At 45.0% G+C, this 121,896-nt stretch overlaps 5 protein-coding genes across 5 annotated transcripts in view; 2 read left to right on the top strand and 3 right to left on the bottom strand.

Moving 5' to 3' along the window:
• Positions 1 to 205: 205 nt before the first annotated feature.
• On the bottom strand, positions 206 to 72,341 carry LOC128302342 (cyclic nucleotide-gated cation channel alpha-3). The gene is made up of 12 exons (XM_053039147.1): positions 72,202 to 72,341; positions 60,463 to 60,693; positions 42,706 to 42,894; positions 39,085 to 39,439; positions 36,581 to 37,398; positions 12,933 to 13,084; positions 12,649 to 12,790; positions 11,741 to 11,890; positions 5,201 to 5,368; positions 1,651 to 1,795; positions 1,371 to 1,531; positions 206 to 562 (listed from the first exon to the last, which is right to left on the bottom strand). Exons 2-12 carry the CDS (start codon positions 60,677 to 60,679, stop codon positions 279 to 281), a joined length of 2,781 nt encoding a protein of 926 aa, XP_052895107.1. The 5' UTR covers positions 60,680 to 60,693; positions 72,202 to 72,341; the 3' UTR covers positions 206 to 278.
• Positions 72,342 to 107,493: 35,152 nt separating this feature from the next.
• On the bottom strand, positions 107,494 to 110,608 carry LOC128303266 (N-alpha-acetyltransferase 35, NatC auxiliary subunit). Its single transcript, XM_053040162.1, has 11 exons — positions 110,506 to 110,608; positions 110,310 to 110,434; positions 110,097 to 110,242; positions 109,799 to 110,022; positions 109,499 to 109,733; positions 109,392 to 109,430; positions 109,192 to 109,312; positions 108,944 to 109,125; positions 108,676 to 108,870; positions 107,817 to 108,596; positions 107,494 to 107,739 (listed from the first exon to the last, which is right to left on the bottom strand). Exons 1-11 carry the CDS (start codon positions 110,541 to 110,543, stop codon positions 107,596 to 107,598), a joined length of 2,229 nt encoding a protein of 742 aa, XP_052896122.1. The 5' UTR covers positions 110,544 to 110,608; the 3' UTR covers positions 107,494 to 107,595.
• A 365-nt stretch (positions 110,609 to 110,973) lies between these two features.
• Positions 110,974 to 115,634, top strand: LOC128302029 (uncharacterized). Its single transcript, XM_053038742.1, has 6 exons — positions 110,974 to 113,648; positions 113,711 to 113,752; positions 113,828 to 114,830; positions 114,900 to 115,051; positions 115,115 to 115,285; positions 115,364 to 115,634. The coding sequence occupies exons 1-6, from the start codon at positions 110,974 to 110,976 to the stop codon at positions 115,521 to 115,523; spliced, it is 4,203 nt and encodes a 1,400-aa protein (XP_052894702.1). The 3' UTR covers positions 115,524 to 115,634.
• Positions 115,635 to 115,689: 55 nt separating this feature from the next.
• LOC128300228 (fumarylacetoacetase) lies at positions 115,690 to 117,734 on the top strand. Its single transcript, XM_053036216.1, has 4 exons — positions 115,690 to 116,184; positions 116,253 to 116,336; positions 116,417 to 117,152; positions 117,316 to 117,734. Exons 1-4 carry the CDS (start codon positions 116,104 to 116,106, stop codon positions 117,660 to 117,662), a joined length of 1,248 nt encoding a protein of 415 aa, XP_052892176.1. The 5' UTR covers positions 115,690 to 116,103; the 3' UTR covers positions 117,663 to 117,734.
• Positions 117,735 to 119,793: 2,059 nt separating this feature from the next.
• Positions 119,794 to 121,896, bottom strand: part of LOC128300227 (glutamate decarboxylase) — a 15,698-nt gene continuing 13,595 nt past the window's right edge. The window contains exon 7 of the mRNA XM_053036215.1: positions 119,794 to 121,326. Coding sequence (XP_052892175.1) covers positions 120,808 to 121,326 — 519 coding nt within the window. The 3' untranslated portion in view covers positions 119,794 to 120,807. The remainder of the gene's footprint in view (positions 121,327 to 121,896) is intronic.

The following is a 121,896-nucleotide window of genomic DNA, read 5'->3' as shown; positions in this document are numbered from 1 at the left end:
GTGGTGCCTGTCTTCGCCTTTGCAAATCTGCTGGTAAGCTTTTTTATTTACCGGCTACTTCCAACAACCAAACGAATAGTTTCTTTTCCCACTCCGCAACGTAACGGCAGGTGGACGCAAAACTTCTGGCAAAATGGGAGGATTTAGAGGGGGGGGGGGGGGGGGGGGGGCGAGGGGAGGCGAACAGGTTCCGTCCGCGGTTCTCGTCTCGGCTTTCCGGTTCAAGTCATGCAGCGCACATACACCAGGGCAACTTTTTGAGGCAGCTCGCTTCCGTGTTATATGATGCTTTCGCGGTTCCGCTCCAGGTCTTCGGTTTCGTTCTCCTGGCTGACGCTCGACGCGGACGATGCGCCACAGATCTGCATCTCGATCTCCGCCAACCGATGCTCGACCTCCCACTGCTGCTGGGCGAGCTTCGCATTCAGCGTGAAGTTTTCCGACTCGACCGTATGGAGCCGTTCCCGCAGCCGCTTGATTTCACCCTCGAGTGCCTCGTGCGAACCTAGCAGGGGCGTTGCACCGGAAGATTCGATGTGCGTCAGAGAGCCACAGGGCGGTCCTGTGATGGGAGAAGAATGAGAACTGGCTGCATTAGGTTGCATTTGAGGATGTACCATCGGTTTCTAATAAACTATACAGGGGGTTTCAAGTTCAACTTGAACTAGAATGAGCAAAGGTTAATCTGGAATCCTTCAGCCGAGAAAGTCTAGCTCATTTGCAAAAAGTGTGAATGATTCCAGCTCTACTCTGGCACATTCTACTTCAACTAGAACAAAATTTCAGAATCGGTTATATTGTAAATTAATAAATTAATTTTATGTATTGTCATATTAAAGAAACATAAAACACATCTAGATACATTAATATATATTGGAGGGGAATAATGTTATTCAAGAGTAATCGTTATATTATTTCTATTGTTTAATCATTGCTATGTCTATAAAAAACTTTATATCTTTTACAAAACTACTCAGTTATGAAATGTTGATTGTTTTTGTTTGAGTTATGGATAGTGACTGATATATAAATGATTTTTTTAATTTAATAAAACAATGAGAAAACTATACTACCATGCTGAATGACTGTGTTACTGTGCTGAAATAAATTAACAAATGGTGCCAAAAATGTAGAAAAAATTAATCTAAATGTGTTGGATCGATATAAGAAAATAAGTTCAACAGATGCTTAACAGTGCACAAAAGTTTTGGTTGAATAAATAAGTCTACTAAATGTTCATATAACACCGTGTTAACTGTTTAGTATTTGCCTTTGTACAACTAGTATGTATTTCTATTCATCGTAATTATGCTACAGGTATGTGACGTATCTGCAACATTCGCACGAGCCAGCCCGCCGGAGCCACTTACCTGTGCGACACGGTTGCGATTGCGGCCGGGCCAAATGGGACGCCGTCCGGCTTCGGGGCCGTTCCTCCGAGCTGTGCACGCTGGGACTGATCGAGCCGGGTGACTGTGGCTGTCGGCTGCTGCAGACGTCCCCCCGGTGCGATCGTGGGCTCGTGATGCGACTGAGGGCGCATGCGGTAAAGATAAGGGATGGCGTCAGCGCGCGCGTCAAACAAAGCGTACGTTTGCCCGTCGTGCCCGGTCGAAACGGTGGCGCGGAATGGTTTTTGCGCGAACTTACCTGCCCGCTGGCGGTGGATACGAGGGCGCCATCATCGAGCCCGCCGACGTGATGGCCGTCGTGGGCGATATCCACATGTCCTCGATCGTGGTGCGCCCCTTCGTCTCCACTAGACCTGGTGTCGATTGGCAGCGTCCCATAGCAACTTTAGTAAATTAATCACAAAAATAGGCACACAGTTAACACAGTAACACTCTAAGGAAACAACCGACAAACGAAAAAAAAACACATAGACACACGCACGCACACAATGGGAGGCAGGCGCGTAAGACGAACGCGTTTATATTTCTGTTTTGTTATCTTGTAGGAAAGCTTTTCGCTGCTACAGAGGATGGTTGCAGATCTGAAGGTTGTCTGCAGTAACGAAAACCATAACGAATTGTCAAAAAAAAAAATCGTGAATTCTTAGATTCTTGAAATCTTAAGCACTAATTTTAGTGGACGTGCAACATTCAAGAATTACCAATAGAGTAAGTGTACCTACAGCGGTGCTAGTACCACATAATGGTGGTAGTGTAATAAACTACCTAAGGCAAAATAAACGTAATGAGGTTAGTTCTAGTAACGCGAAATGTTCTCTGAATTTCGAAATACAAATTGTTTCAATCTGTGTATATAATTTATATTAATCGTTTTCAAACAGGCTACAACATTATGCTGTATTTCTTAAGATTCGTTTTTTTTCTTAAGGCTGTAAATGACAGTAAAATCAATAAAACCGTGTAAAGTATTCACGAACATGCTAAAAATTGGTTGATTTTTGCAAATATGCTGTCTTTGAGTGTAATTAATTTAACAGCTTTTGCCTATTTTGCAACTATAGGAACCAATAAGGATGTTCCTATAGCGAAAGTAGTAGCATTTGCATGGGAAAACTGTCTAATATAATAAAGCGAAAAAACAGGCTACTAGGCGATATGAAGCCTAGAAACAAATCAGTGGACGGGAGAAGTTTTACGGATAGAAACAGTCTACTGTTTCTGACTATTAGAGGGACAATTTGACCTCCAATGGATCGGCAAAAATTGCACACAGAACAATTACAAAACAGTGATTTTTTCATGAAATTCGCAATGATGAAAGAAAAACGGATAATTCATTAAACTATCAAAATTTGCTCCTTTGGAACACCTTCAACATAGTTAAAATTGGTTGCATGCTGTTTAATTGCACCACTATTGGTACACTCACCCTATTCTAATCAAATTTAAATAATTTTAAATTATGAAAATGCAATGCGATACACAATTAAAACAACGAGGAACGCTCAATCTCTTTAATGTACGTGTAAAATATTATTTTAATAATGAATATTTCAACTGATGTCAAATTCATTATTCATTTGCCACTTCAAAGCGACCATCAGGTCGTCCTTTTGGAAATAAAAAGACTATCTCACTTCAACCCTAAAGCTACGCACTCATTTATTACAGTACACACTCACATTTATGGAACTATTGATAAGTAGATTGTTTTTCACAATTTCATATCTCATAACTGAGAAACTTTTAATTGGAAATTATACACAATCATGACTACAGTGGAAAGCAAATTTCAAAATAAATCTCCCGTCAAGTTTAATTAAATGGTGTTCTTAACACCTGAAAAAATCTTCATTCCAATCGGTTTCATTTCTCCTTCATCGAGGAATTTTGTTTCGGTTGCAAATATTCAAGCAATTTTGGCTGATACCTCGTAATATGTCAGTATTTCAATTTGCTCCGGATCAAAGGGTCATAATAATTTATCAGATATTTACTCAAGATCGAGATTTTTAAATCTTTCTTAGTACTGTCTGACTGAGAAGCTCTGTTAAAGCACAACAGTAGTGATAAGACGATAAATTTATTACCTATCACTTATAAAATACAGCGCAGGCTAATGGGCATACTCAAGAATAACGTCTTCGTGTCACTTCAAAGAGAGGGCCATGGTCCCAAAACTCACTCCCACAACAAGCAGCTGAAAGTTGCAAATTTAATATTTCCATTCAGGCAGCGTCCTGCTGTGTGTGTGTGTGTGCTTGTGGCGAGCAACCGGTGACACTTTCTTTGTTGACCTATTTGTGACCGAGCGATGGGAAGGACGTACCAGACACAGTCGGACACGTCTCCGGGGGTTGGCTAATGCGTTCAGACACTGCCAGACACCACCATCCACACAACAGCAGGAGCAACAGCATCAGCATAAAGAAACCTGCATCGCGCACTGCTCGGGCAAGGCAGCGCGTGTGACATCAAACGAGTTCCCAGTGCGGGACAAATGAAACAGAAACCGAACGCAAACCATAATATGTCCTGAGCACGTCCCGCAGTTTGTTTCGTTCGCGCGGGCGAAGGAAAGGCGGTAGGCGGCCCGGTACGGGGCCATGAAAACAATCTAAAGTTGTTCTCCGTGCGGCCGGAATGTTCCGGAATCTACGGTTCTTTGACGGGTTCGCATGGTTCTTCGGGCTCGGGGACCGTGATCGATGCATTTCTCGGATAGTTTGTGATGATTGTTTGCAAATTTCGTGATGAGCATTCGGTCCCCGGGCCCGGGCCGCACGTAATTCTATTAGGCGCAGTACGTGTTGGCGGATGTCGGGCAAGCATTCTGAGTGAAGTTATGTTTCTTGCTATAAGTGTGAGATTTAGAAATGGCGCAATATAATAACTGTGCCTGTTAGAAGACACCAGTGGCACGAAGTTTTCTATTTAATTTAATCAAGCCAAAGTGCAAGCATATACTAATGAAAACAAAAGAAAATTCTACACACACACATAAACACACTGTCTAAATAAAAAAAAAGAAACAAAATGCTTGATTCAGCAAGAAGCTGGAATTATTTCCTGTAACGTAATGGTTAGATTCGATTAGCTGTTTACGCCGGACATCACAACTAATCATCGGAATCGGATCAAAAGAAGCTACAATATCAAGATAATCTAATTGAGGCTAATGTCATCCAGGCGCTAGCTACATCCAGCTCAGAAGCAAAGCATCCCTGCGATTGCAAAACGAAAATGCTCGTCTCCGAGTAGAGCAAAGTTCACGGCGCAGTACAGTAGCAGCAGCGAATATAAAGCACACACAAAAATAAGCACGCGGCAGCAGCAGCAGCAGCAACGCAAAACAAAACGAAAGAGCTAACGAAAGCACATAACACAACAGAGAAATCAGCGCAGCTGCAACAAATGTCCCGAAGCCAAACGAAACACAAAAGCTAAATGGCTGCCAAAAGCTTACTAAATCACGGCTAAAAAAGCAACAACACCCGGTACGCTGCTGTGCATGCATGTTGCGTTCGAGGCTCTCACACACACGGGGAGAGAGAGAGAGCAGCACAGCACACAAAAACGGCAACGATGCACACACACACACACAAACAACGTAGTACCGGCACGCGGCGTTCTAATGGAGCGTCAGTGAAATGTCCTGCAGATATTGACATTCTTCGCCCATTGCTTGCAAGCGTGTAACCGAACACCCGTAGAATACTACTGTTTGAGGGCCCTCTCCCCCCCTTTTGGCCTCAAATTTCACCACGGCATGCGAATTTCCACGTTACCTTTTTCCAGCGGCGCCTTCTTGTACTTCTCGAGCCGCTTCACCGCGATCGCCTCCAGCCGCACCCGTGCCGCCGGGTACTCCTTCAGCACGTCCCACATGTCCTTTTTGCTCAGCACGAACAGATCGCTGTAGCCGACCGAACGGACGCTGGCCGTGCGCCGGTTTCCTGCACTCGCCAGGAGAGAGGAAAAACGTTCCGAGTGTATGTGTGTGTGTGGGTGTGTGTATGTGTGTGTTGTGACGATATTCGTACCGCCACCCCATGCGAAGGATTCGAATTTCGCAGAGGACACCGCCCGGTTAGATTGGTTGGTCATTTTATTGCGCCGGACGGAACAGTGCGTGCGTGCGGGAGGCGGAATGGTGGTGGGAAATTAGGAAGGAGGGAGAAATCGGGACGGATGTGGCAAGATTTTCGGTCCACCAATTGGATAAGGTTGTGCCGTCGCGAAGAAAATCGAAGATTGTGCACCGTACCGTACCGGATTTCGATCAAAAAAAGAGCGGAGATTGGCGTTAATTCCGTAACGGTTTTCGGTGTTTTCGAGTGTGTTCCGATCGCCATTTGAGAAGATTAAATATTGTTGTTATTATTGTGTCACGTGTGCGTGTGTAGGTGTGTGTGTGTGGGTGTTTGTGTCGCCCGTATGTGGTGAGGTGGTGCGTGCGTTGAGATTTTGTTACCATTTTCGGTCGCATCACGTACACGGGTTGCGGGACAGAGTACCGGGGCAAGAGAAGAGAAACAGAATAATCCGATTAGTTGACGGACGACACGTACGCAATAAGGGGGGTGGTGGGGGACAGCAGGGGTGGAAACTGGGTGGAGAGAGGGGAATATTCTTATAGTAAATGTATGAAATGTTGGGTTTTGAAATGTGGGAAAATGTGAGAGACAGACTTTAATTGGCATTAAAAAAAATTGTGAGCAGGACCCAAACTAAAGAAAGAAACCAAAAAGAAACCAAAAAAGAGCAAGAACGATTATGAGAAAGACAGAGAGAGAGAGAGATAGAGAGAGAACGAGAGACATTTGTTTGGTTGTTTTTTTCATGTTACGAAAAGAGACAAATTTTGGATGCGACACATAAAGAAGAAATGATTTTAGAAATTTGACCATCGATAGCAAAATTAAGACAAAAAGGGTGGGAGCAGCCCACAGCAGACAAGAGAATAAGAGGAAGAAAATTAAAAGAAAATGCAATGTGGGAAGGCAACAAATTTCACTCAAAGCGTTTGGTTTGAAGCAATAAAAAAATGATAAAGAATACAAAAAGTGTCAAAATAAAACTGAACCAGAAAATAATAAAAAATATTAATGATATTGTAAATTAAAATACAACTCATTTATTGTTGAGAAAATGTCTCGTAAGATTGTACACCGCTTTACTCAACGGTGTTGATAATACGGCGAAAGCCGTCATAATAGAAAAATAAAATAAATAATATTTTTGTAATGCTCTATGCAAAGTAATTATTTAACATAATTTAATATACTATATTTCAAGCCTAAAAATGCATTTCCTTTGTATTACGTAATACTACTATATATTTTCATAGTAGGGAACTGAACATTCTCATATTCTTCTGTTATTTCCCATTTATTGGACTGGTGAGAAACGAAGAGCAGAAGTGCATCACAGCTTGAGATGCAATTATGTTCACATTAGCCAACATCAACTCCACGGAAACGAGAGAAACCCACCGAACTAAGTAATTAGTAGCAGGTGGATTAGCATCGATTGATTAAAAATATGCTAATTTCCAATTGGTACACGAGGAAAAATGGATCGGTACGTAAGAGCAATGGAAAAAAGTACCAATAGGAAGTAAATGTGAATGGAAAAATTAGATAAAACCATTTCTATACCACACGAACAGTGGACATTTAATCGTTTTTTAGATTAATTGAACGGTGATATTTTGCAAGCATTCCTTGGGGAGGACTAACTTGGCGTGGTGCAAGAGAATCTCTTGCAAAATGAAGGAACTTTTATCTAAACACCCAAAAACCCAAATAAGTAATAAATAGGCGGTGCGTTCCAATGGTTTGTGAAGCTTCACTACTCGACTATTCGACGAACTATCGCCCACATCAAACAAATGCACAAGCCGGATTTTTAAATAATTTATTAATCCTAAATCCGCACCGTACAGATATCAATTACGGGCGGAAAACACTTAAAGGACCATTAGGACAAAAAAGGGTTTCACTTTCCCAGCCCAACAAGACGCATGGCCGTCTTGTGGCAAATCTAATAACGAATACTTTAAAAGTTATGCCAGTGTTGTTGCTGCTGGTGTGCGACATTATCTATCCCCGTTCGTTTCGTGGAAAGTGTAACAAATAGGCAGAGAGCGCAAGAGAGATCGAGGAAGCGCGTGAACGAATGCGCGAAAAAAAAAAACACCACTCCCCCGTCCGGGCAAGGACACTTTTCCCACACCACACCTTACCGGCCACGAATCGCGGGGATGTCTTTTCGGTGAGCGGCTGAGCGCTTGAATGGCGGTTTAATTTTAAATGATTACGTTTTCATTCGGGCAAAACCCGCCAACGCTTGCGGCAGTTCAATCAACGGGCGCCCGAAAGGCACGCGCGCACACGCGGAGAAAACCGCCAACGGTTTAATTAAATTCATCTCATTCGCCGTGGATTGGTTTGAGCGAATTGAATTGTTCAATTATGTGAACCCCGTCGTCGTCGTTGTCGTCGTCGTCGTTGAGGTCGTCCATGCGAACTGACGCACGCTACACGGCCGGGGAAACTACATGTTGATGTGGCCGATATTGCGAACAAGTGACATAATTGGGTGGCAAACTCCCATCCCCCTCGTTTGCTAGATCATACATTCGCGCATTGATACACATACACACACACGCACCAGACAAACCACACGTGGCAAGCGTGTGTGGAGAGAGAAGCGAGAGAAAATATGCTGAGGCGCTACAAATTCGATGAAGATAAACCCAATGGGTAATGGAGCACTAACACGGATTGTATGTGTACGTTGCTAACAAAAAGGAATTAAAATTTTGACAGTTTGCCCTTTTGGAGGGGGGGTCAAAGAGGCAACAGTTCACGATGAGCATAAAGTCAGTTGAAGTATGTTATTATTATCGATTTTTTATGGTAATGATGTTTTTTGGAATATGGGTTTGAAGTTCTAAGGTAGCTATTAAGATACGGAAGTGCTTTTTGTAGCACACGAAGCAACAATGGGACAAAACTTTGGCTAAACTTCATCCCCATTCCGGGCGGGGGGGTGGCATGTAATCAGAGCGCAGTGAGATGTGGAAAAGTTCCGCAAAGTACCGTAGAATTTTGCAAGAAAACAAACCTCGAGAGCTGCCTGAAGGACGTCTGACCCGATTGTAGGAAATTACTTAACGTTACCATAATACCCGCCTATAGCACCTGCCCTGGAACCGGAAGTTCCTGCTATCGGGGAGAAAAAAATGCCTTTTCGCCACCATCATGCCATGTGTCCAAGTGTATGGTAAGCTGCTTTCCGGCTGGATCAAAAGAGGATTTAGGCATTAGTTCTGTCCGGAAGCATTCGGTGTATGTGTACGGGAGGGGGGAAAGAATGCATGAAATGGCCCTTTTGCTGACCATCAGCAGGCATCAGGTCGGGATGGACATACGTGCATGCACTCTGCGAGATATGCAATTTTCTTTTCCTGCTCCGAAACCCACTCAGCCGTGGCCTTTATGTAACAAGATTTGGGAAGCTGAAAAAAAGCGCCAGCTTAAAGGGAAGCTTTTTTTTGTTGCTTTGTTTTGGCAGATAACGATAACATTTCACTTTTACGACTTCGACACAGACAAAGAAACGCACACACACCCACATGCTGGAAAATTTCCAGTTCGAAATCCGCTGTGGCCAGTGGCCGATCGCAAAACTTCGGTTTGTTTCGAAAGCAATACAAATGCCATGGATTACAAGCGGCAAACTCCCATCGGATTATAGTTGATTAATCTGCTGATTTGAAATTTAAAATCCTAATGCTGCGCTCCGTTCTCCGGGTTGCGGCTCCGCTTGCTCAACAAGTACCGAAAAATGATTAGCAAATTGGATTTAATTGTGATTTAAATTGCTCTCCGGTCGAATAATCCTTCGCAGTTAGAGACGATGTGGTGCGTTTTCGACGGCACTGCGAACTAAAGCCAACCACAGGCGCAAGACGTTTGCTGTGCTGGTTTCAAACACCGTGTTGCACAACAAGCTGCTGTGTGGTGGTCTATGCGGAAGGATTAATAAACTACTCGCTTCTGTGAGAACCTAGTGGGTTGCCCTGTCCATAAAGTGGGCTCAGTGGTTGAACAAAAGGTCCTTAAAGCCATTTTTATGTGTTTGGCTTAGCCTATTTATTTAAGCGATGCACCGGAACGCAACGGTACATGCATCGGAATGCATTTTCAGGCGGAATGTAGCAGTTCTTATTTATTTTCAATATTTGATAGTTATTTTTAAACTTCTGAGTCGTTTTAACTATATTAAAACAAAAAGAAATAAAAACCGAATTAAGTAATCTGAATTAAACTGAATTAAGTAAACTGAATTAAGTAATCAATTTAAAAAAAGTTGTGTCCTATTGTGCAGTTGATCGTTTGTGTAGTAATTGAGATGTAAAAATAAGGAAGAACACTTTTATCATCTAATAAATAGTAATAGCTTCAAACTACGCATCCAATCGAGTTAAATTGCAATCCACATAAATGCAGCAAGACTCTTAACATGTAGCTTTAAAATTAAGGAATTATTGTATCGTTTTGCTAAAACAAATGCTCACTCTATAAGAACATAAAAAAACATTTGCACTTCCAAGATAGGGGTGGTAATGAAAAATTATGCTTAAAATATAGCAAGCTCGCAATTCATCCACATTAATCATAATAATCACATCGAAATTGATCAAACCAAGATGGAAGAAATGAACGGAAAAGGAACAGAAAACGAAACGTGTAAATGATCGGTGGTGCGTATGGAGATCATAATATAGCAAGGAACAATGAGATATGTTAAAAGTACGTGAATATTTATATATATAGAGAGAGAGCACGAATATAGAAGATATATAATACTGATATGGTTTTTTGGTAAGGTATTATAGCCAAGCAAAGCTTCAACTGAACGATAGTTATTGATTGATATATTCCGTTACTTTCGTTTTGTTGATACGTAATGCTCGATAATGAATTCATTGTTCGCATAGTTCACGGTTAGGCACTACGAGTTACGAGCTTCATCGGGCTATGGGCAAAACATCGAGGTGTACGGTTTCGAACTCTAGTTACAGTTACTGTTTTAATGTATGCAACGCTAGGACTTCAGACTAACTCTGCGATTACGGTTAATGTTTCTCTACCGGCGTAGATCATAATTCGATCAGGCACAACAGCTACGTGTCTATTAGCCAATCTGGACGAAAGGCAACTGGGGATAAGAGAAGCACGATTGATATGGGAACCATTTGGGGACTTCCTAACTACAACAGTAAGAATTATATGGAAGGATAGATAGAGGGAGAGACAGAGAGATAGATAAAGATAGAGAGAGAGATAGAGAGAGAGAGAGAGAGATAGAGAGAGATAGAGAGAGAGAGCAAGGAGTATTGATAGACAGATAGAGAGCAACATGTATTGGAGCTAATAAGGATGAAGAGCTAGTCGTATTACATAGTTAAAGGTCGAGAAGTGGAAGAAGAAAGTACATATCAAGTCTCAAAGCAGGTGAAACAAACAACAGTTTGGGAAAACATTTTTCGATACTTTCTTGTTCGACCAATTTGTTTACGGAACGGGTAATATTAGTTAGCGCACTGTTTTGGAGTTTAAAATGGTGGACATTCTTGGTTTTAGCCACTCGCCACTAAAAGTAGACGAGTGCAAGGGGGCAATGGGGTGGTGATGCTGGTGGTGGTGGTGTTGGAAGGCACAATTACGTCAAACTATAGAGAAGGCGGGGAGGGTGTGGCATATATATATATATATATAGTCGATATTGATTTGAGTTGGATTCTAGCTACTTTGAATATTAGCAAATGGTACGATTAAAGTAAGTAAAGAGTGGCTCCTAGCTTTGACCTCGCCGTTGCGCCGGTTGCGGGTTGGGTGCTTTCGCTCTGTGGGAGTGCGTTTTCGGAAGGAGTGTGTCCCAGTGCTTTCGCTTGTACGCGCGTTTTGTCGCGCGTTTTGGCAACAAGCAACATTGGTTGCGTGTGTTAACCGAGCAAAACCGAGTGCCGAGTGTGTGTGTTTTGGTTCTAGCCTTCGATTTGCATTCGATTTGCCTCTTCGGTCGTCGACGTCGGTGGTCGAGTTGGTCTGACAGGTTTTGCGATTGATTTCGACAAATTAAATATACTAGTAGAGATAATTTCAAAATTTTCCGTTCATTTTGGGTTTGTTTTTTTGTAACTGTTTTTTTCGTTTTTTTTTTTTTGGTTAACTTTCGTATTTTTTTGAGAACGATGAATGAGAAAAAGATACAACGTCAATAACAACAGTATTTTGCTTGGCTATCATATTTACCGAGCGCTTTACCTGCCGTACCCATGTTGAGGATACTGATTTCGCCGAAGTACGAGCCCGCCTTCAGGGACGCCATCACCGTCTTCCCGTTGTCCGCGACCACCTGCAACCGGCCCCGATTCACTATGTACATCTCCTTTCCGACCTCGCCTGCGAAACGGGAATTAGTGTAGCGCATGATGAGAATAATGTGCCATCCCCCATAATACAGGGATGTACGGATCCCCCAAAAACGACAAAAAAAAAAACAATTAATAGCTTCCTTCATCTTCAGCATCTTCAGCATTAGAGTGAAACTTCCCACAAACAGCTTCCCACGGACGATAAACATTCATCTTGACAGCCGGCAGCCGCAAAACGCAACGGAACCAATTTCGGGGTGCATGATTAGTGGAAGCTATGCTGCCGTGGGAGCCCGTATAAAGTGGGACGCTAAACTATAGCACCGGAAGCACATTCCGGGTGCCGTGCATCATCAAAAAACCGAGCACACATTCTACGCCTGTTCCGTAATCGTCATCGTATATCGCCGGGAGCGATGTTTACCCGCGATGCTGCTGGTGCCACCATGCGAGCTCAAAAATCTAATTGTTCTACCATCGAAACCGCCGCGCATAATTTCTGCCGGCATCCGTACCGGCATCTTACAAAAGGCCGCGAAAGTCAAGCGATGCGATGTGGCGCATGCAAATATTTTCCACCGCACAAAGACAATTTCGGCTTCGGCAATGGATTAAGGGGGGCTGCTTTTGATGGGTGACGTCCGCGATGAAGATTGGAGGCGGAAGATAGTTTGGTGGTAGTTTGTTGCCGGAAGCGGCACGGCAGGGCATGCGAGTCACGTTCTTTGGCAAGAGTTGGGTTGCCAACACTAGATTCCCCGAAACCCCCGTTGGATACGGCCTTACCTTTGCGACAGATGAAGTCACCGGGAGAGAACAGGACCGGTCGAAGTTTTAGCACCAGCTCGCACAGGAATCCCGCCTCGGTATTTTGAAATATTTCTACTCGCTTAAGTGTATCTAAATGAACATTTATAGCTATCTCAGCCTGAAACGGGAAAGCGAGAGCAAACGCATTATGTAAGAAGATTTCGAAGAATTCCGGATGTTGGACGTCGATGTTGGATCGACGGCTTAATCCACTCTTCGCCCGAGTTTGCTGTTTGATTTGATTCCACCAGCGGGCTCACCTTTAATTTATCAGGAAGACATGATACAGCTCTCTCCTCGTCCGAGCACTTTTGCGTCAGCCAGAGGTAATCAAACCATTTTATGACTTTCACCTGTAGATGATTGGGCACTCTTCGCATCCGCATGTAGGTCTTGACACCGTCCAGCTTGGCTGTGGAAGAGGCAGACAGTGTGACGATAGTGTTAGAGTGTCTTTGGCTGTTGTTTTTTCCGTACGTACAAGAAAGCATCATACAACAGGGATAAATGGAGCGATCAATGGGTTGATATAAATAGAGCAAACAGCATCGAACCACCGTCCGGAATCTCGGGCACAGCTCCCTTGCACACCGACGAAGCGGAAGGACCAAGCTTAATCAAACGCATTAAGCTTTTGACTCCCCGGGAGGTCAGAGATGGGACCACCGGACACTGGCCATGCACCGCTACGGATGACGCCATCATCCCGCTTTGATTAAAAACGATTACCCGTGGGAGAGAAGTACATTCCCGGACGTACAGCACGACGCCAACCCCAACGACGCGAGCACATGCTGCGTTACGTCACCGTTATTTCGATCGTATCTTGCTGCTTGTGGTCGGGCGCAGCACAGTAGCTTCTTTGTTGCACTTTTAATGCATCACGCTTCGGATGATAATACCGTGCAATTGTTTTCACCCCTGCCCGGGTCCCATTTTCATGCTTTGCAGCACCAGCTTCCGACACCAGACACCGAAAGAAGAGGTTTCTTTTTTATGGCGCTGTATCTTGTACCTTACAATATTGCAAGATTCTAAACCATGGTTGGATGGTGCTGGCACAACATTACACACACCAAGTGCAAACGGAAAACCGTTCTTCTAGCTGGGTCGTCTTCCGGCCAGTCGCGGCCAGGGGCGAGGGGGTTAAGTTGTCCGACATTAAGAAGACTTTATGACACTTATCTTTTATTATGCTTGCCATGCCGTGGTGGAGTTTTCCCAGCGGGGGGGCCACGGTATATCATCAATCGGAAGCGAATCTGGGTTGCATTATGCGAGCGAGCATATAATGGTTCAATCATTCATCGCGGCAAAGCAGCACCAGTTTAAACACTGCACAAAGTGTGTTCGCGAACACGATTGATTAGACGATTGTTGCACCGATGGGTTATGGTGGTGGTTTTGTTGCAACAATGTTCTTCCCTCACGTATCCATCGATTGTGTCGATGTCAGATAAAGTGCTCTACAAATCGTTACCAGCTCAGTGAGTCCGAACAATGTACCGAGGCTGTCATAAGATTATCTAGCGGATAGTGAAGTGTCCGTGTGGATTGATCGCACACAAGTGCCACTACATCGAAGCGATACTTGGTAAACAATCATCGTGGATCGTCGCTTCTGGGAAGGAAGAATTCTTGGGCAGTGAATTACCGCTCGCCACAGTTGCTGGTAAGAAGCGAGGTGTGGTAAAGATGAAAGCTTAATTCCTTCTTGTAAGCACATGTTGTACGAGCTAGCGGTGTAACGTATTAGTGATGGGAAAAATCGCTCCCATATGGGTCCTTCGAATCCAATATAAATTTTGCTAAATTTTTTATGACCACAAAAAAAAACTCTTTTTGCTTTGTAAACAAAAAAAAAATGTATAGTGGATATGCTAATACGACATTTTTTTCTTGATTTAAAAAAGTGGGTTCACAATTGAGCTTATGTAAAAAAAAAAAAATGATTCAATGTATTTATTTTTATTAAGTATTCAAAAATTCATATTTTTTAATTCATTATTTTCAGTATCGATTTCAGTATTACTCAACATTTATGAGAATATAATTTTTAAGTATCAGTAGATTATCAGCATATCGCAACTTTATATAAGAATGGGTATCTAAAATTGTACGTTTTAGTTTTCTCAAATAGGAAACTAAATTAATTACTCAAGTTATCTTAGTAAATAATAATTTATTGTACTAATAATTTATGAATTTTTAACCCAACCAATATTACATCGTAGCTGACTCACACCCATTAAGAAATCAAGATCACCAAATACATTATGTGATTGTTTTTATTATTATGTTTTAAACAAAATGCAAAAATTTCAAAAAATACAAACCAAAGCTATAAATATCCGAACCCAAAAAAAATTATCCAATTATTTCTATGTCTTCCTCGCTTAAATTATGCTTTAGAAATAATATTTCATTGAGTTATTTTTGGGGAGCAGCCTATTTCTTCTGTCCGTGTAAATTTGCCCTGTCTTAGAGAAAATGCGTTTACATGGAACAGAATAAAAAGGCAATAAATCACAAAATATTCGCAACCGAAAACAATACCAACCACAATCCCAGATTCCAATCATGACAGATCCGGATCCGGGATCTGGACTCTTGTTTTGGATTTCGATTCCGGTTTCCCGTCATTACAGATCCGGATCGAAAAGGATTGTTTGGGATTCCAATCCAGAGGATTCTCGATTTAGGATCGAATCCGGATTGATCCAATGAAGGATCCAATCCCAGAATTCGATCCGATCCGATCCGCCCAACACTATAACGTATCACGGATTCTTGCTATTTTTCTCTAATCAAGCTGACGATTGTTAGGTTTCGTGGAAGGAAAACCCTGTGGTCTAAAGTAATCGATACTTTTCACTATTTGCTTTTCGACATAAACGATTACGACAATGTTCCCAGTAGCTAGCAGTAACAGTACCTTCTCTGAAAGCAACCACATCATCAGACGGAAACAAAAGAAAATAATTTTCGTGCGAAATATACTTCTTTTGCTGTGAAGAGCTCTATTTCTACACGGAATCTCTGACGTTCCGTTCGAGCAGTCACCGAGCAGAATTCATTCGAATCTGTAAAAACAAATTGTTACTATGTCACAGTGCCACAAGTGAAAAGCGGGTTGGAAACAAAAAGGAGCAAGCAATGAAACCGAAACAACCGACGAAAAATGATCCCACATGAACGCGGTTAGTTGTCGGTTCTGTACACGGCGGTGTGAATTAATCGACTCTTTCCCTCCACTCCCACGGCACGGGTGGGCTGAATGTTCACCACCCTATAGGTCGCTGCACCTGACAAATAATCCTGGCCTTAGCCCCGGCCCGTTTCATTCGCTTCCCACCCACACCTTGATCGCAGCGCGATCGTATTTCACCGTACGCCAATTAACGTCGCATTGATTCCCGGACATGTTGCCACCGGTTTCGCCGGTTCGCTTTGCGATATGGATAAGTTACGATAAATCAAAGCGCCTTTCGCCAAACACGCCAACGCTGCCAAACACGCCGCTATCGCACTCTAATTATCTACCATTTGATCCGTCCTGGCAAAGCAAAAGAAAAGTGTGGGTTTGGGGAGAAAGGGAAGCGGGGGGACGATGTGAACCGAACAGGATAAATCTAACGAACGCCGTGGGAATGGAGGGTGCGAAAAACCAGCCTTTTGCGGCAGTTAAAAACACGTGCTGCGTTAGTCACTTTTTCATCATCGGTATGTGCGCCATAGCGACATTTCTTTTTTTTTGCTTCTGTTTGTATGTGTGTGTGTATGTATGCCCTTTTGCCGTGCTCGCCCATCCGATTATGTTCATTTTGATGATTTATGAAACAAAATCGGTGGCCCCCATTGATTGGGTTGCCGTGGTGGGGTTAAACAAAATGGCGGAAAACGGAGTCCGCTTTCCTTTTTGCTGCCTGGGGCACAATGCTGGAAGGTGTGACAGTGCCTAGGGGAAGGGATTTTGTTTTTTTGTTTTACTCTCTTACACTTCCCGGAACGGTTGACGCAAAAGGCTAAAACACTCCGGAAAAAGCAAACAATAATTCCGCAGCACCCGACTCCCGTGGCCGCATGTTCACACGCATCCGCGCGTAATTGCTGCTGACGGATAGGCGTGACAAATGTGTCAAACTTTGTTTTAACCTCCCATATCACCCACCGGCTTACAACCCCTACCCCCCGACTCGTATTCATCGCCACCGCACACGGGCGTTTTTATTCGTCCTTGTCACGATCGCTGCAAACGCGTGGTATTGTTTGCTTTCGCTTATTTGACACGAGCCGATAATTCTCTCCCGCAGTCGGTATCGTTCTGCAGCTCGTGCACTCTGGGGCCAGCATCGACACCATCGTGGACAACGCTGTTTATGACCGAGCAGTATAACGGCAACAATGGTCCTTGCCTTGTGACCAGCGTAACGCAAACTGACGTCACTTCGGCTGTGTGGGTCCGGATGGAACCACACACGACTGTAAATAGGAATTTGCAGTCAGTAGTTTAACAAACTGATCACCGATGGGACAAGCATCGCTGCAACTGATAAAGAGAAACAAAATTTGAAAAAGTGCAGCTTAAAGTAGCCTTCACATCTGGGGTCTGGTTGGAAAATCGATCGGGAATTAAGTCGACAGAGAGCGAGCCCTGTATAAAGTTTGTTTTTCGTTGTATTGTTACTTTACACAATACCATTGACGCTGTATTATAGTGCGATTTTCACTTGCATCGAGCAAATTAATTCATTACATCCCAGCTGACTTTCCAGCTGTTGGGTAAATAAGTTCACAGAAAGCTAGAAAAAGCAGGCTATAATCCTTTTGAGGTTGTTGAGCCGATAAAGAAAAAGAAGAATATTTATTAAAATAAAATGTCGAGCTAGTTTTAAATGACACCAGATGATAATTTGAGAGTGCTTTTCAAGGTACCAGTAATGCATTGAAAGTCAATGCTGGAGATTTGTAATGTGAAAAGTTCGGATAAAAACTAGTCGGGATAGCTAGTGTAACATTTATCACAAAATAGGCATTTTAAAGGACTCAATCATTTACTAATTTACTAAAAACCATTAAGAATCAACCGAATTTTTCTTTTATTGCCCTAAATTTGTAGAAAATAACGAAAAAGCTAGTTAAATGTATAGAAAGAAATGCACTTTTTTTCCTTAGATAACCCAATTTCTGAAGCAGACTTCATGAAAATAATATTCCAGCCCCCTATTTGGAGTCATCCCTGGGATGCAAAGGGGTTAATACGTTCAGTACAAAATGGCACAAAATTTTCCATGTGAGTACACTAAAGGTCATTAATTTTAATCGTTTGTTTTCGTTAAATTTAAAACAACTCCCCAACCAAACAGCACATTCATGCATCGTTACCTTTAATGGTTTCCCGAAACCGAATAGTAAACTGGTATGATCTGATCATCGCTTAAAAGAGCAGCGCTGCCACAAAACTCCGGGCGCCCGCGGATGGCTTCCTTGGTGGGAAAGGATAAAATTTAATCTATGCCGAAACTTTGCCCGTCCACGCAGGGAGCGCGACCGTGACTGCATCCCTTCCCCAAATTGCTGATGACGTCAGCAGCATCAAACACCGATAGAACAACAAACACACGGTTGCACGCTGCGCGGTGTATCGAAAAACAACACTGAAGTGTATGAGAAGCTGAAACCCACTGAAACAAAACAAAAAAACCTCACTCACACACACAATCATCAAGCGGGGGATTATCGTGGCAGCGATGGAGGGAACACCGTGTGCGTGCTGTGCATCGCTCGAAAGGATGCTCAATGACGTGAGAACGGGCCTTTGTTTCCCCGGTCTGCTGTTCGTGCTGCGTGCGTTTCACACAAACAAAGGCTGTGACGCGATCTGGGAAGGGGGAGAGGGGGGGGGGGGGGGGGGAGATTTCGCATGACGTTTGATGACGTGGTTTCGTTGGGAGAGTGGCCTGGCCTGAACGGCAGGTGCAAATGCAACAGAGTGCTCATCAACAACAACATCAAAAACAACGTTGGCTGCACGAAGTGGTGCCTCGCTCGTTTGTATGACCAGGGGATATAGTAGCACCTGAGCATGTTTTAATAGTAGTAGTAGTAGTAGTGGTAGTAGTAGTAGTATTACTACTACCAGAAGAGGTAGTAGTACTGTCGGTGGTTAAACATTCCACCTCGGGGCATCAAATTGCAAAAGCAGCTGGGAAAGTATCCTTGTGCTCTTTTCGCCGTTCGCGATGGGGAAAACGGACACGGACACTTGCTACCACTTTCGGACACCGTACCACTTCATCAGACGTAAGCCTTGTCGCCTGCTGCATCTGCACGACCTTGTCCTGTTGGGTTTCTCTCTCACACTTTCAGTTCTCTTTCTGCCGTTTGCTTCCATTTCGCTCTTCTTCGCCTTGTATTTGTTGAGCAAAACGTTGGCGCTACTCCAACAACAAGCCAATCTCCCATTGCCATTGTTTGTGCTGCTGCTGATCCTTCCATCCGTGGCCGTGTCTTTCAATCCAACCTGTGCCCTGCCCGACAAAGAGCCACCACACATTTTGTATATCCCTTTGCTCTCTCTCTCTCTCTCTCTCTCTCTTTCTCTCTCTGTTGCTCTTTGTTTTCCCAGTATGCCAAGACTCCTGCTGATTCTTCTGACTACTGATGCGACGATGTACATAACCTACTTTCGGACACTTTGGATGAGTACATACACAGAGCATACCACGTACGTTTCGCGTCACGCTTTTCCCCACGCACATAAACAAAGCACGCCTATCCCCCCCCCCCGTCCTGGCTCCGTTGGTGCGAACCGTTACCATTTCCGGATCGGTGGGTTCCTGCGACCCCATGCCAGGCCGAGCCACACTTTGTGCACACACATGCGCTGGGATGCCACACACACACACACACACACACACGCACACGAGGCCAGCCTTTGCGGTGCGATGCTAAAAATAGACTCCCGTTGGTGGCTTTACTTTCAGTGCCGCATCGAAACGGTCGATAAACCGTGCCTGCCAGCTGGATTGCTGTCCTGTGGGGCGAGGGAGAGAGAGAAGGGTTGGTCTGGAAGGGACAAGGGGACACACGGATGACGTCGGACTGGAGTTTTCTAACAGTCAGTCTAAAAATAGCCTACACATCCCGAAGTCCCGCTTTTTTTTGCCCACTTTCCCAATTTCCAGGGAATCCCGGGGAAAACAGAACGAACGACGGAAAAGTTTCGGAGAATTGGAACGGGGTTCGTTTCTTTTTTATTTCGCTTCCTCCTCGCTGTTGTTCCCCACGCCGAACAGGGCTTTCCTGTCGTACCCTTCGTAGAAGAAGGAGATTTCGTCTCTTTCTGCTCGCCCACTGTCTCGCTCCTTCACCTTTTGCAGTGCAGCTCGAAAAAAAAGGACTTTTGATTATGCGAGATGAATGCGAAACGAAGCCAACGCGGTGGGCCCGACCGGGCATCATCAGTACGGAGTGAAAAAGCTATCGGCCATCGGTTGACGCCGACTCTAGCCAGCGGAACGATCAAGAAGTTTTCGTCCGTTTTTCTTTGCCTTCTTTTTCGCAGTTGTTGCTCCACATCTCGCTTGTTAGTTCTTGTCATTTTAATGTGGTTTTTTTCCTCCTCCTCTTTCGTTGCCATATTGGGGGGCCGAATTTCTTCACTCTACGCTTTTGTTTATGTTTCAGTTATGCCACTTTCCAAAACCATATCCAGCAGGCCCGTTCCAGAAGGTTCAAGTATTGATGGAAATGGAAATGGAAATGTAGCACAGATTCCCCATGCGGTGGATAGATAAACTCCAGGACAGAAACCTATTTTCGTTCGACGGATGTCTGAATCATTGCTGCAAGATGGGAAAGCAAGCCGGCTCTTTGTTCTAACGCAGCACAACAAGAAGCCTGCCAAAGTTGTTCTGTTTTGGAGACAAGAGCATTGAAATGGGATTTTTTTTTGTTGCAAAGGCCCAAAATGAAATCGTTCCGATGATTGTCAAGCGGAACAGAATAAAAAATTACAATGCATAGCGAAGAAATACGGGGTACGATTTGTCAGTTAAATAAAGAGCGGGAAACGCTTCAGCAGCGAACGTCTTTTCATTTTCATAATTCTATTCAAAGCTTTCCGAGATATCAATAGATTGTCGGTTTCATGAGAAATGGAGATAAATAAAATGTTGATTGATGCGATGCATTATTGAACCTGGCATTATACAATTGATTGGTTCTGTAGATTTAATATTATGATAGCGTTAAAAATGTATTTTTTTTACATGGAAATTAAAGGCCAAACCTTCATTCTGCTGTACCTTAAATTTTATTTTAACATTTGCTATCTCTTCTAATCAATATGTCTTTAAATATTTAAATAATTCATAATTTTCGATGTCAGATTTAATTGTTGAGCAGTATAAAGAGTTTCCAAATATGTTTTCAATACTTGAACAAAACAAGGAAACCAAAACATCGTAGAGCTAGAGCTTTGTAATATGTTGTTATCGCATAAAATAATTGTTGTCCCAGTTAGGTACGCTTACAGTCTGATGCCGTTACGTTTTGCTTAATTTTTCTTTCACATTCCTTTCTGTCGGGTGGCAACGACTGTACGAACTTGCCGGTGAAGCTGTGAGGGTGTTAACATTTTAATAATAATTCAACATCTCGGGTGTTGAATCGGTGTCATTCTGAAAGTTTACTTTTAAAACATAAACAAATGCCTTCATGCTTCATGCGCATGGCTTGGGCACGTCGAGCCCAAATCATGCCCGGCCCAGCCATCATGCTCGTCTGTAACTGGCGCTGCCCTGCCATCATTTGCGTTCCCGGAGCATAGGCAGGCACACAGCATAATTTCTTTGCTTGCTTTCTTTCTCGTTCCCCTTTTCCCATACCAGGGCAGCCTCTTGGGGATGGCATGCAGGATGGCTTTTCTTCTTCGGCCAAGGGCAAAACCAACACCGTTGAAAACAAGGCACTAACTCAAAGAGTGGCAAAGCAGTGGCGGATGTGTTTTTCGCACATTCCGCCTAGCCCCGAGCCGCACCACGCTGCCAAGATGCTGGACCGGGAAGACAAAAAGAAACGCTTCTCCGTCGGTGCTTCAAGGCTTGGTTGGAATGCTACGCCAATCACCACATCCATCCCACGTTCGCAACCCGTGCTGGTTGTGCTTTAATTTTTCCTTCAGGCTGGGTTTATTTATTTCTTTCATTCGGTGCTTCCTTGTGCAACACTTCCTTCTGTTTGTTACTTCGCCGCATCCGCTTCCGCTTCGAGTTTGGCGCAGTTATGCTTTCCCGCGCACCGCTTGCTGGACGCCAGCACAATGTTGCTGCTTCCACCTTCCAAACGCTAACGACCACACACACACACACAAGTTAACTCCCCCTTCACCCGTTTTTCTTCCTCCCCCAGGGGGAAAAATACCTCCCGCTCTGTCCGCTTCCCGGAAGAGGAAGAGAAGATGAAAAGTTGAAAGATTGTCAGAATCCACTTCTTGAGGCACTTTTCGTCACATCATCATCAGCCGTCTAGGATGTGGCGCAGGGAAGGATGGCGTTCGCAGGCATCAGCGTGGCCTTACTTGCATCATTCGCGAACATTTTGCAACGATCACGCCTGTACCGTGCCATTCAGCGAAAGGGCTTGGCACGGGGTAAGCCTCCGGAGCTACTAAATAGCTGCTTTGGCACACGGTTGCATGTGTAACCACTTGTAAATGAAGGGCACACACACACATACACACACAGATACACGCTCACTCGCGATCCAATCAAACCGTGTGGAAGGAAGGACTGCATCGCGCTGGGAATTGGTGCACCACTAGCGTGGAACGGTTCGTGAGTCGGCAGAGTTATTTGGAGTAGCCGGCTCACGTTCTGCCTCGTCACGTCGACGGTGCGGACGGAAACCAAACATCCGACCTCCATCTTGAAGGCAGCTGATGATGATGGAAGCAGAAAGGACGATCAGGAAGCGGAAGCTCGTTAGGTTGTTATTCTGTGTTCCGTTTTATGTACGACCGAAACGAGTGTGGGAAACCGTGAGGGGAAAGCAAGCAACGAAGGAAACGGGGGAGCCACTATTGATGTTGGAATGCATTTAAGGGGGTGCGAAAAACGATAAAAATGAAGGATAATGTTCAACCATGCTAAAGAGTAGCATTAATATTGATGCGGCAAAAGGTGCAGTAACAGGAGGCGTTGTATTTTTGATATGAAAGCTAAATAATATTTTTTAACCAAAACTTAAACGCATTATTGTTTGGGTTATAATGTATTACTCAAAAAAAAAATACGATCTCATTTCCTCCGGATGTAATTTTGGTTCAACCCGACACCAGGCGTCTCCATTCATCAAACATTAGGCGCCTCCATCTACCAAATACTAGGCGCCTCCATCGATAGAGGAAATTGAAAGTGGATGTACACAAAAAAAATTAATGTGCAAATATTAAGAAAATGTTCATTGTTAAATGTAAATCACACATCATTCAAAGTACCATTTTGCATGCGTGTCAATTGATGTTGTCATTGAGTACAAGAAAACACCAAAAAAAGCAGTACAAACGTCAGAGAAGAGCTTACATGCATGATGGTAAACGAGTATAAAAATGTTTTAACGTCCCCCAAGCGTATCACAAGAATATAATAAATGCATGAAATGTCCAACTGAAAGCTACCATCACCAACCACCCACCCACCCACCATCACCACCGCGCTTACTCTCGTGCGCTGGCATAACACCCGCACAAAGCAAAACGCAACAGAGCAGAGGGTCATATAAGCCCTTGTTTTTTTTTTTTTTGCTTTTGCCTCCCAAAGTTCAAGCCCGTTCCGGTCGGTCGGGATGTCACGAATGCCTCAAAGTGACAGTTTTCGATGGCAGGGAAAACGTTTTCTTGTTTCCATTTTTATTTTATTTCCCTCCGTGGACTATGATTCAGCAGTAACCGGCGCAACGGCGACACCGAAAGAAATCAGCCTCCAAAAACTGAAGTGCGCTTGCGAAATGGTTGGGGGCCCCCAGCCGAACTGGATGGCGCTGTGCCCTCCCAGTGCCATCATTAGTCAACTGAGCGAATCTTAAAGATAGATCGGCCGTATTGCAAACTCATGTTGTGTCAGTCATTTTCAACCATCCATCTTAACCCCAAATCGTTTCGACCCGAGCACGGTACCTTTGCATATGTGTGCGATATGTATTGAGTGTTTTTTATTCCTTTCGACAGCACAACCCTGTTTTTGCTTGCCGTGCGTGTTTGTAGGAAGATATTTGGGAAAAAGTCTGGGAAATGTGCTATGCCGCAGGGGGTTCATTTTGAACATTGTAAGCTAGAGCCATGAACATATTTATGCTTTTTTGTGTGAAGGGTTTAGAAGGGACATTTATACGATTACGTTAAACGAGTACTTATGTAAATTATAGTTTAAGAATAAGACTTACATAAGATGTAATTGTAGTGCAAAATTCGAAACTATTTAGTCTTATTTCATAAATTATTGAAATAATATCAGTAAGAAAACCCCCCAGACAGCTAATCCTGTCATTTCCATAGATAAGACAACGCGACGATGGCAAAGCAAATCAATAAACAATCTCACGCGATTACATCATTACACCCATAAGTCAAACAATGATCACAAAGCAGATATTCGGGACGATGTTGTCCTTACTAATCGTTCATTGCAAAACACACACCCTGAAACTTTGCACAAACTCCACCCTTTCACTCGGCCAGCCCTCCACTTTCGTAGTGTCAAAAGTTTCCTCAGCAAAAGTATCGCCTTCCTACGTTTGCTGCTCGGTTAAATTACGCGCTGGACAAATACCAACCCTCCCCATATCGCCCTAACACTCGGCGTAAGCAACGGGAAGCGCTCACGATTTGCTTTCCATAAATCGGTGCGCCGTGTTGTAAAGACTCGTTTTGTAACTTTCGCGCCTCAAGAAATCCACCCCCCCACGTGTTTTTTTTTTCTTTTCCGCACGCCACACGAAATGGTACGGGTGAGCGCAGCGACGCGATGTTTAGGACACTGGAGAAGGCGTGAGACGTGCAAAAGTTTTCCCATCTAATAGCTGTAATCAAAGCAAGATCTAATGTGCAAGTGAAGAACGGAAAGGCCAGTGTCGGAAGAACACAAAGAAATGCGGATAGATCAGTGAGAGAAGGAACTAACACAGTACGCCTCCATCGCTAAAAGGCATTTATGATAAATGATTAGGGACAGCGCTCAGGAAAATGAATGGCTTGTGCGTTCGTTTGAAGTGACATTTGTTTCTTGTTTTAGTTTTTGCCTGCTCAGGATTTTTCCTGTACCTGCACTGAACCGTTTTTAACATTTCTCATCCAGCGTCCGGAATGCTCCGTAGTCTCCGCGTTTTTTTTCCATCCCGTCCCCGTCCGATTGGGCCATCAATAGGCGACTGTTGACGTGATGTGGTGTTGCGTTGCACGCTTGGAGAGAGGCCAGTGCCCGGGATGTGTCACTTCATCCTGGTCTTTTCACCCAAAAACGACCGAGACAATGACAGCCCCGGGATCGTCATCACACATCTCGAGAAGGAGCGCTTCACATTCCTTCCACCGGTACTGTCCCGATTTCCGAAGGACACTCGTGAAGGCGAGTGTGTACTCGAATGGTAAATGTCCTCAAGGGTGCTTCGAAGCGGATATGGGTTCGCAACCGAAAAAAAAAACGCACACACACACAACAACAAAAAGTGATACAGGAAATAAAATACTTCTGTAGGATTCGGGCCCCTCGTGAGCATGTGAGCCTTCACGCTTGTCAATACCAAAACCAAACCCGCCTAACCTCAACACATGGGCTGAAGCTTTTTGTGCTGCTCGTACGTTTTGCACTGGCATTTGCAGCTCCAAAAATGAACACAGCTAACGTGAAGCTTTAGCTTTTCTTCTCCCATTTTTTTTTCCTCCTCGCTAGGAACCATCGACGGTTCGCTGCTGGGGACGGGGCGTGTGTATGTGTTGTACGTACATATATTATGTTGTCAATTTAACAGCTCCAGCACGATCACATCATTATTGTGCCACGTTTCCATCGTTATGTGGCCGTTGCTGTTCCATTTTTCCGCCACCGACCGGGGGCCCCGGAGGCCCCAAAACACCAAACACCCGACTGCGGTTCGGGTGTGGATTTGGTTTTAGAGTGTACCGAGGCTGAGATTTTTCCACATTTGTGCGTTACACCACGGGTTTGTGGTGGAGGGGAGGTGATGGTAAACAACCAATATGGAAGGGGGGATGGGAAGGGTGATTTTGTGCGGAGGGGTAGCGGGAATCATCACGTATTCGTCAAATTATGTTTTGCGGCAATGCTTTTGCAGTGTGGCTGGCGGCTCGTGTTACTGTTCTTCATCGTCCCTTATCCGATCTGATAAAGATATGTTTTTGGAGTTTTGCATTCGTTTTTCTACAACTGATTTTTCATCAACATTTGTAGCGTCGCGTGGTGATATTACATGTTAGGTGTACCTCGTTTGATTTATATTTAGGGTCGGAGATGTCAGATAGCACGAAAAATATCTTCCGATTCAACGCAAGAGCGCAACTTACGAGAAACCCACCCATACGGAGTTATTGATTTTGGACGCAGAGACAATGGTGCTTGAAGCGACCAAGTTATTTATGCAGATGAAAAATCCCCCGAAAGCGCCACATCACGAACGTTCAGTTAAACAGGTTTGCGCTTGATGAATCTTTTGAGAAGAGTCATTTATATGAAACATTATTGAGGAGTCATTCAATTCATGATTCGAGTCTCAAAAGATTCTTTAAGAGAATCCTTGAAGATTGTATAAACTGAGCGCCCTAGTGGTGCACAATGATTCAGAATGAATGAACGATTTAAATCTTTCCAGGGATTAAGTTACTTTAAATCTCCAAGAAAAGTATTTTTAATTCTTTTGTGTTTTATCTCATTTGCGAAGCAGAGATCGCAGAGATTCCATACAAAAAAGATTTAATTCTTGACGGGCGACGTTGAACTCACGTCTTAACGTGCAACGTTGTTAGACTGAAACTGTTCTAAAATCTGTACGATTTAATGAGATCTCCATGAGGTCCGTGAAATCGTTGTTCTAAACACTTAAAAACATTATTTAATAAATAAAATAACGAACTTGCAGCATGAAAATCAAGGAAACGACAAAAAATTACGTTAATGAATCGAAGAATGCTAGCCACAGAAATCAACGGTTCTTTTCAACGCCTAAAACATCAACTTGAACGAAACAGGCTTCTACGAAACTTCGCCGATTGTTACCGGTCGATACCGATAGAACCGATAGAAACCGATAGAAAACTGTACCTTTGGTGGAAAAATTAGAAAATTTGATCCAAGTAGTGGCGTTATGGTTTTCCTTAGCGCTTCCCTGGTAGCACAATTGTACTGATAGCGCACCGGTTAGAGCAATTGCAATTGTACGATTAGGGGTACGAAGAAGAAGATCTATCCGTACAATTCAGATTGACAGCACGGATGCTTCCCCCAAGGTTCATAATTATTATTATTTCTCAAGGTTATTAAATATTAATGAAAATAATTTGTTTTCGTTTGTTTTGTTCATTATTTTATTTCACTACAATGTTTTTATATTACAATACATTACCGCACAATCTTTAAAATAGTTTTAGTCAGGCATTCTGACCGAAACTGGAACACACGATCGGAACATCCTATCATGACGAACGCAGGATGATGATGATGATGCCCACCGGAATGATCATCTACTTCCAGTATTGCATTGTCCTCGTCTTCGATGTTTGTCCGTGTGTAGATATCGTCTTCCTGCGGTTGCTGCTGGTTCCTGCAGCGTAGCTCCCTTCTGTGCCATCTGGAAATATAGTTATGGTACATGTTTAATAGAAACTGTGACTTTTTCAACAGTTCCAGCTAATGTATGTAATAAGTACTTACTTGAAGGTGTATATTCCTTGCACAATCTTTGGTCAGTTGTTCTGTTCTCTTTGATAAACTTTTCACAAACTGCAACTACTTGGCACGAACGTAGAGTGAAACCTGTAGCCAAACAACGCAAGGTACAAAGCCACACAAGCCAATGATACGATGACGAGCTGGGTGATACACACGCTCGCGACCACGCACATATCTACATACGGGAAGCATAGGCTGATCGGTTTGACAGCTAGCCTATTCGTACAATTGTGCCGCCAGGGTTATATATAGTTAAATTTAATGCAGAAAAGAATATCGACTCTGTGACTTGAAAGAATAAACGAAATTGCACTAGGATTTCCGAATGTATAGTACCAGGAGAGCATCCACGGAAGAGGTAACACCTGGTACAGCAATTTTGCTCGAAATCCGCCGAAAGGTATGCAATGTTTAAACACTAACTTTCCCGTTTTTCGTGAAAAAATTGTTCGAAAACTACCAGTTTTCGAATGTATAGTACCAGGAGAGCATGCGCGGAAGAGGTAGCACCTGGTAATTTTGCCCGCCTAAAGGTATGCAAAGTTTGAACAATAACTTTCCATACAAACCAGCTGTTTTAAGATTTCCGATACCAGGAGAGCATGTTTTTCAAGAGGTAACTCCTGGTACCAGCCGAGTACCAGGATGTTGCACAATACATGTTGCACCACACATGTTGCGCAACATATGTTGCAGAACATCTTACATGCAACATATGTCGCGCAACATGTGTTGCGCAACATCTGGCATGCAACATCTTTCATGCAACAACTTGGGATTGCAACATCTACCGGGAAGCGCGTGATTTGCTCGGCTGGTACCAGGTGTTACCTCTTGGAAAACATGCTCTCCTGGTATCGGAAATCTGAAAACAGCTGGTTTGTATGGAAAGTTAGAGTATTAATATTGCATACCTTACGGCGGAAATTTGGTTGCAAAGTTAGTGTATAAACATTGCATACCTTACGGCGGAAATTTGGTTGCAAAGTTAGTGTATAAACATTGCATACCTTACGGCGCAGTACCAGGAGCTACCTCTTCCGTGGATGCTCTCCTGGTACTATAAATTCGAAAACTGGTAGTTTTCGAAGAAATTTTTCACGACCAACGGGAAAGTTAGCGTTTAAACATTGCATACCTTTCGGCGGTTTTCGAATATAATTGCTGCAAAATTTTACTCGACCAACGGGAAGGTTAGTGTTTAAACATTGCATACCTTTCGGCGGTTTTCGAGCAAAATTACTGTACAAGGTGCTACCTCTTCCGTGGATGCTTTCCTGGTACTATACATTCGGAAATCCTGGTGCAATTTCGTTTATACTTTAAAGTCACAAAGTCGATAATCTTCTCTACATTTAACTTATCACATAGAAACAAATGTTTTATATAACCAAGGAAAATGTTTTGGATCAATTTTTTTCCCTTTTAAATTAATTTTTTTGCTGTAAATTAACTCTGCTGTTAAATTAGCAAAAATCGCACAATCGGCACAAATGTTTTGGGGCCCCCAACACGGCGAGGCCCTAGTCGAACGCCTGCTCCGCCTACCGTTTGATCCGCCGCTGATTATGTAGGTAGTCTTTCAACACAAAAACTTTACCTAGCCATTTAGTTTTCAAATGCTAAAAGCTATGCAAATCTAAACGGCGGTGCATAACACAAATTATTATTATTATATAAAATTTGCGTTGTTTGCTTCAGGGGATACACAATGTTAAACAATCCACTAAATGATAAATAAACAAAAGAATCGAAATTTACAACTTAGTAACTCGCTCATTCTGTATTGCAAACCGTTTGGAGGCCTCAATGCCCCACCCAACCCCTCGCCCCCTTCTCCATCGTTTTTAAAACTATAGGCCTCAAAAATAATTCTACCCTGGGTCTCCAAGGGGAATGCTCCTCCACTGTTGTCACCAATAGCACTTGTACCAATTCATCGCCAACTAAAAGCCCCAGCCCTACAACCCACTAGCTAATGAAAGTGGAAAACCTTCGGGAAAAAGGACAGCGATGATAGCAATGGAAGTTCAACATACCGACATACCCACGCATTCACACTGGCCCGATAAGAACAAAACTAGTGTAGGTGTTCACACAGAGCATTGATGCAAGGGAAAAGTAACATCTGTTTGTTGCCAACACCGTCCTGCCGCAGCCAAATAACCGGACGTATCTTCATTGTGGGGCTGGCTTCAATGTATTATCAAGCATTATATTACCACCGCGTCAAGCCCGCGCACCCGCAAGCCAGCTTCAGTCAACCTCCCCCACCCCCAAAGATGAATGGGTGGACGAGGAATTTATGGTGGAGGGGGAAGAGAGACCAAGGGGGAAGCGGAGCAAGTGGGAACCGTGTTGGTGCTGACTGGAAACGTTTGAATAATTCATACCGATCATACCCGCCAGGCGGGTAATGCGGCCTCATGTTCTTATGTGATTTGCAGGGATTGTTGCTGCGGCATGTCGGTGCTTCATGTTTTTGTGTTCCTCTTTTCTTTTCGGGACGGGGCGTGCTCGTTAAAGTGGCGCACCGTACACGCTCGGTACATGAAAGGCGGGCACGAAACACGAGTGCTAGTCGAGCCCGGGCGGGTTTGCCTAATCGAGAGGACACCCCAGCAAAGGTGTGGTGTGCTGTGTTTCATCAGCCGGTTCAGCGCGCGGTTTCCTGGTTGTTTGTTGTTTTTTTTTTGCTCTTTTGCGCACCAGTTGCATATGTCTAGGTCAACGAGATTGTTTGTATCCGGTATGGTTCGTTTGAGCGGTCCGGAGGTTTTAGAAGTACCAATCAAAAACATGGTACGAGCATGAACGCAAAAAAAATCGTAAACAACAGCCGAGGGTGATAAGTGGGGTGCCTTAAAATTTTAAACCCATGCGTAGGGGTTACCTGATGCCTTTGAATAATTTATCACAATCATTATTGCGTTACCGTAACGAACCAATTTCATCAAAAAATCTCAAATTAGATGCCTGTTCTGTGGAACCGTGCGGTGGGGGATCGATACACAACACGAAACAAAGACAGAAAGGAACACTTCTAACCGAGATGGGGAAGGAAAATCTCAGTATTTCACGTTCACACATCATCAGTAAACTTGATAAAGTTCAGCTCGTCCTTCCCTTTCCTGTACACACTGTCTCAACAACAGGGCAAGTGGGAAAACCAATGTTTCCTCGTTGGCACCGATCATATTTTCTATCGGTTGACATTTTGCAACAATCGGACAAATTATGTCCCATCAATGTACAACATCAATGTAGCGACTTGGTGGCCTCAGCGCTTCGCCGGCAGACACAATGCTCGAACACTTGCCCGAATAAAACACATCACAGCGCATGAAAAGCGCACGCGGGGAGTTGGAAAGAATATGGCTACAACAAATCATTCGATTGACACTTTTGCGCGCGGCGCTGGTAAATAAATCATTCAAAAGCGTTACGATTCCGTTTCGGTTCGGCGAAGCAAATTGGAATACTTCACCCACACGGAAAGTAGCGAGTGCGCTGCGTGCGGTGGGAGTAACGAATACATATTGCACCTTCGCACGGGTGAAGATGCAGGTTATTCGCGCCCACGGAGTGTGGCCGAAAGCAGAAGCGTGTACATTTCTCCGTAACTTGACGGATGATGAAAAAGGAAGCAAAATGGAAGTGAAAATCAAACAGAGAAATGTCGTTCCGAAGTGCTGTTCCGCCCGTAGGAGCAACATTATTGCGAAACAGCATCACACAGATACACACACGATATTGAGCGTGTTCCGACAAGTAGCATAAAAATGGCACGGCGTGTGGGAAGTGTACCCCCCCCCCCCCCCCCCCCCCCCCCCAGACAGCACACCGAAAGGTTCCGTGATTTGTTTACCGCAATCAATATCAAAATATCCTATCACAACAAAATTTCACCGCACGGTGTAATTCAATCACACGCAAATGTCATCAAAATCAAAAATTGCATTGTTCGGTGGGTGGCGCAAGGCAATCGGCAATCTCGCAGTTCGCCCCCACAACGCCCCGTACAACGGGCCGAATTTCTCGTAGATGGGCCTGTGTGAAAGAAAAGAAAAAAAGCACATCCCGAAGCACTGAGAAGCACCGAGGCTCGTCAGAGGGTTCCGGGTGTGGCTTGCCTTATCACCTTGATTCGGTTGCCCTGCGATACCTCTCCAAAAAGGGAAAGAAACATATTTGTGCTTAGACGAACGAAACGCTTCTCGAAATCACATTGCCGGTACGGGTTTTTTTTTTGCGTTTTGAGGATCGATAAACAACCACAGCGTCAGAACAGGGCCCAGACGTTCGGTGGATATCGATATCCGATTGAGCGACTAGCGAGCGACAGGAACCGAAGCGAACGAAACAACCAATTCCCTGCGTGTGTGCAACAGAGCTGAGGCTGCAATCTTTCGCCGATAAGCACTTCAACTCACGTCAAACCGGGGTTTTGATTCCTTCGCAGCAACCTTCGCCCTCTGTCACCGTGTCGGCCCAAACCCAAATCAACACTCATCGTGCCAATCATGGAGTAGAGTTTGATGATGCTGACAAGGATCGACAGGACGTCGTTCCCTGGACGGGAAAGGGAAGGGAGGTGAAGAAGGGAGAGGGGATACCGCCTCTCACCTGCCCCACTTCGCCGACAAAAAAGGGGAAAGGGACCTTAGCCGCTTTCACAACTTCGACCAAAGGTGTTTGCGCTGAGAAAGCAAATGAAAAGGAAAAGAAAAATACGCCATCGGTTCGGCAGCACCATTTTGGAATGTTTCGTCGGAACGCGATAAAAAAGCAGAACGAACACACACACACACACCAAAAGCTGGTACCCGTTGGTTGGGGCCCGGAAATTCATTTTTGTCGCCCTCCTGCTGCGATAGCATGCTGGGTGAAGTCTTTCATTTCTAAGAAAGCACGGCCCAAAACAGATGCCTTCAAAATTTCCAAAGCCCCAAAGATATGCTCACACAGCGCACACGGTTGTGTGTTGCCCGTGTGCCGTGCAGGTGTTGCTGCAAATGGGTTACCGAGGCCCGAAGGAAATTGTACGCGGCGTCACATCGCAACGGTACGACGATGCGCCCAGCAAATGCGGGGGGCGGCGAGAAAGCGGCGATAGAGATCAAGAAAGTATACAAATCTAATATGTAAATCCATGAAATATTAAGATTGTACAACAATTTTATTTGTGTCCTACCGTTTGGGTTGGTTGGAGGCGGGATGGCGAGAAGAAACATGAACCAGACTCCATCGCGCCATCGCTCTCCTCGGGGGGTGTGTTCTGGGCTGGAAATTGGAGAACCTTCCACTGCGCGAGCCGTAAGATAGATTCCGCAAGAATGAGGTTAAAGATTCACCCGAGGAGCGAATGGGGTTCGGTGCACGAGAGGGGAAGGAAAGACCACAGGAACCGCCGGCTTAGAATGTCGTCCATGTTATGGGCATGTCTTGGTAATTTGTTCATCTTCATCGCCTTTTGGTCCTGCTGCCAAGCGTCTGCTTGCCTTGCGGGCAATCCCACGCCCAGGCTGCGTTACGTTTACGTGATGAAATTTAATAGACACTCCGTAAAATAGGGGGCCGGATTTTGCAATTTCACCAGCCAAAGCCAGCAACGATGGTTCGGTGGGTTATTGAAGGGTTGGTTTTTATAGAATTTTGCAACTTTGAATGGAAATGTAAGGTTTTGTAAATTTAACTGTAATCTATTTCGCTTTTGCCTATCCACAGTCAACCTTAAGGTAGGAACATGAGAGACCCTGGTAGACATATTCATGTAAGGGACCACTTTTCTCGCATTTAATTACACTGTTCCAAACAAGCTGTGGTTTCGAAAGTTTTTTAATTGCAACCCACTTTTATTTGGTCAGAACTTCCCCCTTTTCTAATGGTAGCAAAAAAAATCCCACTGTCCAGGAAAATATCTGAATATTAAAACCAATGGCGGTGGCCTGCAGCTAGTACGGGGCGTAAAGTTTTGAAAGCGTAGCAAAAAGCCCGAATGGATTGCAACTGGATCGTTTCGCCCGCCACTATTCGCCACTATTCCACCCTTGACGGTGATCGCGCCAAGGGTAGTACATTTTATTAGCTCAAAAAAGTGTTTAGGCGATGGCGATAAACATCGTCCGAGCATCAACAAATTCTCATTTCCGTCAACCGGAACGGTTAGCGAGCACGGTACGGGAGCAAAATTTAAAACACAACCATAAGGCCAGCGTCGACACACCAACGCGTCGACGGGCGCGGCGGTTAACCCGGTAGGCAATAGTTGGGCAGCTGGGCACTCGCAAAGAAGATGCATCGGAAGTTAATTTATTTTTCATCCAAAGCACAGCCATCCAATACAGCCAAGCAATTCTCCCATCAAAGTGAGGTCATTTTAATGAATTATTATTCACAGCGGGAACGAAAGCCCCGAGCTGGTGGGAATGCAGCGGGGATGAAATGCAAGTCGATTGGAAGATAATTTCCGTACCGGACGTCGACGTCCGTGCAGACAGGCGAAGATCGTTCGGTGCAGATGTATATGGTGGAATGAATTTAATTTAATATAAAAAAAAACTCTTTGCAAAGCGAAAACTGGTCCGTTCAGTTCAGCGAAAACGGAAGAGTTGTTTAAATCGGCGAATGGAATTGAAAATTACTTAATTATTAACTTGATTTGTTGACAGTTTTCTTAGGAACCTGGACGTCTTGAACAATTCATTAGAAGGATTCGTTAAAGCTGCAAAAACAGTTTACTAATGGCTAATACAGGGTTTGGTGTTAGATAGTCTATGGCGTGTCTAACTTATTTAATCACGCAAGCGAAAAGGTAAAACTTAAGCTTTTTCTTTGACAGTGAGCGCAAAATAGGACTATCATCGGACTATGATTGGACTATTATCGGACTATGATTGGACTGTTAACGGACTACTATCGAATTATTATCGGATTATTGTCGGACTAGTTTCGGACCCTTATCGGACCATTATCGGACTATCTTCGGAGTATTATCGGAAAGGGTTCGTTGCATTCGCTTTTCAAAATGCTATGTTCGACATTGACAGGGTTCCTCTTCCTACTCGAATATCTGAACCTTTTAAATTGTATTGTATTGTTATGTGGTACAATACTGATGCCCTAGAATTCGAATTAATGAGCGCTGTCAAAAAACGGTGAATTAATTGGGCAAAACATCGTCAATTAGAGGCAACATTAGTGTCAACGACTATAATTTATGAACAGTTTGAAACATGTCAACTTGCACTTGCACAAAAGTTTATCAATAAATATTGAATAGATAAGTATTGTTGTTTATATAACAACAGCTCGGTAATGTACAAACTCTTTCTATTACGACAGAATATTTATGGCATGCCGATACGGACTGGCCGTTGTGACATTTATTCACCACAACTTGTATTTTTTGTTGTTGTTTCTATCAGAGCAATTTAACACACATTTAAATTGCATTCCCCTGCATCTCAGGCATCGAACGTTTCGAGGGGTTGTAAAGGCCCTCTCATCAAGTCCATAAAAAAATCGTTCGCTTCCGGCAAAGATTACACAACACTTCGAGTGTACTCGAAAGTTCGTATGTTCGCATAGGTACTATTTTACATCCGCTCGCTCTATTCGAGGATCACTGGAACATACATTTTGAGGGGCCACTAAGCCACTGCCGGCAACCATTTGACGACCCACTGTAAATAACGACCCATCGGTCCCTGTCCGGGGGGGAGGAAGGTTTTTTTTCTTATTTTGCTGCAAAAGTTTCACTTCGGGGAAAACATCCCACCGGTCAATTTATAGCAAAGTGCGACTAAGATTTTTAGTCACCATGGCTTCCCGGATCCTAATCTCGTACGCCCAGGCTAAATCGAAAAATGTGATAAAATAGGCCCATCCCGTCCCGAATTGCCCAACATGGGGCTCTCCTCGACCGAACGACGTCAGCAGACGCGCGTGAGCGGTAAAAACCACTCCAGCACTGATGATCGGTGGAAATAAATTTTTATTTCATTGTTTATTCAAATTTATCTCCGCACCGTCGGCTGCTGCGATCTGGCCCATCCACTAACCCAAACAAAAGCACTCTGCAGAAATGACCGGAAAGCACCGAAATCGAATAGCAAATAGCTGACAATCCGGATTGGTTCCCCCGTGCCACGAACCGATTGGCCCTGGACAGCGTTCGGTTCGGTTGTAGTAAAGGAGTGTTTAATTTGAACAACCATCATCCATCACGGAAATCGACTTTTCCCCGTATTAGTTGCGACGGCGTTTATGTATTTTGTCTTCGTTTTCGTTGCCTTTTTTGCGCATGCTGCTTTTTGTTTTTGTGCCTTTCACCGTTCAAACTGATGCGCCAAACAAAACCGTTTGATAAAGGCCGTACCCCGACTGGTGATGCTCCTGCTGCGGGAGACACTGTGCAGCAGAACCCTCCCGCCGGGAAAGTTTGATGAGCACATTTATCGATGTCGCACCGTTATCGGGACGGTTATTGGCAGATAAATCTTGCAACAACAGTACAACAACCCAAATAACAAAAAAACAGATTTATCCTACAGCAAACAAATGTTGGTTGCCGACAACATTGGAACAAAACTAATGGTTGCATATTTTTAACATAACACATACACCCAACCACCCTACGTCGCGCACGAATCGGAGGTTCTTTATGAACTCCAACGAACGGTTGTGCAAACTAAGCTTCAGATGATTGTTTACAAATATCGGGATCTAATGGGATGGTACCATATTTTGCCTCACTCGCAACATATGTAACCCAATTAGGGATCCATTTTAAATATGCATGCTCCTGATGTGTAATTGCTCACAAGACAAACATGTTTACGTGGTGGTCGTGCTGGGAAATTTGCCCGCTCGCGACCAGCTGGTGGTGGGTGGTGGGTGGTGGTGGGTGGTAATATGTCAACAAATTGAATTTACTGACTTACCTTGAAATTCCTTCCGGGCCGCACTGACCGAGGTGACGATGTTGGCCACGTGCCCGAGCACGGTCGCAAACAGCATCAGGCCGAACAGCAGCTGCGCGATAACGAACACGTACTCCGCCTTCGAGCGGGGCCTCGGCAGGTCCCCGATCGTGGTGAGGGCGAGCGTGCACCAGTAGTAGCTCTGCAAGTACTGCTTTACCACGTCCGCCGATTCCGAGTCGTGGTAGACCCAGTTCTTGGAGCCGAAACCATTATTCTTATAGATAATGTGATATAAACAACCGTTCCAGTGGAAGATCACCAGCAGATAGTGTATCAGCGAGGTCGAGCGGAACAGATTCGGATAGTTCGTGTGCCGCTCGGTCCGATCCATGAACGCCCAGAATCGATAAATCTTGACTAGCCTAAACGAGCGCAGTATCGAGTTGAAGCCTATCGATAAATATAAAAAATCTAACGGCAACAAACAAAGGCAGTCGATGTAGAACGTCGTCGAGTTCATGTAGTGCTGCCGGAGCTTGGTCGAGTCGGTTTGCAGCACGCCGTCCTCGAGGTAACCCGTGCGGAAGTGGAACAGAATATCTACGAGGTATAAAAAATCCGAAAAGTAGTCTAGACAAAACCACAGCACGATCGATTCGCCGTTTATCTCCTGGAACGCGAACCGGTAGATGATCACCCAGAAGTTGTACAGGAACGCCATCGACACCACCATCGACCAGTAGTAGCAGAGCCGGCCGGCCGGATCAAACACGAACGACCACCGGCGTCCGTTTGACTTTCGGGACGAGGTCGAACATCCGGAACGTCGCCCAAAGCTGGGGGAGAGAAGGAAAGAGAGAGAGAGAGGAAGAGAAAAATAAGCACACACACAAACAAACAAACTAATTACTATTCAATCATGAAAAGCTTTGCACGTGAGAAAACACTCACGGGCGGGAGCAAATAATTTTAAAGTTGTAATAACACTCAATGCAAGTCGCTGGTAGAGCAACAATGGCAGACAATTGATTCCCGCAGCATGGAGCAAAGCACACTACAATTTAAATTATGCTATAGACAATTTAATACATTCCATGCCGAACCGTTCGGCACCGTGTGGCAAAGGGTTGAAAGGGGTGCGAATTGAAAAATGATGGAAATAATAATATGGTACATAACGCGTACAAAGTGGGCGGCAATTGAAGAATCACCGTGCAATAATCGAATCATGATGATTGATTATTGATGATTGATAAATATAAATGCATTCGTTCGAATGTTTCGTCGGCGATTTGCACCACAACTATGAGGACCACACGTTACGGTTGTGTATTGCATTGCAATTAGTTTAAACAATAGCGAAAGCGAATGAATTGAAATAAAAGGGTTTCTTTGTGTAGGAATCAACATTGGCAAACATGTTTAAATATTTGAGAATTTTTGGTAAACTCTCAGATTGCAAACATTTTAAATTACAAATTGCATTACAACGAATATTGCTTTGTAAAGTTCAAAGGCTATTTTCTGATGAAATGTTTTAAAGATAATTGTTTGTCCACCATTCTTTTATAGCAGTGGTTTTCAACCTCTGGTCGGTAGACCATTTGTGGTCCGTGGCATAATTAAAATTGATTCGCGGAAAACCTGGTAATATCCCAAGCGAGATTTTTTGGTGGATTTAATTTACAAAAGCATACATATTTATTCTACTCAACATATAAGAACATCAACATCATACTGTTGTCATTTTTATAGACCGTCCCCACTCATAGCCTGCTCATGTGGGTTGCGATGAACATAATGAACCAAAGTAGTCCGCAGTATTAAAATGGTTGGGGAACTCTGTCTTATGGAAACTGCATGCAAATTCTCGATTTTCCTAAAATTTTGAACACATGTGGCAAAATTGAGGCCATTATTAATTAAATAAAAAAGACCAATATAAGTAGAAGGCAAAGCCTATTTACTTTTCAAGGGCTTGTGCAAAATTGCAGGGTTTGCGAGTAGAAGTGGCAAAGCTGGAGCCGCATCTCGATTCTGTTCAAATTATCTCTTATAGCCCGTAAAGTTCTTTTGAGTTGTCCACATGGACAGAGGAGGAGTAATAGGCCCAAATTGGAATGAAATGATGGCGTTGATGCATCCGTCAGAAAAGCCGGAAATTTGTTGATCCAATAGCAGACGACGGAGCCCGACCGTGAGCGGACTAGAACTTATGAAACTCGAAGAGCGATAGACAGAGTCAGCTTCAACTTGCAGGAGTTCCAGAAAACGGAAAGAATTCCCGATATAACGCGACAAATACAAGACTTCAGCAATGGATTAAGCTTTACCAATTCCAGTAAGACTCATCAGTCTTAGAGAAGACTTTGTAGCAGCATCAGTTTCAATTCGCACCCGAGCCACAATGTGGCAGAGTTTCAACACCTCCCGCTTGGTGATCTCACTCGCAACTTGAAAAGCATCCTGAAACAATCGCAACTCTCGCACTTGTCACTCGAAAACACGCAGTACCAACTTACATGTATCGATCCGCTCCGTTGCAGGTGCTGCCGGTACCGGTTCCGCACGGTGCGGCCAGATGGTTGGTGGAGGCCCGGGTCGCACACGGTCCCATCGCGTTCGCGTTCGATTCGCGCGGCCCGGTGCGGCTCCAGGAACCGAGCAGCGGTGGATCGCCCGCTTTCAGCTTGCTCCGCTCGCGCTTCCTGTCCTTCCGGGACAGATCCATCTCGGAGGTGGTGGCGGATACATGGGAGTGCAGGGGCCGGGACGTACCGGAGGCCGCGAGGCTGTCGCGGGACGAGAAGAATCCTTGCTGCGATATGCTCTGGCCCAGCTGGGGGCCGGACATGCCTAGCTTGGAACTGACGATATCTGCAAACAACAACAACAAACAAAAAGTGATGACATGAGACGAGAACGCACAGGAACGCGAGCATTAATGGGGATCTTCCTTAAAAAGCTAGCCGAAAAGATGGAGCGATCCAACTCCTTAAAAGAAACGGAATCGTAAAAACATACGCTATACGGTGTTCGTACAGAGGGAACTTTCCCAGCAGGGGGGGACGGCAGACGAGCGAAATGAAATCAAGCAAGGGCAAGATAAAACAACGAGTGAAAGTAAAAGTCTGTCCCGGGTAAGTGTGCCATAAAATCAACACGGTCGTAAAAAGTTAGGGTTAACTTTCTGCCCATACGTGACAAAGGCGTCGGGTATGGAGTTTTACCGCTCTGTGGGCCACCCTCGGGGCATTGGACAGGGAGGTCGCGCAGGTGAAGAGTAAATGTAATGCTTGTTTTCTTTGTAATGCAGCAATGCTACCTTCCCTTTGCTTGTACGATAACGTAAGGCGGGATGATTATGGAAAGCGCCACAATAATCATATCGCTTCTTCGTCCAGAATGGAAGTACTACTGCGAGTGAGTTGGTCCGAGGGTGATGGAGTTCGCAAGACAAGCATTTTATCAACCCACCGACGGAACTCCGAGCTTGAACTCCGAGCTACTTGGTCACAACCAAGTATTTCAATATTTAAATTGTGTTTAAGGAAAAATTTAAAATTACTTGCCGAGCCGATGGTTGACCCTCGACGTGCACCGAATGTTTAAAGTCTCCCAAAAAGTCAGTGAGGTGCGCAAGCATGGCTAAAAGCTGCTGGCGGTAAAATTTATTACTATCGGTAACAGATGATGTGTGCTTATCCCTTTTCGCTACATTAAAACAAATGCTCCACTGGTACGCCTGGATGGGCTTCTGCTACTTTTTAACACCAACACCCACACAACACAACCCGTTGTGCGCAGTTTCATCTGCCTGTCCATAGCACATGCACACATAGCTCATCATTACCAGATTAACAGACAACGGAAAGGCGGGTGTAACGGTGGGTGTCATTTTTACGAGCGACCTAAATCTCCACCCTCACAAACCGCTAACATCGTGGCACAAAGGGCCGTGCGGTCCTTCACTTCCCTTTAATTTCAACCACCTTCCCAAGACTCGGGCCCCCCAAGTGCCAAGCGGCAGCCATGAAGCAGATGAAAAAAGGGAGACGACGCACCAGTCCTTGTAGTGTTATGCGAATTTCGTCGCCAACAAAAAAAAAATGAAGGAAGACAGGAAATACATTAGCAGCTTCTGTGAGCTTTTTCGGGGGGAGGCGCCATACTTCGCAAATTCCTCAATGCCTCAATCACCAACGAAACAAAGGAGGATTTTGTATTTCCTGGTACGCGCAGCGTATCTTTATGAGTGACCGCGCGCGTAACCCAAAGAGGGGGATCTCGTTTGCCCGGGGGTTTGATTGCGTCCGTCGGGTTTGATCCGTGGCGTACAACAATGCTGCTGTTTTATTTTTTATAGCCCCCGGGGTCTCGAGCGCAAAACCTTCTCGGATCGGATTTTCTGTGTGTGTATGTGTGTGGGTTTTTTTTTCGCACATCTCTTGGGACGTGTAGTAAATTTAATGCGTTTGTGTGTGAGAATTTTCCACCACTGGCTTATCACAGGTTAAAAATGGCCAGAGTAGCTTACAATGGTGCCAGATCCTAGCTGCTGATAAGTAGAAGAGGGATTTATTTATTCACAAATTTTACTGATAAAGATACTATTTGTTCTTTGTCTAATTTTTTTTATTTTAAAATCTTTTTATTTTAACAAATTTTAAACATTATTCGTTAGAAACACGTCACCAAAAACCGTGAAAATTCACATCCTTTCCTTGGGTGGTGCATGTATACCTCTGCATGCCATACATCAGTCGATTAAAAATTAAGACGCAAATTTATCAGCGACACACACGCCAACATCAACAACATCCGGTCTTTATCGCTAATTGGCACTGTTTTCGGCACCGCATTTCCGGAAGCCAAACTGAGTGGCCGAGTGGCAGGTCCTGCAAGAAAAACCCGCAACGCCCTACACTTACGCCATCGTCGAATGTCTGGCTACACACACACCGTCCTAATGATATGGTACGCCTGCATACGAAAGATAACATTTATCGAACGGAGCATGGTTTTAAGGATGATAATGTATTCCAATTTATCGTTTCTGATAGGTTGCGTTCTCTCTCTCTTTTCGGCCCAGTTTCGGAAATATCGTGGTGTATGCGTCCTGCCAATGACGTCCCGAGATTGCTTCCGTAGGCACAGCAACACAGGAAGATTGTGAAGTGTGCAAACGCCAAACCGTGTCTGGTTGAGCCCGGGGGTTTTGTGTTGCTGATGAGACAAAACCAGAAATAACTCAGCACAGTATGCAGATACACAAAGACCCCACAGAACGGAAAACGATGGGAACGATGATTACGATGGTGGCGATGGTAACGATCATGCTATTCGAGTGACAAGAAGTCACAACCGTACCGGATGGCCTCATGGATATGCCCGCTCCGCATTCGTGCGATGGCCATGGCAGACGCGCGGAAGGATATGATGGTTTCGCCAACCATTAAAGGCACTTTCCGCCCGTAACGGGGCGAAAGATATGAAGCTAAATGAAAGTGTTATGGGGATGCTTCATGAGCGTGAACCACACAGGACACAGGGAATTCAGACGACAATGATGAAAGGGTTTCCAGGAATTTGGATGGAATCATTTTGTATTGGGTGATGAACTCTGTACAAGACTTCAAGGAACTTCAGTTCCCAATCAATACGCACTTTACATTACATTTTCCAATAATTATTGAAGCTTCTGCTCTTTGATCTCTCTAAAAATATGTTGCGCTTCTTGATGCAGCTAGAAGACTTTTTTGTTTCGAAAAGGTCTTGTTAAGTTCTTCTGTTCCATAACGTGCTTGATTAACTTGATGGATGTTATAAAATCATCACGCGATGTTATTCCTGCCAGCACTCCAATTCCAACAGGATTTTCATTCAACTAAAGATGAAATAGGCTAAACGCAAGTGTAACATCCTTTCCCCTAATCGTTCGCAGCTGCGGCATGACCATGGACACATCATAAAAGTACAAATCGACAAGCAACACAAAACAAATTCAGATCAACTTGACTGGAGCAACACGCAACTTCAGGATCAAGTAAACAAAAAACAAACAAACGACTACCAAACCACAACCTACAGCAACATCCCAACACAAACCAACACAAAAAAAACAGCAGTGTGCCGAAGCTTACCCATGAGACTTTGGCGGCTCACAGAGTTTCGGTTATGGTCCGCGGACGATTGAATGGTATTGAAATCGGATCCGACGGCTTCGAGCGGTGGCGGCGCTAGGTGCATTATTGCCGCGTCCGTACCGTTGAGAGAGTGCGAGTGATGTCTCGACAGTTTCGTGCTGTCAAAACTAGCATTCCCGTCATCATCTAGAATGGGAAAAGAAGAAACCGTAAGTGTGACGGAGACTGGTGTGCCGGCGACCGACACCGAGTTGGACGGGCTGCAGCAGCGAACAGCGAAAACACAAACGATGCACGGATGCACCTACACGGATGCACGGTACACGGAGCAGTGCATGAATAGATGATGACGGTTGGGCGGTAAAAAACAAAAATGGACGCTAGTGTGCATTACGATGGACGGATGAATGATGGAAAAAGCCGTTCTACATGAACTGTTTTGGGCTCGGAAAGCTACGGTTTTATTCGTTCCTTCTATCGGAAAGTGAAAATTTGTGAAAAAAGTGGAAAACACAACTCCCTTTCTACAATTAATCTATGCTGTGTTTTATGATGAAACAATGTGACGATAAGAAGCGGATTGTGTTTGATAAATGAAGAAATTTGCATCTACATAAACTATCAACTTAAATTCAAAACAGACTTTTTTCATTACAACTAGCTGAAAAGCGCTAGCGTTGAAAAAGGTTGATGAAAACATTTTGAAAAACAAAAAAATACATATTTAATTTTCACAGCGTAAACACGCCATAGTATCCAGCAGATCCCACACAAAACCAGGAACACATTTGTAAGAGGGTGCAAATGAACTTCCTTTTCTGGTCCCATCCCATCGGACCAGGAGCAGGTTAATAGCTTACAAAACGAAACGAAAATAAAATATGTATAATTAGCCATTAGCAATACAAAAACAAAAAAAAACAAAAACGAAAACACACGGGACAGAAAACATTGCCAACCTACGGCCGAATGTTTTGCCGAATGCTAATTGAGAAATGCTAATTCGGAAACATTTTCTTTCATCCCAGCATCCCACAAAAGCTACCGAAACTTTTGGCCGGAAGAAGGAAAACAACTTGCAAGCATTAAGGAAACGAAACACACACACCCGTGCCAAAGGTTCGGTGGGTTTAGTTTTTACTTCCTTCTTTTTTGGTTTGGGTCCATCGAATTTCGACCACCCAGCATTCCGCGCCGTGCCGTTGTTTTTCTTTGCTTGGCAGAGGGACGCTATTAAGTTCCGCCGATTAATCGATCCCGTTTCAACGCCCGGAAACGATGAGCAAAACTTTTGCCCTTTTTTTTTAAAAAAAAAGAAAGGCAAAGAGAAATAAACGAAGGCGAACAAAACAACTGCCGGCCAGGAAGCTGGCCTTCAGAGAGCCAATTTGCCGTTAAATTGGCATTCAGCAAATGTCTTCTTTCTGTTATCGTACGACTAAACGGCCGTTTGGGCGTCTGTGTAATGGTTGGAATGGAAAAAAGCTGCCCGGAAGATGATGCTCTATTGAAATTTTAAGTTTTATAAAATATGTGCTTTTAGCAACGAAGAGCCACAGACATACAGGCCGTGCATTAGATTTGATTCTTCACTTTGAAAAAGTTAAGCTAAATGTTCATCTACTAACATGCCCCTTATTTTCCCGATATTGACGAAAAGTGTACAAAGCAGCACACTCAGCAGCAGAATAAACACCATCAACCAGGCCAGATTGTTGTTGACACATCGGAATTTATCCATTTCCAATACTCGTACCCCGAAATTGCCGGCATCGGCGAGGGCGTGCTTTCGGGGTTTTTTTTCCACGAAATCCACCGTCCTCCGTCAAAGGTCATCGATGATATTTACAAAACTAAAACCATCCCGTCGATCAAGATCGACGTCGCCTTCAATCTCGCATCGTCGGCGTAGGTAACACGTTTTGTGCCCCTTTTTTGTGGAACCCTTTTTCTTTCCGTGGAGCGAACATCAAAGCACACACACAGCCACACGCACACGGAAGTCGGTATCTGTGTTTCTTTTTTCGACTGGAGCTTAAAAAATGGAAAGATAGTTCAAATATTGGCTAGCTTTGGCATATATTTGACCAAAACCCGGGTAACATCCCGGGGTTGAAAGGAAAACCGCAACCGTTCCGTACCTAAACAACCCTGCTGGTAGAGGATTTGGCACGCGCACGTAACGCCATACAACCGATTGGCCGATCGGTTCCTTCCCGTTTTTCGTTCTCTTTGTTAGCGTCAAACCGTCATCAACAGCAAACGACAGTTAAATCTCAACGGTTGCCCCGCTGCACACTCGCAGCAACCCCCGGCAGCACCGTTCCTTGCGCGGTGTGACGTAGCGTGCTGGTCTTCTTATTCAATTTAAGGTTCAGCAGCTACAATTTTCCACCCTATGGGTCCCGAGCGGCGTGATGTTTCGCCCGCACACGCCACACGTCCATTCGGCCGCGATCCGGCGTCCCCTTGCGTTGACGGTACCAAAGTTCGCGCGATGAGAAACTTTGTGAAGTGTAGCTTCACGTCAATATGATCCCGGAGGGATGATGCCGGTTTGCAAGCGGTGGGTAGGACGTTGAAAGCGGGAGCAATTATTAAAGTCAGCAGCTTTCGGACTTTCGGCTGCCATGCTCGCCCGGAGGTTTGTCGATGCCATGGAAGGAAGCCACCCGTCTGCTCGGGCGGTATATTGTTTCGTACGGACGAACCGGCGGCTGGGCCCTCGAACTCGTACAACTCGTGCTGGAAGTGGCTGGGTATCGTCCTAGTTTTCGCCGTACAGTTTCACCGTACGACCGAACGCAAACTGTACACAGTGGAGCAGCTAATTCAGCAAACGCCCCAGCAGGGAATTATTTAAGGGCTTCCCTTGATCTTGACAAATTTAGAATTTAATTTTGCATTCTCCCACAGTGACGAACGTGGGGATTTTAAACTTTTGCCACATTTTCCTCCTCATTTTGCTCATTGTTACAGGTTTTTGGGCACTGCTTTGCTGGTGTTTCTTTTTAATTTCATTTATCGTTTCACTGGTGGCAGGAAGCCACCAGCTTCCGCAACCGGAATGCAGCCTCAGCGGATTATGCTGCGGAGTTTCTTTTATCTCTTTATCACTCTTATTCACGCTATCGCTTCTAATCAAACCTTAAGACACCCTCTTCGCTCGATGGCACCTGGTGGGGGGGGGGGGGGGGGGGGAAAGATGTTTCCTTTTCCGAGCGTTCTGATTAAGTTCAGTCAACAAATACACCACAAGATGGCTAGATGGCACCTTTCGGTTAGGGGGTTGTGCTGTAAGCGATATCAAAACAGCCCAATACACCGGCCTGGCGTCAGAACAAACAACAAACAAACGCGCTCGCACTCACATGCTCGATGGATGCTTGAGCCGAGCTCAAGGGCATCACCGCATCAAAGAGAAGCAACAACGAAACCAAAAAAAAAACCAAAATAAATCCAATATTCAGTATGTTTTTTGCGTGCGATCAACCCCGAATGGCTAAGGAACTTCCGGCAGAATGGTGTACGTACGATACGAGGTAGGGAATGGAAATCGAAAATATTTCGCCCCAAAACACCCAGGGCAGCAGGGTTAAAAAGGTTCCAAAATTTGGCGCTCAGCAAAACCCAACCGGGGAAGAAGGAAAGGAAAATCTGTTTTCTTTTTGGACGAGGGGGGAAAGCGTTCCCTGTCACCTGTCGTCCTTTGCTCGGCAGAAAAGGTGTGCACAGAATTTATCCACTAAAGTCAACGCGCGTCTTGCGTCAGACCATCACCACCACCACCACCACCACTTCTGAATGGCATCCAATGGGCTCCAGCAACGGTACCGGAATAACGATAGGAAAAAGCCCCCGGTTTCGTTTATCCTTTCGGTGACAACATGCCAACTCCATCCACTGCAATCGACCAAACTCCCAGCGCGCCTGATGGAAGAATCCGGTAACAGCATCCGACAACCGAGGATCACGTTCGAGACGTGAAATGTGAACTAGCGAACCGCAACTGCAGCGAAAAAAGGGGAGAGGAAAAACTCTATCCAAAAAGCCTGCCACCACCATCCACCGAACCACCGCTACCGACTGGCGTCTTCGGCGAAACAAAGGGATACCGAAACTAAATAAAAGAAGTGCTGAGTTAATGAATGGCTCTTTCCTTCACCTGTTTTTTGGGAGGAACGGGAACCGGGAGTGTTGGTTGGAGCGGTAACGCCCTAACGAATTCCCCCCAAAGGGCTCACTAACTCACACCGTTTCACAAGCGGTTCCTGGCAAGAAAAAAAAACAACCCCCGAGGCCGTGAGATCGTTTGAAGGAATGTTGGGCGATAACGCTATTGTGTGGCGCCCAAAACCCAACCCCAGAATAAGGCAACCAGGCGCACTCCCGCTCTTATGCGTCCTGGTGCGAAGATGGAGTGAACACCCAACCAGTGCCAAATCGAACACACTTCCCAACAGTATTCGCTCAACTACCCTTTTTCGCATCAATTGAGCGTAGTTCGAACGAAATTCACCGCCCCCTTCACGAGCGAAGGTAATAATGCGTAAATTTTATGGCGCTACCTTGGGCCACGGGACACGGTTGCCTTTTGATTAAAACTTCTCACAATCGCGCCACGGATTCGTACTAACAAGAGTGGATGGGATTGCGTTACGGAGAAAAAAGTGGTTCCTGCCACCGTTAAGAGGATACTCGTGTAGCGGGGTCCATTGGGTGCAAATTTACGCCTTTCGCAACGACATTCCGATAAGGGGGCATCGCGTAGGGTAGTTGATTTTTGAAGTCAATGAAAAAGTTAAGCCAACATGAAACAGTTGCTTAAATTTGGCTAGACTTGTGTGAATTGATTCAAATCAATAATGGTGATGATAGATTTAAGATCAAAATTAGATCAAACCATAGAACCAAAATAAATCATGAAGAAGTAAATGAAAACAATTGTAATTTTTTTTTTTATTTTTTTTTTTTTATTTATTCATAGACGGCCAGGCCGTATTGCTACAATTGTAATTTTTATCACAGTTTAAAATTTTATGAGAACTTTTACGAGAGTAAAATCATATTTAACATACAAATATTTATGTGGTATATTAAAAATACTTAGCATATTACATATACACTGATGTGATGTTATGTATGCATACGTCGATAAATTTCGTGCCGATGCGATCATTTTAATACACGTAGGGTCCTAGAGAGTATCTTCTTCCTGTATTTACAGATTATTTTTCTTGATTGAGATTTTAATTCAATCAGCAAAGTTGAGATAATTTTTTCATTCTTCTTTTCAGGTTGTTAGATTAGTTGTTCAAGTGTTTGATTTTTCAATAGAATCCTTGCAAAATAGAATGGATTCTATGCAAACTTTGACAATTCGCAAAGGTTTTTTCCGTCTTGAAAGTCTATTCAGGCAACATTGGGTTAAAACATTTTTTTTATTTCTATCATTTGTTCACAAGGATCAATTTCGAAAAATATATCGACCATAGAACCTTGGCCCTATTGATGGAATAAAAAATTAAATTGATCATTAATGGAAATAAATAAAAATAAATAAATAATTCTCAAGGATTCTGAAGTCATTTAACGCATCATACGCATTTTTGGTTTCTAAATCTATTGTAAGCTCCTGCACTTTACTGTATTTTTACTTAGATTACGGTTAGTTCTATTGTAATGTTTGTATAGCTTGAGTTGCAAACAATTTTCGAATAAATAACCTAAACTATAATAATAATAATTATTATTATTATTATTATTATTAATATTATAATGCCAGTAGCAGGATAGTAATACGCAGCAGCGGATCAAACGGTAGGCGGAGTAGGCGGTCGCTTAGGGCCTTGCCGTGTTGAGAGGCCCCAAAACATTTGTGCTGATTGTGCGATTTTTGAAAATTTAATTGAGTTAATTTATAGCAAAAAAAATTAATTTAAAAGGTAAATAATTGATGAAAAATATCTTCCTAGCACCAGGATTTCCGAATGTATAGTACCAGGAGAGCATCCACGGAAGAGGTAGCACCTTGTACAGCAATTTTGGTCGAAAACCGCCGAAAGGTATGCAATGTTTAAACACTAACTTTCCCGTTGGTCGTGAAAAATTTCTTCAAAAACTACCAGTTTCCGAATTTAAAGTACCAGGAGAGCATGCACGGAAGAGGTAGCTCCTGGTACTGCGCCGTAAGGTATGCAATGTTTATACACTAACCTTGCAACCAACTTGCTATGCAAGTTTGGTGCATGCAAGAAACTTGCAGCAAGATGGCGCCCAACTTCGTACTTGCATGCAACAAACTTGCATGCAAGTTTGCATGCAAGACTTGCATACAAGAACTTGCATACAAGAACTTGCATACAAGAACTTGCATGCAATCTTGCATACAAACTTGCATGCAATCTTGCATACAAACAATACACTCTTGACTCTGTATACTCTTGTATACAAACAATAAATTGCTTGCAAGAACTTGCATACAATTTTGCATGCAAGTTTGTTGCATGCAAGTGCGAAGTTGGGCGCCATCTTGCAAGTTTCTTGCATGCACCAAACTTGCATTGCAAGTTGGTTGCAAGGTTAGTGTATAAACATTGCATACCTTACGGCGCATTGCGTTGCAAGTTGGTTGCAAGGTTAGTGTATAAACATTGCATACCTTACGGCGCAGTACCAGATGCTACCTCTTCCGTGAATGCTCTCCTGGTACTTTAAATTCGGAAACAGGTAGTTTTCGAAGAAATTTTTCACGACCAACGGGAAAGTTAGTGTATAAACATTGCATACCTTTCGGCGGTTTTCGACCAAAATTGTTGTACTAGGTGCTACCTCTTCCGTGGATGCTCTCCTGGTGTCGGCAGTCTGAAAATAGCTGGTTTGTATGGAATTTCGTTCCAGCCGACGGGAAGTTTGAGAGAGATGAGGGATACTTTCCGTTTCAACCTTCTTCCTTGCATTAGCGATCGCTCTCACAGGTTTGATAGTATGCAATGCAATAGTGATGGGCGAATTTATTCCACACTGCAGTTGCAACCTCTTGAAAAACATGCTTTCCTGGTATCGCAAATCCGAAAACAATGGTGTTGTTCATCGCCTAAATCATCAACATGAGCGAAACAGGTTTCTAAGAAATTTCTCTGATTGTTACCGTAAAGTAAACCGATTGAAAACTGTACCTTGGGCGAGAAATCGTAGAAGGCGTTGGACTAATCAGGAATCGTAAATGTACGTAAATCGTAGAAAATGTGATTCAAGTAGTGGCGTTAGGGTTCTCCTTAGCGCATACAAACGTTCATTTATAGACTAGCTTACTAGGCCGGTTTACAGGGCTACGCAACGGAACTCTGAGATGTATGCAAGGGAGCTTTCTTTCCGAGACTTTGCTGGTGTTGTTACATCATGTTTGAAGTACATCTCCCTAACACCGATAATGCCGTAGCAAAATTATTGGCCCCCTTGAAAAATTCCGCCCTGGGCCTCCAAGGGGATTGATCCTCCACTGGTAATACGTAAGAGGGATATCGTCTTGATGAGATTTTGTACCAGTTCTGGCGTGTGAAACTACTACAATTTATAAATGATTAATCAACGAATTTTCAATCTATAAGGACTCATATATCCTACGAGAGTTGACTACTAATCTGAATTAGTGTTTTAAATACAATATTTACAAAATCCACTAATAAGAAAAATATGAAATCTTGAACCAAAAACCATAGTTGGTATAATGCACGATACAGTACGTTCACTTGTTGGAAGCTCAGAAATTTGACATTAGCTTTTGTTAAATAAGTAAAAAAACCGATACGCTTATTGCAATTCTTACATTCCATAACAATAACGCTAGGTTTAACTGTTCCTTTGTTATGCTAACCCCAACAGCATTAAATTGCAACTGCCAGTTTTGACATGCGGAATGTTCAAATCATCCTTTCGCTTATTTTTCCTCTAACGCGTACGCCCATTTAACGCTTCGTAATTTTCTTTTCCATCTCATCAGAAGTATTCAACAAGGGATTTTACTTTTGTATTTAACATTTTATGTGTTTTTCCCCGTTTTTTTTTAGTCCGTTGCATTATTTTCACGGAATTCGAAATTCCGTGCTCGCGTTCACCGGAGCTCCTGGGTCACAAACAAAGGAAAACTCTTCTGGTGAAAAAGCGTGGCGAAACTGAAAAAAGCAACAAAACACTCGTCCAACAATCGAGAAATATAATTTACACATCCTTCATGCTATTCATCCACGGTGAAACAAGCAAAGCTCGGCTCGGCAAGCTTCCGTTGCGTCGGGAACGAAATCCTTTTGGAAAGGCGTGACACAAAAAAATGCGGCCTTTCGGCGTGGCGAGGTTATTCCGGGCAACCCAGGGAAGGGAAGCGCAAAAGGGTTACTTTAAAAGAAGCTCAAACAGAGGATGTGTTGTGTTTTGCTTGAGGTGGCCTTCCGGTGTGTTCGTGTGTTTGTTCGGCAAATTGGACGGGAAATGTTGTTTTCTTTCCCCCCTCCCCCCCCCCATCTGCCACAGCCCGACAGTTAGAGATGGAAATTTTCTGACGGAAAGGTTTGCTACGCCCTCTGCTGTGAGTTTCTAATTATTCAAATGAGTTTTCACCTACCGTAAGCCACATTTCACACTCTGCAAGGAAAGAAATTATCAGTTCCCTGGCTCGGTGCTCGGTGTACATTTTGTCGACCAACCGTAAGGAAGTAACTGACTTTCTTTTCCCTCCGGTTTAAAAAAAACACAAACTCCATCTGCATCCCTCGGTGGGTCTTTTGTTCTCAATGCCCAACCGATAGGAGGCGGTGTGTCTGTGTTTGGGGAGCAAGGATACGGATGTATTTAAATTTGTCTCAAACAGCTTTCGGCAAGTCATATCTTGGCGGAAGGCTGAAGTTTTTACACATAGCAAAACTCCCCATTCGGAACATGAACATGGGAACATTTGCTTGCATTGCACGCTGCCACCACGGACACAATCCGTCAGCATCATCGCCGGCTTGCGGATGTGTAAGAAACGATTAGTGTGTGTGCAAGCAAAATTGCAAATTGAATGATTTATGCCCGCCTGGCCAATGATAGGCAAATGGTAATCTGGACGAGAAAAGGGACGAGGGTGGCCTAGGATGGAGGAGTGTGTGTGAGAGAGAGAAGGATACCGCTGGAAGTGTGCGGTCGGAAGCTGAAAGAGATCGCCAACCGATACAACACAGCTCAACCATGAATATTAATTTCGTGCTGACGTTTTGACGTCCCGAATGTTCGTGAATCGGCACGGAACGGAGTACGGGAATTTTGGCCGGATTCGAAACCGTGCATCGGGCACACATCGGTTTGTACAAAAAAAAACTTTGTCCAGCATCGAGCATCGGCAATCGATATTTTATGCAAAATCGATTGAATTCAATTTATGTTCCATGAGAGCTTTCGACAGCACAGCAACGATAAAAATAAATAGGAAAATAAGGGCCTAGTGTGGTTGGAACAGATATTGCCGGAATGGTAGGAGAACTAAGCCCATCCTAACGGCGGGTGGGGCTACATGAAATGACTGGGAACTGAAAAATTCTATTCTACAATGCAATTGACTATGCAGATGAAGATGTGCTTTTAGACACACGAACGAATGGCAAATAAATTTTTTAACACATTTTTTACCCTAACCCTGCGCTTTGTTCGTACACGAATATCTCGGTAAAAGCTCATAAATAGTCCTATAGAAATTTGTCAACATCCTGCTAAGTGCTGCTTGATTAAAACAAATATTTTACCACCCGGAACTTCCCAATCCCTCCCAGGCATCCTCCCTGCATAACTCATCCCCATCGTCAGTGCTCCACATGGTGGTGTGATATGTCTCGTGCAAAGTGTTTTCAGGGATCATTTTAAATACCTCGCACCGCCGTGTGTAAAGCACACTGCAAAACCGACAGCACTACAGCCGACGAAACCGGTTGCTTTTACCACAAAAACCACTAAATCTTCATTTCACTTCATCAAACAGCGTGGCAGCCCGTAAGCATTCCGGTAGCATGTACAGCATTGCGGACGAGCGATGCCGCACGATACACAAACTGATCGATATTCATATTCCCAAAACAATCACTCAACCATCGCCAACCATAAAGGGCTGACGCAGACACGGGGGGAAAATTCTACGGAAATCGGAATATTAAATTTCACTACTAGAATCCGGCCCGGTTCGCCCTCGTTTCTGCTGTTCCCTGGTTTCGGACGATGCGAACCTATGGCTATGGAGATGTTTTAATATACTCCAGATACTGAAGCTTCCCAGAGGATTCTTGGTGCTGGCTTGTCTTGTCTTATAGTTCATGTGTCATGCAATCACCGGAAGAATAAAGCGGGCTAGCTGTAACCCTATAAAAACACCTCCGACCAGCGAAGGTGTGGAAATTGTTGAAATTGTTCATTTTTCAACACCATTTGATGTTTCCGTTACCCGTAACGTAAACCCGTAAGGAAGATGGATGAAACGGGCAGCATCCTTCATCTCGCACAAACTCTCCGTCGGCTGGTACGAAATTCCATAAAAAACCAGCTGTTTTCAGATTACCGATACCAGGAGAACATGTTTGTCAAGAGGTGACACCTGGTATCAGCCGAACAAGATGGCGCGCAAAATGGTGCACAAGATGGCGCGCAACTTGGTAGAACTTGCATACAAGAAATTGCATGCAGGAACTTGCATGCAAGTTTGTTGTATGCAGTGTTGCTCAACATTGCATGCGAAGTTGGGCGCCATCTTGCACGACATCTTGCGGTATGGAAAGTTAGTGTTTAAACATTGCAAACCTTTAGGCGGTTATCGAACAAAATTGCTGTACCAGGCGTTACCTCTTCTGTGGATGCTCTCCTGGTACTATACATTTGGAAACTAGTAGTTTTCGAAGAAAATTTTCTCCACGGGAAAGGTAGTGTTGCATACCTTTCGGCGGTTTTCGTACAAAATTGCTGTACTAGGTGTTACCTCTTCCGTGTATGCTCTCCTGGTACTAAACATTCGGAAACTGGTAGTTTTTTGAAGAAATGTTGCGGTAGGTTACGAGCAAAATTGCTGTACTAGCTATAGATTAATATAGCTTTGCCGCTAAAACATGATTGTTGACAGCGGAATTTGGACCACGTTTAGAAACCTGTTGAAATGGTCCGAAATGATCTTTGGCACTGGAAATTTTCCACACATTCTACGGTCTAGTTCTAGTCGAAAGCGACCGACGAGCGGTAAGCGCAGCACAAAGAAGTTCACTGTTTTTTTGCCAGCAGATTGAATAATCGACTGGATTTAGAAAATTTATTCCATCCCGAACCCGAACCCAGATGACAACGGTGATGTTCTTTGCCACGGCGCGACCTGACGAGCGACCATTGCCTGTTGTGAGAGATTGAAGCATCGAGGGCCGCATTAAGTAGTCCATTTGTCATCCGTCATCTGCGACGAGCTGTTTGTGAATTTCCAAGTGGAATCGGGTTTTGGTGTCACCGGCAGGTATGGAACCAGGTAAATGTATCAGAATGGTGGGAATGTGTTGTTTCACTAGCTGACGAATGATGGATAACATATTTTATGGTTCCATATACTCCAATCCACCGAGCGCAATATGTCTTGCGTAGCGAGTTCCAATGGCTCCGCTCATTAAAAAGGTGTGTCTTGTGTAAGTCCTCGCAACTGGAAAGTACCTGAAGTACACTAGTACAATGAAAGAAGCTTCTGACTTCCCGTGTGTTATGAAGCTTTTGTTCCACGTTGACATTTCCAAATCGCACAGCGGGAAACTAATTTATCACTCAAAAAGCCACGACTTACTGCGTTCGAAATTGCCAACCCACCTTTTTGAGCTAGACAGTTCAACAGAAATCCAATCCACTACGGCCAGGGGTCGGTCAAAACAGTCCCCAACTCAACTGGCGTATTCATATTACCCTCGCTCATTATCGCGCCACTGCGCGATGGATAGAGCCACTCCAAAATCAGCATCCTCCGGGGAGTTCAGGATACCACCGGCTACAAACAACGAGGTCATCTTTCGCGTGAACAATTCGGATACGTGCGCAAAGAGGAATGAAAAGAAAAGCAGCAAAAAAACGACACACAAAACACTCACTAACTTCCACCAGCCCCGGGTTCCAAATGTTGCGACGTGTCCGTAATTTTGTCTGCTCGCTTTTCCCCTAGGTGTCGCGACTTCACTTCAGTAGCAGCAGAATGATCCAGCACGCGCAGTGTGCAGTAGCACAGTGCAGTAGCAAAAGCTTTTCATTTTCCACTGTTAATTAATTTAATTACATTTTCAACAGTGGCGGCAACTAGCAAACACCGCTGCTAGCCCGGGACGGGAGTCGAAAGTTCAAGACTGCCTGCCTGCCAGGAGTTGCCCTGACGGTGGCGCTTTCCCCTGCGCACCAGAACCATCCGAATCGTGCAAATGGTCCCACGGAGGTTAATTTCTTTTGGCGCACTCGGGCCACTCCAAAATCGGACGGTGGGGAAAATATGCAACGGACCATAACTCACGCTGTTGGGCACACTCGATATGACGTTTTCAGTCTGGTTGCTTTCGGGGGACCGTGCCGCACTGTGTTAATTCCGGCTGTGGCGTCCTTTTCCATTTACCAAAGCGTTGGATGAGAGAGAACCAACGATGACAGCAATATCTGGTTGCTTCCAACGGTTGGTTGTAATGTGATGGAACTGACAACAGGGTGAGACACGCTGATGTCCATACATCGTTTTGTTTTCCACCACTGGATGGCACACCTCTAGGAAAATCCTCGATTTGAATGACATTAGCAGGAACATTTCAGAGATGTGACCACTGTGCTGGATCAGAACACGATGTAATTTTTAGCCGCTGTCTTTAAAAAAACGATTTACTATGTGAAGCATTAAGGAAATCGCGAGAAGCATAATCGCGATATTAGAAGGGAAAGAACAATGATCGAACATCGCGATTCCATGCTATTTGCAGGTTACGGAAGCAAGCAGTCTCCCCCAATTTTGTGTTCCAATCTGAAGTTCTGCCCCTCTGCGTTGACGCTCGCCACCAAACAGAACCATCGTGGGCCTCTAAAAGGGGGGAGGTAGCCAGCCAGGATGGAAAACCCACGCCGAAGGACACGATGACTGGGACCTATTTTTAGCGCAAACGAAGCGAAGCACGACGACGATGATGTAATCGTCGCAAACGGTAACAATTTCTCTCCCTGCGGGCCTTCGCTTTTCCACCAGTCGGGCCATTCCCCCCGAAACCGCACCCAGCCATCCATTATGTTCCTCTGCCTCCCCTCCGCTCCGTATAAACCAAATGGGAGCTCCATCAAGGGCTGCGACATTTTCCATTTTCCGCAGGGTAAATAGAAAACGGATACTTCACCAGCTTCCCTGCTTATTTCCACTACAGTGAGGGGACGAGGGGGTGAAGGGGAGAGGGGGGGGGGGGGGGTAGGAGGCCCTCCCTCCCAATGTCCAACAGCCCTTCCGAATTTCTCAATGTGGCGGGTGTTTGAAACATTCCCGTTTTTTTTCATTTCGCTGTCCCGATTTTCCCTGCCCGCTGATAACGGGTGACGAAGACGAAGGCGCGCACATAGAAGCGCGAAAGCAAAGAAAGCAGGGCCAGCAAAAAAAAAAATTAAACGGGTAACTGACACCCTCGCGTAAAAGCAGAAATGTTGAAATGAAATGCTTTTCGGTTTGCGTTCCGCCAACCCCACAGCCTGAGAAGGGGGGACGCTGGCAAAAGCAATAAAAATAACCCCCAGTGCCGAGAACCCGACCGACCCCTCGACCCCGGCGTGACACTGGATTGTATTTGGGCCAGTAAATCTTGCCCAACCCTAGTTGTACCCGGAGCTCTGTAGTGACTGTACCCACAGCCGGTTGAGACGAGAACCGCCGGTACCGGTTACTAGGTGAGACTGCTGTGACTTCCGCCGACTACTGTGACTTCCTCCTGTGAAAGTGTGTAATTATGCAAATTTAATGAATTTTACGCCCACGCGCTATCACGATCGGCGCGCGCGCGCGTCGAAGATATCCGTCCTAAAGCCGGGCGACGATGGCGACGGAAACCTTCCCCCCTCGTCCATGCATCCGCCGGGCCGGTGATGGCCGATCCCGAAGACAGTGGAAGAAAGGCGCGCGCGTGCAAGACGGGATCAAGCTTGACGATAACGATGGTTCGCTGTCCGTGTTTCACTTTGTGTAATGGGATACATTTTCGGACTGACCTCGGCGTCGGAGTCCCACGGCTCACGGAATCGGCACGGACTGTTGAAGACAACGCTAACGCGTGGGGAATCAGTGCAACATCAGTAGCGACATTTGGACAACTCTGGAGTATATTGCAATAAAAGAGAAAAGAACCCTCCACCAGCCAGTATCAAATTCGGCCCGCAGTCGCTCAATACGCTCGTTCCGGCGTGGAAGTTATTTTAAAACCCATTCACCCCACTAAATCCCCAGGCCCCGGGCAACCTTCACGAAAAACTATGAACAAATTGGAACATCGACTTCCGTTCGGGTGGCAGGGGTGTGCTTGTGAAGGGTTTTTAATGGTTGTTCCAAAACTGAAGCTCATCCTGGCCCCAGTATTATCCGGCTAGAAAGCACCGAAGTAAAGCTGTTCAAGCGACCCAGTAGCGCAAAAGCCACCGCTGCGGAAGGTGATTCGCGCGATAGTTGCGCAAATGAGCGTCTTGAATGGGTGTAATTATATTAAAGAACTGCTTTTTTGCGTTCTGCTTATTGCCTCGCAGCGGGAGCAGCCGTGTCTTGAGCACCTCTCGGCTCCACAAGGAGGTTGGGAATGGTAATGAATATTTTGCGTGGCATGAATAACGATTGCCTTCCGGGGAAGTACGGCACCAACTTTGCTAGGTTTTCAATCAAATTTTATCGTTTTTGCATGGTTTTTTTTTGTTTTGTTTTGGTCCAACGTTACTTTACACCGAACAGGGCATAAGCGCTATTTATCATTTTAATTAAAATTCAGAAGAAATTTATTCCGAGCAATTCATTCTCACTTGCACCGCTGCTCGATACGAAAGTTCATCCCCCCCGCAAATGATGTATCTTAATCGAGTAAAACGGTACAGTACGCCACGGTCCAAGCGCACCGAGCAACTAACACGTCCGCGGGTGTTGACGGGACATCGTCCGGTCACCCACAATATGGGTCGATAAAAGGTAATGAACTGTTCAACTGACAGATACTAACTGATCTCTAATTAAGTTAATTGCCTCGTGTGTGTCGCACGCGTTTTTGCGTGAAGCACCGCCGCGCCCAGCCCAAACGTCCACACGGCCCATCAAACAAACCTCCCCCCTATTCGGTTTTCCAATAAGACGCAACAGACCAGCGTTGGTCAGTTGTTTCGGTCGGTTTGACGCAAAAACATCCCACCACCGTTGATGCTCGAGAGCCTCCACGTCGCAGTCGTCATCCCAAGCGAGGCATCCCCCAGTGCGGTTGTAATCCAACGGCCCCTAACCGGTATCAGAAACATCATCGCGCTCACCCTTGAGTTTTGTGTGTGGCCGCCTCTCGTTTCGCCAGGGATCGCCAGGTGTCAAACGGCCACCCCCGCCCCATTCGCAATTGGTACCGTTGGTTGCTCGGAAAAAGGAAAATTGACACCTTCGCCGTGTTGTGGCAGCGAGGCGTTCATAAAATAAAGCGTACCGCAAGCAAGCTGTACACGATCGGACAAATCAGCGGAGCGGAAAACGGGCAAAGCGAGAAAACGCAGCACTCGGGACGACGACACGGGGGCGGCTTTAGACCATAACCCCCTGACCCCAACCGACTGTTGGGGGAAATGGGAAAACACGAACCGGCGAAAGAAAAAAAAGCCAGGTTAAATGAATTTAATAAATTAATTGCAACTAATTCCAGCCAAACGATGCAACTTTGCGCCATTTGCACCGGGGAACGCAAACGATAATGGGTTTTGGCGCGCCCCGCGCGAGGAAAAGGTGTCGATCGTCCATGTCGGTAACCATATTTCCGGCGCCATGGGGCCGCTTTTGTGCTCGAGTGTTTTACCGGTCGGGTTGGCGACGGAAACGAATCTTGATTCGATTTTGATTATTTCTTTTTTTGCCATCCCATCGCTCCTATTAACGTTTGCATCGAGCGTTAATGAATGTACACTTGGGGCGATAAAAAAAAAACACAACACAAAAATATAGTATCGCGATTAAAAATGATCAGGTAGTTTTTATGTAAAACTAAGTTAATTGAGATGTTCATTAATTAATAAATAAGCAAGTACAAAACTATTCGAATTTTTGGTCAAACCATTTTGCATGAACCGTTTAACAGTTGATAAAAGACAACTACTAGCGGGATGCATAGAAAAGCAATGCTTTGGAAAAATGTCAGCATCCATGCAAACATGCTAAGCGCCAACAGTAAGCGGTGTTACAGCACCGGCACCGGCTTTTGCCTCCTTCGTCGTTAACGCGAGCGGTCACAAAAAGAAGCGCCAAAGGCAGAAACCAATTGTCCTTAACGACCATTTGGCCTAATTGAGCTCGAATATCGACACGGCCAGACTGCTGGGAGTAACTGTGTGGTGGTCCGACCGACAAAACGACCCATTCCAGCCCAGAAAAACCCATCGATGGTAATCGGAAAACATAAGAAAAACTCACCCATAAAAATCCCAAGTCGGTGCGCCCGAGACCTTCCCTTTGCCGTGCCGTGCCGTGCCGTGTACTATGTGCGCGCCCGCGAAACAATGCCAGGCCCCAAAACACCATCAATAACATACAACGAAACCGGGATCTGCCGGGTTTGCGAAGGAAACTTCTGCAACTATGAAAATTTCCCGAACACGTCCCCAGTGAGCGCATCGGAAAAACAACAACAAAAAAAAGACTGTTGTGGAATGCGGAGAGCAGCGGCCACACAAAAACCCTCCGCCCCGAAACAGAAAAACTAGTGTGTCCGTTAACATGCTAACCGATCGGGACACGGTTCTGACACGGTCACTTCACTCCACAACTGATGCTGCTGCCTGATGATGATGATGATGATGATGGTGCTGACGATAATGACAACGATTTGATGTGCGGATGGATGCAGACCCCCCTCCCGGTAATGCCGCTAGGATGATGCAACAGCACCGAAATTGGCATCAATTTAGCAAAATGGCTAACAACCACACCATTTGATTGACATTTAACTTTTTACGGCACCCGCAACTTGGGGCCTCTGCACTGTTGTGCAGTGATGGTCCGGGAAAATCCAGGAGGGGTCCAGGGGTAGTGTTGCCAAAAAGGGCTTTGGGTTTTATTGGGCCCAAGGCACCGAAACAACCGAAACCAATCATTTTCGATCAGCGTTCCGCTTGCTTTTTTTTTCTTTCCTTTTCTGTCATGAACTTTTGGCGTCGTCACGTGAAAACTTATTATCCCTGTGTGCAAAGGCATGTAATGGTTTTGCATCCGAAAGGTGAAGCATGGTGCCACATTAAAACATTAAAACGTGATGGGATGGCTTTGTGTGTGGGAAAAACGTAGGGATCAGGACGACCGAAAACTTAAGAATGATGCCGGGAAGGCATGCAACTTGATGATGATCCCCCCCCCTCCCCATTTCGTGGAAAACCCGTAATGGAAAACTCTCTCTCTCTCTCTCTCTCTCTCTCTCTCTCTCTCTCTCTCTCTCTCTCTCTCTTTCTCCCTCTTTCTCTTTCTCTCTCTGTCCTCTAAGCGACACTTACCTGGAATGTAGCGAGGTCCATTGGTGTGCCCGAGGGATAAGCTACCGTAGGATACGTGGCCGGATTCGGCTCCGACGGAAACCACTGCTATTTCGTCGAGCTCGTGCCCGGGCGACGTGCTGTTGGCGGAGACGAGCCGGGTTGAGGAGGTGCCGGCGGTGCCGTGAGATTCTTTACGACCTCTTAACGATAGCACCAGCCGTTTGGCTGTTGACATGGTGGCCGCGCTAACTGTAACGAAATGGTGACGAAAGAGAAAACACATGGTGATGAGGTCCCGTTTTGGTTATCCGCTAATCCTGGCGTAAATGGTAAAGTGCCGAGGCGAACGATGCATGTCAGCCAGCTGAGCCATGCTGATGCACCTAACTAACGGTGCCTGTGTGTGTGGGTCGACATCGACCTACCTGGCCAAGACAAATACCTTTCGCCACACGGTACACAACGTTCCAAATGTGCATACAAGGGTCGAAACCGGTGGCAACCCGTGGGCGGTTCCTTTCTTTCTTGGCATCCTTCCATCGGCCCCAACGACAGAAGCGCAACAATTTTCCTCGACAAAGGTGAGATACCTCGGGCAAGATTTAGTAAATTATCGGGCCTCGGACCCAAATCACGGGGGCTGGTGGGGGACTGGGGTTTTTGGACCATATCTGTTGCACCGGTGCGAGCGCCTGCTACTTGTCGGGAATCGTACGGACGCTCATCCAAAAGCCACAGATTTAACCTCCAAATCGTTGCCTGCGGCCGTACAATCTGCCAACCACGCGTACTAAATCCCCGTTTTACCGGCATTGGCTCGAACATGGTTTATCCGTGTAGTTTTGTGTCGGGAGCTGGGGGGAGTTGCGCGATTGCTATAACCGTAGATTGCCGGTTTGCTGTTGGCAACATGCCTCGAAAATCCGTGCCTGTGAGAGCATTTAGCGTATGCCAAGAGTGTATATTGGCATGCTGAAGCTATCGAGCGTATTACCGATTGGCTCCGAGTATGCGCGCGGGGGGTGGGTTTCGACACCTAAAACATGCCACAATGGATTTCCATTATGCTGTGGCATGTTCGAGTGAGGTTTTGCATAGCCCCCCGGAACCAAGCGCCAGGCACACGGGCCCATAAATTTTGCGATTAACTGTTGGCATTATCGTTAGACGTTGGTTGGTGTGCCTTCAACTTCAACCCGAAACAAAGAAAAAGCTGCACACAATGCAAACTGCAGCAATTGTTAAGCAGCAAAATTTGTACCAAGTTTTAAAACCATCTGCTCAGCGGAGTTTTACGCCAAGTTACGCCAACACAAATCATCCCCCGCTCTCCAACCCACCCTCAAAAAGACGCCCGTGGTTCGGGTCGGGAAGTGTACTGGCAGGTTTAAAACTATTTCCCAAGTCACGCTCGCACTCACTCACACACACACACGCATGGGGGTGCTGTTTGGAATATTGCATAATTTTCGTAATTAATGCTCCCGTTCATTCTGCCAAACTGCACAATGCGTGCGTGAAAAGTTTTATCGCATTTTACTTAACAGTCGGAAGCGAAAGAATACATGGAACTTTACATCAAACATGTAAACGCCGTGTGGGATATTATAAAACCCAAAAGCTTTGACGAACTCAGAACTGCTCCAATCGAGGTTTTAGATAAAAGATAAAATATAACGTGATATAACGTATGGCCTTTGTTAACATTTTCTAATAAATTATTCAAGCGAATTGCTACTGCTAGGATGTACGTAGAGATTTTTTTCCAAAACTTCAACACGTTCTTAACAGTGGTTTTTTAATGTTTTATACTTTCTTACATTGAACTTTTGCTTGCCAATGTTACTTGGTACAAAATCTTTAGAATACCTAAAATAAAGAATAATCTAAAAACCTAAAATAAGGAATATAAAAAGAAATAACTTTGCTGAGCAGTCGGATTTTGTAATCAATGACCAAACTCTGCCATCCTTTGGATCTATTTACTTTAACTATCTTTATTAGCTAGATACTATTTTTTAAATGATTATTTACTAGTGCGGAAAGACGAAATACGGGACCTAGGCGTTGTACTAGACACTAAAGTAAATTTTTTGCAACATCTGTTAGACATTTTGAATTGTCAATAGGACACTGAGAGTGTTTTTTAGGGTAACGAGAGATTTTGACGATCGTACATGTATAAAAGCTTTAAATATTCGTAAAGGCCATCGTGGAATATGGTTCTACATCACGCTCATCACATGCCCACATTCCAAACTATGGAAATAACAGATCCAATCGGTCCAAAAAAGATTTTTCCGTTATGCTATTCGACCCTTACCGTGGCAAGACCGTAACAACTTAACTTCCTACCGGGCTCGAAAATTGCTACTGGAACAAGACACTCTAGAAAACAGGCGTAAAAATGCTCAAGCTTTATTTGTTACAGGCGTGCTTTATATTTAAACAAAGTTCAGCATTAACTTTACAAGATCTGCAATACGAATCTGGCAGATTATCTATTTTTTTTTGTTTCGTTAGAACGGCCTGGCCGTATCGACTTATTTTACCACGTAATCGTATAGTCAGTCCTTGCTACGAGGGATTGGACCGGATGGGATTTTGGTCCGGTCCGTTCGTGTGAAGACCGGCCCCCATGCCACCGGGCTGCCCCAGGCAGATTTTAGAAATACGTAATGCGGTTCTAATGACCCTATATTATCAATAACAAGAGAATTCATCAGATTTTCTGAGCATTTCGATTACAATTTGAGCATAACAGCATATTTAAGGAACATCTGCAATTTGTTTTACAGAATTTTAATATGTTGGTAATATGTCACTTCAATGTTAATAATGTTACGTCCGGTATTCATAGCGCCCAATATATGTCCTGTACAAATTATCTGAATTCAAGCAATATTTATGTATTGGTTGACTATGTATTTCATAAATATCAACTATCCTATCGGGCACTGTTACATAGTACTGATAATAGTTTTTTTAAGACATTAGGTTTCGAAAACTATCTCCATTACCGCATGCATTCTGAACTTTACGTAGAAGCAACTTTAGTAAACTTTCAGATCGGCCAAAAATTAATTGATCAACATTGGTCATTGTGACAGACGAGCAGTGAAATTTTGAAGAAAAAGGTGGACAAATATGACACATTTGATGTCGATGATGTCTCATAGCTATGTTTTGTTAGTTATCGAGGTGGCGAGATCTTGTGATGTTGCTGACCCTTGCTCTAATGGAGTTGAAAATAATCTCATTCCTTTTGTAAAATTTTACTTGTTGAACTACACACCCCATTGGGAATAGTTAAAGATCAATTAGTTCTTCATTTTTCACCATTTCCCGGGGGCGTATCGGTTTAATGGTTATTTAGGAAACGATTCCGACTCCGGACTCTGTTCAGTTGGCTTTAAATAATGGGAAAAAATGGGGCCCGTGACAAACACACACACTACCCGGAGCTACATCGTATCGCCTGTCACTGCACTGCGCTCCATCCAATATCAACTCCCAGCGGTACTATTAATGATATTTCGGTTTTTCTCGTCAGCAAGTCCTCTTCAAGCAATTGTTTCGACTGCACACGTCCGCACCAAATAGGAAATAAATCGTTCAATTGAGAGGCCACTTTTTGTTCCGATCAAACCTCTGCTCGAAGGCATAATCAATAAACCGCACGGGATGGCTTTTTGTCGGGGCGAAGTTATGTCACCGTTGTTGCTTTCTTGTTGCGATCCAAAAGAAAATACACGTCGAATAATATCAAGCAGCTTATTAAAGTGTGCTCCATCTGTGGTGCCTTTTTGAAATTTCTCTCTCCCTTTCTCTCTCTCTCTCTCTCTCTTGCACAGGGTGCCAACTGCGCGACTTTTGTTCCACAACAAGTGGAGCGTATTCTCCACCGGAAGCTGTCTTAAAAACGGAAGCGAACTCAATTGGCATCGGTCACCAAAGCGCACACATGCGCAAATGTACATACCGACTTCAAATGCTCGCACATCATCCGCAAGTGAAGAGCAACGAAATAAATGGACGACAAAAAGCAAAAAAAAGGTCTCAAAGAACAAAAAAAAAATGGCAACCAACAGTGCCAAGAGACTCAATTAGAGCCGCTCGGATTTGTTGCTCAGGTGTACCACAAAGGCACACAAATCGTGGAAACTTCGTTGCATGCATCGCGAGTGCCTCCATACACAAACAGCAACAAGCGCGAACTGGGAGGTGTAACATGGCGAACATTGAACAAGGCAACAAACAAAAAACGAACTAAGCGCAGGATTAAAGCAACGGCTCATAGAGAGCGCCGTCCTGGATGGATGCGGCGTTGGACAGGCGGAAGAGAAAGAAGTTCATAACCACGAAATAAATCCAATTTACGAGCTGATGACTTTTTATTTCGCCCGCACAGGCCCCGAACCAACGGGCGGGTGGCACAATTTGTTGAAACCGAACTGTAGTGCCACTCGCCGCGGTACTATCGACATAAAAATGGAAACTGCCAACGCTTTTCTTCGCGAGATCGTTTGACGTACAGCTGGACCACCCTCCCCGCGATACGGAAAGGGTGGCAAGGGTACCCGCGCCCGCAGTGAGATGGCGGGGTAAGATTTAAAATTGTTTGCACTTTCGTGAGAAAGTTTTTATTCATTTCCATTTTTTTTTCTGTCCTCTCACGCCGTCCTCACTAGACGGTAAGCCCGGGCCGTGCAGTCGAGTGTGCCGAAAAAAGGCAGTCAACCCATCTATCGATGCAAAACTGCGCAAAAACCATCCGTCAAAAACTATTAAACGGAGTGAATGGATCAACCGTTGCAGGGAGATGGCTTTATTATTTTATTTTATGTTTTGTTCCTTGCCGCTGGAATCGCAAGATTGATTGTGATTAATTTTGTGCTGTTTCCCGAGGGAAATCTGAAATCTCGTTTTTCCCGCTATAATTGTGTAATGGGGAGTTTTCTTCAAAATTAGTAACACATTTTGCTTGCAGTTTGCCACAAATTATGGGTGATTACGATTAAAATATTAATTCTTAATTTGCTCCATGACCAACTTGTCAATGTTCAACTCAACGTCACCATCGGGAAATCTCCGCCAATTTTGTAAAACTAATATTAGTTGGTCTCAATGCTTCACCGCTATATGTATGGATTATTTCCCCACCAAATGTTTCCCAAATTAAATTTATTATTATGAACTTGTCAATGTAACTTGTTGCTATACAATAGCACACCAAAGTTCAAGGCTCACCTTTATAATTCAAATTACTGGCCAACATTGTTCGGTTCTTCTACGTTTGGCAATATCTAACTTACTTTTACATTATTTACTCATAGCAGAATACTCTTAGATATTAAGCATAACAAGTGAAGCTTAAAGAAGGTAACAGAGCAAAAACGAAGAATAATATTTGACCTCATTCGAACAACGGAAATTCGTGGAAAAAATATAAATGTTCAAAATTTTCGAAGACATTAAACCGTGTCAAATGACAAAATAATAAAAAGAGATTTTCCTCCTCATATACAGAAGAACAATGGAGAAGTCGCCACAATGGTAAGGTCCTTGAATGCGCTCCCCTTAATTTCGTCCAGCTCTTAACATCGTACAGCTGATTATGTCATTGAAATGACACCGGACAATCAAGGATATCCACTAGCACAGCGAGATGCGTGATATACCCAATTCGAGAAGGATTGGTCCTTATCCGAATTATTTTACCAATACTGATGAATATTTTCAACAATACTCAAAAATTGATGAGTAAAAAATAGTAAAAAAACGAACAGATGAAATTGCGGTTAATTATTGGACTCAATGATTTTATATACCTACAGCAAAAAGGTACAACAACCCTCCTAACATAACAAATGAGAAAACGTTTATAAGCGATCATTGTACAGCGCAGCAAGCGGAAAGCGGCAAATAAACATAGCGTGCGCGTTTCGTTAAAGCACCATAAAAAATCCAATTAAAAACTTCGAACCTAATATTTATTACATACCCACACACACACACACACTCGCACGCACGCGGGTTCACACTACGGGAATCCCAATGCCCAAAAATCCCGGGATGAACGCGCTTGCAAACGGCAAGGACCCTGCCCAACGGCCACCAATCTAGCAGGCTGGCGGCTCGCGAACCGTGTAGAGCCGTAATTCTCATTATGGTTTATTTTGTTGTTTGAAATATAGCCGGTCATAAAGGCAAAATTAATTTTGGGCACACCTCTCACCACCGGCGCCCCCATCTGGTTGGCCCCCTCCCTCCCCCTGGGGTCGGTCCTTCCGGTGCTTATTCGAAAGTAACAGTCTGCCTTGATTTGCCTTGAATCTTCATTCCGGCGGTCACCGGAATGGGCCCATTCCTGCAATAAATCGACCATCCGCTGCAACAACCGTCCGGCATCGAGTGCTGACCACAGGCGGGTATGCCGTTGCGCTTTATCGTGCGCCAGTTAGTTAGAGCCGCCCAACAAGTACCATCCGAAATTACATTCGCCATCGTCCGACGCTTTCCCAAACGGGGCCGGGGGTGTAATGTTTTACGCAATGCCCGCGAGGAAAAGGATATCTCGCTTTTTTTTTTGTTAAACGAATTATCCTTGCGAAGCGAATTGCTTTCGAGCTTCAAGTTAAGTTCGACAGTATAAACAGTACCTTTTTGGACGGAAATAGCCAAGGACATCTCCTCCTATGGAGGATTTATGAGAATATGAATCGGGAGGCTCTGTAAACGTGGAATACCTTGGACAAGTATGGAGATACTAGCTATTTTTAGATCTCATAATGTTGCCATATAAATATCGTCCAATTACACAGGGTCCAGACTTATGGTTCTTCACAACACAAACCATTACCTTGTGGCTTATCGATTATGACCTTATGTTTTTATTTTCAAGTAAATAGTACGTTGTATACAATAAAATTCATTAAAATGTTGCAAATTGTTGCTTTGCTTTCCATTTAACGGCGCATACGGAGCAAAAGCAATTAATCCCCAATTTATTTGTTAACAGCAATGTTCACTTCTTCATTTCATATGGGAAAACATTTACAAAAATATTACATCCACTGGGGTCCACTTGCATACTACTCGACGCACAATTTCATTCCCAAGCAAAACTCACATTCAGAATCAAATGGGAGATAAATTCTTATCAATCGCTCCCCATGGCTGTCATACATTTTGGCATTTGCTTCGTAACTATCAAATGACCAACCAACCAACATTTGCCACGCAAGGGCCAAGGGGGCTGGGATGAAAAAGTTCAATCACGTTTCCGTCAATCAAATCATCCGATTAAAAAACCGACCCAGTTCCGGGAAACTCTCGATCACTGGCTCGATCTGACTTCCTTCGGCATCGGCACTTGTTTACGAAACATGCGGCCAGGAAGGAAGGAAGGAAGGAGGAAAAGTGTGGGGGTGGTGGAAACCAACCCAACCGAACACATCCTTCACATCCATCGGATTGTTTATTCAGGCAAATTGAATTTTCAACAGCGATTTCATTGTTCGGTTCCTTCCTTTTTTCTTTATTTTGTGCGCCAACTCACACACTGCCGTGGTTTCGTCTCTCGACGCAACACCTTGTGCTGCTGCTGCTTCTGCTGGTGCTGGTGGTCCGTTCTTATGTCATCCTAAACAAACATCAACATTGGGATGAGCTAGATTTAGTGTGAGCTTTTATTCGTCCATTTTTACAATGAGCCGCACATGTTTCGGTGGCATGTTTCCGGCCCCTGTGTTGTGGCTGTGTGGATGCTTAACTCACTAATTCGCCACGATGGATGTAAAAGTTGTCTAGTGTTTTTCTAATAATTTCTCTAAATAGAATAAATATTTTCAGATTGGGTGTTTCATTATGAAGCTAGGCAGATTGCCAGCAGATCACATATGCACCTCAGGATATCAAAATATTTAAGCGAATTACGGTGATAATATTCATTTTGTACTCTTTTAATGTCATTTTATTAATTTAGAATATCAAACGAAATTGTTTGTATCGAAAACAGACTTTAAATGAAAATGTTTCCTGCTGTTCGAATATCTTGTCTCGGGGTCTTCTGTCATCAATCTTCCCGCCCGTTTCCCACAATCTGCACTGAAACATTGCCACACAACACCACACACTACCGATGCTACAACAGCTGGGGAAACATGACCAGCTCGGCCGGAACACAACACGATTGATTTACTTTGATGCAAGCTATATTTCAATCGAAAGCGTGTGTCCACTAGCTCAAACAGTGCGTCGTCCAGGACCAGCGCTGTACCGAACCGGATGCTTCCCAATCGGCCATTACGATGAGGCAGCGAACCGGACTGCCTGCTGGTAGACGTAGAAGCAGCTGCGCACGATGACTCGTGCACATGCACTCGTTCTAATGAGGATTGATTGCCGGAAATGGTATTGGTAAACCACAAAAAGTTGACATCACACTGCCAACCGATGCATCGGTTACATCGCATCGATGTGCAGTAACATCTCAACCGAGGCACACCATTGTGACGACAATAGCTCAAGCCTCAAGTGTCCCTGCCACATCGGAACAGACACCGCACAGAAAAGGGCATCAATTCAACCTTCAGTTAATTAAATTCTAACACTCTCGAAAAGCTGCAAAATGGAGTTTCATGTGTGTATGTGGCCAAATACCAAAATCGTGTGGCACCAAATCTGCAGACGAACGGCTTGTAAACGATAATTTAAAAATACGCATTCCATCAATCATCGAACTACACACAGACGCAAAAAAACAGACCGCACGCGCTATCGAAAAAGAGAATTTTGTCGAAATCAATTCGGACCGTATCGCGGTTTGCAAATTATGCAAATGTTCGCCGCCACCCATCCCACATTCGATCGGCTGTTGCGCTTGGCACCATTCGCCCGGGTTCCAATTTCCATTCGCGCAAGTAATGAAATGATGGATTGATTTTACCACCATCAAACATTCCGACGACAACCGCCACATATCAGGGCCAAAGCATGATGGTAAGCTTCCCGTCCCATTCGCTACATCGAACGGCGCACGGTGTTGGCCATGTTTAGTCCTGCAAAGCACTATTCTCCTCTCCTCGCGAACAGCTCCTTTCCTCCCAGAAACGCTTCATCAACGTCCGTCACTACCACACGTAAAATCCCTGTGTGCTGGGCGAGAAAATTTTGCAGAAAAATGACGATTCCTTTCACCGATTCTCCAGCACAACACACCAGCGGACAATATCCAGAACCGCATATTGAGCGGCAGAACGGCAGACGCCAGAAAGCACGATAAGCTGCTGAAGGTTTCCATCCGCTTGTCCACAACCCCCTCGGTGGGAGAAAGGGTGGAAGGATCATTGCCAATCCGCAAACAACCCCTCCTCCCTTCCCTTCCAACACCCGTCTCGTCCCAGCACCGTACGGGTCCCGAGTGTGTATATGCGGGAAAGCAATACCAATGCATGCAGCAGCAGCAGTAGCAGCATTATCAATCATAACGACCGAAGGAAGCAGCATAAAAGGGTTATTAAACTTTTATTCCTTTCAAACCATTCATTAACCGGCGCCGGCAGTAAGCCTTCCGCAAAGGGTCAACGGATTGAGCCCGGGCCCGGATGATATGGTACGCCAGGCCAGGCAGTGCTGATGCGATGACGATGTTGTCGCATTCGATAATGATACTTAGTGCCCGAACCTGATGCACGGGTCGTACGATCGTGCTGTCCTGAAGGGCCTGCGGGGTGGGGTTTGTTGAACGAAGAAACTTACGGATACGCCATCACCGTGATGCGCGATGGCCATGCAGTAATGCCAAAAATAAAGTGTTACAAAGGTTTGGCAGCAGCAGCAACAGCACCCGAGTGACGATGTGCGATGAGACACACCGGACACAACAGAACGGGGAGCAGAGGGAGGAGGGGATAGGGGGGTTAGGGAGGGTACACGCTGATGCCGATTTTGCCGATGACGTAAAAGTGATCCGAGATCCAGCACGGTACGGAGCACGATGATGGATGGACAGAGATTCGGGCGAGGATTATGGAGCGTTATCAATGTGACAGTATTTACGCTTCGCTTGCGCTTGCATCCGATCATTAAAGGGCTTCGATACGGTGGCGCTAACACGAACCCTGGGTGACGTTTTACGAGCGTTAAATATTATCGCGTTTGGCAAACATTCGCTCCAAATTTACGAACGTTCGAACGGGTATGCGAATGGGGGATTTTTCTGTATGTGTGTGTAATGAAAGTTGTGATATCCGTTTTATAAATCACAACTCCCCATAAGCCAAACGTGATCGAATATAAATTGCATTGATTGTATTAATGGCACCATACCATTAATCGCGATTGATCATTTGACGGAGCTTAAAATATTCTAATGCACGCTACATGTATTGCAGTATCATAAAGCATACAAGCAGCACGAAGCTACATTAAGCACCACTGCAGTCCATTAATTGAGGGCCCTCTATTTTAATGCTCAATATGCTGATACGCTCAACATCACGGCTCAACTTGATGGCTCTTTTCACCATGGCCAACGACCAGAAAACCGATGCTAATCAACCATTCACGGGTATTCACACTATATTCTGCGAAACTAACCCAACCCGGAAGGAACGTCTGACATATGCTCCAGCCAGCCATTACTCCAGGCGCACACCCACCGTCATGTCGTCATGCTCGGGAGCTCGGGTGCTCGGGACGGAGCAAATAAAGAAACGCACACACTTCGGCTACGGATCATCCAAATTGCTGTACTGGGCAGAATGATACGTTATGGGGTAGCGAGACCCACCACCAAAAAAAGACCCTCCTCACACAGGCGGAAAAAACCACCAGGCAAAGCAAAAACAAAGCCTTAACCTATGGCCATAAAATCGCACCACCCGTCAGTTCAACCGTCCATCCGTTCATCTTAATTACAAAACCCAGCGCCACAGCAGTCCGCCAGCTAACGTTCCGGCTCGAGAGCGCTACTTCTTTCCGCCAATCGGCTCGAGGGCAGTTGGCAATTGTTGGGTAACGGTGATGACACGGGACAGAACACCAAAAGAAAAAATCAAACCCTGACTAAAAGAACCAGAACTCGATGAAGTTACCGCGCGCTAACATTGGTCCGAATCACCTCGATGAGCTTGCTGGGAGGTTTTTTTTGACGATTTTCCTCTTTCTGGGGGGGAGCAAACAAAAAAAAAAGGGTAAAGTAGGAAATAAAATCCTCACCCGTACCGTGAAGGGAACAAAAACAAGAACGATTCATACCTTTGCCGACCGATATTGGCCCGACGCAATCGTATCCCCCGTCTATGAGGACAGTATGGTTGAAATCAACATATGCTTCGGTCCGGTACAGTATGACGGCCCAACATGACCCCAAAACCAATTCGCACCGTCAGCAAACCAACCATTCTGACGTTCGGCACCAGGCGAAGGTTCCGAATCGAAGAAAAACTAATCTAACTGTTGGTGGGAGTAGCAAGAACAGAAAAAAGCCGACAAGAAAAGGTGCTTAATTACACTGCACACCTTTCGCTATCGTTCGTGTGTGTTCCCTCCTAAAAAAAGGGCCGACCCAATATGCCGGATAGCGAAACCTGGCGGCGCTGATGTTATTCGCAGGAACGAGTCCATAAAAGTTAGGTTCAAACGCTGACGTTGGCAGCATTTAAACGATGTCCCGAGCGCCTGGCCCAACCGTACGAGAAATAGCCCAGACATCCACCTGTCCATAACTCGAACCGGTATGGTTTTACTCACCTCTCAAAACGTTGATTGCGTCCGCTAGTTACTGTTCCACGGGCAGTATTAGCACGAAAGCAGAGGCAAAGCATTTTCCACGAACGATCGGTCGTGCTCGGGACGATGCAATCGCGTGCAGTGCGGGCGGTGGTCGTCTCCTACCAACGACACCGCCGTGATCCATCCAACTACTGCACTCTGGATGACCGGGCGTGAGGGGGGGGCCACACTACACCATAACCGGTGGGTGGTTCATCGATGAACACCGAAAACTCCCGGGCGGGTGGAGCAACAACAAAAAAACCACACACACAGGACGACGTGTTTCGGATAAAGAGTTTTCCGAACGAATTATCTCACCCCCGGGGGGAACACGAACAGAACCACACACACACACACACACACGGTGAGATGCTTCACTTTCACACTTCACTCTGCTGCTTGCCTTCACGCAAGGCTTCAATTATTTCCGAGTAAACTTGTTCCGCAACTCCGGATCAAGCATTCAATTCTCTTAGATGTCGGACTTGCTTGCGGCGTATTACGGTGCTGCACAACGATACGAAGACCTACCAACACACACACACGCTCGATCTGGCACTGATGTACACACCCGGGGTGTAGGTGTGATCGACGGGGGGGATGAGAGGGTGGGAGCTTTTTGGCCAACGACGAGCCGACTTTAGAATGGTCGTGGGGCGATAGTGGCAGAGCTTTGGGAACTTTCGCCTCTTATTATCACGACGGTACGCACTGCACAGACATAACACGGCATAGCACAGCACTAGCACAGCACGGTGAAACACTTACGCGAAAGGAGGATCATTTGGTCGGCTTAGGCGGAAAAGGATTTAGTACGTTTCGTTTTGGCTTGTAAAAGCTTTTATCTTACACACACACACACACGTACACTCACATACACATCATTTCACTCAACACAACAAACTAACCGAAAGGGGAGTTAACAAAAAACCATCCCTTATTTTTCGGTAACAGCCCCATATCTGGGAGGGGGCGGGGGGGTTGGGGGTGAATGCTTCACTGCACACAATTACACAACGCGTACCCCCATCGTTTCTCGGCCATATTTACGCTACTTCATTGCTTTTCTTTCGAAAAAAAAAACCAAAACCCCTTTGGCGGTGTGGGTGGCCCAGCAGCAGAAGCTGACTGCGATGATTCGGACCAAAACTTTTGCGCACCAGAGAGTAAATTATATAACTATACTTTTTTTATGTACATACACACACACACACTCACTCACGCACACACGTAGATGAACGTTTCAAAAACACGCGGAATAGTTGGCCTCAGCGGAGATGTCTTTTGCCTTGCACTGTGGGATCGAGTTCTGTAATTAAAATGTTAAAACCGATTGGGGCAGTGAGTAAATGAGTGATTGCAACAATATTACATAAGAACATTACTTATCGACTAATTCAACTGTTATTTTATATTAAATAGGTACGAAGTCGAATGTGGGAAGTAATATTCTTCAATATTTACAAAACCGATTCTTCACACATACTTCGCCCGAAGGCAAAAGCAAAGTCCCGTCTGCAAACTTAAAATGACGTTGACGGTGCGCTGCATTGTGCAAACGTGGCTGGCACGGGAACGCAAACTTTGTGGCTTCCGGCTACTGCGCGACTTGCACCGAACTGTCTTAACTCAGGATCCACAACTTCGTCCTATTTATAGCCGTGTTCTATATTTATCTTGAACCGCCTTCGGGTTTCCCCCGCTTATTCACACACTTATTTCGATTTGCTCCATTTCAGTTGCATCTCCATCAAATGCTCTCGGTCTGCAGTAAGTCAAGTTTAGCGGAAGTGGGGGGGGGGGGGGGGGGGGTATGCTTTGTGTTGCTGTTGTTGCGTCCTTGGCGCCGGTTGCCCTGGAAATGACATTGGAGCACGGATTAAGGGATTTATAACGATGCTCTTTTCACTGTGGTTACGCCAGCGTGCAGCCAACTGCACACGGTTTTGCGATAAAGCGAAGGATTTTGTGCCTCCAATTTGGCAAAGCTTCTTAATCCGTGCCATCGGTTTTATATTTATCTGTTTTGTGTCTTTTCTAGTAGAATGTGAACCGAGAGAACGATAACGCAACCGATTCGAAAGACAGAATGCCACTGACAAACTTTTCCGCTTCTGGTACAATAATTCAATAGAGTTCTTCCAAAATTTTCACTAATTTTCTATCCACAGCTCACTCACACCACACAGAGGATACACCGGTTTATACTAACACCGTTTAACAGCACTAGACTTAGCAGCAGACTTTCCGTTTTTGCTGGTGAATGTTCATTAATTGCACAGGAATTTCTTTGCTAAACAGATTTAAACACCCACCGTTTGTACGGCAACGCACTCGCACTGCATCCCTTGATGTTGCTTCTCCGCAGTAACAAATTAAACTACTGCCCCGTGGTACCGATTTGACGACCGAACTGGAACGCGCAACGCCACACGCCGTGTCTCCTCCTGCACGGACCTAACACGGACTGCAAATGTCAACCGAGCGTTCCGGCGACACACTAGCCGACATTGCACACCAATACACCGGACACCAGCAGCAGCAGCAGCAGCAGCAAGTAGCGTCGATTGGCGCGTGGAAAACTCGCGAATTTTCCCAGCATCCAGCATTATTACGCTCACCGCTGCTAGCGGTCGTAGACGATCGGCTCTCTTCGCATGCGAGCCAGAGAGAGAGAGGTTCTTCAGCGAGAGCGTGAGCGACACGTTCACTCTCCCGAACTGCCTGTCTCGCGTACAAGCGTAAGGACTCTGAGCGTAAAGCGAGCAATGCGTTCGCACACCTGCACACTGGTGGACGCGGAGTAAAAAAGAAAGGACCCGTTTGGTTGACAGTATTGGTGAGCGAAACCGTTTGTGCGAAGTCGTACCAGCAGCAGGTTAGAAGTCAACTTGAATGAAGCGGCTATGATGAAGGATGCTTTTACGAGGTACCTACAATATTGTAGCACAGCTTCAAGCAGCAATGTGTAGGGACAATAATTGTACTGCCATGAAGCTCATTGATTGTGGCTTTAGCCATTCACTTTGCCGGGAACCTAAAGTACCAAGTAGCTAAACAACAGCAGGCTTTCTGCAGAACCTTTCGTAAGACAATCGGACGGTATCTGCTCGAAGCACATTGCGGTGACCTTGAAAGTTTTCCGCTATCCTCACACAAAATCAGACACTTTCCCGCAAGCTACCCGCACCTGCAGGCATTACCGAATCTTGCTTGCCGCGCACAGAAGTTTTCCCGTCCACTGCTTGTTGTTCACCGGCGCTGTCAGCGCTTAATTTTTCGCTAAGAAGCTACCCGCAAAAGCTGTATGCACCGGCGGCATCAGGGCAGTTCGCCCTCTTTCTTCGCTTCGCAGACGCAAACAAAACACACGAAATACTGGAATCGTCAACTGCGGGTACATTATGGTATGATCCATCAGGAACTAACCAGACACCAGCACCAGCAGGGGTTTGTGATGCGGTTTTAATTTTCCACTCCAACTACGTTCACCATTTCGGCGGGGCCATTCACTTGCCATACAGTCAAGTTTTCAAACCGCGAGATGGTTTTTGTTTGTTTTTTCTTCTACTCGGAAAATCCGAAAGCACAACGAGAAAGCTGGCGGAGGAGGGGAGCAGGAGGGTTACGAAGAAACTGCGGCAGAAACGTACCTCAAAAATGATAATACCGGTTGATGTGCGGGATCCGGAATAATAAAATAACCAAAAATTAAATATAGCAACACCGAGGAAAAACCACCACAATATGACGGAACTGGTGCAAGAGAATGCTCTGGAAAATGATTGCAAAAAGAATGTAAAAGCCAGGGAATTGGATTATGAGAGTGGTTGATCCGGGACACACTATCCCCGGCAGAAGTAAGAAAGGAAAATTGTGCAAAAATTATTTCATTTTCATCCAATCCGGTGTTTAAGCAAACGGCTTGCCCAAAAGACTAGCCACATTTTCCTTTGCAAAAATGCATCGTTTGTTTGATTTTTCCTTTACTGCCAGCATACGACCAGCTGGAAACGGTTAACAACACGACTTTTGATGCTATTTTCCTTGTCAAATTTCCACATAACGTCGATGCATAACGTCCCATAAACGAAAAAAAGGAAAACCGAGTTCTCTCTTTCAAGTCGAGAACCTTTTGTCAGCGAAACAGATTATCTTTCCCCCTTCATTGGTGTTTGCTCAGCCAATCTTTCAAGAAAACTTATCAACTAGGTCAAGTGAATAATTTAATTGAACTTTTTTCTGACCAACGACACAAGCTACGAGGCGAGCCCAAATTCTAACCAAAACGGACAAATAAATTAGTAATGACGCTAATGTAATCTTCGTTTGTTTTTTTTTTTTTTTCATATAATACTCATCTGCTGCTTACGATATGGAATCATGAATTAGTTAATAAAAGGTCTTTGAAGAACACTAAGCTACGCCCCGTTGTGCTTCATACAAGAAATCCAAGAAAAAAGGGAAAATAGCAAAATATGTGCAGAATCTCAAAGAAAGCCAGTTACAAGAATATAGAAAATATATAAAATCAAGCTTTAAGTGAGGCCAATTGGAATTGAAAAACTTAACTAACAAATAGTTATATGATTATCCGAATCTTCGAACTACCTAACGCAAGCTTTGCAAGCTTCAAGCTGTTTCGCATTTTCCTCAATTATTTTCATTTTTATTGCTCGTTAAACTTTACATCTGACTGTTTAAGTTTTTTGTGATAAAAATGATGAAAAATATCAAGCAAAAAGAAAATCCTTTCTCGGCCGATCTCTTCGTGTGCGTGTGTGTGAACCCGAAACGAAAAGAAAACTCTCAAACACAAGCAGCGAAAGAAAACAATCCTGGTTCGCTGCTTATCGATGATAGTGGAAATTTTCCCGAATTGAAATCACCTGATTTGCGTTGGTTCGGAAACATTTATCGTTGGGATTGGTGGGGTAAAACCGGCGGAGGCATTCGTCCCCAAGCGCTAAAGTGCTGACTTCAAGCGGAGCTTAACTCGGTGGAGATTTGCTGCCCGTCGCTGCCAGCCTTTACATCTCCTTTCGGTTTTGCGCTGCTCGTGCGACCATCCTGCAGCATCCCTCGTGGGGTGTATGTGCTTTTCTTTTGGTTTCTTCTGTGTGTGTCTGTGTTGTGTTTTTTTTTTTGCAACTCCGCAATAGCCATTACCTAACCGTTTTGCAGACATTTGCCGCAGACCATGCAGATGTCCGTCCGTAAGCAGGCATCATCCGCTTGTTTCGTTTCGGTTTTTTCTTTTCGCTTTTATCCCTTTTTCTTTTCGCTGGTGCTCGGAACTCTCCGGAGTGCGACACCGGAGGAGACCAACCAAGGGGCAAACTGAGCTGGGTTGGGGGGGAGGTTGGGCAAATTGTTTCTTTTCTCGCAATTGCTTCCACACTACCCATGGAAACATGGAGAGTGGAAAGCATTCCCGGTGGAATGCTTTAAAGGCAGCAGCAGCAGTAGCAACGGCACGCAGCGGCACTAGAAGCTCGTTAGGCTAAAAGTTCCTTCCAGAGGCTCCCCAAGGCAATGCTTTTTTGTATGCATCGGGCGTCGCACGGCCGAAGCTGGATGAAAGTAACCCACAAAGATGCACAAAACGGTTCGAACGGTTGGTTCCCTCGTTTCGGCTACGAAGCGAATTGGTGTATCGGTCACCCCGGGCACGACGCGTTCGATGACGTCAAACCATGTACCAGCCATAATATATGTATGTAGGACAATCGGTGCTGCACATGACTGCTGCATAACGTACGACACCGTAACGGCCAACCGAGTCGGTGGTGGAGCAATTGGGACAGTGGGCGAAGAGAACATCAGTTTTAAAAAAAACCCAAACACCCAAGCAAAACAAGCTCTCATTATCGGGAATGGTTAAACGGAGACGTTGAAACGCTAAACGGATAAACGGTGCAAAGGGACGTAAATTTCCGCTTTAACAAGGTGTGAATATCATGTTTGTCTCCCGTTAAGAAAGCACGAGAAATGGGTTCAATCTATCCCCGGTGAACGAGGGGACCGGAATTTCAATTCCCAGCACGCTAACAAACGCGTGCAACAACCAAACAAAAAACACTGGCTCCAGCGTCAAAGGAAGCGGCAAACGAGCGGCAAGACAAAATGGATTCACAAACTGCACGTTTCATAAGCTTTCCTTGTGCGTGTCGTCAGACTCTACTACTCGGCCCCCAAATCGTCCATTTATATTGTTCGCTCTTGTCTTCACTTCCAGTTGATTGATAATTGGTGCCATCCGCACGCAACGAACCGCTTCCGGAGGGCACATTGTGCGCACGGCAAAGGATTTGGGGCAGCAGCGCAAGAAAAATGGTTCTTTCATCGACGGCCCGGAACAGGAACACGTTCCTTACACGGTTAATCAGAGCTGTGCGATGCAGTGGAGACTTTTATCCCGTTTCTGTCACTTACTATATCACTTGCGTTTTGTAGAATATTGAAAAGGGGATTTTTAGTTTTGTAAATCCTGATCAAGTATTTTTAGCCTAACATTCAGCTTATAACGAACTTAACGAAATAATTCAATCCTCTGGGGCAAAAAAAAAAACGAAACCGAACGTAAGGAAGTTGCTTCAATCCAATTCAATTACGCTTCGACTGCATTTTTATGCTGCACTGCATACACCCAGCAGCTCGAATTAGAGTCGGATAAAGTTTGGATAAAAAATTCGGTACGCCCGGTGGAAACGATTTAAATGGCACAAATTAGAGCTAATGGTACGTGACGCAGCCATACACACGCTATGCAGCCCCAACCCAATGAATCGTGTCGGAAAAAAAGGGCAGATTCAGTCTATTATTTTAAACTGCAAAAAAGAAAAACAACACACAGACTTGTCGCTACTCATAACTCTGCAGCATGAGTTGATACGTATGGAACAAGTGTCATTAAAATATGGTGCGAAAAACTCCAAATGCATCGAAAGCTCTTCCGCACGCTTGTCCGGTGAGATCTTCGACAAAAAAAACGGTGAAGGATAAAACATAACTTTCCAGCAATTGTTTCGCTTTTGTATAGAATAATGTTCGGAAAAATTCACCATCACCGTTACCCACTGCTCCCCACTACTTGACAGCTTTGCTCCCTCATCCTAGTTGTAGCCCAAGTCCCAAAAACACACACGCTCAGTTTCATGGGCAGACGAAGGCACAAAAAAAAGGGTTCGCCCGTGTGATGTGTCGCCCGGATTAAACCATTCGGGTAAACTATGACAACATTGTTCGCAACTCATCCATGCGCACCGGAACAGCACGAAACTAAGTGCCACTCGGTGTGGCTCCGGTGGAGAGGAACTAGAAAGTGGGGGAAGCGCTGAATCAACAGTATATCACAATAAACTATTACCGAATACAAAACCTTTTCCAAAACAAAAAAAGGGGAAAAGAGGTCTCATCGCTGTCGGTCACAACGATTCGTATGAGGGCAAAAAGAGAAAATGGGAAACCTTGAACGAAAATAAAAGCCAGAACAGAAAAAAAGGAAACAAATGGATAAAACCGTCCGGCCATAAACCATATCCATCCGGACCGGGTGGGTGGGTTGGGTTTTTTGATGGTGGAAGGAATTTTCCCGCTAACTCTGGACGAAACTAAACTTACTTTGACTATTTATATTTTTTGTTTTGTTATTTGTTGTACACCACTACCTTACAAGCCCATTTCCCGATTTTTATCCATGGTCCTTGGAAGTTGCTCCATGCGTAAAATTCTTTTCAAGTACAGAGCAAAAAGAAGATAGAAACAAAAAAATACCAAAAGAAGCGAAAGGGAAAGAAAAATGCGACAAACAGCCATCGGGACTGGACGATGCTCCAGACCAGAGGGAAAGCATATAATTTGAGGCTGTGGTTTCCGCTCATGAACCGTAACATATTTCACACCTTTTTCTACACCGAAACTTTCCCCAAGGTGGACGGTGGAAAAAGGGACCCCGAACTGCTGCTGCTGCTGTTGCTTGAAACAAAAGGCAAAGCGTTTGCTTTGTTTGGCGAGCTGGAAAAACAAAAAACAAAAATTGAAAATATACCACAACGAAACTCCTTCGGCCTGTCCGGTGCGGTACGCTTTTACGCGACTTAAAAGTGAATGTGGGTCCATCGCACTGAAGAAGAATGTTGCTTGTGCGATGCACGGTGGTCTAGCTCCGGGGACATGGGTGGACATTCCAAACATGTCTTGGCATTTTATTATGCAAATAAAGACTTAAGGTTGATCAGGGATCAAGCAATGAAAAACCATATAATGTCACGCTTCATCGTTGAACGTGAAGATGGCCCCATGAGAAGGAAACTTCAACTCTATCGACAGCTACATATTGAGATAAGTTATTTCAAATCATGTAATTCAATTCCCGAAAAAATATTCAAGTAAAGTTATGCATAAACGTTTTATCTTTGTGCGAAACTCAAACTAATCTATAATGACCGCTTTAGGGGTTAATTAAACAACTTTGAGGCAACAATATTCAAAACACCAAGTTAAACATGTCTAAATAAACCTTGTAAAATAACTTATCTAGATGAAAAATAATGTCAACAACGGGGAACGTTTAAACCATGTTGCAAACATTTGAGACTTTAAACACATCACATATTTCATTTGTTGGACTTTATGTAATAATTTTGGCAATGAGCCCAGCAAAAATAGAATAAATGGATTTTTCAATATAGTTCATGAAAGTAGATAAAATGCGATTCATCTTTCGTGTCATTTTACTCTTTTTTGAATTAAACTTGGAGCATGGAAATAAGTTTAACACGAAAAAAGGACTTTTTCTCTTGTTTCTAAATAAATTATACTACTTTCAACAAATCAATAATTTTGGATAGATAAATCCACATGCGTGAAACTTACGCTCCAAAAACGTCCACCTTTGGCCCATCGTGAGACGCTGCAAGCGAGTCGTGTGAGCGACAGGAACCTTGTCACTAACCCGTTGGTTTTGTTTAGGAAAATTTTCACCCATCGCACACGCATGCCCTTTTGCAGCCAAACCTTGCCCGGCCCACACGTGGACGAAAATGAGGACGATTTAATTTACTCTAGTGCCACGGAGACACATGACGCCAACCACAGTGTTATCGTTTAATCGTACACGTTTGGTCGACGCGACCCGAACCATAAACGCCCATTTGGCGCTGGCAACATTTGCTCCCCCCGTGTGATGCTTCGCGTAATTTATTCTACCGCGCGTCTTGGGCGGCAAGTTGCTGGAAAGAATTATCAAAAGTTGACCGTATCTCGTCTGCGGTAACCTCCAGGGCCATCAGGTTCCGGTGCGCGCCTGTGCGCTTGAAAAAGCAAACGTTAATGTCGTTGCTTGTCACAAAAATTACTCACAAACTTGCCGAATGAAAGTTAACGATTAGTCGGCTTATGATTCCCTTTGCGGAATCACTGAGGCCAGCTGCAGACCGCGCTTGTGATCGTCGGAAAAGTTGCGCTGGTTCCATCTACCTTCCCGCCGTAAAAACCGTGCGCTGCTGGTACCATCGCGCATTCAATGGCGCAGTTAATAGAATTATTATGTCCACAAGGGACGCGGACGCCAAACAAAAACATCAAAGCACAAAGCACAACAGAAAAACGCACCCCGAAACACGATGGGACGACGCGATTGTCCTGCGTGGAGGAGTTCCTTCGCTGCCCTCCCGAACGCACTGCTCGGGGGTCGGAGGGTCGGCTGTGTGCGTGTATGTTTCACAAAGTTACGGGGGTGTTGTCTTTCGCCCGTTCTAATCGGAACGTGCGAGAGATGGAAAACGGTGGCGGCTTTTGTCGCATAGCGCTTCTTCTCCCAACGGTTCCGCGGCGAAGGATTGGGATCGGATTTTACGCCAAAAAGGGCCAAACTTTTTGCAGTCGAGCTTTTTGTTAGCTAAATAATTTATTGCACCACCACTGAATAATGGGGGAGTGCGGCGATAGGTTTGTTTATGCACCAGCACACCAACGGTTGATATAGTTGAGCATTTCTTTTGGTCAAATATGCCAACAACGGCAGCACACTATATGTATGCTGCTCCATTGTATTGTGGCGCTGTGCAACCACATTAGCGCTGGGAGCATAATTTATTATAACAAATACACTAAACTTCGGCTGCACACAGTAATGCAGTCGTGAAAACATTTTAAAACAAACAAAATAAGGCAATGGCAAAAATTCAATGATGCCCTTCCGGAGGGTTTTACGTCAGCTGATCAAAATCTTAGCTGAACTTGAGATTCTGGTTTTAGCTCGAGCTCCTCCTCAAATTGGTCTCAAATCAATTGAAGTACATCTTTCGTTTAAGGAAGGGCAATTGAAGTTTTGATAGACACATCTGAGAGTGAGTTTATATGTTTATTATTCAGTTGATGGACAGATGAGCCTTCTCGATACCGTATTACAATTACAATTGCGGTGCTACGTCTAAACGTTCATCTTTAACCCGCAATGATCCACTACAATGATTTCTTGGCATATTGAGTAAGACCAACTCGTATCCAAAAGGTCACTTACTCTTTCACGTAATACATATTGACGAAAGCAACAACTTTCCGAAGATACTTTGTTGCAGTATATCAAATCACTGTAGAAACATTTGCCCTTTTCACTGTTCGTTAACCGTACCGTAGTAACTCGATGTAAAGTACATACAGGTTCCACGTATATCGTTGCTACTCAGCGTGAAGTAAAACTCGCCATCGATCAAGTCTCTGACGGCGCGCTTTATCGGAAAGAAATTTTTCACTAACCTTCACGAGCATCTTCAAATGGTATTCTGAGAAGTCGCAGCACTGTAGCGAACCAATGTTCATCTCGTGCAACTATTTCTCCATCGAACAGTCGACGTACGGTTTGATTGTTTGGCCCACTGCCAAGGTGAAGAAGATATTACAAATGCCACATTGGTTACATCCAGCGGATACGAAGTATCTCACACTGCGTAAAACTTTCTCACGCCCCTTGGAATGGCAACACCATTCGTGGAATAAAATAAATTCAACAGCAAATGTATTCAACACGATTTTAAACTCAAATATTGAATTAGTTTCACAATATCCGTGCATAATAGCGACCTGGTATAAGCGAATTAGCATTGCGCAATATCAATGCACCAGCACGAAAGCAAACAGCGCAAATGGAACGGTGCATCAGCAGCGGAATGTGTGATTTACCATTGATTCCAAATCTAAAACTCATCCATCCATATATCCATCCTGCCCAACTTGTAATGTATCCCGCTTTATGGAATAATGATACCGAAGGTAATGCTAATGGTCGTTAATCAGCATATCACCCGAGGCCCCCCGTCCATCATCGATTGCAATTAGTGTTATGCGTGTATCGACACACACACACACACATACACTTCAAAATTAGATAATTTCGTACCAGAGCTCTGATTTTCCCCCCCACGCGCGATGGGCCCATCCATTCCTTTTGTTGTAACATCGGCTAATTTGGTTGTACAAATTTCCAAATCACTTCCTTTTCAGCAGCGCGAGAATGTATCTGTTTTTTTCGCCCTCCATCGCAATGTGCTGCCTTAACGTGCCGGAAGTGACAAACGATCCGGAAGCCAATGTGCTCGCCAGAGGGAGCGATTTTTTTTGTGGTACCCTTTTTCCCTTTCCTCCTTTTTTTTTGCAGCTGCCATGGTTTCGGTTTAATTGTACTAAGCGTACGATATTTATGGTGCCGTTCGCTAGAGCAGCTAGCAGCTTTTTTCTCGCCTCTTGCATCATCATTTTCTGCACCATCGATGAGAAGGAAGGAAGCGGGGCGAAATCTTTTCGTAAGCGTGTCGAGTGTCCTTTACCGGTCGTGGATACGAAGTGAGGCATGATTTTCCACCCGGGAACCATGCTAATTTAATCAAAGACAACGAGTTATCTTCTCAAAAAGGATGTCGTCGTCCGCGCCCTACTCCGAACGTTACGGCTTCGTTCTTTATCACCCTCATGGGTTTCGGTGGCTGTGCTCTCCCTTTTGCTCCGATCAATCCCTCGCCCGTGTTCGCTCCTGCCGGGGCCGGGGGTGATCTCCAAAAACCAACGAGACCATAATTTTTAGCCTCTTCGCGCCTTCAACTCCCCCGCCCTGTCGCAGATTGTGAAGATTTATTCAACTCGTTTCCATAACTTACGCGCCATACATCATCATGCGTAAGCGCGCTCACCGTACCGCTGCACGAAATAAATTCTAACTCCTTTCCTTTCGGTCTCTTTGCCTCGCCGTGCGTCATTGAGACGAGTAAAATAACGCAAAAAAAATAAATAAAATACACAGAAGACGAAAAGGTTGGCAGCTTGCGGACATCTTTACGATAACCACGCGCGCGGCATTTTCTTCCACGCCGCGATTGTTACCGCGACCATTTCACGCCTCCGAACACTTGGCGTACGAAATGAAAATAGCAACGGTCGCGCGGGATGATGGCGAGGCGTACTCTACCATTGTGAATGCCATTTCATCCTGTCCAAGTGCGGAAGAGCAAAGAAAAAAAAAATCCCGTTACCCAACCAACCGTGGGGTGGGCTAAATCGTCTTGTCGAAAAGTTTCTTGTCTCCGGCACCGAACCCCCAAAATGGGGTCCACCACATACAGGCGTGAGGATATACACCATTTCCATTCGAGTAAAAAGCCTCCTGCACTCCCCGCATCTCTATTGCAGATGCGATCATTGAAGGTTCAAGTGGAAGAAATAATGCGCACACCACAATCATACAGAGATAGTACCGTATCCTGCGTTATAGCCTGCTGAAGCAGCAAAGCGAAAGAAGAAAAAAAGAAAGCGTAGAAGCCAAAGCGACGCAATGCAATAAAACTTTTACAATGTGGTTTTCTTAATTGGGTGAGGAGTACCGTACAGCTCCACGCTTCGTTCATTCCGTGTGTGCACCGTTCCGGGAACAAACACTCACTTTCGTGTGAAACCAAGCAATAAACTGTCTTATCCTATAGCACACACACACACACACACACACACACACACACACACATGGCCACGCACGGCCGTCTCCATTTTGTCCATCCCAAAACGAGTCAAGCGGTCAAAGGGTTCGTCGCTCAATCGCTCTTCAGCCGCTACAGCCTGGAGGCTGAATCGGACTGGTTCCAGTTTTGTTTTTTTTTCATTTCGTTTAGTTTGCACTGGCACACAATCACACTGGTACGTTCACACTTTTAGGGCACCAGGCCATCGTTTTTTTTTTGCACGAACAAAAATGCCCCTTTGCCCATCCACCTTCGGCTTCGGTGTGTGATCGATGGAGGCGCATGGTCAGCCACGGATGCTGCAGCATGCTTGTTAAAAATAAACCATCGTTACAGCCACAATCGGGCAAGTAGAAGAAAAAAATAAAGAAGAAGAAGAAGAAGAAGAAGAAGAAGACTTGCTTACACATGCCTCAGCCTCGGTCTGGCAGTTATAAAAGATGAGCCATATAATAATGTTATACGTGCACTCGGTACAATACCGTAACCGTGCCATATATAAAGAAGGGAGGGGGAGGGAGGGAGGGGGATGGGTCGTGCCATGGTTTCAGATCTGGCAGGAGGCAAATCGTCTCCCCACCAACGGCGTCCCCCACAACGGCGCTCACTTGTGTTCAATCCTTGACGCTCTCTGCCCATCGCTTACAGTCGTGTTTGCAAAATATTGTACCATAAATTCCGCCCCGTGTTTTCCAGCTACCCTGCGCCGAAAGCACTGGAGATAGTGTGCGAGAAAATGGAAAGACAGTTTTTGAAGCATACAACAACCAAACGCCATCCCGACATTCCATGTGCACATCGTGTGTATGGAGGTTGCCAGGAGAGCAAAAAAAAAACAGGACGCACGCAGGGAAAACAATAAAAACGATATTAAAAATCTTGCTCCGGAGAAGCGTAATAACAAAAGGACGGCAAGATAATCGAACAGCAAAACAAAAGCACAAAAAAAAGACGGGACACGAAAGCGAAATACCAGCATCGCAAAGCAATCACGCATCAGAAACGCCCATGTGGCAGGCAGCGGAGCGATCCTGCGGAACCGGGAACGAAACGTTCCGGACGTTCGTCAGCGTCCGACTTTTTGGTGGACTTTGGCAAGCTTTCTTCGCAGCGTTCCCCCAATCCGCGTGCCACACTCGATGCTGACGTCGTCGACGGTGACGAGCGCGTACCGGACGGACACATAAATCACGGGACTTTTAGTTCTTTAATTTATCTGTCCACCGTCCGTTTGCCGGCTAGTCGGTGCCCCGAGTTGGTGAACACGAGCACAAACGCAATGCACGTGTACCGTGATCGCGTGCCACGCTGCACGGTGCTCGGGTGCTAAGGCGGGAAAATTGAAATAGGTTCACGTAACAATCGTTACGCGGGGGTTTTTTCCTCATCAACACGCTTTCACGGTGAGGGATGATTTTTCGAGGCCTTTTGCTAGTTATGCCAAACCGGCACGTTTTGCCACGGTGCGGAAGGCAATGAATATCCTCCCGTCCATCACACCGAACCTTCCACAACCCTAACAGCATCAGCATCAGCATCAGCATCATCATCATCATCATCATCGCCATCATGCCCACTGGTGTGCCCGACTCGGTGGTACACGTTCCTCGTTTCGTGGAAGGCGAGTTCGGGCTTTGGGGCTGGCTTTTTTTTATTAACATTGACGTGAGACAAATAAATTTATTATTACTTTTGCCACGCTTACATGCCAGAATGCAACAGAGCGCATGATTCGCCACTGACTCACATTACGCCGTATTACATTCCGCCCTTAAAGCGTAGCCCGAAGAATTGGCGTTCGAAGGTTGTTGGAGTGGTACGATGTAAATGGTAGGTCGGAAGATTTAATATTGATTATTTATTGAAAAGTTCAAGTAGAGTGACTTAACCAGATTTAAGCCATCAAATACAGTAATACATTTCGGCCAATTCTTCACAGTAGAAAACGTAGTCGTCCCTGTATGCCGTAATATTTTCAAGAAAATATAAGTGAAAAACATGTTAAATACCGTAGACGTAGAGGGAATAACGTCAATTGATCCATACAGTGGGTTCCAAAATTCAAGGTATGCTGATGTCAGTGTCTTTAACTGTCGAAGTCTTGATAAAGGACGATTCACACTTATGTGTATATGTGCTGGTAAATAGTGTTCCACATAAAAAAAACCCGATCATATAGAAAATAACGTGATGCGTGATTTTATTTTAAAATTTTCAAGTGCAACTAGTTTCTAATAGAAATAATAGCAACAGACGAAGATTCGCAAATGCCGAAGCCTCATTTGTCACATCACGGTTCTGGGGAGCTCTTGTGCTTCATCGCCATGGACAAATTTGATGCCCGGCGAAGGTATGGTAACAATATCCTACAAAGTTTGCCCAAAAATACATGATTTGGCATACAATCTGCTGATGTCCTCAAACAAAGTAGTGCGCGTTCGGTAGTTCGTTGCTACCGAGACTATAAACGGGAGAGATCTGTCTCAAGGAGTGTCTACATAAGCATTTTTTCCCGCTACAATATCAACATGAGGGCCTTACGAAGATCTTCTGGCGTGATCTAGTTTTGTGCTACTATTCAATTTTGTGCCTGGAGTAATACGAAATCAATTTATTCACTATCTTATCTAATGACACACCACAGAACTAAGGCCCATCGAAAAAAAACTCAACTATTATGAGCAGTCACTACGGAAACATCCAAAGAAGGTCAACTTTTAAGCACACATGAAGAAAAGGAGAGTTTAAAGACAAAAAAGCTGCAGCTAAATGTTGTACAACACCTGATGAGTGGTTTACCAGTTTATCCGCCTATTGACTAGTGGTTCTAATCCGATTAGACTCGCCAAGCTTTGGTGGGCTGGTCATGTAATGAGAATGACACCGGACGACTCCGACTCAGAAGGTCGTCAACGAGGACAGAGAAGGTGTAATAGATCCAAATTGAGTTGGAGTAATTGTGGTTTGGGATGCGTTCTCCAAAAAGGTCGAGCCATTAGAATGGCGGACGACAACCTTCCACCGTGAGCGATTTAGAAGACTCCTGCAGCAGGTTAAGGTCGCGAAGACGTAGACGTAGACGCCGGATTAAGAAAAAAATAGAAATATAATGCCCATAATTCCATAATTCCAACTATCGGTAGGACATTTTCGAAGCAAATGGAATTTCTGCTAATGATTTAATACAATGGAACTATTAATCCTGGTGTTCTTTTAGCACGTCTAATATTATCGTGATTACCCTGCATTAAACTTTATCAACGCATGGACCCAACGCAATTTTAATGACACCACAGGCTTCAAGATTGATTTAAGACCTAAGTTCGTGTCAAAAGAACATCTTTCAACATGCTTCCACTAAACAAAGTGAACTAATTTTCTAATTGCGGTTTCCCAATGTTTAAGGGCCATGTGTATTAATCTGCATAAAATTAAACCCGCAAATCATTCCCCATCAATCATGCACAGCATAATAGGCAAACTTTGTTATTCAATTTGCTCCATACCTGCGTGCATGCAGCAGCGGCCGTATTTTAACGTGCGGTTTGTGCATATTTCATTACACTTCTTAAAGGTTCCGTAGACATCATGCTGCCCTTTTGCTGCTTGGTGCAGAAACCGGTCATTAAAGACTCATCAAAGTTGCAGGTCGTACCCCGTCGTGGTCCCATATCACCATAGATTGTGTCGTCAAAGTTTACAAACCCTCCCGCTACAAGGGGAGTTGCCCAGCGACTGATAACCGGGTTGTGCCAAAACTATTACGTACCACCGTGAGCTGCCGGTGGCCACGGCATAGCGTTGGTCATTTTGCTATGTGTGATTAATTACCGCAACAATTTACGCCCTGCACGACAATAGTTTCCCCCGTGACCCAAGGGTGCCTCCTGTGCCGGAGGAAAAGTGCACGCATTCCTTGCAAGCATAGCCACGAAGAATGTCCAGAACTCGCGACCGAATGATTGATGCGCGAATGCTTGAATGCTTTTTATCACATCACACACATAGCTGACCACCATAAAGCTATAAAGGATAGTAGGAGCAAATAAAAACCCCTCAGCAACTGCTGGAAAAAGTATTTAATGAGCTGGGTGCGAGATCCCGGAAATCATCATTTAAAGTACAGCAACAAAAAAACAACCAGATAGTGCGCCCCAAGTGGCCAGAAGTAAAAGCGCGAATAGATCTGGTGGTGCTGGCCGATCGAGATGCCAGACGGACAAGTGCTGTACAGCTTCTGCGGCGACAATGCGTAATAGCGGAACGGCGGTCGATGGCTGTTATGGCTGCTTACCATCACTATTTCTCACTCTCTCTCTCACTCTCGTCTCGCTGCCATTTTCCCAAGCTGATGATGGTGGCTGGCTTTGCGCGCAATTCGTACACCCTGTTGCGAAACTCTTTTTTCCGCACTGAGTCCCGTCCGATTCCTTCTGCGACCAAACCACTCGCACATTCGCAATCCCGATGCTAATGGGGTGCTCACCCCACACATTGTGACAGTTCCATTTATTTCCTCCCTTTAGCAGCGTTCTTTGTCACGTTGTCGTGTTCTTTTTTTTTTGGGGGGAGGCAAAAGGGGGCCATGAAATTGATGAATGATGTTTCACCCAAAAACCCAACCCAGGACAATCCGTTCGTCCCCATTAGTGCGCTGCACAATGTGCAGCTGATGGGAAAGCATATTGGCATTAAGAAGCGTTTGGTGATCTCAAGCTAATTGAATCGCATGGAACCCACGCCTCCACTTTTTTTTCTCTGCTCCTGAGCTCTTTAAAAGAGCTCCCCTCCACAGAGGCATCTCAAATTGATTAGTTTCATGATCTGCTCGCTGCGATGCGATGAACGTCAACCGTCAGCACATGCAATGTCGTATTCGACAAATTGTTATCGCACCGCCCCCAAAAAAACCAGCACACCAGCACGCCGGTTCCGTCCCGTTACCGACTGTAACTGTGTTTCAAACAGCTTACTCAACTCCACTTAACTGAATTGACGGGGCTGGTAATAATGGTGCTGGTTTCGAACGAAAAATCCTCCCTCGGAAAAACACCCGTCATCCACCGTCCTGCCCGCGACGCTGTGCCGATGTTGGATTGGAGTCAAACAACACCTACTCCAACCTAAGCATCGTTTTCGCAAAGCAATGTCAAGGGTTATTATGTGGGCACTTGAAAATATTATTATTTAACATAATGCGCTCGTGTCTCGTGCCACCGACACCACAACATTCCAACATTCACGAGCCTGCCCAGTAATTGATCCGGTTAATAAACACAGCAGCACTGTGAGGATGTATCTTCAAATGGTGTACTCGTTTTCTTGAAGGTAAGCAACAACAAAAAAAAACGCTAACAAATGCCCAACATTCCGAACATTTCTTCCGGGCAGGATGATCACCCGGTAGCGGCCCGGGAACACAATCGGCATCGGCCTCGGCTGTGGCAATGTGCGGCAACTTTTTCAATTAAAATTTTCCACCTCTCTGGCCACGGTGCGGAGTGCGCTCAAATTGAACATTTTATTTTTATCCATGCCCGTCACACTGGGCCACCCACCTGGGCCCCCCTACCTGTGGGGGAGGGGGGGGGGGAGGAGCCCAGGTACAAACGGAAGCTACATGAGCTAAGGAAGTAACTCATCAGCATAAAACCAATTGACGGGGACGGTGCTGGAGGGTGCGTGCGCGTGAGAAAACCCTCCATATGGCTCACGGTAAACTCTGGTGGGTTCAAGTTGTTTCGGTTGAGTTTAAAAATACTTACAGACGGGAGTCGGGGGAACCAGTTCCGGGCGAAAGTTGCCTACTCGATTTTTCTTGTGCCCACGATTTTTTCCACTTCGCATTGCATAAGCTCAGGAGTGAATTAAGCTTGCGAGTGTGTGTGTGTGTTTGTGCGGTTGTGAATTGAGGAAAAGTTTAAGCGATATTTAGAATGAAATAATATGGGCTAAAGTAAACATAAACGCTGTGTGTGGTGGAAAATCTTTTCCACCAAAGGAAACACACACACACCAGTGCTGCTGTAGAGGATTTCTCCCCTTGTTGCATATGTTTCTCATTGTGATGAACACTGCTTTTTTTTCAGAAAGTTTCAATTTTCCGCAGCTATTTATGCGGAACTATCGCCACTCAATGCGATGCGAGCGTGCGAGGTGGTGAAAGCAGCAAAAAGGCCATCACTTTAGCCTCCCGCTCAAGTCGTCGCGATCGTCTCGAACCGTTTCTCGAAGGCGACCGCGTAGGTTGATGGTAAAGTACTGACGACTTTTCCATTGCCCTTGGATTATTGAATATTCGCCTTATCTCTGCCCTCTGCCCGGTGCTGTTCGCTCTCGGTGGGATTTGATCCGTACGACCTGCCGCCGCTCCACAGGACGCTCCTCTGCCTCGTACGAGTGTGTCGCAGCTCCGTAGCGAGCTGACCTTGCCAACCGACAAACGGGTGTGTGTGTGTGTGTCCCTGTGTTTGTACGCAGTAAAAACACACACACACACAACGCTCTCGCGTGTCTTCATCCTTGAACCTCGTGTTGTACGATAACCGTTTGCTTTCGTTGCGGTTGTCCTCGGCTGTTAAAGTCACCACACGACCGGTCGCTTGATATCTTCCTGGCACTGGCAGAAAGAAACCGTCGAACCGTCACGCGTACACAAGCAACAGCAGCAATTGGTGTGTTTCCTCTCCCGCGTACCGTGTGGCGAAAAGCTTTTGAATAAAACATTACCAGGCCAGGGAAGGAAAGCGAATGCTTTTCTAATTCTTTGCTCCCGGTTTTGCTTGCCATAGCTTCGTGGCTTTTCGTCTTAGTCCACAAAAACACACCACCCAGTTGGGATGTATTTACGGGATGTGTTTTTGCTCTCGTACCAAAACAGAATGCAATAACCGTGGCTTCAAACGTCCACTTGTCCAGCGCTAAAGTACTACACCGTGTAAGAACTCTACTGCCTCTATACCCGACTTGTCATGCAGCCTGTTTGATGGGTATTGTTTCTAATTGCTATTCCAACATCGTTTCGGCACCAAAAAGGCCCAAAGCAACGATTAGAAAATTTTGAGTTATAGATATAGGTAGCACCTTATTTAACAAACCATAATTTATGAAATAATTGAAAGCTGGCTACCAGTTGTGATTGAAACGGTCATGCGGTCATGAAACCATCCTTACCCACGCGTGTGCCGTTCAGCTATGGGCACACCGAAATGATACGTTCGCGGTACCATGGCGTTAATGAGTTGGTATGTAATTAAATCGATTACACCCTGATCGCGCTTCGTTCGCCCCTTTTGCGACGACGGATAACAGACAGCCTCAACCGTTGTACTTTTGTGTTACTTTCTCCATCACACACACAAACACACATACAAACACTCTGTGCGGGGCCAACCCTGCTACTGAGGTCAATGATATCGAGATAAAATCAATTAAGGGTGTACTCTTGGCTCTTGGCTTTCGCTGGCTGGCACACAGTAGACACAAACACATGCAGCGACAACGAAAAAAAAACAAAAACCTCCCCTAAAATACACACTTGGCATCCATTGTTCTTAAGATGGTGCAAACACTCGTCGATGTTGTTGGCACAAATTCAATACACACACACACACACACACGCGCGACGCTACAATGGAGGCGCACTTCAAACGGTCAGGTTGTTTGACATTAATGATGCGATGATGATACTTCATTATTCTTATTATCCTTTCCTATCAAAATAATGGTCCCTCTGTGTGTGCGCGCTGTGTCTAGCGGTAGCCCCCGGTACGAGAATCGAACGTGGAGCGACTCGATCGGGGGTGAGGTGATCGAGAAAAATCGTTCTACTGTGTGCCAGCCTGGTGGGTTTTTTTGTTTCTTCCATTCCGCTTGATTCTTTGCATTATATCTTCCCACACCCCCGAACACACACTAACCTCACCTTTTGTGTACCGTGTTAGTGCGACAGTTTGATACACACAAAAAAGGACACCACCAAGCAAACCAATGGGCAGCAAACAATGAACCAGCACCATCAAGGTGGACCATAAGTTAGTACGACCGACGTCCAGAGTGACCAGAGGCCGAACGTAATCGAACAACGGCGAACGTGTCGAAAGCATTGCATTTTACGGCTTGTGTAGCTAGCGCATCGTGAATGTGTGTGTGCGGTCGAGTGTTTGTTTGCGGGGAGAAAGACTTAAGTTTACGCTTCAGGTTTTTTTTCCATTCCTTTTTTGCACCAGCGTACCGCTGCTGTAGCTTTAAGAAGTTATCCTTTTTTGGTCCGATCGAAACGACGGCATGAAGTTTGGAAGCGATCAAGCGAGTGGCAAACCCCCACCCCCGTTTGGCCGCAAGCAGCGAAGAGTAGCGGTGTGGAACGAACAATCTTTAAACGTGTTTGAAAATGTGTACCATTTCTCTTATCGTTTCGGCCCCATGCCCGACGATCGGGGGGGATGGCAAGAAAAGCAAACACATAAACATCATGGGCGCGCACACACACACTGCAACACCCGCAGGACGACCACCAGAATTTGTGAGACACATACAGCTTCTGCCAGCTGCTGACGGCGGTGAAGGACACAACAAAGATTTTCCCAACCGTCCGCACCGTTTCTCGCCTCCGTCGTCCCCCGATACGGATTGAGGACTTTGGTAACCAAACACCAGCACCAGTTAGAGGGGGGTTGTAAAAGAGAAGGGCAGGCTTCAACTTTACCCCACCCCACCAAACAGAGCAAAGGAAGCTTTGAGATGACGAGAAAAAAAAACAGAGAAAGAGAGAAAGAGTTTGTAGCAATCCGTTTCATTCGCACGCACACACACTGTGCGTCGGGCAAACTGGCACGGATAAAGATTTACCGACGAAGCAAAAATAAAGAAGACTAGTTTGACACTGAAATAGCCTACCCTGCAGGCGTACGCGGGCGTAGTGTAATGATGCGAACGGATCTAGGCAGGCAGGAAACACAGCGTCCACCCGGCATTTGAACGGAATTGCTTCAGCTCAGAGGATATCACCATCTTCTCTTCACCCCTCCTCCATCTACCCACAAATCCACGTTTCCCGGAGCAGTAATGATACATTTCTCGCTGTAGCTTACTTCAGACGTGTTTTCTTCTCGCACGCGCACACAGGGCTCGCAGGGCTCGCAACACGAAAAACGAAGAAAAAAAAACCGGAACGTCCATCAACTTCTGCTCTGTCTTGGCTGTGCGGTCCGTATTGCCACTGCTGGACACTTGGCCACCGAAACTTGCCTCGGAATCGTGTGGATTTACATATTTTACGATTTTATACCAACACCATCACAACACATACTTACATACACTCACACACAAGCAGCACTAGAAGAGCTTCGTAAAACTGAAATTTCGCCAATACTTTTTTGTGTTTTACTTTTGCGAAGCACTGGGGCTTTTTTTTCTTATTTCTTCGAAACCGTTTTGCAACTACCCGAGTCCCGTGCGATGCGTGCACAGTTTTGGTTTCGCACAGGAATAAAGAGCTAACGGCTGGAATGGGAAAGTTTCACGCCACACGCAGCCTCCGCGATGGCGGAGAGACAAACCAGGACTAGAGCTGCAGGACCGCTAAGGCCCGCTGGCAAGCTTTCCCGGTTTGGCGAACCGCACTAACACACGCGCACCGGTGGACGCACTCTCGCAAATTACATCCCCATGGCTCCATGGCTACTGGGATGGAGAGCGCAGTTTTCACCGCCGACATCGCGACACACGTGCGATGTTTTGGCGATGTTTTTTGCTTTTTTGTTAAGAACGACAAAGAAACGAAAACCGTTTTTGACGGTCGTAAACGGTAACTTTGATGTTTACCGTAGTGATATCGGAATGGAGAGCGTGGTTAGATAATCTTCATGGGAAGTTGAATAATGCTTTTGTATGTTATTTTACGAATAAATTTTCAAATTGTTTCTGCTCTGTGTTTTAGTAGAATATTATTGGACATATTTTTCAAAAATGATTTAAAACATAAATTCTATTAATACTTCTCATCTTCTACATCCGCGGCAGAAGCGATTAAATGCTCGTATATCTGAAGCTCATGCGCATCACCACCATGTAGCGTCTTTCGCATCTGGCTATACAATAACAATTTCCCCTATTCGTCCCATACGTTCTCAATCTCTTGTTCGCATCTCTCCGAAATTCTCGAGCATTGTTGGAGCTAATTTTGAGAAAGAAAATCCGCTCCCGGCTGTGTTGGTGCGAATGGAAACTCTCCTCCTATACAGTCACCCATCCACGCACAATCCCGATGCCTTTCTGTGTGTATGTGTGTGTGTGTGTGTGTGTGTGTGTGTGTGTGTGTGTGTGTGTGTGTGTGCGTACGTGTTCGAGTTCCCTCCGCACTGACAGTTGGACCGGATCAGACGACATCAGATGAATATGCGAAACGTTACATATGACTAGCGAAGTGGCAGCGACAACAACAACAACAGCAGAAAGAATCACCGTACGTGAAGCGCTTAACCCTAAACAAACGGAAGATGTCGCGTATCCTGAACCCAGGTGCCGTGCCCCGGTGCCAACTCCCGTGGCACCCCGCGGTTCAATGATTCAAACGGATGTGTCTGGCGGAAAGACAGGATTTGAAATTTTGAAACACACCATATTGTGTGTGTGTGTGTGGTGTGTGGCCTTTTCGGTGTGGGAAGTATGCAGCAATGACAATCTGCCGGGAGCTCATCGGTACGGTGGTTCGTCCGGCATGCTTAAAAACCCCACGACCGAGGCGCTGCGGTGCGACGTAATTCCAGGATCTGTCTCTGTGGCTGGCTGCACAGCGACAGATCGTACCGATTGCCGGAGGACTCATTGCAGGGTGGGTTTTTTTTTCGTCGTTCTTTCTCGGTGTCCGCTAACAGAAACCTTCAAACACGTACGTGCCAACACCGGCAGCTAGAACGATGGTGCATGTAAGAAGGTGCGATACTTCAAAAACGATACCTGTACAGTTTCCGGACGAAATGCAAAGGAAGAGAAATGAAATAACCGCAAATCGGTAACGGCTGGCTAGTGCAGTGGAGAAAGGCAAAACAAAAAAATAATGGGAAGCTGTCCAAGAATTGACGAAGCCAAAGGCTATGCAACGAGTAGCGATGGTTTAAGCCGGCTCGGTCGCTTCTAAGCTCGAAATACAAATCCCTTATCATGGACAACGATTTCAGGCTGTATGACACTTCCTACCGTACAATGGAACCCGGTAGCTTCCGATAGTGCAGTACGTTACAATTTAACTGTTTAATTTATTTTCTTTGTTTCTTTGATCGTATGATAGGTGCTGTGACAGCTTTTGACCAATTATGCGCATTCGGTTTTGATTGGAAACATTAACCACCGGGCGTCTCCATCGACCGCGAAGGAACAACGGTTCTTGATGGAAAATATTTTCTTGGCATTATTATGTTAATAACACTGAACTTAACAACTTTCAAATTCCTTTCATTACGCAAAGAGCTGATCTATGGACTTGCCTAATTCTTTTTATAAATTTATCCTTAGCTTTATGGTTTGTCCCTCATGTATTATTGTATGTAATAACGTACTGCAGAGTTTTTATCATCATAAATCACCTTTTAGTTGACTTTTTCATTAAATATCGTGTCACTTACAACCTCAACAAAAAGATTGACTCAATATTATCAAAAATCCCTCTTACACAGAAACATTTTATTAAACTCTTCAAATCTATATAAGTATTCATAAATCTATACACGATCTACAAGTAACTAATGATGAATTCTTTTCAGTAAAAACAATTATAAGAAAAGATGAAAGAACAACAAAGTCAAAGATTCGAAGCCTACATAAACAATCAACCCATTAACGTATGCATTGAAAAAGGACACATTTTGAATGAAGATGAAAACGTAACTATTAAAGATAATTGAATACTACAAGAATATTAAGCATCAAACATATTTAATAAACGTTTGGGGAAAAAATGCTTCTAAGCCCTATCGAACGGTCACAACCTGTGTACTAACCACGAAGATGTATTAAAACTAATATGTAAAAAACACTAAAGTCAGTCCATTTTATTGTAATGCATACGAATATTGCACTTGGTATTGTATTTATGTGTCTGATACGCAGATAATCCGATTTTTAAGTAAAAACAACAAACTGTCACACTCCCACTATCACTCCACTTCCCCATCGCAACCACCACCCGACTCCCTCATGGAACAACAGGCACACAAATAATGGAATTTGCACTGTTTTGTCTACTTGATGTCACGCTTTAATTTAATATGATTGTGCCATACACGCATAACACACAGGTACAACACTAACGGACATGTAAAGCACACAATAGGCGATTATGGTATTTTTTGCCATGAATAAACGAAAAACAAAAGCATTACAAAACGAAACCGAAACTCTTCCTCACTCCTTTTGGACGTCCAAACACACACACACACACAAACACCTCCGCAAAATGCTTTCCTGCTGCTCCCGGTGCTGCCCGGTAAGGTAACAAAACAGTTTAAAATTGCAACAAAACAAAGAGAGAGAGAGAAACAGAGCAACACAACAGTAGCAGCCAGAGCCAAACGCTAGAAGAAAATCGAAGCAACCGGATGCCTGCAGCATCATCCCGGTGTTGCGAGGGCACAAATAACTCAACAAACACTTATGCTGGCATTAAAAATGGAAGAAAGAGTGCAGAGAACAGCGAACCGGCGATCCATTCCGCAGCTGTAAGAAAAATGAAATCTACTCTAACCCCACAAATCCACACCCCATCCGCCCCATCATCGCTCCTATCGCACCGTACAATGTAACGCATCCGCCGGTCTTGATCGCTGGCACTTTCTTGCTTTGTGTTAAAGAACACCGCTACTGTGCGTTTCTTCCCCATTCCAAACGTGCAGCGTGGAGTGGATTATACTGGTTGCCGGGACGACCGGGCAAACGTACAATGGGGAAAAACCCCGCCAACTCCAAGGGTTGCTTGATTTTATGTGACTGCAGGGACAACACAAAACTCTACGCTACACTACAACACGCTTGTGTACTTGTAATTTATTTCCGTACAATATTTATTTAACATTCGCATGTACACGCAGATTACATGCATGTGTGTGCCGGCTGGATGCTTTTCCGGTGTGTCTGTATTTTTCCACCAGTTACAACATGCGGCCGATTGGCGGCATATGTGACCTGTCCTGGCCGATGTTTATTTTCTTCACCTTCTTTCTCCGTTGGTGGGTGTGGGGTTTTGTGCTTGCCTGGCACTCTGACTCAGAGCAAACTTCATCCATCGGTATGTGTGTGTGTGTGTGGCTTCCGGTTAAGGTTAAGCTAAGTTAAGCTTCAAAACCAAATTCCCGGTTAGCAGCAACATTAACCACCTTTAACTCCGTGCCGTTTCCTTTTTGTACCGCGAGCTTTAAACGCGTCCAGTGTCACCGAGTACGGAGCATCTTAAAGTTTACAAATGCTCGCCACCCAATCCCGACAACTCCCGCCACACCACATGGTAATGGGGATGAAACTTGGCCTGATGAAACGGTTTCGCTAGATGATACCTGATATGCATGTCGATCGTTACTGTCGTGCACCTAATCGCATTAGTGGTACGCGCAATCAGACATCTACACTAATTGCAATTTATATCCCTGTCCGTTCTTCCTCGCCCTAGCAAAGGCACATGGTAAAATGGAGGACAACTTTCCTGGCCCTTTTCCCCCGCAGCAACACCCTCTCTCCCTCACGTACGCTTCATTCGCTCCGGCAACGGGAGCTATTGTGTTACCTCAAGAAAAGGGAATCCTTTCCCACACGCACCCAGAACTCCGGGTTGCTTGATAATGATTTCATATCAAGGGCGGATCCTCCCCCCTCGTATGTGTGCCTTGGCTTACTTGGCTTCCATTACGCCGGCTGTGACGCTTCATGTTCGGTCGGTCGGTCGGTATAGCATCAGCAAGTCAAACGCATCAAACGAACCGGGGCCTAACCAGCCCCGACGGGTAAGGTAACCAGTGACAACGTGGACTAATTACAATGTGCGCATCTTGGCTTGCATGGCTTGCACACGGGTTTGCCACGCTGCTCAATTTCGGACGGCTTACGTGAGTTGACGCTTTTCATAATTATGAAATTTGAGCAATGGAAGCTGATCGATGTCGCTGGGTGCGTCGGTTCAAGACAGGTGTATGTTCAATGTCCAACCTTTACAGCATTGAAATGGACGTGTACTCTGTGCAAGAGGTTTCTCTAAAATTGTTCACCCATTCTCGTACAATTCCAGCTAGCACTGAGGGTTTTCGATATCAGAATTATGCAAAAACGAATAATACTATTAGAAGTCTGTATTTTATGAGAATTGCATTGAAAACATGTGTGTATATTCACGATTTTGCTTAAAGTATTTAAATATGAAATTTATTAGAGTTAGTTATCAAGGTTAATGATTTAGCTTACATTTTTGTTACAGTGGGTATGGAGAATATGTAGTACGAGTCAGTGTAGGATCTAACGGTTGACGGAATAGGCGACCGCCTTGGGCCTCGTCCTGTGGCTGTTTAGTAGTAAAAGGTGCTTTCTCGGTCCCCAGATGCTCTCCCGTCAGCAACTTCTTTAATACTTTACTACACCATTCACCCTTTTGAAAATTAGGGTTCCAACAATGAGTTATGCCAAAGGTCTCTAAGGGAATTGATCCGCTACTGATCCGAGACATCCATAACAATGTGTTACAGATTACAGCATGTTTTCTGATCTATATCTCCTTCAAGGTTTATCTAGTACCTTAACGTAAAGACCCTCATTGGGACGGTCCGGTGGTGTATTGGTAGCGGCGGTGGTCTTCACACGACAGGGACCGGAATATCAAGCTATGGGTGCACATAAAGTCAAAGAAATCTAGAAATGGAAGCTCTACTCTACATCTCTTGAGGTTGTTTGCCCGGTAAGAAAAGAACCTTAAAAGCCTTAATTTAAAGCTGACTTACCTCTAAGCGAATTCGGAGACAGTTTTCAAAATGTTTATTCTCAAATGAAGGAGAACCTAGCTAGTAGATACAATAACGTACTTAAACTTTGTGGCTGTGTTCAGTAGTATGTACGATGGAAATGACACTGTTGTAAAAATTACATACTAAAACCCTTTGAACTCTGTAACACTTAGTAACACTGCGCAATGCACTTAAGAGTACGGAGGAATAGTAAGTAATTGTTTATGTTATCCTGTTCCCCGTACGCAGGACTTACGATCCAGCTACGGTGGTAAATAAAGTCAAAGAAAGCCGGATTCTCTCATTTATATATTGAACACTAATATAGTCTACCTCAAGGGCTAAACAATAGGGATACTTTGAAACTAAAACAATATGACCGAGGAAGCGGATGAGAAGGATTGGAGGTAGCCACGAAGAAGGAGACGGAATTGGGATACAGGAATATTGAAGACGAACAGGTTGTAGGATTCATAAAAAGCCGACAGCGTTTTAAGAAACTGATCGTTTTGACCCATGGCCAGAGTGGATGTCGTTCGCGTAAATGGCGTACCAAGGATAGAAGGAAAGGGACATCAATATTATGGGAAAGGAGGTTGGCAAATGATGTGTCTGCTCTGGATGGTTTCGAGCCCTAGGAGGAGACAGCGAATAATAACTCTTGGGGCTCCTGGTCTGCTGCAGGAGTCCTCTAAATTGAGCACAGTCGAGTGGCGTCGTCTGCCAATCTAATGTCCCGACCTGATATCTTATAGCTTCCATCCATGAGGAGGAGCAAAAAGGACTTTACGGGCAGGGTCGTCCTGTGTTATTCTCATGACATGACCAGCCCACCGAATCCCGAACATCCAGTTGTTTTAAGGAGAGAAATGTCCTCAGACTGTAGAATGGCCGGTTGTAGAAAGGGTGTGAAGTTAGAACTTAAAGTAAGAAAATTTCAATTTCAACTTCTAACTTTGGCTATTTTTATTCTCGAAAAGAAATAATTATGGAAGTTGTTTTATTTGTTGATAATAAAGTGCAACAATGAGTTAAAGAATAGTTGAAATTTCCGTTTGAAGTTCCATGCTGTAGGGTACCTGTACATTGCTTTAGCCATAGCGGCACAGTCCAAACTTAGTTCGAATGAATCAACAACCAGCCTTTAACGCAGACAATTCGCTCACAGTATACCCGATGGCGCTAAAATGGCATCGAGAATGGTTGCGGTTTTTGCGATTGTGTCCATCAATTGTCGGAAAAATATAGTTATACGCACTCACGCAGTGAATTATCCACTGCTGCCAAAGCCCGGACTGCTGCAGTTCCACGCGTGTGCCAGTACCGGTGTCTCAAATTATGCATTTATCTTCACCGCCCGGTTCTCCCGCCAGCCAGTTGCTGCTGCCGAATAGGAGTGTTTGCTTTGTGTCCGTGGTTCGCTGGTCCGGTGGTATGTGTCAATAGCTAAACGCTTTATCAGATAATGATAATAATTCGATTTACGTAACGTTTTCGGACCACCGGTGCCGGTGCCGGTCAACCCGTGCGTAGCGCATCCCTCGGACCCTCGGCACGGCACGGCACGCTGGAAGATTAACCCACTAGACCACCCCACACAGTTATGCGTAATAACAGCAATTGAAAGCCGTTCTTTGGCTTGTTGGTGAAGTTGCGACCGCACAACCCGTGGCCGTGGCACAATTCGATGGCGACCGGACCGGAAGCGGACAAATATTTGCATAAAATAGCTGGCTGGCAGGGCAAACCCACACATGGTTGGTTGCCGTGACGGTGGCGTGCCGGTGTGGCCCACGGTGCCCGAGCGATCGGAGAAGCAACACTCGCTTCCGCAGTTAAAAGCGAAGTGAATGTTTGCACAACGATTTCGCCCGATTTTCCATCACCCGTGTTTCCTCCATCCAAGCCGGTGGGGCCATCTCGCTTCGAACCGCCACTTTGTTGTCTTCGGCTTCGGACGGGCCGGGAGTACCGGTCGGGCACTCTTGCACACTTGCACGCGAACCCTCAGGACATTCGGCATCATTTGCATCACAATTAGATATAAACTAATGCTAGTACTGCCTTATACCGCGTCCCGGACGCGCACGGCATATGGGAAATGACATTTGCCATTTCGCCTTACACTTTCGTTTTCCTCCAATCGAACCCGGTCGTCCCCCGCCGGGTGCCTTCGTCGATGCTGGGGAAGGAACACACGAAGGGCCATACGGTGGGGGTGGCAATAGTGACCGCTAGATGAGTTTATGTGTTTGGAAGCTGCCCTCGCATGCTCGAGGCCACCTGTAGTTGACATCTCTCAGTGAGAATTCATGGAACAAAAAGGACTTCAGTTGTTGTCGTGAAACGTTCTAACTTTGTATCACCCACCAGTCATCCCGGTGGAAAATAGAGATGGAACAATATTATGTTCGTTGTTCTTCAGCTCATTCAACACTCGGGGTAATGGGTTTATCTTTGTCGGTCCACCCCTGATGTCTCTTGAAGGCAGCGGCGGATCAAACGATAGGCGGAGTAGGCGGTCACCTAGGGCCTCGCCGTGTTTAACAGCAAGTTTAACAGCAGAGTTAATTTATAGCAAAAAAAATTAATTTAAAAGGTAAAAAAATTATCAAAAATATCTTCCTTGGTTAAATAAAACATTTATTTCTATGTGATAAATTAAATGCAGAGAAAAATATCGACTTTGTGACGCAATTGCACCAGGATTTCCGAAAGTATAGTACCAGGAGTGCATCCACGAAAGAGGTAACACCTGGTAGTTTTGCCCGTAAACCGCCGAAAGGTATGCAATGTTTATACACTAACTTTCCCGTTGATCGAGAAAAATTTCTTCGAAAACTACCATTTTCTGAATGTATAGTACCAGGAGAGCATGCACGGAAGAGGTAGCACCTGGTAATTTTGCCCGCCTAAAGGTATGCAATGTTTAAACACTAACTTTCCATACAAACCAGCTGTTTTCAGATTTCCGTTACCAGGAGAGCATGTTTTTCAAGAGGTAACTCCTGGTACCAGCCGAGTACCAGGATGTTGCACAATACATGTTGCACCACACATGTTGCGCGACATATGTTGCGCAACATATGTTGCAGAACATCTGACATGCAACATATGTCGCGCAACATATGTTGCGCAACATGTGGCATGCAACATCTTACATGCAACAACTTCGGATTGCAACTACCGGGAAGCACGTGAGTTGGGTTTGCTCGGCTGGTACCAGGTGTTACCTCTTGAAAAACATGCTCTCCTGGTATCGGAAATCTGAAAACAGCTGGTTTGTATGAAAAGTTAGTGTATAAACATTGCATACCTTACGGCGCAAAATTGGTTGCAAAGTTAGTGTATAAACATTGCATACCTTACGGCGGAAATTTGGTTGCAAAGTTAGTGTATAAACATTGCATACCTTACGGCGGAAAATTGGTTGCTAAGTTAGTGTATACACATTGCATACCTTACGGCGCAGTACCAGGAGCTACCTCTTCCGTACATGCTCTCCTGGTACTATACAATCGAAAACTGGTAGTTTTCGATTAAACTTTTCACGAAAAACGGGAAAGTTAGTGTTTAAAAATTGCATACCTTTCGGCAGTTTTCGAGCAAACCTCTTCTGTGGATGCTCTCCTGGTATCGGCAATCTGAAAATAACTGGTTTGTATGGAATTTCGTACCAGCCGACGGGAAGTTTGAGCGTGATGAAGGATGCTTTCCGTTTCATCCATCTTCCTTACACTAGCGATCGCTCTCACGGGTTTGGTAGTATGCAATGCAATAGTGATGGACAAATTTATTCCACACTTTAGTAGTAAAAGGTAGTAGTTTGGTTGTGGTAGTAGTTTAGTAGTAAAAGGTGTATAGATTATGCCGGAAAAGGCTCGAAGCTTGAGCTCTCTGCTTATGCTAGAGGGGGAGCCCCGAGGGATACCACAAGGGGCCCTGGAAAACTTGGAAACTTGTTCATCTGTGTCTATTCTCTTCTGCCAGCTTTGACACCAATTCGGATCGATCGGATCGGTATAAGCAATCAACCGATAAAGCATGTAACAAAACTCATTAAATCTAATTAGAAGCTGAATAGAGTTGAATTGCAATGGCTGAATTGGGTGACGTGTGCGAGGTAAATTAGATTTCAATATTCTCCCCTTTATTCTCCTCTTTAGGCGGTGTAATGTGTGCGTTACCGGTGAGCAGCGCTCGTTGAGCCTCAAATCTGCAAATCGATGGTGAGATCCTGTTTGCAAAAAAAAAAAAGAACCAGCGTCATAGATGGCAAGCGGTTTTTGCATTGTGGCTGCCATTGGTCCAACGGTGACCTATACGGCAATAAAAGCCACACCTCGGCTGTAAGGGAGTTCCGTTGATTTTATGACCGGTCTCTGCATACCTCCGTAGCGTCACTAGACGGGCAGGACAGGAATGGTGGATTTATGATGATAAATTAATTAGACCTGTTTCGGGAATACCGGGAATGTGGTTCCGGCCGTGGTGTGGTTCGGTGTCGCTTTAATGACACGACTTTGGACATTGTGCATCGCCCAACAAAACAATCGCGCTAGAACCATCCAGACGTCACACCCTGCGCGAAGATATTGGCAGAATTCACAAATGGTAATTTTCGTACCACGTTTAGATTTCGACTGCATGCAAGGATGCGGTGGATGATCGTGAAGTTTTGTGCAGGTAATCGATTCCGGCACTTCCGGAATTTGACAATCGATAAATCTTCCCCCGTTTAAACCGTACCGCGAACCAATCGACCGGGTACGGGTGTTCCTCTCTCTGCGAGTGTCGCCATTGGGTGGGTTTTTCACCATTTCGCCACTGCTGGAGGCAATTAGTTTCGTACATTGCGTGGCCACCGGTACGTAGCGCAGGTTTCTGTAATTACGGCTAAACGGGATATCCTATGGCTCATTAACGGGTGGCCAAATTGTTCCGGTCCGGTACCAGGGTGCTTCCGAATCGCCGTACCATGCCGAGAACCACGCCGTACCAGTAATTACCATCACGGTGCAGCGGGGACAACATTCCGGCGCGGTGGTGGTCAGGGCGGTTGTTGTTTTTTATCATTTTACCATTTCAATTTACGACCCCATCAAACCGTCTCGCACCGCTGTAACGCCGGGGTTACGCATTCAATTTCGAATCCGATTGAATAATTTTCCCTGCAGTTGACGGTTTTGCATTTGCACACTGTCCCCGGTACGTATGGTGTGAACACGACCGTATCTTATTGAGTTGTTGCAGGATAGAAACGTGATTGATTGATTAAAATTTGCAATGAAATTGACAGTTTACGCTAGTGTTTGGTACATTGACGGTAATTTGGAAGCTGTAGCTGTGTACCGGTGAACTAATCTCACCTTCAACTTGAATAATTTGAAGTTCAAATTTAGTGATACTGTCATTAAAACCGTGGCTTCGGTCATCCGATCACAATTTTCCCTATCTCCTATCTCCTACTATCCGGCCACGTGGTAAAATAAGTCTAAAATGCCAGAAAGAGCATCCATGACCATGAACTAGTAGGACATAAGAAGCAAAGAAGTTCTTAAAATTTAACTTTTCTTAATTCTTTGAAACTAAGGCAGACTAACTTTTTATAAGTATCTGTACAAAATTTGTTTATTCCTCTTGTTTTATGTAAAAAATAGTGTCTAGTAAAAATAAGTAGTAACCATTAATAAACTATTTTACCAAGAAAATTCAATTTACAAATTTGCTTTAAATTACTTACTGCTTCAAACGCATCGTGTAATACCGTTCAGTGCTTCAAATGAAAATTACCTATTTTTGCATAAAATATTAGCCCATTGCAATCTGCCAGCACCACCGTGCCTGGGCAGAGTCTTATCGACAGGAAATTCTCCCACCCCTCCGGTACAGGCCGCGATTATCCAAAGTGCACGCGGACCGATTTGCCCAGCGTGGTATGAAGGCATATAATTTAACATTCACGCACGCACGCATAAGTGGTACACACGATAACGCATAACCCACCCCAGCCGCCGATTCGATGATATGGCTGAAGTTTCGCAAACTCCACCAAGGCAATTATCGTTTATTCGCAAAGTGCAACTTTTTTGCTCCCTTCCCAGTGTGGGAACTCCAACGCAACTTTGGACCGTTAGCAAAACAGTAAAGTGATATTAGCCAGTGTGCGAGCACACATTACACACCGATCGGTAGGCTGCAAAGCATCGGGAACCATATGGTGTATACCAGTGGGGTGCACTTTAGACTTCCATCGAAGAGTCAGGGTCGGCCCATTTTCTGCCGCGACTTGCCGCGATAACACTGAGATGACAGATATAAAGGATGAGTTTAGTGAAGGATGCAGACGCACACACACACACACAAACACGAACGGATGCCTTTCCCATCCAGATCCAATTATGTTCAATTGAATGGCAATGTTTAAATTGTTGAAGCAACATTTCAAACTCACCAACAAGACACTTATTGGCATTAACTAGTTCGACATGCAGCGCAGTATCCTTTTGCCAACGGAGTGTAGCCGCCGTTCATTAACATACTTGCAAGAGGAAACCACCCGTTTACTAGACATTCGGTTTCCAACAAGCGCTAATGGCCATAAAACGTAACCGATTACCATGTGTGTACGGTCCTTGTACCCATCATGTCTGCCGTATGTGAACCGGTCCTGGTGGGATTCTACACCATACACCGGGATAGCCCGTTTACCCATCTTAGACGAGAGTGAGTGCCCCATAACGATCGGGTCACGAGTAAACTTTACGACACGCTACGCTATATTCCCATGTCCATCACCGTTACGCTTATCCTGGACATATAGCAACAACATCGGCTCATCTGGAGACTAATAAAATGCTACATTGCAGCGGGATGAAAACTTTCTCCCATAAACGCGATACGGGGATCGTTTCGGTGATTGAATTATGCGACTGTTCTCCATCAGCTTAGCCATTAAAATGTTTGAGCTGGGTAGATTCGACCTATTTCTATGGTGCCCCAAATGGGGTCCCAAAGTGTAATGGCGGCTTAAAACAGAATCATTTTTTTTTGCCCAATTAATCTGAACTTATTTATCCGTCGATAAATAATTGTTGTATAAAATATTTAATACTGGTTTTTTACCTAGGGTTTAAAGTCATAAAAGACAAGATAAGCCCGGACCAGGATTTCTATGAGCCGAACCGAATAACTTGTTCTTACCTTTCAATCAAGCTGCAAATCAACAGTTTCTCAATTCGGAACATACTTCGGGAAAGAGAAAATCTTCTATCCTCTACCATCAAACGCTTTCGGGTAAAGCTTTCTATTGAAATAAATTATAGCTTGAGTTCTTCACTAGAATTAAGAAGGAAGACTTCCTCCGGTACTCCATTCGCTTATGTTCACTTCCTTTGCTTGATGATCGGGAAGTATCGGTGGCAGGAAAAGTCAAACTCTGGCGACAGCTTCGACTGTCGGCTGTGCCCACTGGCCAGCAGGTTCATCATGACAAAGTTCATCTTGGCCACCTTCACTATATCGTTCCACTAAAAGAAGTACAAGAACAAATCGATTATTACCATCACTCGTTTGGTTCGATTCGCAGTCTCATCCAACGCTATACCTCCTCATCGGGATTTGGAAAAGTTTCGAGCAGGGTGCGTGCCTCATGGAAGTGTATCGCTGCAGCGGCATACAGCTCCGTTGCGGACGATTGCAACATTATCATCTTCATCTGCTTAAACTCGCTGTACGGCATCGGTGGTGGTGTGGTGAGGTTCGCAAACGGTGCAAAGCGATGCTCAAACCGTACCTGCTCGTTGTCAAACATGGGCAACGGTTCGGGGATGCGATCCTCTTTGATAAACCCGGCCAACGCTTTGTAGTAACCACCGCACAGTGTTTCCATCGCTTCGTTAAACAGTATCTCCTTCACGTCCGTTTTGGCCTTGCGTTTTTTGGGCTTCGGTTTCTTCTGGTTCGATTTGGCCGCTTTCGGATCGGCCGCATACTCCTGCTCGGCCAGAAACGTATCCGCACGCGTCAGCGCGGATACGATCCAGCTGAACAGATACTGATACAGATACCAGAAAATGTACAGATACTCGTGCACACTGTACAGCTCGAGCTCTAATCCGGCCAGCAGATAGAAGGACATCGCTCGAAGACAGTGATATAACGCCCAGGTGCCAAAGCACGCCAAGTGTCGCGAATTTTCACTTCTTGCTGTGAGCGAGTGCAGGTACACGTCTACCCGTTCCGCTCCGTCCTGTACGTGTGGATAATTTAGCAGTAAGAATCCGAGATGATCACGCTGTCTGGCACGATTGTAGCCACAGATGGCAAACAATGAATTGAACGGTGGTTCGTTATATTCGAAGAATGAGTTGACGCAGTTAATTGCCTGTAAGTGTGAACAGGAAGATAAAATACCTTATTAGCAGTGTACGAGTTTGAACGAGACGAAAAACATGAAGACTTACAAAAGGATTGTTGTAGAGAGCGTTATCCGGACGAAGTGCCGGTGGTGCGATGAAAGCCTTTACTGATTCCTTCAGGACCTCCGTGAACGGTTTCACGCCGAACACCATCCGTGAGACCGGGAAGTACAGTGTTTGCGGTATGCTCCGGGAAAGCAGACACGGTGTAAACTTTTTATTGAAGTCCATCAGAAAGTTCTGACATTTGTCCAGAGAAGATCAAGCTTTATAAGTTATCAGTCGGAGCAGTGACAAACGAGAGCATACTCACCAGTGCTGCATGGTAGCTATTGCAGTTGATAATTTTGCACGCATGTTTAATGCGCTGAATTAGCTCTATTAGGTATTGTATGCTCAGATGCCGGTCCTTTATTTTAGTGCTACGAGGAAACGTCGGTGGAAGCAAACGTTGATTGACCATCATAGAAAATCCCATCGGGTTAGGTGAATCGGCTGGAGTCGAACGTACAACAATTATCGCATCTTTTCTCGTGTGACTGTGATACGCCTAATACTTACATCCTTCCTCTGGCTGAGTTCCTAATTCAATCGTTTTCTCTATCACCTGGGCTAGCTCCAAGGCTCCATTTAGTGATTTCACGATGTCAATCATTTCTGTCTTCAGCGAAACGGTAGATTGCTGTAAATGGGATGTAAACAATTAAACAGTCAAGGGGTATTAATCACCGACAGACTCAAGGATTGTCATTTAAACTTACCGCCGGGACTTCTTGGCCATGCTGCCACGTTGTACCTTGCTGAAAATATACAAGATCACATAAGATTGAACTATCGCCAGATTGGATGCTTTTGCTACATTTATTACCTTCAGTGGATACAATCCCACTAAACTGTGCAAAAACAGTCTGGTGAATCGGACTCTTGACAGTAGCGCTTGTATCTCTTCCTTCTCCCGTTCATCTTCAGAGTCTTTGGCCTTTTTGATAAGTTCCTCTTCCGCTATCTTCAACATATTCATCGCTTTCGTCTCGGTAATTTCCGCACTCAGATTGTAATCGAACGAGCTATGCTGAAAATCTTCCTCCTCGTACACATTCGCTCTACAAAGGAAATGCAATGCTTTCATTAATAATTGCTTCAGAGTGCAGTTTAGCTATAACACTACCTGACCGTAATATTCCGAATCAGATTGATAATCTTCTGTATTGCAATCGAGAATGATCGGATTGTTTTGCACTCGATTTTGTTCGGTTTGTGTAAGTACAGACAGGTAAGAACGGTTTGAGCCATCGAGTGTCCTTCAAGCCACGACACCGTACACGAGTACACTGCATCGATGATACCGATCGATTCCTTCAGCAGTAGATTGTTAAGCTTTATTTGCCCCGTCTGCAACGAAAGAATAATGGCTTTACTACCTTAATATTGATGGTTGATGGTAAAACGGTAGTCTCCATTCTTACCTCCACAGCGGTATCGAAAGTTAGTGGCGTTGCTTCTCGATTGCAACTCATGCCAGCATCCATTTTCGGATCCATCATTTCAATAGCCGACATTGCATCGAGCAATCCGAACGTGGAGTCATGCACCAGTTCCCCCAGCGTCAGCGCTACAAGAAGGATTCGCAATATTACAATTGACGCAGTCTGCCTGTGCTCCAGTTGCTGTTTTCTCACCTTTAACGCAGTTGAAGAATTCCTTAGTAATATCATTCCAGTCATCGTTCGGTTCAAATTGTTTTGGGAGATTTTCATCTGCACCACTTGGTGGTAGGGAGTTTTCCCGTTCTTCACTCGAGAGCCTGCAAACAAGAAATTGAACGCTCAGTTTGTAGTTCTTTTGGTAAGATTTTCAACACCAATCTATAGTCACCCCTCCGATTGCACTTCCTGCACTGGATTTTCGTACATTCTGCCAGCAAACTACAAATATTTTATTGCAAAATTTATGAAGTGTAAAATAAATAAACAAGCTCGGTTCCGACACGCTGTCAAAGTTGTTCTGCTACAAAACAACCCGTCGCACACTGCCACACAGAAGCAATGAAACTATTTTTCATTGTAAAATAATGTTAACAATACACATTTTATCCCATGTACTTCGTGATTGATTGCAATATTTATTAGATGCTCTCAATTTGCAAGCTTTCTTCAAAAACGCTAATAATAAAAATTATGATATTTTCCGGCTCGCCCACTGTGCAAATGCTGCTTGGGGAAATGTTTACATTTCTGCTGTCAGACGATTCCACACACACTTCCTCACGAAATACCGCATGTAGTTTTCTTACGTTGGTGTAAACGTAACCATGCATCCAGCGTACATCTTCTGAGCAAAATAATGGAATATAAAACGAAATTCGTGCAAGATTTATGCACAACCAACACGGAAGTTTACGAACAAGTGCTCCAGTTCGCGTTGGATGAGGATACATTTTTACACAATGTACAACACTTGCGGAAATCATCGCTCGAAGCACTGGTGTACATGTTGCTCGCAAAACAGCGTGGCAAATGTACCTACACGATACTACACAGGGGCAAATTCAACCTTCAGAGCATTGTAACACTCATCAATCAGAACTATTTGCGGCTTCAACAGGATACTGAAACCTTCCAATGGATATTGAGTGCTCTCACCCTGATGGCGCTAATCGAGCAGGATGTCAAATCCGTTTGCTGCCAGCTGGAAACAATCGTGGATGCATTCGATCGTGATTGGCACGAGTTACCACTGTACTATGATGTGGTGCGAACTTTACTCATTTTAGGCAAGGAAAAACCGGAGCTAGTTTCCGTTTGCCGTGGGTTGGATGGTGAGCGAATGGTTCGTAGATTGTCATCGGAATCGAACGTAATCCGGATGAAGGCATTGGCCTGCCTGCAAACCATGATGGAAACGAACACCACGCTGTACGATCAGTGGCTGTCCCTGCTTCAAGACTCAAAACTCATGATCGAAAGCAAAGTGTTCATACTATACCAGCTGATGGAAACTTTGCTGCGCTTAAACGATAGGGACGGTAACATATTGCAAACGTTGCAGACTGATCACGTCTGGTTGATATGTATCAATGGTTTCACTACCAAGGATCCCGTGTGTCGAAAGGAAGCCTTAGCCTTTCTGCAGTACGCCATCCGTTATGCGCAACAGTGTTCGGACCAGAAGCTAGATGGACACTACTTTCATTGGTCGCCCGAGAAAGCAGAATCAGAACGACTAACTAACGCATGGCTGGCATTCGTGACCATTGTGGAAGCGCTGCACGAGACTCAGACGCATCTCATTTTACCGGCACTGGAACTGATTGAAAAAGTGGACACTTTGCATACCGCATGGAAAAATGTTCTGCTTCGATTGATACTGCTGCACGAGAATGTGCGTGTAGTGAACCATGGATTGTACTACTGCCTAAAGAACAGACCGTTTGATCCCACCGAAGCGGAACTGGAAACCCAATTGTTGGAGACATTTAATCGAATGGCAGTTTTTGAAAATGTTCCGGAAATGATCACTCATCTCACGGTGTACTACAGCACGCAGGAAGCGTTTGCCTATTTACTGCACACTATTCCCACCGTCGGATGGAACGCTATACCGTACTACTGCATCGCAACCGTAATTTACAACCGAATGAACGAAATTGAAACAGATTCGAGCGGAAGCCTTTTATCGGTTCAATCATTAACCAATTGCGTGAAAGCATGCCACGGCGTTAAAAACATGTCGTTGAGGTACATTTCATTGGCACTGCTGCTCAAAAGTATTCCTCAGCTTGTGAAACGCTTGAAAACTGACGACAGCTCCGACGTTTTGCTTACCGTCGTAAAGGAAATTGACAAGCTGTCGTTAGCATTTACAATGTCGTTGGAAGAGTTCCAGGATGCAGCAGGTTCCACGTTCGCCGATTATATTACAAACGACGCTGTAATACGTTGTTTGGAAAGGGTTGACCTGATGGATACCTTTTTCATCGAACAGCTGGTAGGGAAGCGCATTCCCAACCTTCCCGCCGCGGAACAGAAACAGCTGCTAGACGCATTGTTCCTTACAAATAAACCCGTTTATTTGAACGTGTTGTACCACCTTCCGGCATTACAAATATCTCGCTCGATAAGCATTACTGCTACCATACGGTATACGATGCACAATGTCATGAAAGCGGAAGAAACGAACCAAAGGATTCCTGCCATCATGTTCAGAACTCTCGAGAAAGTGCTCTGTCTGAAGCGAGTGTTGATGGAATGCAAAGCCCTATACGATTTGAACTCGCTGCTGGCGCACATGCGTAAGCTAGTGAGCATGCGGTTGGAGTGTTTTGATTACGATCAAGCTGTTGCCATAGAAACGATACAGCTAGTGCGGCTTTTTGCAGTGTACAGAAATGACTGCATGGTAGCAGAGAAGTTCTTCAACACCGTATCTCTAAAAACCCTGCAAGACAGCTTTCGACGTCATCAAACAACGGAACCACCCACGATTGATGACCTGTACGAAATGATTGGCGAAATCTATCATTGCCACTTCCAGGCCCAGAACGGACCGGGGGAAACGTTAGCATCCGAAGAAGTGTGGTCCAAACTGATCGATTTGCTCGACGTGGGCCATATACACGTTTTGGTGCAGGTACAAGCAATACTTGGATTGGGATCGGACGTAGACTGTTATGATGATGCCGGTCGATTAGCTGTAGTGGATCGTTGTTATAAGGAAATTTTAGTTTACCGAAAATCGGACCATTTCATGAAGCTTATGCAAAATTTCATTGTAATGCTATTGAAACCTTACATTCCGGCGAAAGATATGGCTGAGCAGGATGCGGTGGAAATCCACCCACGAGTTACCGAGTACCTTAGCATGCTACTCGATCAGGCCAACACGATCAATGGGTTGGCAAATGTTGTTTTTGAAGTTATGTTTAAAATCCTCCCCGCAACGCTTCTAAATTGGGGTGCTTTCGGGAAGCTGCTGCTGCAGGGCATGACTTTCGGGGATGTACCGAAGCGTGATCAAAAGTAAGTTCTGGCCCCCCGTTGCGTTGATGAGAATAAATGATGAAATATTACATTTTTTTCAGACTGGAATGTGAGGTAGTTGATCAATGCGGAATGGCCATACCGTGAGTATAAATCAACCGGAGTTGACAGTCAGTTTAAAACAGACAAAAAATTGAATATAATTTCAAAATTCACAGGTTCAAACTGCACTTCCGACGCCAAGCTCAAGCGGATGCCCGCGTGCGTGTGTTGTGCGTCGCGTTTCTGTACCGAATCGTCAAGGCCAACAATCCGGATGCGATGCTCTTTCTGTTTAAAATAGAACGAATGTTGATTGAGCGATTCAACCAAATCACAACAGCAAAGGAACGTTACTATGCCAATTCCATCACACACCGGCAGAAGCTGCGAATCGTACAAGCACTGTGCGTGGTACTGAAACTGACCGGCACCAAACCGTACCAACTGCTGGAGATTATGCTGTACGAAACGAACCAGCCCAACATTAACTATCTGCTCGAGCTGATCGTGGCGGACAGTGCGATCGACACGCTCACCATCGCCAACTCACTCGTTCACAACGAGTGGGTGAAAGTGTCCGGCATACAGTCGGTGTTCGTAGTGCTTTGGTTGCGCTGCTGTCAGACCAATGCGCTCGATGAGCAGTACGTCTATCTGCTGCTTCCGTGGACTATGGCACAAAACTTTTCCACCCGGCTTTACGCACAAATAACGATCAAGAAACTGATCGAGAAGTTTTCGCCCGCACCGATCGATCACGGACCCTTCAAGGAGATTTACGCCGCGGTCAACAGCTACCTGCGGCAGGGCAATGTGGAGCGTAACATCGAAAAGTGTATGAAAGACTTTCGCTTCAACAGCGTGTTCGACTACAACAATCTGCTTACGATGGAAAACATATTCCACAACATACCGAAAGTTTCGGGTGCGCCAGCGGAAGACGTTGTCGGAACGCTCGTTCTGCAGGTATGCTTCGTAAAGCTTTTACTGGTTCCTAACAATATTGGCCATGCGCTCGAGTTTGACGAACTGCAGACCGAAAAGCACGAAACTCTTTTCCTCGCCCAATCCGTGGGTGGTGCGGAATTTGTACAGCGGAAGATAATTCCACTGAAAAGTTTAGAACCGAATCAAGATTTGCTGCTGGGGTTGCCGCAACATTTATGCGCCAAAAAGATGGTAAATTGGAATCGTAGCACACGCAACTTGCAAGATCGTTTTTATCGCAATTTTCCGCCTTTTTCGCAGGACTGCACCGAAGGAATGATAGTGGTCGCCAGCTTGGTTAACCGTGCTCCAAACCTTGGTGGATTAGCGCGAACGTGTGAAATATTTGCCGTCAAACAGCTCGTGATAAATTCGCTACAAGACATCGATAATAAAGAATTTAAAGCACTCAGGTAAGCGCCACAAACCGCCAATACCGTTACGCTGTCACAACAATCTTCCTTCGGTTTCGCTAGCATGACTGCCGAGAAGTGGTTAAATGTGGGTGAGCTAAAGGCGCACAAGATAGTCGACTATTTGGAGGAAATGAAGGCCAAAGGGTATGCGATAGTCGGTGCGGAACAAACTACCGGAAGCAAACCGATTCAACAGTTACAATTTCCCAAAAAATGCATCCTCGTGTTAGGGTACGTAGGCGCGCGTGAAGCGAAAGGATGAGTGGATTGATAATTAAAACGGGTTTGCGTTTTGTTGGCTATTTTCAGACACGAAAAGAACGGACTACCGGCAGACATTATCAGGCATTTGGATTTAATTGGAGAAATACCTCAGTTCGGTGTCGTTCGTTCACTGAACGTGCATGTTACCGGGGCCATCTTCATGTGGGAATACGCTAAACAGCATCACGTTGTTTCGGAACTGTAGACTCACAGGCCATTCTGTTGGTTACTAGTGGTTTTTGTTTGTTTAAAAATCTCAACTGGAAGATTTTGTTGTTAAAAAAAGGTAGGTTGTAATAAAATGTACAAGGTACGATTTTCTATATACAATGTAACTTCGTCATCTTTCGAACCGATATACAGCCAAGCCTCCGAAAGCGAGAATGCAAATGAGCTTATCTCCGGTTGGTTGCGCCCCATGCTCTGTTCCCATGCAACATACAGTCGTTTGAAAAACACATTCCATCCGATAGCGAAGCTCTCGAGATCTCACAAACACCACAATAACCGGTCCCACGCTTAGCGTTCCGACAAAAACATCAACCGGTGGTCGCGCCGGACGCGTAAACAAGTTATGCGCTCGTTCTAAGTCGTCATCATTGCGCGTTAGGTCTACAATCGTATCCAGTGGATTTGGATGGTTAGTTATCTGCCGTGACCGCTATCGTGAGGAAGCACGAAATATAGCTGCCCGCTCGTGGTTACCGACGCTAGTCACTGTGGTTTGTGTCTTCATTCCGTACTTCTCCGCACCAGAGCGCTCTTCATACCAGCTCGGAACCACCATGTCGTTTGTTGCTGTGCCACAGGGAAGCGATTTCCCGATCGAAAATCTTCCGTACGGTGTGTTTAGCACCGCTGCTAACGTAAGTTAACCCATATTCAAACCATTCAAGACGAATAATTTTAACATCAAAGGAAACTGGTTCCACAGCCTACTGCTCGTGTTGGTGTGGCGATCGGTGAGAAGATTCTCGATCTATCGGCGGTTGTGAGCTTTTATCCGGAGAATGTGCGAGTAAGTGAAACGTTTTCATAAACAAAAATAAGTACAAAATAACAAACTCATCCTATTTCCATCCTGTCCCCGTGTTCCAGAATGCACTGCAAGCGACCGTACTGAATGATTTGATGTCTTTGGGTTGTGATGCGTGGGCAGAAGTGAGACGCATCACTAAGGAGCTCCTGCTCGACGGTTCCGCGCTGCACAAAGATGCGGCTCTCCAGGCACGTGCGCTTGTGGCACAGTCTGAAGCGAAAATGCACCTGCCGGCAAACATCGGTGACTATACCGACTTTTACTCATCGATCCATCATGCCACCAACGTTGGCGTCATGTTCCGCGGCAAGGAGAACGCTCTCATGCCCAACTGGAAGCATCTGCCGGTGGGTTATCATGGGCGGGCCAGCTCGGTGGTCGTCTCCGGTACACCGATTCGACGCCCTTACGGTCAAACTCTTCCGGTGGATGGTGCCGATCCGGCGTTCGGACCGTGCCGTTTGTTTGATTTCGAGCTGGAAATGGCGTTCTTCGTCGGAGGACCACCAACCGAACTGGGTGAACGGGTTTCGGTCCGTGACGCATCGAAGCGGGTGTTTGGATTCGTGCTGATGAACGATTGGAGCGCACGGGATATTCAGAAATGGGAGTACGTACCGTTGGGACCTTTTACGGCCAAAAACCTTGGCACCAGCATCTCGCCGTGGATCGTCCCGGTGGCTGCCCTGGAACCGTTTCTGGTGGACAATTTCCCGCAAGACCCCAAACCCTTCCCTTATCTACAGCACGAGCAGAACTTCAACTTCGATATCAAGCTGGAAGTCGACATTAAGCGTAAGTGGTTCTCGCCCCCGATCCGGTTCTGGTGCGATCGAAAGTGAAACCTGTTTTTCGATCTAACGTCGTCACCATGCTCGATCGTACATTTGAATACATATCTAACATTCCGTTTTCTTCCATTCTTTTGCGTTTGCATTACGCTGCGATGTACGCGCAGCGAAAGCAACCGGCGTAGCAACGACGGTGTGCCGTTCGAACTACCGAAACCTGTACTGGACGGCACTGCAGCAGATCGCGCATCACACCGTCACCGGGTGTAATCTGAAGCCCGGTGACCTGATGGCATCCGGTACGATCAGTGGCGATGCGTCCGATTCGTTCGGCTCGATGCTGGAGCTAAGCTGGAAGGGCACGAAATCGGTTCCGCTGAGTGGTGGTGAATCGCGCAAGTTTCTACAGGACAACGACGCGGTCGTCATTCGCGGTTACTGCAGCGCAGACGGGTTGAGGATTGGATTCGGGTCCTGCGAAGGTGTCGTACTTCCGGCAACACCGTTCGAGTAATGACCTTGTGTGATCGTGTGCGGATGCTGGAATGTTTTAGCAAGGTGTTATGAATACATTCCTATTTCAGTCGATCATTTCGGTTGCTTTCGGATGAGAACTAATATTGGGAAAACAGATCGAAACTCATCAGCGCGCCCATCAGTTTTCCAGCTACGGTTTTTTCCAATAGATAAGATACGCCTTTATTAATGCATAATCCGTACGATCAGTTACGACGCCTGCTGTGTTCTTGTGCCTTTGCCTTTGGCCAATAATTCTCCTTTTGCGGTTTCGTTTTTCGTTTAATGTAGCTTTCTTTTCAACAACACATAACATCTAGGTAAAGGGGATTCGTTTAATGTTTTGTTTGCATGTTTCTTTTTCGTGTGTCCTCTATATTGTGGGTGTGTTTCTTTTTTATTGTTGGCCATATACCATGCAGGTGTATTGGATCATTGTTCGCTGTTTGTTCTATGTTGACTATCTGGTTTTACTTAAACGTTACGATTGCGTTGCATAGCTTGTTTCGTTGGCTAATGCAGCTGGTTTTGTGTTTTTTTTTGTCTGCATACTGTGCTTTTATAAGCAGCTGTGTGTGTGCGTACTAATTCATCCCACTGAACGCAATTGAATGTGGCTGAATAATAGATGCAGCACTATGTTGCACTAGGTGCGATACGTAATACACTTGCGAGATACGTTTCGAGCAACGGAAGCGAACTAATTATGCGTGTTTGTGTGTTTTTGCGTCTTTATCATCGTCACCGAATCCTTGTCCCTAGCGTACGCTGCCGTTCTCGGTTACAAGTTATACACTTTATTGATTTTTTTTTTCTAATTTTGCGTATGCAGCTTTTTGTTTGCTTGCTTTTTGTTAATTGTCACTGTCACACATTACATTACATAAACGATTCACATCACTTTCGAGATGAAATATACAGACAGGACGATGGGGGAGATGGGGCGGTGTCCATTGGTGCTGGCAGATGCCAGCCTGCAACCTGGCATGGTGTATTGTCCAATTGTTTTGCCACTGTTGCCGGACCAACCGCCGGCATCCCACCGTCACAGCAAACGAGCGTATCTGAGAGTGAGCGCGAATCGTCGATTAATTAACATTTCATTTGAAGGAAGACTTTGTGATTTTGTCGTTTTGTTGTGGCGATTTTACGCATTCCGCCCCACACTGTTACCACCTTTTCTTTTCTTTAGTTTTTCTCCGGTACATCTAAGAGCGGAAGCACTTAAAATTAGAAATTCTACTCAAATCATACCGAATGTTTTCAAAGCTTTTGCTGCTGATTTGCTGAGCTTTCCTTTTTTTTTCTACTGAGCACACAGTGTGTTAATAGTTGGTTGGGACTCGTGTAGCCGGTAGATAAAATAAAATCAGCTAACAATCGGTAACGTAATAAAAACAGATACTAGCCTTAAAAACTATGCGTACACAGATAATACACAGATGCAACAGAGATACGGAACGCAGCAACATAATCGATGCTTGTTGTCCCTTACCGCGACTAGACTCTGGTACACATTAATAACCGTTCTAAACCATCTCGAGATTACACCGGCGGGATTCATCTCATCATCAATCCGCCCAAACAGAACAGCCTATCTTATCGGGGGGCCCACCACAGTCACCAAACCCCGCGGAATACTCTACATACAGTTTTGCACACTCTTCAACAACAATCGCGTGGCGATAACATTCTCAGTCATGGGGGAGGGGGTTTAGCTTTTTGGGGTTTTTGGGGGGTTTCTGTTTTGTTTTAGCTTGGCCACTTGCCCACCTGCCACCTGGCATTGTCTTGGACTTGCGCATGATTCGCATCGTTTTATCTGCCTTTTTGTCGCTCTCTCGCCCACGGTAGGAGACATGAAGCATTAACAGACCTAAAAGCCTAATATGTACACATATCGTTACAATCTACAACCGAGCGTCCTTGCGTGTGGTTCTTTGTGGAATAGTGTTGGGTATAAAAATGCGAACAAATAAAAATAACAAATAACAAAACTCATTGCTCAGTAACTCATCGGGAATTGGAACTGCCGCTGTCTACTAAATGCATCCCGGTTAGTTTATTGCAACACTACACTTATGGACTTAAAACTGTGCTTGTTAAATGCTGTTCAAATGCAATGCGTATTGATATGAGAGCACGGTTGGAACCGATCGGAACTTGGGTCTAGGTACATCGAGATGGTGAACAGGTGAAATAAGGAAACATCCATGGCAAATGTGTGGAACATCGATGCATGTCACTCGTCACATGCACAGTCACACTCCCACCAAAAAGGCCAAAAATGGGGATAGTGCGGGGCAGGGGGAGGAGTGGAGCGGCCACAGTAGTATTCCGTGTATATAGTGGGATTTTGTGTACATATGTATATATATTTCTCTCTAGCGTTTGTATCGTTTCCTTTTTTTCAGATTCACTTTAATTTGTATATATATATATATTTCATTCCCCTTTCATGTTCCGGTCCGGTGGACAGACAAGGGATTTCCAAACAGTCAAAAGTTTTGCGGGTAAATAGTTGATTTTCAATGAATGTCTGGTTTCTTTTAATCAAGTCCTACAGGTCCGCAACGAGGGCAGGATACTCAACGGCCGTAAGTCTAACTAAAACCGCTTTCAACTAGGTGTAAACCACCACCGGTAAGATTTAAATGCATCCGTTTGTTCGGAGTTCGGGAAAGGGAGTGCTAAACAAAGTGATATGTCTTTGACACAATATACTGCTAGAAATAAATAACGTTTGGGTTTTTTTTCGTCGTCTAAAACTAAACTAACTTCCCTAAACTAGCTTCACTAAACAACTGGATTAAAACGCTCCTTGAAGCAACGCCTCATAAACATAAACCTCACAGATATCTTGGTTAGATAAATTAAAGCAGATTGGGTTTTGTTTGTCCGTTCGTCCAAACACAACAACTTTGTTGAAGATATTGATATGTCTTCACAACTGATACTCATTGGTTGATTCGATTTTTAAAAACGGTACGCTGTTATACCCGTTTGGAGCGCACTACGCGATGGAGTTGATGGATATTCGGCTACGGGGTATGACAACGGATGCCCGTGTTGATGTGCCGTGTAGTTCGGTGTGTTGCTACAATTATAACGGCGCGTTAACATTACCAACAACGCCCTCCCGCTTACAGATCCTGGCCGAGACGATCGATCTCGTTCAGCATAAAGTCAACGTCCGCCTCCGCCACGGCCACCGAGGAGATGATCGAGCGGAAGAAGTTCGGACGACGATCGTCCGGTTGGTAGCCGACCATCAGCGTACCGGACTGCATCATGCGCGACTTGATGATGGGACAGATCTTGCCGAGCTCCTGCTCCTTCTTCGCATCGTGCGGTACGCCGCGCAAACGCTTCGGGATGTACCAGAACGACACGTTCACGCACTCCGGTTCCATGATCAGATGGAACTTGTCCGACTGCTGCTTGATGCGCTTCACCTCGTACTCGGCCAGCTCCATCAGGTGGTCCATGTGCTTGCCGAACCCTTCCGTACCCTTGGAGCGCCACTGGAGCCACAGCTTGAAGATGTCGTTGTGCCGTCCGCACTGGATCACCTTATCGCCGGTGTCGTAGCTGATGTCGTACAGCTTGTCCGTCATGAACAGGTACTCGGCCGACATCTGGTTGCAGCTAATCAGAAGACCCTGGATGTGAGAGGTAAGTAGCAATAAGAACTCTCCTCAGAAGATGTTTTCCAACTTCCATCCTTCAAGCATGGAAACCGCCACATCTGGTGGTACGGAATGGTAAATACGGGCATCTAACTAGCACGCCGTTCCGCTCGACGGCAATCAATCCCGACAGCGAATAACTTCAAACTCGCCCAGAACATGGTTCATCAATTTACGAATACTCTCCGACGGTTGTGTTCATCATTGGCCATACACCCCCTCTGGGACAGGGCAGGGATTTAGGGATTACGCGACTAAACTTTTATCGCCCAGTTGGTGCTGATTGGTGTAAAACTTTGTACAAAACAAAGCAAAAACGCGAACGAACGAGACTAAAAAGTAAACCAATCGATGTTGGTTTTTTTTTTCCACTTTTACGCATCCGCCACTGATTCGGGAAGCCCATTTTTCCCACATTGCGCTTTCGCCGTCATAACGAACGGTAACGTATTGCGCAAATTAAATGCCGCCTGATTTACGAGCACATCATTTTCCGCACAACGCGTCCCATCGGCCCCTCCCCTGTGCGGTAGTCGTACAACT

Source organism: Anopheles moucheti, chromosome 3 (genome assembly GCF_943734755.1).
Source record: "Anopheles moucheti chromosome 3, idAnoMoucSN_F20_07, whole genome shotgun sequence".
NCBI lineage: Eukaryota > Metazoa > Arthropoda > Insecta > Diptera > Culicidae > Anopheles > Anopheles moucheti.
Note: the sequence above shows the minus strand (reverse complement) of the source record. Positions and strands in the feature narration are given on the sequence as shown.

Coding starts and splice junctions, on each gene's coding strand:
- LOC128302342 (XM_053039147.1), bottom strand. CDS start 60,679: ATGTCAACAGCCAAACGGCTGGTGCTATCGTTAAGAGGTCGTAAAGAA. Junction 37,399..39,084: donor AACGGAGCGGATCGATACAT/GTAAGTTGGTAC, acceptor TCTCTCCCCCAG/CTTTGGGCGACGTTCCGGAT. Junction 1,532..1,650: donor TATCCACCGCCAGCGGGCAG/GTAAGTTCGCGC, acceptor ATGCGCCCTCAG/TCGCATCACGAGCCCACGAT.
- LOC128303266 (XM_053040162.1), bottom strand. CDS start 110,543: ATGTACGAAAATCCAGTGCAGGAAGTGCAATCGGAGGG. Junction 109,126..109,191: donor AACTCAGCCAGAGGAAGGAT/GTAAGTATTAGG, acceptor GTTCGACTCCAG/CCGATTCACCTAACCCGATG. Junction 108,871..108,943: donor ATAGCTACCATGCAGCACTG/GTGAGTATGCTC, acceptor GACAAATGTCAG/AACTTTCTGATGGACTTCAA.
- LOC128302029 (XM_053038742.1), top strand. CDS start 110,974: ATGGAATATAAAACGAAATTCGTGCAAGATTTATGCACAACCAACACG. Junction 113,753..113,827: donor CAATGCGGAATGGCCATACC/GTGAGTATAAAT, acceptor CAAAATTCACAG/GTTCAAACTGCACTTCCGAC. Junction 115,052..115,114: donor AAAGAATTTAAAGCACTCAG/GTAAGCGCCACA, acceptor CGGTTTCGCTAG/CATGACTGCCGAGAAGTGGT.
- LOC128300228 (XM_053036216.1), top strand. CDS start 116,104: ATGTCGTTTGTTGCTGTGCCACAGGGAAGCGATTTCCCGATCGAAAAT. Junction 116,185..116,252: donor TGTTTAGCACCGCTGCTAAC/GTAAGTTAACCC, acceptor CTGGTTCCACAG/CCTACTGCTCGTGTTGGTGT. Junction 116,337..116,416: donor TTTATCCGGAGAATGTGCGA/GTAAGTGAAACG, acceptor CCCGTGTTCCAG/AATGCACTGCAAGCGACCGT.